Source organism: Medicago truncatula, chromosome 7, assembly GCF_003473485.1.
Source record: "Medicago truncatula cultivar Jemalong A17 chromosome 7, MtrunA17r5.0-ANR, whole genome shotgun sequence".
NCBI classification, from domain to species: domain Eukaryota; kingdom Viridiplantae; phylum Streptophyta; class Magnoliopsida; order Fabales; family Fabaceae; genus Medicago; species Medicago truncatula.
In genome coordinates, this window is record NC_053048.1 from 27,511,708 (window position 1) to 27,655,497 (window position 143,790).

A 143,790-nucleotide genomic window follows, 5' to 3' on the forward strand; every position below is an offset into this window, starting at 1 on the left:
TATATAAAAGAATATCCTTAAAAAAAAACTATATAAAAGAATAATTTTTAAATTTGAGATATTCAAAGAGTGTCTCAACACACAATCGCTAACAAAACTGTCATTATTATAATTATAATATAATATTTCCTCTGATCTTATTTATAAAATATAATTGATTTTTTAAATATATTGAATAATTTATATTATATATTTAGATTCTTGACTACATAAATAAATTATTTAATGTATGTAATTTTTTTTTTTTTTTTTTTTTGTAAATAGACCGGAGGGAGTAAAGAATGGTCCTTAAGGAGGATAAAAACGGAATAACAGAATTTTTAAAGGAAAGGAGGATAACTTGCTAACGCTGGGTGAAAGGGTAAAACTTCAATCTTTTTGGTGGTTGAAATCGAAATACACTAATTTTGATTTTGACTATCAAGAATGGCGGCGGAGTCCTCTAACTTGCTTAAACTTTATTTTCTAGCTAGTTGTTTCTTTGTTTCTGCGCCTTATTGGCTTGTACATGATTGTTTTATGTTCCCATTGTGCCTAGGCGTTTTGGCACGCCTTGTGCTTTAGCGTCTAAGTTTGTTTAATATATATATATATATATATATATATATTCCATTTTGGCTTTTTTCTTAAAAAAAAAAAACAATGGTCCTTAAGCTATGGCTTCACGAGTGGACCTTAGCCGCCGCCATGCAAAAGAAGAAGAATTAGATTCTTCACTAACCTTTTATTCTTCTTTCTTCTTCAATTCAAAATTGTTCTTCATTTTGAAAGTTCATATAGTTACACCTTCAAATTCTCATGCCATTTACTCTTCACACCCCCACCGATCACCCTCACCCCATATCATGGAACCTTATCACACCAAAACAACCAATACCCACTTCTCAAAATCTCATTTTTACAAGACTCAAAGCTTTTTCATCTCTCAGAACTTCTCTTGACTGTGTCTCTTCTGATGGAGGAGGAGTTGACAAAATTTCACAACAAATTCGGCTACCCTTTGTGGTTAAGAGTCCAAATAAGGTCACTAGATTCTTCTGGAATGGTGGCTGCTTGGAGTTGGTCACTGTTGATGGTGGTGCTGCTTCTGGTGATAATGATGGTTTGTTGAAGGTGTTTGGTTCTGTTGTAAGGGATTTTTTCATTCCTAGAGAAGTTAATGAGAATTATGTTGATTTTGTGAAGTGGAAGCTGCTTCATCGTGTTTTTAGCTCTGCTCTTCAAGTTCTTGCTACTCAGGTACTTTGCAGATTCTTGATTTTTGTTTCTTTAGAAGCTAGTTTATTTAGAATTGACTTGTGTTATGTTTGGATAAATAGTTTTTTAAGTGCTTTATGGTATAACTATAAACACTTATTATTTAAGTGCTTATGTATAAGTTATGTTTATAACAAAAGACTTTAAACTGTCTTCATAAGCTATCCCATAGAGTTTGTGAAAATAAGTTGCATGTCATAGACTATTTTCATAGGTGCTTCGAAATAGTCTCACAATTGCTTATGTCAGTAGATAAGCTTAAATAAGCAAATCCAAGCTTAAACAAACTGGTCCTTGTTCATGAATCTACTTACATGCATGAGGGAGGGGGTTGAAACTTGCTTTATCAGCATTTGACATGTCCTGTGCACATCATGAAAGGGGGTTAGGATTGTTTTGTTTTGTGTTATGTGATGGATTCGTTTGGTTTTGTAAAATCATAGTCCCTCCCTAGTGTATGCATCAAGTGGAAAGATTCAATCTTCATTATAAACATCAGTTGTGCTTGTTTTCAGGAGGGGAGAGAAAGTGAGCAAGCTAAGGCCTAGTTTGGAGATTAAATTTTAGCTTATGAGACATTCTCAATGAAAATAAATATGTGGCTTTAACTCATAAAACAGTCCTTATAAGCTATAGATTTTTTTACTTCTGAAAAATTGAGATGCAGCAACTAATTCGAACTTATACGAGTAGCTATTATTTACAAGTCATGATTATTCTAAGAAGTTTTAAGTATCTCTTTTTCCATTAGTGCTTCTTTGAAATCTATCCAAACTTGGTCTAAATAAGATTTTGTGTATCCTTATCAGTTGTCAATGGATGCATGTGTTGATGCTTTGTATCCACCATTTAGCTACATGAAAGTTCTTTTAGGTCTTGTAGTATATGTTTATCTTGCTTGCATAAGAACTTACTATGTTACAATCAATTAATCTCAGGCAATGTTTACAGCCATAGGAGTTGGATACTCCAGTTCCCTTCCGTCAGCTGCTGCCCTTAACTGGGTTTTAAAAGATGGTCTTGGACGACTAAGCAAATGCATATACACTGCTAGCCTAGCTTCTGCTTTTGATACTAACTTAAAGGTATTTTAACTTCCATTTTCAAAGGAATCAGTTTTCTTCTGCCGGCACTCAGCAGTTTCTGCAGGTGCCAGCACTAGTTTTGGAATTTGATTAAAAAAAGGGGTTAAATGCACTTTTGCCTCCTGCCATTTGAGCGAATTTCAGTTTACCCCACTGTAATTTTTTTGTTGGGATTCTAACCTTGTAATTTTTAGATTCTTCTCTTTTAGACCTTCGTGGCATCAAATTACGGGATTAAAGGTACTTTCGTCCCCGGTCATTTGGACGAATTTTGGTTTACCCCTTGTCACATCATCTATTTTATGCAGTCAAATGTCGTGAAGGTCTAAAAGCAAAGAACCTTAAATTACAAGGTTAGAATCTAAAAAAAAAGCTACAGGGAGGTAAAATGGAATTCATTCAAATGGCAGGAGCAAAAATACATTTAACCCTTAAAAAAATTTCATATGAACAACCGTGAAGTGCATGATGGTAATTCAAACTTCATTTGATATGCACTAATTATAAATTGAATCTGATTACTCTTTCTCTTTCTGTGCATGTGTGTACCTGCTTTAAAAAGAGAGTCAGGTTCACTACATCTGTTCTTTTTGTTGGAAGCATTGGACTTGAATTACTTACTCCTACATTTCCTCGATTCTTCCTGCTGCTTGCGACTATTGCCAATATTGCTAAACAAATAAGCTTGGCATGCTACTTAGCAACTCGGGTAAGGATCAAACCACTATCGCATTAAGTTCTCTATTACGTTTTATCTTTTCTTTTTCAAAAAAAGCTTTCTTGGTTTGGACTTTGGAGCTACTCACGTGATGATATTACAACACGTAGATGGTTAAGCAGTTACTTTTAGTTCCCTAATTTGCTAATTTACTTTCTTCACGAAAAGAACACACTCATTCTCTGAGTTCTCTCTAAATGCCCTCTTACTCTTTCTCTCACTTTCTCACCACAGTTTTAATTTGTTTCACATACCAATGTATAGTCCCTGTCCAATTATGCATAAAGCATTTTTGAGTTTTTAACATCAGGATAGTTAATGTATAATGCTTTTGCAGAGACTAACACAGTATACCTCTTAGCAATTGCCTTTCAAGTTCAATTATATTTTTGCCATGTTCATATTTGTTACTATCTTTATTCCTTCTATTTTCCGACTTGTGCATTGTCCACCTTTTACTTTTTATCTGAAGATTGTATGCATATACTTTTACGCAATTCTTCATATCATAAGTTTATCCGTCTTGCAAAAATTCCCTGCTTTTTCATCTATATAGTATACTGATTGATATACTTCCTTTTTCGTGAATTTTGATATTTTCTTTTTGTTTACACAGTCGGCTGTTCATCAAAGTTTTGCAAAAGCAGACAACCTTGGTGAAATTTCTGCCAAGGCACAGGTTAGCATAAGTGTTTTTCTTTTTTGTTTACCTTTCTTTAATCTGTTTATTCGTGGATTTTATTATGAATATTTAATATATTGCAGATTCAAACAGTCTGCTTTGACATCCTTGGTCTTATGCTTGCTGCCCTTGTTAATATGTGGATTGGGAACCATCAAAGGTTGTTATTTCATCCATAATATGAAATGTTACTGTTTCTGTTTTGCTGTGAAACTGAAAGCTGACTATAGTGTATGTACCTTAAGAAATTGTGACCTTATCGTTCTAAATAAAAGAGAGAAAGAAAAAAAAAAACTAACTGTTGTTACAAGGCCACAATGTATACTATAATGGACTTTTTTTGTCATGTATAGGTGTATGATATATTTTTCATGTTGTTATTGCTTATATAATTTGACTCGTTTTCTAACTTTAGTTATATCTTGGCTTTCAAGACCACAAGCAGGTCTCCATTTCTTTGTTTATCCCCTTTTCGCTTTCATGGACCTTTTTGGGATTTATCAAGGACTAAAACATGTCCATCTGAAAACTTTGACTAAGGTAAGTTTTCTGATGGCTTTAATTATGAAGTTGTGTACAGATTTAAGATTTTTAAGTTTTATACTTAAGCGATTGAAACTGAGTGATTATGGAAGAAATGAAGTGTGGTACCCCTTCATTGTCTATTTTGTCATAAAACATCTACTATTTTATTTTTCCTTTATTTAACACACAAGTTTTGGTTTTATAGTGTAGGACTTGTTAAGAGTATGTATTTTACTGTCTTGTTGGTGCATTTTGTTTTAGGATAGGCTTGAAATCATTCTGAAAACTTGGATTGAGTTTGGATATGTGCCTTCCCCGGCAGATGTGAGCGAGAAAGAAGTAATCAACTTTATGGGAGTTAAAGGTGAAATGCTACGGTCTCTTACATTCGTGTTTGATACTTTCAATGGTGAGGTTATAGTCAACTAATAAGATTTGATTCAGGTAAAAGCTTATGGCCAGTTAGAATAGGGTGCATAAGTCCCAAGGACCAAATACCTGAGTGGTCAATGAAGACGATACAAAGCATAACTGATGAGGATTATTACTTTGTATGCATGGAGATCTTCGAAGGATTAAAAAGAACTGGCCAGGTGAGCATAATTATGAGATTATCTTGGTCACCTTCCTATAAAGTAGTTTTGTATTCTAATTGTTTTTTATTTTGCTTCTTTTTGTCTGTGGCGATTTTCTAGCTCCGTATCCTTCTTTCCATCCGTGAAGGAGCTGAATCAAAGCATATAATTATGGGTTTGTTGCAGGTGATAAGACTATTCTTCTTAATGATTTTTCAACTACTATTATCAATATTGTTATTAATGTTATTATTACTGCTAGCTAATTTGAATCCTCTCATGTTCCTTCTGTCAATGTCATATCATGTCGGAGAAAGACACAAAGTCCCAGGGTTAAACAACTTAAGTGCTAACTGTATAACTGTATGTATAAGCTGTCTGCATAACAAAAGATAAAATAAAATAAAGTCAAACTGTTTTAATATAAGGTATAAGCGATCACTCGGGAGAACCTGAATTTGAATCATGTGTGGAACAATCCTTTGCCAGACTTTGTTTACCTCCCAGCCGGACTTCGGACTATCACAGCCCTTTTCCTTGAGAACCGGAGGGTAAGACCCAAAAAAAAAAGGAAGAAGCTGTATGCCGTTTTCTTAAGCTATCCTAGGAAGCTTATGGAAATGAGCTGAAAACGGTTTATGAAAATGTCATGTTGTTTTCATAAACTTTGTCAAACAGTTTCACAAATATTTACTCCAATAGATAAGTTCAAATAAACCAATTCAACTAGGTCCAAGATCAGTTATAATGGCTAACAATTATTTTTATAGGGTCCATTAAACTTGACTTTGTATGTTTCGTTGTATCCTCCCTTTCCTCTCATGTGATAAGAGAGGGGTATATTTTTTTTTTTACATGAATCAAACAACGTCATAATATCCCATCATGAAACATGTCTAACATCAGATAATTTAACTCTAAATCATTCTCAATTAGTGAATTATCTTCCATTTGATCTTTATACTATGGGAGGGATAAAACCCTTTGGCCTGAAACCTGATTTACTTATTCTAATGATATTTTCATATGACATTTCTTTTTGAAATGTTTTTTCAATTTGTAGGCCTGCTACATCAGAAGGACTCTTCTTAAGTGGAATATTAGCAGAGGGGAAAACAATGCATCAAACTCAGCACTAGAAGATTGGTCTGTAATTGTTGAGGATGGAAAGAGGTATGCAGAGAGGGATGTAACTGATTTGATTGAACAAATGGTGGGAATGGGTTGGGTGGTGAAGAACATTTTATTGTCAAAGCAAGAACAGGCAAGATACAGTTTTGTGTATGATTAATTAAAGATGGTTTACAAAATTTTGTTGGCTCCTTAATATTATGGGAGAGTTTAGGGTTTACTATTCATTTAAGATTAACCTTAAGGGCACATTGGGTTAACTTTAGTGGAAAAAGTAAGAGATCCTAATTGTATAAAAAAAAGGAGTAAATGATTTTAATGTATTTTTACATATTCAAACCGTTAGAGAAACCATTAGTAAAGATTTAGAGGTCAATGAGTTGGATCCAAATTTGGTGTATGATAGAACATTATGGCGTCATTTGATCCATGTAGCCGACTTCATTTAGTGGGATAAGGCTTGGTTGTTGTTGTTTACATATTCAAACCGTTAAACTTTACTTTTCTCTCTAAATGACATTCTCCATCCATGTTCAAGAGTGATAAAATCAAATATGTGTAGTACATAAAGTTACTTTAGATGTTTACTTTAGGCAAGTACAATCATAAATAGTAAATAAATAGTGAGTTGGTCATGTTAATGACGAATGCCTTTTTGTATTTTTATTCTTTTTGGAATCTCCGTCCTCAAGAAATGTGAGGATGACTTTGACGACGAGACTTTGTCCTCAACATCGTGATCCTGTCCTCGACTTAAAATACTTAATCTTTACGAAGACCCTGAATCATTCTTTCTTTCGCAAAGCTTGTTGAGTGATTCTTCAACATTAACCTTTCTTCTTAAGAGGCTTGATAATCTTATTGAACTTTGTGTAAGGATAATTGATTTTTGTGATTCTTTGATGTATCATGAACAAAACATGTCTTTATAATTTGCCCTCAAAAGCACACATCAAATAACACATGAGATTGTAATATTAATTATTTCAAAACACCAAATAATATTTTGGCTCAACAATGACTTCAACCGGTAACTGTATATCATTACGTTTGAAGAAAATTCACATATTTTAAAATATTAAATGAAGATTAAAAAAAAGAGTGCTTCAATAAACATGATTTTCTATAAACACTAATTTTTCACTAATCTACTTAATTTGTTGTTAAATATGTGAAACATCCATCATTCTAGATGGTATTTACACTTCATAATTAATTAATAATCTTAAACTATTCAATTTACACATCATTTCTTACTTCTCTCTTGATCAATTATTGACTTAAGCTTCAAAGTGTTTATAGATGCATCACCACCTAATCTCTATCGTTCTCAACCGCATTCCCTCACCACGTAAGTCATATTCTCATTGCCGCATACCCTTACCACGTAAGTCATATTCTCATCGTCGTTCTCAACAGCATTCCCTCACCATGTAAGTCAGACTCTCGTCGAGAATGTTCTTAACTGAACACTTTCACTCTATAGAAGTTCTAAATTTTTTATGTTCATTCCGGTAATTTTTACTATTTTAAATTTGGATAATGCTAACAAGCACCCTAAGGACACTTGTTAAGAAAATTAAATCCTTAACAAATATCCTTAAAGCACTGATTAACATCTTCCTTTAAATTGATGAAGCCTTAAACTTAAAGGACAAGGCCATTCTTTGACCATATTAGTATGACAGTATTCATTGGTTTTATAGATAACTTTCCTCTATAGCTCTCACAAGTCTTCCGATGTGGGACTATTGGTTTAAACTTTGAAGGCTAAAGCCATTGGAGTTTGATACTCCAGTTCCCTTCAATCAGCTGCTGCCCTTAATTCGTAGGCCTGCTACATCAGAAGGTCTCTTCTTAAGTGGAACAATAGTATAGGGGAAAGCAATGCATCAAACTCAGCACTAGAGAACTGGTCTGTGTTTGTTAAGGATGGTAAGAGGTATGCAAAAAGGGATGTAACCAATTGAAGCACGAATAAATACACGGACTAATCCATAGAAATATAATGTTATATGTGTTGTTAAGAAGTACTCTCAAATCTCAATGTACTTCCGTCCGTTTCAAATATAAAAAAGATTCTTTTTTTTAGAGGTTTATTAAATAATGATTCTATCTGATTTACAATGAAGATCAAATACATTAATTGTTCAATGAACCTAAAAAAGAATATTTTCTTATATTTGAGATCGGAGAGTATATATAACATTGCAATGCGTTTGGATGTATAGTCTTGCTTTTACATCCAGCTAGTGCAGAGCACAAGTTTGTTGCTAGTTTTGATGAAAATTACGTACTAGCGAAAAGATGGGCACTTACGTGTCCGTCTTTCTACTCTTTTTATTACGCTAAAGTTTGAAAATTATATGAAATTTTGATTTTGATTAAAAGTATAAATATAAATATAAATGAATGTTGTTTTCAAATTAAAACAAATCAAACTAACATTGTCTATCTATTTCAATGACACAAACAATATAATCTAAATTCTTATCTTTTTAATGACACCAACAACAATCATTTATACTATATATAAAGAAAACAACTCCTTTCAACACTTTTGAGCTGTCTTCTTTTTATTAATTTGTTATTGTTGGAACACTAGTGTATAATGGAAAAAACTTGGAGTATACTAGTTGGTTTGTGGAGCCTTTGGAATGTAAACACAAGGATGGAGAAACTAGTGTAAAGTGTGAATTGAAAATTTTATGTCCCACGTTGGGTAGATCACACACTCTAGTAGTGTTTATATATGTGGGATATCACTTCCAAGGGTGTGCCCTTGGGGTACACACTTTTGTGAATGGAGTGAGCGCTTGCTAAAAATTATATATAAGACACACGCGCGCGCGACGACACCGCTCTCCGTCCGATTTTGGTGCTCAGAAAAATGAAAAAAATAATATTTTATTTTTTTGCTCCGAGATTCCCGCACACGGAGACCAAGTCTCACACGCGCAAGCTTCAGTTCCACGTTTCCACGTCGTGGGTTACCGTTGCTGGGTCGTGGGCTAACGTTGGCGGGTCGCGAACCGGGTCGGTGGAGAAAACGAGGTCAAATCCCCTCTATAAATAGAGAGCTCGGGATTTGCATTCTTCACTTCAAAACTGAGAATCGAATCCTCTTCTCTGGTTTTCTCCCCTTCTCATCTTCCTCGGTTTGTGTTGACGAACCGTTCTTTTCTTCCTCCTTCTTTGGTTTCTTAAGTGGTCTACGTACCATATTAGAGTGGTTTTTTGAAACCATATTGAGGTGTTATTCTCGAGCGATTTCTGGCAGTGCAGCCTTTAATCGTACAGATAGAATCTGGGCTGTTTTATCCTGGAGACGGTGCGGTTGCTAGTCTACCTTGCACACAATTTAGGTAGTGCCGCGAAACGTCTTAAAGAAAGCGACCTGGTCGTGACTCACCCCGGTAATAGTTTCAAAGCTCTGTCGTAATTTTTAAATTCCAAAACAACATTTATTATATATTTATATAATAAAATGAGATAATAATGTACTACTATTCAACCTAAATTGGGATTATCCGCTAAGAATTAAAGCTTCGGGTAGATCAAGAAAACAACATTATCAGCTGCAACAGGAGTATATTATAATTTCTTTTCTTTCAAAAATGCCATCAATTTTCAATACAAATAACACATGTAACAAATAGATAAAAATAAATTTAAATATTTAAAAAAATGTAACAAACACGATATAAATATATATATATATATATATATATATATATATATGTCTGATTTTTTTCCTTTATCATTTAAAATTTGTAACAAACTATATGAGTATATTTATACTTACTTTTTATTATCCTAATTATACCCTTAATTTGGTTTGTTATAATTAGAAAGCAACAAACATTTATATTTTTAGTTTTAATCAAAATTAAAATTTCATAAAAAAAACATGGTTCATAATTTTCAAATATTAGCGCAGTAAAAATAGCGGAAAGATGGGCACATGAGTGTTTGTCTTTTCGCTAGTTATTATAGAAAAAGTTGTTTTAGGATATAAGTGAGAAAATGAAAAAGTCAATCCAAAATATTATATTTTCATTATATATAGTATAGAAATACTCGATCTAGTTTGTTACACTTTTTAAAGCATATGAGAAATAGTTTGTTACACTTTTTAAAGCGCATAGGAAAAAAAATATATTTTGAATTCACTCCCATCAATTATCATTTTTTTAAAGAATAAAGGATAAAGAAAAAAATTGATATATCATGGACAATAAATATCGAATTTGTTACACTTTTTTAATATTTGAATTAACTTTTATCTATTTGTTATGTGCTATTTGTATTTAAAGTTGAGGATAACTTGAGAAAGAGAAAAAATCAGCCCAAAAATTAAAATGGATTATTTTTACTTCCATAGATAAATAATAGATGTTGTGTACTTTCATATTCTGACAAACTAAACTAATCTTTTTCAATGATATCAACAATATAATAAATATTATATCTTTCAAAAACTATAATAAATAATATTTTATAAATTCTTATCTTTTTTAATGACACAACAACAAAATTTGTTTAGAGGTTTTTTTTTCCTAAAAAAACAAAATTTGTTTAATGGAGGTATAATTAAAAGGAGAAAAAACTAAAATATGATGCATTCACATTAGCACATTTTTCTTGTTAACATTTTTCACATTAAGAAAACATGAAAAATAGAAGAAACACGTGGAGATAAATAAGTGGATGGTAGATGATTCTAGAAGGTGATAGATGCAACAGGAAAAGTGAAAAAACAATTGATGTCGTAGAAAATCTAAATCTCCAAAGCAATTTGTCTCTATTTATTTAACACCGCTTTCCCTTGTTCCGTGCTTTAACAACTAACGTGTTTTGTTTCTACTTTCATCATCTCCTTCATAGTAATCTCTCTCTCTCTCTCTCTCTCTCTCTCTCTCTCTCATTTGTGAATTTCCTCCAATTTTGGATTGTTATTTCGTTTTCAAAGGTAGATTTTGAAATAGATCTGTGATTTAGAATTGGGATTTACGTACTCCATTCTGGGTAAAACTGCTGTTTTTTTTAATGGGTTTTAAGTTTTTTAAAAGAAAATTACCTGGGTTTTAATGGATTTGTTTCTATTTGAAAAGGGTCATTTTGTTTTAGTTGTTTACTTTTGTTTGATTATTGTGTTGTAATGATTTTGATAATGATGAAAATTTTGAGGGTTTGTCTTGTGTATGAGAAATTGGAATTATTGGCAGAATGCATTGAATTAACATGTTTTCACTCAAAATTGTTGTTTTCTTTCTAACGTGTGTTTTATTCTGTTAGGTTCTATTGAAGAATTTACGATTCTGTTGAAGTGTTTTTGAGTGCTTGACTAATTTTCATTCAACTGTACTACATGGCTGAGGTATGTGACACATCAATGATACTTGCGGTGTTTTTATTTATCATGAGTCCTGACATTTAATTACTTTAATTGATTGCAGGAGGGTTACAGGGTTACTCTTAATGTTTATGATCTAAGCCAAGGACTTGCTCGACAGCTTTCAACGTCGTTTTTGGGGAAAGCTATTGAAGGGATATGGTGAGTGTTTTTTCCCCTTTGTTTTAGGTCCATGGTATAATGTTCATGATCTAATGGCTTAATTAGTTGTTTTATTTTAGAATTATGGATTAGATGGTTGTTTTATGTTTATGTTGTGTTGAATGAATGGAATTGACTTGGAACATTTGAACTATAAGGGACTGACACAGACACAGAGCACATACACAACACCGACACATTGGCATTGATAGTAACTTGAATAATGGAGGAAGTTGAATGTAACTGCATGTGTTAGTATCGTGAACATTGGCACGTGTCAGACACTGAACCCACCTTTAATCTGTAGTGTCGGTGCTAGATAGCTTTTAATTACTATAGGTTAATCATAGGTTTGTTTCTTTCGTCTGGTATCTTGAAGGTACATGCCAAAATCTTGGTTGTGCTATTTTTTGTTGGCATATTGAACGGTGGTGTCAATGGAAGATCGTAGAAGATAGTGGTATATTCACATTCTACTAATTATTTGACAAAATTTTGTACTAAATTGAGTATTGCGGGAGAATAGCAATTTGTTTAATTTCTATCAATATGATGGTTCTATAGTGTTAATACTATTTGATAACAATGATATTGAAAGGTTACATTTTTTTATAATTTCTGATATTGTTTTTATGCTTCAGGCACACAGGAATTGTGGTTTATGGCAATGAGTACTTCTTTGGTGGTGGCATACAACACTTGCCTGCTGGATCAACACCATACGGAACTCCACTCAAAGTGGTAGAGTTAGGAGTTACTCATGTTCCAAAGGACGTGTTTGAAATGTATTTGCAGGAAATCAATCCGCGGTACTTGCCTGAAACCTATAGTTTGCTTACTCACAACTGCAACAACTTCAGCAACGAAGTTGCTCAATTTTTGGTTGGTGCTACGATTCCTGATTATATTCTTCAGCTCCCTAATGAAGTTATGAGCAGCCCAATGGGTTCTCTTTTCTGTAAGTTATCATCTACAACACTTCACTCAAATCAGAAACTCTTCTTAGCTTGTAGACAGGGTTATGCTTTAGTATGTATAATATTTTGATATATTAGTAACAAAATACATTCAATCAAATCTTTATGGCATGTAGAAACTATTTAACCAATAACCATAGACAATTTAGAAATACTTTTTATAGGCATTTTCATCTAAATATTGTATGCTTTTGTTTCAAAATATATTTTTTTGTCTAATTAGAGTTCCGCATAGTATGCGACAACTGCTCTAGGACCTCTCGAGCCATGCTGTATATGTCCAATATGGCCGTGAGGGGGTATGTGACGAGTCCTACATTGATGACACATGGCCGGATAATGAGTTTTTAAGTAGGAGACATCTATATCTTACAAGTCGTTTTTATAGTGCTGAAATTCACCCACCCTTTCAAATATCCACTAGTGTCATCAGACAAGTCTAAATAAGTCATTATTAATACATCCTTAGCTTTTCTACTTAACCTTGCAGTTGCAGCAATTCGCTTGCATATTACAAGTAATTTTCAAACTACATTTGTTACTGTCTAAATTGAATATTTAATGTTCATGAATGTTTGTTCTGGTTAATACTGTAATTAATTACTTACGTCTATATCTTCAATTTGACAGTGCCAATGATTCAGAATTTAGAGACAACATTAAAATCCGGCGGAGTTCCACAAGTACCACAATTCAGGCCTACCACAGTGAGTCCTGCTTCAAATTTTGCCTCAGTCACCACCCAAAAGAGTTCAACTGCACCTAACTCATCCACAGAGAAAAAGGCTATTCCCAGTAAGGAAGTAGCAAAAGGCAAAGAAGAAGATAAGAAGACAGAAAATGCAGTGTCAGCTTCTGAAAAAGCAGCAGCAGCATCAAATGGTGTTGTAAAGGATCCTTTAGGTGATGCAAGGAGCAAGGTTCAAGATGAGATAATCAAAGAGTTTGCTGCAATAATGGCAACTGGGACAATGCGTGCTAGTGAAGCTGCAGCACTTGCTACTAGAAGAGTTATGGAAAGACATGGTCAGATGTCTGTGTCACAGAGTTAACAACACTTGTTTCTGTCATTTTTATTTTAATTTAGTTAACAATTTGTTATGTATACAATGTCACTGCAATTGTTTGTGGTGGATTTTTAAATTAAATTTGAGACACAATTTAATCACTCTCTTACTCTTTTGTGTGGATGTTTACATTTTGTTACTTTGCTTCTTGAATTTTATGGCGGAAATGGAATATATGCATTTGAAGTTGGTTAAATTATTGTATTTATAATTATATCATTTTTATAATATTATTAATTAATTAAATAACATTAAATAGGAATAATTTCATGAACAAATATCAAACACTAAAATAAAATTTATTTTGATCTTATTTGTCTAAACCATTTTTGTCAAATTTTTTGACTTGAACATAGTCAACCACAACGATGAAAGTATTTAAACATATGTATTATTTTATTATTTTCTCATTTAACTTTTTCTCAAATGTGTGAATGTGTTCAAATAGAATGTCCACATACGGATATACTTGTGACACAAGTATTTTTCATAGAATTGAAGTAGATGGAGGTTGCAGCTTGCAAGTGGGTCGCAGTTCAAAGATGCATGACCTCATGACATATGTGGATGAGTCAAACAAAGTGAGGTTGGAAGAAACATTCAGCATGTACTTGTCAATACGCGTTTTGACGTCAACTTCTTAACGCCTAAGATACCAATTATTGTACTTTGTGGGAAGTGGGAACGTTATTCATCATCAAAAATAAAACAAGTAATTGTTCTTTCTTGGTAATATACTTTGTTGTTTCTTTGTCAAGTATAAAAACCGAGGTCCCATGAACATAGCTCAGTTGGTAGGACAATGCATTATTATATGCAGGGATCGAAGTTCGAACTCCGGACACCCAACTTATTCACCTTATAAGATGAATTTTAGCCATTAGATTACCTGACAAAAAAAAAAAAACTGAGTATTAGACCACGGCTCATGCACATTGAACTTTTGAGGTTAGAACGTTTACCGCGGCAGCTAAAATTTTGTGAAGTTGGTCTTGCAAAACTTTGTACCTCTACTCCAATTCATTTTTTTTACGAGAAAACAGATAATGTAAAAATTAGAATGTGATTTCCTTAGATAATAGATAATCTCAAAAGTTTAACATTTTTTGTCAATTCTAAGGATTAACTTTTTTATTATTTTTTTAAAAGAAAACTTTAAGGATCAACTTGTTGATATATTTACTTTAGATATTTTATAATGATGATAGTATTTCTTGTTTACAAGAAATATCATGTTTAGTTCTCTCAAAAAAAAAAAAAATATAATGTTTAGTCTTGAGTTAGCAGCATATCAATCAAGCTATACAGTAATAAACATGAAAATGTGTATTGAAAAGCACTCAAAAGTGTCACATACATAGAGATGAAGCCTGAAAAAAGATATCATTCTTCTATTGTATATGTTTGTCTTTCAGCTAAAGACTTTCAGATAAATGTTCTCCCTGATTAGATCCCATTCATCATACTTATGATATTTGAATTATATTTTACTTAGGTTGTTTGTATTATTAATTAAATTAAAGTAATACAAAGCTCAGGGCAATTTACATGGCTTTCCAATTATAAAACTCTTGTACTATTTCCTCTAGTTCTTATTCTCCAGTGTTTGTATAGTAAGTATTACATTCTAGTTATTGCAACAAAATTGGCAGAACTAAAAAAATATTTTACAGTTGAACTAATAACTAAAAAGAATGCAATGTAGCAGCTGAATCTTGTGTTCTTGGCAAAGCATGCTCTTCATCTCTTATATTCACATCTTCATTTTTCAATTCCACAGCAGTAGTTTTTGTTGATTTGCTAAAAATTTCGGCTGGAATGTTGATTCCCGCAAAGCCGATCATGACAGCTACTGCTCCGAGGTAATTCATGAAGGGAGGAGAATGTCCGGTGATGGTATCAACAATGGCAGCCAATGGGACTTGAATTGTGAGTCCAGCTGTAGCTACTGTGGTTGATGTTAGAAGAACAGCCTTGGCCCATAAGTAATCACTCAACACATTGTCCAGCAATCCTAGTTTTGATAGGAAATAAAAAATGTACAGGTTAAATTATGTACAACGAGGGAAAAATCCATGGATTAAAGGGTAAAGTTAAAACCAAGAAAATCTTTGGCATGTTTGTTTGACAAAATGTTATGCGTTAAACTTTAATCACGAAACTGACACTATTTTCAGTTTGTTTCCAATTTTCAAAAATTTAAACATCTTGTTTCCAATGTTTCATGTATAAATATTTGAAATCAGAAATCACGATGAAAATAATGCGACAGTTTTGTAATCTAAAGCACAAACAGGTAATGAAAACAGAACATTTCTCAAATCAAACATGCTTTAGTTGTCTTGAAGGCAAACAAAAGTTGTGGACATTTGTTACATACAAAGCCATGATGGTCATGTCTATAAATAATTTACAACTCTTTGACATTCCAAGTGCAAATGCAGAGTTATAAATCTGCATATAAAGTCCTTTCGGAAGTAGCAGTGAAGTGTTTGCTCAATAGATTTTGCCCATTTATCAATGAAAAATAGAGTGATTGCAGTAACATGCCAATAAAACAACAAAATAATCTTCATTGTCCGCAAACAAAGATCCATACAACATAGTACGAACAATGGGAAGATCAACAATGAAGCATAGTGACACAAATGACCTTCCAGCCTCTCATCACCACACTAAGATTGTCATACATGAAGTAATGCATAGTTTTGTTTTCTAGGTTTGATAATTCTTATGAGTTTAATGGAGATGCACCAACATCCAATAAGAACTCATGGTATTGCCACGTAAGCACACTCTGTAACCACAATTTAAAAATAACTCATAATACTAGATTCCCAGATCAATACTATATGTTTGGGCAAATTGTGGGTGTCTTGTTCATGAAGTTAGAATGTATTTAGCACAAGATTTGTTTTAATTATGCCATTGCGTTTTCTTGTTAATGAAGAAATGGTCATAGATGGGGACCCATAAGAAGATAAGATAAATAGATAATGGTCTAAAGTTTAGATTTAGATAGAGAAAAAGAAGTGTTGGCATATAACTTGAAAAAGGAATGAGACTAAATTGACTGTTCTTTTGCCTCTTTATTATTGACAAATTGCACGAGAGTGGGAAAGAGAAAAGAGAATAACACAACCTTTGCAACCCAAATGAGAGTGATATCCACCTGACGTGTTTTTCACCCACACTCATGGAATACATCCCAAGAAAGACAACACGATCATTAACGAATTGGAAAATCAGTTAACGAATTGTGCTCTTGACCAATACTTAAGATGTCTCAAATATTTTAGACATACAAAACACATTAGAAGTGTTCCATTGGAAAATCAGAGAAGGGTTCTATCAGAAAATCAAATCAGGAATAAGGAATAAAAAACTAAGCAGGACAAAAAGTTGGCGACTTCTTTTTCCTTATGGACTAGGCTAGTCCATAAGGAAACAATTTCTAATTTTTTTAATATAAATTGAGAATCGATTCTCTCTTTTTTTATTTGTAATTCGGAAATTTGTTTTTTCCTTTAATTTGGAAATTAAAGAATACAAAATAATACAGAAATAAATGCTTTCTTAGAGAAAGCATTTATTTTTTTGATACAACGATTTCCATTGGTAGACTCAAGAATATGGAACGATTTCCATTGGTACACTCAAGAATCTGGACAAGTCCCAAGCTTTTTGTATAACGTTGCGTGGAGTCCTATCATAATAATCATCAACAGGAGTCAAAGGAACGGTCCCTTGTTCTCGTGTTTGCATATAAAGGACACCACTACTGGGTTCTGGGTTCAGGGGTAGCCTAGTCCACAAGGTTCCATTCTCGTTGAAAAAGGTATGGTTGTGCGTATACATATTGACCGTTCCCAGATCTCATAACAGATGGAACCATTTCTTAAATTCTAGCAGTAGTCAACCACAATCATAGAGTACGGAAGTGTTAAGTTTTTCTTATAACAGAAAACTAGCAAAGTGAAATGGTAAGAACCTGAAATTTATCTTTAAAAAAGAATTTATGATTTATAGCAACCTATACCTATTCATACAAATCTAAAATTATGGCATCATTTTTAGGGCTTCCTCTTATTACTATCAAGCAAGATTCTTTTTTTTTCCTTCTGTTTCAATCTAGCAAAGCTTAACATTTTGAAGGTAAAAACTTTGCACCAGGAACTATAATCAATTTGCTCTCAGATTAATTTTCATTTTAAGTTTATAAGAACCAATGTCAACCCTATGGTGGTTTATTATTTATTAATAAAGCTGCTACTCACAAACACATGCAATTGTACATATATAAATAACCAAGGTCTAAATGAGATTTGTCTCCTAAAGTGGAACTCATTTTAGAGGAAAAAGTGATTAGTTATAAGTTATGACTATTGACTGGGAAATCAATGTTGGAGGTTATGATACAATGCACACAACAACAAATTTATTTAAATCCACTATCTTGATTTTCTCATCAATAGTTGTAACTATCCAGTTATCTTTCTTAAAAGAACCCTTAAAGGAGCCAAATGCATCCTAAAGAATGCTTATTGGCATAGCTATTTGTAGAATACAACATGTAAAGGGCATGCACAAAGAGCAAAGGGTAGATAGGAATGCCATTCATAACCAAAGTTTTTACCAGAATGGGGTCTGATAGGACTATGTGTTTGGGCCTTGGCCAACTAAGAGTTAGTTGAGAGACTCACTGAAATTTAGAAACATTTATGTTGTAAAAGAGAGGGAAGGGTAATGTGTAACTAATGGAGAAATATTGTTAGAGTTGGTTAGAAGAGATTCCTCTCTGGTTAGGAGCAATGTGCTCTGGTAGGAGTGTTCACACTCTGGTTTATCTCTTTCATTTTATGTTTTCACCATTGTAGAGCTCTTCATCTTTATCATTCAATAATACACAGTTTCATTATCATGATTTTACGAGTTCTATCAGGGTCAGATGCATAGATGAAATAATATCTTAATTTTAAATCATGTTAATGTTCAACCTTTTAAATGTAAATCCATCTTAATAGTTTAGCATATAATCATGACAGTCATTTATTTGATCTACTCTTAATAGTTTAACATATAATCATGACAGTCATTTATTTGATCTAATCTTAATAGTTTAGCAAATAACAATCTCATTTCTATAACAAAATGCAACTTAGCGACCTTATCAAATTCCAAAGAAAATGTATAAGATAGTGAATACAAACCTTTGCCAATAATCAGACCAAGCTGCTTCCAAGTAAGCATATAAAAAGGTTCAGCCTTGGTGAAATTGAGTATGAGGGCAACTGGAAGAAAAAGTAAAACATTGAAAAGCCCTAAAAATCCAAGAAACTGAGCCATACTAGCTTCACCATTCTTTCCCTCATCATCATTTAATTTCTTGCGAATAAGAGTGATATACACTGCATACAATCCCGCTGAAGAAAGTGCAAAAATGTCTCCAAGAAGAGGATTTGAGGCAACTGTTCTTAAACCAGATTGTGAATCACCAAGACTTACAATTATTGTTCCTCCCATGCAGAGAAGAACACTAAAGAGCTTTAACCAAGCAAACTTTTCTCCCAAAAGAGCTAGTGAAACCAAGAAGGTAAAGAGACTGGATGCACTGCTTAAGATTGTATTTGACTGCACATAACATGAAAAAGTAACTAATTTAGAGGTGTGTTATTTTGACACAAAATGTGACAACACAATTTGGATAGTAAATCCAAATCAAATACATGGTTATTTACGTTTAGTAAATGATTAATGACTAAAACAAGGTGTCACAACTCATTGCCCATTCACAAAACACAATTAACCATGATTTTGACCAAAATTTTTCGGTGTATGTTTGAACAGAAATCGTGGTTAATAGATATCATATCATGTATATTTGAAAACTTAAGAATCATGTATATATGAACATAATTTGGAGGGTAAAAACTTATAATGGATACCTTATTTATTTGAATACCTAGAAATCACGGTTAATGACATTCAAAATTGTGGTTAATTGCGTTCAATGAATAATTAATAAGTTGGAACACCTTGTTATATTCATTAACTACTCATTGAAAGTAAATAGCCATATACTCGAATGCCATTAACTATCGAAATTGTTTTCGATTTCTTTTGTCAGCTTTGTATGTCAAACCATAATTTCTGCTAATTTAAGCAAAGTAATGAAGTGAAACAAAACTTAAAAGTAAAGACAAAAAATTCCGCATTCACTCACCGTAACTGTAGTATACTTCAAGGACAAGTTAAAAGTGAGTTGAGCAAAAAACCAGAACGGGCATATCAATAAACTAACTTTAGCGACTCTGCAACGAGTCCAACGCCCTTTCTCATCCAACCCCTTTTGATCAACATTTTCAACCAAACCAACCCGACCAACCAATCCTCCAACTACATCATCCGAAGGCAGCAATTCAGAACCATCGTTCCTATCAACAATCCCATCCACCTCATCAATAACCAACGACTCCACAACTTCACCGCTTGCCTCATTATCTCTAAGAAGTATCGCCTGCTCCGACTCCCCTAACCTCCCTTTTAAACTCTTATCACTCTTCCAAAACAATAAACTTCCATAAGAATCCTCCAAATACCTCCCAATTTCAACAATTGGAATCAACACCACAAACAATGAATTGCATATGTAAGTAACAAGAAATGGCGACACACCAGCATCTACAACAGATTGCACTACAAAACTAGCAGCTATCCATATTATTGCAACAGCTATTATATATATCAAACCTAAACCCCATTTCCAAGCTTTACTATCCAAATCTTTTGAACCCACCATTATCTATATATCACCAAAAACCCTTCTCAAAATTCAAAATCTAGCATACCCAGAAATCAAAACACGTTCTAATTGAAAAATTATCAATACCCATTTTGCAATTCTAGAAAATAATCACCTACAAGCTACAAAAAAGTCGTAAATTGGATCAAAGAGTTAAACTTTGAAGGAGAATATCATAATCTGACACAGTACGATGTACCTGTCGGATAATCAAAATCGGTGGAAACAGATTTTCTATGATGTTGTTCTGCGAAGCTAATTCTTCGTAGAAATTGAATCCAAATTATGGGTTGGATCTGAATTTGTGAATTATTCAAATTTTCGTTATGAAATCGGTCGAAAAAGTTGCAAACAAAAATCTATTGGTAATTTTTTTTTGAGGGAAAATCTATTGGTAAATGTTATTCGCACCCCACTTTTTTCCTAATACAATCACCTAGGACCTAATATAAAAAGAGTTTAATAGATTTATTTTTTATTTTTTTTAAGGAAGTTTAATAGATTTATTTAAACCGTCCTCCAAAAAACCAAAAAGAAAACACTATGTTATTTAAGAAAAAAATCAAATGTATTCCCATGTATTATTTTGTTATATAATCACTTTTTTTAAAATAACAATCAAATGTCATTTAAGAAAAAAATAACAATCAAATGTTCAACTCTCCCCCTAAAAAATGTTCAATTCTTATTTCAATTGTTGGTGTAAAACTAGACTAACAAGTATTTGAGTAAACAATTCTTATTGTAAATTCTATTTTCGTGAACAAACAATTAGTTTAGTTTTTTTATTTTTTTTTATTTTTATATATAAGGTTGTTGATGCAAAAGGCATCAACTATAAATTAAAAAAAAGAAACCAAAAAGAATGGGGACATAAAGCCTTAACCTTTGAATCATTTACAAACCTATAACAGAGTAAGCTTAACATATCTCTAATGTAATCAACTCTAACTTATAAGTAAATTTCATTCATCCATAAAATAGAATTATACGACATACCAATATATACACGACACACCATAAAATATAATTAGTTTAGTTTTTGAATACGAAAGAGATTGTTTTCATAGGGAGTCAAGTATAATTGTAAATATATTTTTATTGTCTTTTTTGTTAGTAATTTTATGGAGTAAATTAACCGAGAAAAAATATATGTGAGATTTTCAAAGATTAACATGACTAATAAGTTAGAAAATTTGAAGATATAATTGCAATTTCAATATACATTTTTTTTAGGAAACAATTTCAATATACATGAATACTATAATAGATAGCGAGAAGATGGGGCACTCCACTCTTTTTATTACGCTAACGTTTGAAAATTATTAATGGTGTTTTTTTTTATGAAAATTTTGATTTGGATTAAAACCAATAAATAAATGTTTGTTGCTTTTAAGTTATAACAAACCAAGATAATCAGGATTATGTTATAACAAATCAAGCTAATCATGATTATTAATTTCGACCACATCAAAAATATAACAAAAAAATATAATCTAATTTTTTTTAATGACACCAACAATGATCTTTATTATAGAAAAAGTTGTTTAATGATATAATTGAAATAATGAAAAGTAAGTATAAATATACTCATATAGTTTGTTACACTTTTTAAATAATATTGGAAAAATAAACCAGACATATATTTATTCATATCGTGTTTGTTACATTTTTTTAATATTTATATTTATTCTTGTCTATTTGTTACATGTGTTATTTGTATTTAAAATTGAGGGTATTTTTGGAAATAAAAATCCAGCCCAAAAAAATTAAAAGGGGTTGTTTTCTTTATATATAACTAGCGAAAAAGACGGGCACGGAGCTAACGTTTGAAAATTATGTACGATATTTTTTTATGAAATTTTGGTTTTGATTGAAAGTAAAAATATAAATGTTTGTGTTTTTTAATGACACGAACAACAATCTTTATTATAAAAAAAGTTGTTTAAGAGTACAATTGAAATAATGAAAAGGTAAGTACAAATATACTCATATAATTTGTTATACTTTTTAAATGATAAAAGAAAAAAAACAGATATACATATATTCATATCGTGTTTGTTATATTTGTTTTAATATTTAAATTTATTCTTATCTGTTTGTTACATGTACTATTTGTATTGAAAATTGAGGGTATTTTTGGAAAGAAAAATCCAACCCAAAAGTGCTGAATTGGGTAGTTTTCTTTATATATAGTATAAATATAGTATAAATATAGAAGTATAGATATAGATATCACCTCACACATTTAGAGATTAATTTATTTATTTTAGATTAAAATGATTGTTTACTCTTTTTTTATTTTATAAAAATAATTATTGTTTACTCTATTTTAAGTCCTGGTTTCTTACTATTTTATTGTGTAAAAACACATTTTTTTTTTATTTTTTAACAAAGTAGTTTAAGAAAAATCGTCATTTTTGTGTGTTTGGTTTTCGAGGCTTATATATTTTTAGGAAATGCTAACTAACGAGTGTCGTTAAGGCATTGTTTAAGAATAAAAAAAAAATTACATTAAAAATTGTGTAGTTATGACTTTTATATACTTTTGATTTGTATTTTTTTAAACAAACCTTCTTTTTATGGGTTCCTTGAACAATATTCTTAGATCACTTGTCGGCAAGAATCTATATTTTATTTATTGTAGAAAAAAATATATGTGGATAGAGTTGTTTGCATATTTATTAGAGGATTCAAATAATTAGGGTCAAAAGTATGAGTTGGTTGGTTAACATTTTCTAAGATATATATGAATTGAAGTGTATTATTGTTGCATATATGAATTGAAGTGTATTATTGTTGCATTCAAAATACTAAAATAGGAGTTGAAAAAAAAAACACAAAATAATAATTAGCATTCCTCTTTTTCTTATATATTTACATTATAAAAAGCAACCGCAAATTAGAAGACGAAAAATTGACAGACAAAATTATTGACAAATTTAAATTTTTCATGTATTCTAGTTAACAATTTTTTATTTTTCATTTTTCATAATTGAAAATCTCACTTCAAGAGCTTACATTGCATCCATGAATAATATGGATTTCTCGTTTACACTATTTCTTCTAATATTAATCTTTTCATTCAAATCTTCATCTTCTTTTTTATCATCATTGAGAAAGGGTTCATCCATCTCAGTAGAAAATCCACAAGACAAAATCATCTCACAAAATGGCAGATTCTCTACTGGATAGAGTTTTTTTTTCTATTGACAAGAATATGTGGATAGAGTTGTTTTCATATTTATTAGAAGATTCAAATAAGTAGGGTCAAAAGGAAGAGGATTTAGTTGGCTAACATTTTCAAAGATATTTATGAATTAAAGTGTATTATTGTTGCATTCAAAATATTAAAATGGGAATTTTGTCAAAAAAATAATATTAAAATGGGAATTGAAAAAACAAATACATAAATTAATAATTGTTCCCCTAAAAAAAATTGTTATTCATTTCTAATGCATCTGTCAAAAAAAAATTCTAATGCAATTCCATAATAAAAAACATTATATCATGTTCATCTATTGACTCCATAGTTTTAAAACTCATCTCGATAATTGATTCGGCGGAGATGTTGAGTTATTGAGTCAATGATCGAACTGTTGAATTATTAACTCAAATTCTTAAATTAATGTTGAATAGATATTTAGAAGATTCACGGTGAGTAAAACTAAAATAATGACACCTTTGAATTCAAAAGAAATTATTGGCAACAAATCACTTTACTGAATTAATACAAAATTACAAATCAATCCCTTGATCATATCATAACCATATCAAACAAAAAATGAACAGAATCCCAGAAATACAGGTATTACATGTGCACATGCAATATTTAAATGCCCTTTTTTCTACACTCGTTGAAATGTTTTTTTTAGAGGATTCATATGCTATTTTTTTTTTTTTTCAAGATTTAAATGATTTTCTTATTAACGTATATATATGCATAACTAACGCACTCTCTGTAAGCTTAGTTTGATAAGGACAATGAAGGATATATGCAAGGTTTGAGGTTCGAACCTCGGACACCAATAAAAAACATATATGCATAACTAACACACCCTCCGATTATTATTATAAGCAAAAATTAATATTTTAGATTTATTCATTAAATAATATATGTGATCTATAATAAATATCATATACATCATTAATTAAATAAACAATGATCGGAGGTTGTACTACAGTTGTTTGAAACAAATACCAAAATAATTATTGACACAATCAAAGTCAATACAAATCAATAATGACAATAAATAAATCAAAACAAGAAATCAAAGTAAGAATATGCAAAGTAAAACTGAAAAAAAAAGATGTCGTTTTTCTGATTTAGCAAAAAAATTAATAAAAAAAAATTGTTAGACCGGTCCGATTCGAAAACCGGTCGGGTCTTTGGTTTTTACCGGTTCTCACCGATTCTTATCGGGCCAATTACATGGCCGATCTAATTGCTTGCTCGACCCGGTCTACTCATCGGTTCCCGGTCAAACTGGTCCGACTGGCCGAGTCGATACTTGTTTTAAAACTATGATTGACTTTAAATTTTATATATTACATTATAAAAAGTTTAATTAGTAACAAAAATTAGAAGACGAAAAATTGACAGACAAAATTATTGACAAATTTCAGTTTTTCAATTTCTAACATTGATAGCTAATCTGTATTCTAGTTATCTAGTAGTAGTAGATAATAGAAAATCTCACTTCAAGAGCTTGCATTGCATCCATGAATAATATGGATTTCTCATTCACACTCTTTCTTCTAGTATTGGCCTTTTCATTCAAATCTTCATCTTCTTTTTTATCATCATTGAGAAAGGGTTCATCCATCTCAGTAGAAAATCCACAAGACCAAATCATCTCACAAAATGGCATGTTCTCTGCTGGTTTTACTTCCATTGGTGAAAATTCATATTCCTTTGCCATATGGTTCACAGAACCAACTTCCCTTGACCTCAACAAGACCATCATTTGGATGGCGAATCGCGACCAACCGGTTAACGGAAAACGAACCAAACTTTCCCTTTTAAACACAGGAAACATTGTATTGCTTGATGTTTCATTAAACAATGTTTGGTCTTCAAACACTGCATCATTGAAACCATTAGAATTGCATCTCAAAAATGATGGAAATCTTGTGTTGCGTGAGCTTCAAGGAATCAACATTTTGTGGCAGAGTTTTGACTCTCCAACAGATACTCTCCTTCCAGGTCAACCTCTTACAAGATATACAAAGCTTGTATCTTCAATAAGTGAGAGTAATCATTCTTCTGGCTTCTATATGTTCTTCTTTGATGATGAAAACATTCTCGGTCTTCATTACGACGGTCGCGATGTTTCTAGCTCTTATTGGCCAAGTCCTTGGCTGCTAAGTTGGGATGTTGGCAGATCTAATTTCAATAGTAGCAGAAATGCAGTGTTGGATTCTTTTGGTAGTTTCCATTCATCAGATAATTTCACTTTTTCAACTTCTGATTATGGAACTGTTCTGCAAAGAATGATGAAATTGGATTCTGATGGTGTTGTGAGAGTGTATAGCAGAACGAATGTGTCACAGAATTGGTATGTTTCATGGCAAGCCTTTACAGGTACTTGTTTAGTTCATGGAATTTGTGGAGCTAATAGTACATGTAGTTATAGTCCTAAGATTGGAAGAAAATGCTCTTGTATTCCAGGGTATAGAATGAACAATCCTAATGATTGGTCTTATGGTTGTGAACCTATGTTTGATTTCACTTGCAATAAAAGTGAGTCAACATTTTTAGAGATAAAAAATGTTGAGTTTTATGGCTATGATTTTCATTATATTGAAATTTGTAACTATAGTGCTTGTTTGGATTTATGCATACAAGATTGTAATTGCAAAGCATTTCAACACTCATATTGGGAGAAAAAAGGCTTGTATAGGTGTTTTACAAAAACACAATTGCAAAATGGAAGGTTTTATCCAAGCTTTAAAGGATCGACGTACTTGAGATTGCCTAAAGGTAGTACCTTCTCTAAAAGAGAATCTTCCGATCCAAGTGACGATATTTGTTCAGAAAAACTTCAAAGAGTTTATGTCAAAGAAAGTGAAAACCATTTCGTGAAGTTTTTTCTATGGTTTGCCACCGCGATTGGAGCTTTAGAAACCGTCTTCATTTTCTCCGTTTGGTGTTCCTTGTTTAGGTCACGCCAAAAGACTTATGCAGACCAACACGGCTACCATCTAGCGGAATTAGGGTTTAGAAAATACAGTTACTTAGAGCTAAAGAAAGCAACAAAAGGGTTCAGCCAAGAGATTGGAAGAGGTGGAGGAGGTGTTGTATACAAAGGCATATTATCTGATGGAAGACATGCTGCAATAAAGAGACTTTACAATGCACAACAAGGTGAAGGTGAATTTCTAGCTGAAGTAGGAATCATTGGAAGGCTTAATCACATGAATTTGATCGAAATGTGGGGATATTGCGCTGAGGGAAAATATAGACTATTGGTTTACGAGTACATGGAAAATGGTTCTTTAGCCGAAAACTTATCGGCTAATAAACTTGATTGGAGTAAAAGGTACAAAATTGCTTTATCAATAGGAAGAGTTTTAGCATATCTACATGAAGAATGTTTGGAATGGATTTTACATTGTGATATAAAGCCGCAAAATATACTTCTTGATTCTAACTTCGAACCCAAGTTAGCGGATTTTGGATTGTCTAAGCTGCAAAACAGAAACAATCTCAACAATTCAAGTGTATCTATGATTAGAGGAACAAGAGGGTATATGGCCCCAGAATGGATTTTCAATTTGCCAATAACATCTAAAGTAGATGTTTATAGCTATGGAATAGTTGTATTGGAAATGATAACAGGAAAAAGTCCAACTACAGGTTTCAAGATTGTTAATGGAGAAGAGGAAAGTGATGGGAGGTTGGTTACATGGGTGAGAGAAAAAAGAGGCGGTAACATATCTTGGTTAGAGGAAATTGTTGACTCTCAAATTGGATTAAATTATGATAAAAGTAAAATGGAGATTATGGCTAAAGTTGCTTTGGATTGTGTTGTGGATGATAGAGATTCAAGGCCTACAATGAGTAGAGTAGTTGAGATGCTTCAATACCATGGAAGTGATATTTAGTTATGTACTCTCTTCGGTCACTGTCATGTAAAAATTGATTTTTTAGGTTCATTCAATAAATGATGTAAGTGGTCTATATATAGACTACATACGTCATTTATTGAATGAATATAAAAAGTGAACTTTTACTTATAATAGTGACTGGAAGAAGTATGCTACAAATACAGTACCTTCTCATTATTATGTTTTAATGTCATTCTTAAAATTTCATAGCTAGAGATATGTGAAGAATGTAAATTTTATTATTATTATTATTATTATTATATGTGAATGTATTTACCTTTCAAAGAAAAATATATATGTGTTGTGAATGAAAAAGAGGTAATGATGGTTAAAAGACTTGAGCATCTTTTACTATGAGAAAAACGAGTTGGAATCCTTTTATTTCTAAAAAAATGAAGCACTCTTTTTTACTTTCTAAATATACACAAAATATAGATATATTATTCACACCATGTAGCTGGAAATATAAAATTGATGAACCTCTCATGTCGTAAATTTTTGAAAATAACTTTTTTTTTTCTTTTGGTGGTGGCCGCGGTTTAAACCTCGACCTTATATATATTATGCATTGTCCATACCAACTGAGCTAAATTCACGAGGACAATTTTTAAAAATAACTTGACTTTGCTCTTGCAGTACCATAAATATTTGAAAATTATTTCATATTGCTAAGTTGAGAAAATCAATGGCTATTGTTGAACCAATAATAATGAGAAAATTATGATTTTGGTTTCCGCAAATATATATAAATTATGATTTTGGTTTCTGCAAATTAATGGCTATTGTTGAACCTCGACCTTATATATTCAATTTTTGTTGCATATATTCAATTATTTGCTTTTGTGCTGGCTACATTTTTAGTTTTTTTTTTTCTTAATGCAAATATTAGTAACTAGTTGTTATATTAGTTCTTTTTGTTCGAGTTTGAACTTATGACTTCTAACTTCTTATCTCTTTGTTCAAACCAGATGAGTTATTTAACCCATTCGTTTTTAGTCCTTGTAACATTTGTTAATGTTTAAATTAGTTCATGCAACAATTGTAATATTAAGTTTAGTAAATAGTGTTAGGAACACCTTATTTTCAACATTCTTCTACTATTCGATGAAATTAATGTGGATTTCATCACTTTATATGAAATCAATTTCTGAAGTATGAGACTTGCGTTAATTTCTTTCTTCTCACTTTTGGTAGACAGACAAAAATAGGATGAGAGCGTTTGGTAGACTTAGAATGAGAGCGTTTGTAGCACTCTTCTCACTTTTTTGGTAGACAGACGAAAACGAAATGACAATAATCATTTGAAAACTCTCACACATAAGTGAGGAATTCCAAATTCAGAACTCGAATCATGGTGACCAACCTAACTTTTTTGGTACCACAACAATTATTTTGTTAAACTCAGAACCGCAATAATGTTGTTATACAATGTTAAAAAGAAACACAGGAAAAAAGTAAACCATAAAATTAGTCATTGACTATGCGAGTCGTTATCAAATAAGTTCTTAACTAATTATGAATGTTTCAAGAAGGTCTCTGACTCTTTTAAATTTTAGTTATATTAGTCCTTCAAAAAATATGTTAAAAATTAAATTGATAGTAAATGAATAAACTTAGGGTCAAAGTGACATTAAATTGTTAGAATATAGAGACTGAATTGATAGCAAATGGTTAAACGTAGAGATTAATTTGAGACTTTGGGATCTTTTGTCTCCGTGAACTTAGCTTAGTTGACATGAATATTGCATAATATATGTAGATACTGAAGTTTAAATCCCAGACATCTTATTTCTTCACATTTAAAATGCAAGAGTTAAAAAAAAATAAGGTCGGAGACTTGGTTTAGGAAAACAAGGATAAAATATGTCCCCAGAGACTTTTAGTATGAAACAACGTTTCTTCATTGTGATGTCAGCAAATTTTATCCCAAAATTTTTTCTTCTTCAACTAAAGTGGCGTTGAATTTTTAGATGAAATAGAGACGTGACCTAAACGAAGATTAGGATTTGCATAAATGTGATAACGAGGGTTAAGTGAAATTAAGAAATAGAGTAGTATAATCTAACCTCAAAAAGTTGACATTACACCACTTGTAATGTTTGATTTTTGTAGAGCACTTATGATGTTTGATGTGGTATATGTTACGATATTATATTATTTAATTATATTCCAATGTGTATGTTTTATTTCTTTTCTAATTTGTTTTTACTAAACCTTATTTAAGTAGGGTTTTGAGATGAATATCTATTTTATTTGTTGGATATATTTAATTTAAGTCTTTTTATTCAATTATTTTGTGTCTTTTTTAATTATATTATTCAAAGGTTTTCATGCTTTCATTCAAATTAGTAGGACATACATAAGACAACGGTAAATAATCATTCGAATTAGGAAAGTGACATACCTAAGATAACATTGAATACTTACTCGAATTAGGAACTATCCAAGATAACAATGGATAACAGCCCGAATTGGAGAAATTGTTATAACAACGGTGAATGAACTTAGAAATAAGCCGAAGTCCTAATCTGAATGTTGCATAGTAATTTTACTCTTTCGTCTTTGGTAAGGTAGACAAGATATGGTTGTCTGTTGGTAGAACTATCAAGAGAAAATAGTATGCTGGTGTACTTTTAAGACTCATAGATGAGGGATTCTTTAAGAACTATAATTTAAGTCTATGCTTCAATTACCTCTAAGAGAGTAGGATCCCACCTAATACTTCCTACGAATGTGCACATTGCCTCTGCAATTGACCACCGACTTTGACGCACATATAACCTTTGTTGAATCTGGTGCAACTCAAGAGCTGAGAGGATAAAATCCCACAAACTCATCACTTAAATGGGTACCATTTAACCAATTCCTGAATAACTTGATTGTTACTTAATTCCAACAAATAGAAAGAGGGGATTCGAAGAATCCTATCCACCGCTAACATTTTGCAATAAAAAACAGGTTACCCCTAAACTCTCACTCTAAGCAAACAGATCAAATTGCACAAACTTCCCCCATTATTTTATTTTATTGTTTTATTTATTTATTTTCTGTTTTAAATAAGTAATGCAAATTTTCCAATTGAAACGACAATCATTGTGAATACAATACTCTACTTATCACTTTATTACTTGGTAACGATTCAATACACTTATCTAAATTGTTCATCAATATTTAAAAAAAAGTATTTTTATAAATGAAATTTATTTTTATAATTATTTAAAATTTAACAACAAAAGTTCGTTACATTTATGTTTTTGATAATGAAGGATATATTTATATACCAGTACTGAAGGATATGTTTATAAAATAACTCGGAAGGGAGGCATGTACACAAAGAGCATATTTCCTTTTTAGGAATGCTAAGGATAATATATTTTAAACGTTCTCTCTAACCTGCACTATTTTATTAAATGAAATTAATATATGTTCCATCACTTTAAATGGAATTCAATTTTAAAATATGAAACTCACTTTAATTTAAATCAATAATAAAAATAAATATTTAAAAAAGTGTTGAAAACAGAATGTTGTTAGCATTTCTTATTTATTTTTCTTCCTTTTTTCAAGGGATACAACTTACAAGTAGCATATTTAATTCATAATCATAATAAGTAGATGCAAGTAGCATATTTAATTCTCTCAACTGTCCTTTGGGCCTCTCTTCTCTCTACTGTTCTCATGATGCAGGTAGGGGCAAGAATTAAGTAGGCTAATAAATGCTATGTCAACCATAGAAGAATGGTTATGAGGGAATTTTGGTACCTTTCTCAAAGAGAAATTATATTTGAACAACTATTTTTAAACAATTTTTGTGACAACTTTCTATCTTATACTTACATTATTTTTTTACTTTATCTCTTTATTGCTTTGATTTTTATGCCACTATCTAAATTTCTTTGTATAAGTTAGTTGTCCAACAAGTTATCACAAGAAATGGTTGTTCAAATATCATTGTTGTTCTAAAAAATGTCATTTTTATTTTTTTAGTGTAGTAGTATTAACTACATCGTCCGGTCACTATTATAAGCAAAAAAACCATTTTTATGTTCATTCATTAAATGTTGTATGTAACCTAAATATAGACCACATACAACATTTAATGAATGAACCTAGAAAATGGTTTTTTGCTTATAATAGTGATCGGAGGGTGTACATTAGTATAAATCCTTAAAAAGTAAACCTACATTAATCGTAAAAAGTATTACCATAAAAAAATGACATTTTTTTAGTTATGTTGGCACTTCAAAACACCAATTTTTTTGGACAGAAAATAACTATCTCATTTCATTAATAAGAACATCTTGAATACAATCAGGTAATACAGTGAAAAGGTGGATACTAGCATATAATGTGACCACCCTAGTAAATCTATGAGCAACCTCATTTGCTTGTCTCCTAATAAAATCTACTCTTGATTTTGTGAAAAAGGATTAGAAAGTAGTCCTAGATTCTCTGATGATAGCTCCTAAATCAGATACATTATTTCTAGTGCTATGAAAACTTCCAGTGCTATGAAAACTATCTACTACCCTCTTAGAGTCAAGCTCGGAAATTACATTATTTAAATTCTGCTCTTTTGCCCATCATAAAAGGCCAATAGCTTCTCCCTTGGTAACATCTAAGAGTGGCGATTACCAACTGGTTCTGGCTTTCACTAACCTCCCGCGATCATCCCTAATGCATATCCCTATACCAACCCGGTTGCTTTCTTTGAAGAAAGCAGCATCTACATTGCATCTGAACTGACCTTCATCTGGCTTGCTCCAACTGTGTTGTCAACACGCTGTTGCTGTACACTAGCTCTATTGGGGCTATCTTGCGCGTTTTGCCAACCTGTTAGAAGATTAAGACCTCTGTCACGAACTGCTGCAGTAGTCATGACTTCATTCCTCCAGATATAATCATTTCCCTGTTTCCAAATAGACCACATAACGTAAGCCCAAATGACTCGTTGGCTCGATTCTAGCACTTGCAGTATTTCAAGCATGGTGACCCCAAAGCTGAGATTTAATTGAGCCTTTTGTTGAATTTTACTCCACATCCCTAATTGCTGCCAACACTGCACACTCTTTGTGCAATAAAAAAATAGGTGCATACTATCTTCATCCTCATTCGCGCATAAAGCACGAGTTTTTGTACAATTTACCCCTCTGTCTTGAAGTCGGACCCTTTTAGGAAGAGCATTTCTGCACGATCTCCATAGAAAAGTTTTCACTTTAGGAGGCACCTTAAGATTCCAAAGGAGTGCCCAATTTCCATCACACCGGTGATTACTTAAGTCCACATGTTGATTGAGACTGATGTGATATCCACTTGTAACGGAATATATACCATTTGTCTCTGCCTTCCACACTCTTCTATCGTATTAATTAGGTTCAAAAATAGGAGTACTAAGGATGCGATTAGTATCTTCGTCGCTAACAAGGTTCCTCAATAAACCAACATTCCAGAACCGAGTATGAGAGATGAATAGATCTGAAACAGTAAGCTCTTTGAATTCTTCTGGCAGCCATTTTGGCTTCTGTAAAACACCACCATCCACTAGCCATCGTTGGTCCCATACAAATATATCAGTACCTGAACCAATGCTCCATGTGTATCCTTCGCTAACAACTCTTTTGGCCCCCCAAATGCTGCGCCAGACGTAGCTTGGATTGTGACTAATCTTTGCGTCTAAGAAATCACACTTGTTAAAGTATTTTGCTTTGAATAATCTAGTGACAATGTTGTGCGGTTCGGTCATGATTTTCCAAGCTTGCGTTCCAAGCATAGCCTCATTAAAAGCGTGAAGATTCTTAAAACAAAGACCTCATTCCCTTTTGTGAATGCTAAGCTTTTCCCATGACATCCAGTTGATTCCTTTGGCGTTCCTTTTGTTATGACCCCACCAGAATGAATTCAACATTTTCTCTATATCAACAATAATGGATTTAGGGATAGCAAAGATACTCATGATATACGAAGGTATAGACTGCAAGACCGATTTGATCAGTGTTTCTCGTCCAGCTTGTGACAAACATTTGCTGCTCCATGAGTTAATCTTCTTCCACACTCTTTCCTTTACAAATTTGAAAGTAGATGTGCGACTTCTTCCAACCATAGAAGGAACACCAAGGTATTTGCCTTTTTCCATAACCTGTTGAACTCCAACGATTTGAGAGATAGAGGCCTTGACTGCATCGTCCACTTCAAAGCACCATGATACTATGTTTTGAAATTTAGTTATGGTGGCAATTTAAAACAGAACGCGTTAAATGCATCTCATTCTATATATTATTCATGTGTCTCATATCAAGTGTCTCATTTGAGTTTTATACGGTTATTCAAAAAATAATTAATAATGTTTATTATAATGGTAAGACTGTGAGCTTAGCTCAGTTGGTATGGAAAATGCATAATATATGCAAGGTTCGAGGTTCGAACCCCGACCACCACAAAAAAAAAAAATATCATTTACTTAAACAGATTTATTAACTATAGTTAGTGAAATAGTTATAGATAATTGAAATACAATAAATAAGATTATGTTAATGAAAAAGAATAATAAATGTTGTACTCAGGGACTGAACCAAAATCCAACCAAAAAACAAAACTAAGAAAAACTATAGGTTGGCATTCCAAACTTATCTCTACAAAGTCAAACCTAATAAAAGTCAAACTTAGCAAATCCTATATATATATATATATATATATATATATATATATATATATATATATATATATATATATATATTATAGTACCTCCTATGTGATAAATTATATGCCGTTTTGTTCATTTCATATGTATTAAAAAATTAATTAATTTTGTATGAAAAAGAGATATTATGAGTTGTTTTACAAAAAAATGTCCTTAATAAATTGTATGTATGGGTAGATAAATTAAAGAACTAAAAGAAGAGTGTCTAATAAATAGTTAAGAGTACAATTGAAAAAGTAACATCAATGTTTCATTGATATTATAAAACGACTTATGATTTGAGACAATTTTTTTCCCAACTTATAATACGAAACGGATGGAGTAATATTTTTCCTTGGCAACTTATAATTATAATGAAAATCAATCAATAGTTAACATGGTTATTTTGAAAAGTTGGTGCTCTCTTTTTCTCATTAATAACTTCTTTCTTAGTTTATGTGAAATGACCAACTATGAGAATTTTTATGGAACCAAGGAAATATTATATATTTTCTTTCCTTGATTAAACTGGAGTAATATAAAAATTGCATCCATGAATAATTTGGGTTTGTCAATCACAGTGTTTATTCTAGTATTGGCCTTTTTATTTCAATGTTCATCTTCTTCTTCATCATTGAGAAAGGGTTCCTCCCTCTTAGTGGAAAATCCAGAAGATAACATCATGTCACAAAATGGCATGTTCTCTGCTGGCTTTACTGCTATTGGTGAGAATGCATATTCCTTTGCCATATGGTTCACAGAACCAACTTCCCTCAACCTCAACAAAACCATTATTTGGATGGCAAATCGCGACCAACCCGTGAATGGAAAACGATCCAAACTTACCCTTTTAAACACTGGAAATATTGTATTGTTTGATGTTTCTTTAAACAATGTTAGGTCTTCAAACACAGCATCATTGAAACCACTAGAGTTGCATCTCAAAGATGATGGAAATCTTGTGTTGCGTGAGCTTCAAGGAATCACAATTTTGTGGCAGAGTTTTGACTCTCCAACAGATACTCTCCTTCCAGGTCAACCTCTTACAAGATATACAAAGCTTGTAGCTTCAAGAAGTGAGAGTAATCATTCTACTGGCTTCTACAAGTTCTACTTTGATGATGCAAATGTTCTTGGTCTTCATTATGATGGCCCTGATATTTCTAGCTCTTATTGGCCAAAACCTTGGCTTCTAATTTCGCAAGTTGGCAGGGCTAATTTCAATGGTAGCAGAATTGCATTGTTGGACTCTTTTGGTAGTTTCCTTTCATCGGATAATTTGATTTTCATAACATCTGATTATGGAACAGTTCTACAAAGAAGAATGAAAATGGATTCTGATGGTAATTTAAGGGTGTATAGTAGAATTAATGTGTCACAAAATTGGTATGTTTCATGGCAAGCCATTTATGGTGCTTGCATAGCTCATGGGATTTGTGGAGATAATAGCACATGTAGTTATAATCCTAAGCATGGAAGAAAATGTTCTTGTATTCCAGGGTATAGAGTGAAGAACCATAGTGATTGGTCTTATGGTTGTGAGCCTATGTTTGATTTTACTTGCAATAGAAGTGAGTCTACCTTTTTTGAGATGGTAAATGTTGAGTTTTATGGCTATGACATTCATTATGTTCCTATGAGTAACTATAGTTCTTGTGAGAAATTGTGCTTAGAAGATTGTAATTGTAAAGGATTTCAGTACGGTTTTGGGGTATTAAAAGGCTTTTATAAGTGTTATACAAAAACACAATTGCGAAATGGAAGGCATTCACCATTCTTTGTAGGATCAACCTACTTGAGGTTACCTAAAGGTAATACCTTCTCTAAAGAAGAATCTTCCACTCCAAGTGACCATGTTTGTCTTGTGAAACTTCAAAGAAATTTTGTTAGCGAAAGTGAGAACCATTATGTGAATTTTTTTCTATGGTTTGCCGCTGCGATCGGAGCTTTTGAAGCGATCTGCATTTTCATCGTTTGGTGTTCCTTATTCAGGAACCGAAAGACAAATGCAGACCAACACGGATACCACCAGCTCGCAGCAATAGGGTTTAGAAAATACAGTTACTTGGAGCTAAAGAAAGCAACAAAAGGGTTCAGTCAAGAGATTGGAAGAGGTGGAGGGGGTATCGTGTACAAAGGCCTATTATCTGATCAAAGACATGTTGCGGTAAAAAGACTTTACAATGCTCAACAAGGAGAAGGTGAATTTCTAGCTGAAGTAGGAATCATTGGAAGGCTTAATCACATGAATTTGATCGAAATGTGGGGATATTGCGCTGAGGGAAAATATAGACTATTGGTTTACGAGTACATGGAAAATGGTTCTTTAGCCGAAAACTTATCGGCTAATAAACTTGATTGGAGTAAAAGGTACAAAATTGTTTTATCAATAGCAAGAGTTTTAGCATATCTACATGAAGAATGTTTGGAGTGGATTTTGCATTGTGATATAAAGCCACAAAACATACTTCTTGATTCTAACTTCCAGCCCAAGTTAGCCGATTTTGGATTGTCAAAGCTGCAAAACAGGAACAACCTTAATAATTCATGCATCTCAATGATTAGAGGAACAAGAGGGTATATGGCACCTGAATGGATTTTCAATTTGCCAATAACATCTAAGGTGGATGTTTATAGTTATGGAATAGTTGTTTTGGAAATGATAACAGGAAAAAGTCCAACTACAGGTTTCAAGATTGTTAGTGGAGAAGAGGAAAGTGATGGGAGGTTGGTTACATGGGTGAGAGAAAAAAGAGGCAGTGACATTTCTTGGTTAGAGGAAATTGTTGACCCTCAAATTGCATTAAATTATGATAGAAGTAAAATGGAGATTATGGCTAAAGTTGCTTTGGATTGTGTTGTGGATGAAAGAGATTCAAGGCCTACCATGAGTAAAGTAGTTGAGATGCTTCAATACCATGGAAGTGATGTATGATACCTTCACATTATTTTTCAATGTCATTCTCAAACTTTTATAGCTAAAGATATGTGAAGAATGTATATATTATGCATTTTTTTATTATATGTAAAGCATATTGCTAAAAAAAAAATATGTAAAGAATATATTATGCATTTTTTCACAAGTCTTCAAATGTTTTGTTTTATTGATTTGCATAATTTCTTCGTAAAATATCCTATAATTGCTATGTTTTGGGAAACGTATAATTACATGATTCATATAGAAAACATTACAAAATATCCCAAAATTATAGACAGTTGTTCTAATACTCCTCTACTCTTAATGAAAAACTAAGTGAAAATAACTGAAAAACATGTGAAGAATAATGTGTGATGATTTGTCATCAAAACATATGTTTAAGTCATCTTTTATCTGATGTGTGACTCTTTAACACACTCTCTCACGTCCAACACTATTGAATTTGGTGCGTGGATGGTGAGTGCCCCGATAGCAGAAACCTGATAATAGATGGCTCAATAGATCTTGAAGAAGACTTTTATTCTTTGATAGATGGAAGTATTAGGGATTCCGATTCCTAATTTGTAGAGGAAGCTTCTAGTAACTTATTCTAACATGAAACGAATTAAATATGAATTTTTTAAAACGACAAAAATTAAAGATAAAAAGTAACAAAATCTCGATGTAGAAATCAAATTTTGCTATAATTTTTTGCAGAGGAACTTTTAGTAATGTTCTAAACACGTATGCAAAAAATTGTTCAAAAATTTAAGAGTTTAAGCATAAATGAAACAAATTTGAATTGAGTAGGGACTAATACTCAGTGCAGAAAAGAAAAATTAGGGACTAAAAGAACTATTAAAATTAAGTAAGGACTAAACTTAAAAGGTCCCAATTTTACAAGGACTAAAAACATATTTAACCCTTTTTTATATTCATTTAAGTTCAACCAAAAGTATTTGGATGAGATGATAAAATATCTCTTTCACCTTCCTTCAAAAAATAAAAAATATCTCTTTCACCTTAGCCTAAAATCATGAGTTTGAATTTAGCTTAGTGAATACAACAATGTTAATGCTCTTAAAAAAAACTTTATCATTCATTACGCTCACATCCAACTTAAGGATTTAGTCTTTGCAGTTGTGGGTAGAGATACGTTGTTCACAAAATAAAAAAGTTTCTATTTTATATTCAACATAAAAATGTCTTTTGAAAAAAGCTAGTAATATTTTCTTACTGTCTTTGGATTTTTTCCACCTTATAGACAACATCCCTTTCTCAACGATGATTAAGTAGATGCAAATTGGAAATAGTTAAACAAAGGCATTAATTGTATGTGAATTGCTTTGCCCTTAAAAAATGTACACTTAGCTGGAATTAACCTACTAGTGGGAATATGATTTTGGCACTCCTCCAATACTCCTACTTTTCTCTTGAGATATGCTAACAACAATATCATCTCCTTTTAAGTTAGGTTTTAGAAGTTTGCATCACAAGTATTATTTAAAGCTTAGGAAAAACATATATTTATTTTTGAGGGGAGGAAATTTTTTTATTTTTTCATCTTTTTGCCTAACCTTTGTATATGGTCAAACCAGTAACGGTGACACTGCCAACACCAAGACATGAATATAGATTTGCATCAGAAATTGTACCAAAGTTTTCAACACATGAACAAGAACTCTCAATACGTGAATGTGAGTTAACTACAAAACCTAGACCATAAATTGATTTCTCATTTGAATAATAATACAATCAAAAGGCCTTTCAAATAAATAATGACAAAATCATCATTAAATTCTTGTGTAGAAATGAAACCTACAATACAAGATGAAATAAGAATATTACAATCAAGATAAACAGTTTATAAATTATGATCACAAGAAAATCAACGATTACATAACGTATGCTAAAAATGAAAATTTTAAACGAAATTATTTATGTACATACGTCCAACATCTTACGAGAGAAAGAAATAAAGAAGGTGATATGATAGATGTGATAAATTTGTAATGGGATAGGAAGAGAGCTTTAGTGAGAAAATGAGGGTACTGATTCAGTTTAGGGAAATTAAGAGTGTCTCAATCATAAAATGAAGGTGTTGATGATACATAAGATTATTTGCACACGAAGGAATCTAATTCAACATCATGCATCACTCATTAAGAGACCTAGGAATCTATTTCATTTCTTTGAAGCTTCTCAACCACCTGACTCATAGTAGGCCTAATATTTTTATCTACCTCTACACACTCCAAAGCAACTTTCGCCAAAATTTCCATCTTACTTGAATCACAATTAGTTCCAATTTTAGGATCCATAATTTCTTCCACCCAACATCTACTCCTCTTTTTCTCTCTTACCCAATTTATCAACCTTCCATTGTATGCCACTTCTCCATCAACTCCTTCCATATTCATCATTGTTGGACTCTTTCCGGTTATCATATCCAACAAAACAACCCCATAACTATAAACATCCACTTTAGATGTTATTGGTGAATTGGAAATCCATTCAGGGGCCATATATCCTCTTGTTCCTCTAATCATTGAGAATTCTGAATTATTATTAAGATTGTTTCTGCTTTTCAGCTTAGACAATCCAAAATCTGCTAACTTGGGCTGAAAGTTAGAATCAAGAAGTATATTTTGAGGCTTTATATCACAATGCAATATCCATTCGAGACATTCTTCATGTAGATAAGCAAGAACTCTAGCTGTTCCTAAAGCAATATCATACCTTTTACTCCAATCAAGTGTGTTAGTTTTAGATGAAAGATTTTCAGCTAAAGATCCATTTTCCATGTACTCATATACCAAAAGTCTATGCTTACCTTCAGCACAATATCCCCACATTTCTATCAAGTTCATGTGGTTAAGCCGTCCAATGATACTTACTTCGGCAAGAAATTCTCCTTCTCCTTGTTTAGCTTCATTTAATCTCTTTATTGCTACATGTCTTTCATCTGGCAATGTACCTCTATATACAATCCCTCCTCCACCTCTTCCAATCTCATTACTGAAATTCTTTGTTGCTATCTTCAACTCGGAGTAACTGTATCTTCTGAATCCAAATAATGCATGATGATAGTTATGTCGATCTCCATTAGGCTTTTTCTCGGTCTTGATTAAAAAACAACAAACCACAACAAAGAAAAAGAATTCCAAGCCACCAACTGTAACTGAAAGCCACATAAAAAACTTCAACAAATGACTTGTTTGTTTTCCAACAAAGTCTTTGTGAAGCTGAAGCAAACAAACATTGTCTGTTACACTTATAGACTCTTCCTTAGAGAAGTTATTACCTTTTGGAAGTCTCAAGAATGTTTTGCCTATAAAACTTGGGGAATGCCTCCCATTTAGCAATTGTAGCTTTGTATAACATTGGAAGATGTTTTGGTCCTCTTCATATGAGTATTGGAATCCTGTACAGTTGCAAGCTTGCAAACATAAACTCTCACAATTTTCGTAGGTACTATTTTGAACAAAATTACTATCATAGCCGTAGAACTCAAAACCATGCAATTCGAAAAAGGTAGACTCACTTTTATTGCAAGTAAAATCAAACGTAGGTTCACATCCATAAGACCAATCATTATGGTTCTTCATTTTATACCCCGGCAAACAAGAGCATTTCTTACCTTTTTTAGGATCATAGCTACAAGCGCTATTTGCACCACAAATTCCATCTATGATGCAGGTGTCAGATATGACTTGCCATGAAACATACCAATTTTCTAACAAGTTTTTTCGGCTGTAAACTCGAATATTACCATCAGAATCCAAGGTTAATCTTCTTTGCATAACCATACCATAATCATATGTGGAAAAAAAGTAATTATCAGATGATATGAACTTTCCAAGAGAATCCAACAAAGCAATTCTAGTACTATTGTAATTGGTCCTTCCAGCTTGCCAACTTAACAAAAAAGATGGTGGCCAATATGTGCTTGAAATATCAGGACCATCATAATCGAGACGAATAACATTGTTATCATCAAAGAACAACTTATAAAAGCCAGAAGAATGATTACTATGGCTTCTTGAAGAAACAAGGTTTGTATATCTAGTGAGAGGTTGATTAGGAAGGAGAGTATTTGTCGGGAAATCATAGCTTTGCCACAAGATGGTAGGTCCTTGAAGCTCACGTAACACAAGATTCCCATCTTCTCTAAGATACAACTCTAATGGAGCATCTGATGCCGTGTTTGAAGACCAAGTGTTATGTTGACCCGCATCGAGCAAGATGATGTTACCTGTGTTTAAGAGGAAAAGCTTTGAGTTTTTACCTGTCGGAAATCACAAGGAGAAGATTAGAAAATTAGAGGAGATAAAACTAGATTCCTAGAATGATAATGTTTTTTTTCTTATTGGTATGCCCATTACCTAAGTGATTCTCACAAAAATTCATTTGTTAGATTCATTCAATAAATTATGTATGTGATCTATAATATAGATTACATCATTTATTGAATAAATCTAAAAAGCTAATTTTTTCTTTTAATAGCGACCGGATGGTGTAATTCGCAAGTTTTTCTATACTCCTAACAAGTATTAGGTACACTAGGGTAATATGTTCTTGGAAACATTTCTGACAATTTTTTTTGTTAAGACTGCCAAAATACGCGACGTTGTACTACCAATAATTTTTTTAATTCGAGTTTCAAATACTCAGAAAATGCATATCTAGAAATAAAAAATACCAGCGGCGATCAAGGCCTTCTCTGCTAAAATAACTAATATTTCAAACAAATTTTTTTTTTTGTAAGTAAGCAGCGGTTTAAACAGTTGAAAATACAACAAATTTTTTGTTTTACTTTTTGACAACAAAGAGAGGAGTATTTAGCGGCGGCATAAGACCGCCACAAAGCAAAAACAATATAAATAATGGTTATCGATAATGGTCACAAAAAAATTTCAAACCACCAAAATTCAACCCCATAGCACCGCCTCCAACAGCCCAGCAAAGTTGCCACAAAAGACCCCAGACCTACCTCACAAAACAGGCTACACAACACAGCAACTGGTGCTGGACTGTCATGACAGCAGCGCTGCCAGTGAACAGCCAGCACCGCTAGACCAAAAAACAACAAGAGGAGGCAGCAGCTCCTTAACGTGCTACATAGACTTCAATTAGATAGATTAGGGTTGACCAAATAACATGGAGCAAAAAGAATTGCTGTGCCGTCGCTCCTAGGGTAGCGCCGCCGCTTCCCTTGTGAGGGATTTTGCCGTCGTTTGGTGAGAATTCTTCTCCGCTGGACGTTTTGCCTCTTGCTTTGTGATATCTCTTTTGTTATAAACACTTGACCAAATTCGGTGCTGAAACAAAACCGTGTTGCTGTTCAGTGTTGATTTGTCATCCTTGTACCAGGTTCAATCGTTCTTTCATTTATCTTGCAAATTAATATTGTTAGGTGCAATTCCATTTGGTAACTTTCTACATGGATTGATTTTTTTGGCTTTATTGGATTTAGTGTTTCATTACACGACAATTATTTTGGCTGTTGGCATTGATAGGAATTGGGTGTTATCTTCCATCACAATTACAATAACTCTTGTATCAGCATCCAATATGAATCATCTTGTTTGATGTAACGGGAGGAAAATGACTATCATAGGATGGAACTGCCGAGGTCTGGGGAACGTGAGCGTAGTTCCAAAATTAAAATACCTAGTTCGCTATTATAAGCCGGACGCCTTATTTCTCAGTGAGACTCTAGTCCCTTCTAATAAAACAGATGCTTTTCGTTATATTCTTGGGTTTGATAATTGTTTTGCTAAGTAGTAACGGTCGGAGTGGTGGCTTAGCATTATTGTAGCGAAGTTCTTTTAATTGCAAATTGTTGAATTATTCTGCTAATCATATTAATGTTGAAGTCAATGATCCTAGTCGAGGGCCATGGCAATTTACAGGTTTTTATGGCTTTCCTGAAGGAGGTAGAAGATGCGACTCCTGGAATTTTTTGAGGTATTTATCTAATAATATTTCTCTGCCTTGGTGTATATTAGGTGACTTCAATGACATATTGGATGCTAAGGAAAAACGAGGAGGGTCAGTACGTGCTCAGTGGTTAATCAACGGTTTTAGACAAGCTGTTTCTGATGCCGGGTTAACTGATATTTTTATGGAAGGATATCTGTTTACTTGGTTCAAAAGCTTAGGTACACCAAGGGCAGTTGAGGAACGGTTAGACCGTGGTCTCGCTAATGCAACATGGTTTGATTTATTTCCAAATGCGAAGGTGGAGAACCTAGTCGCTCCGGCTTCTGACCATTATCCGATTCTTCTTAATAGGGAGCCTGTTACACGAATTTGGGTGCCTAAAAGAAATTTTAAGTTTGAAAATGTGTGGTGTGTTGAACCAGGTATCCATGATGTTGTTTCCGATTGTTGGGTTTCTAGTGCAGGTATGGCGATCACAGAAAGATTGGAGCATTGTGCCTCTGAACTCAACATATGGAGCAAAACTACTAAAATTGGGCTAAAGGACGAAATTGCAGAATGCCGTAAAGAATTGAACAGATGTCGAGACCAAGGTGCAGCAGCTGACCCTAACAGGTTGACCTCTTTGAGAAAGAAGATGACTCAACTTATGATACAAGAAGATAAATATTGGCGTCAGCGTGCGAAAACTCATTGGTATCGTGATGGTGATCTAAACACGAAGTTTTTTCATGCTTCTGCTACCTCTCGTAAAAAGGTAAATCGTATCCTCTCTCTTGGAAATGATGATGGAGTTCGAGTTACTGATGAACATGGTTTGTGTCAAATTAGCAAAAGGTTATTTTGAGGAACTCTTCCTTGAAAATAATAGCAATTGTACACCCGTTATTGATGTCGTTGAGAGGGTAGTAACGGAGGAGGACAACGATTTTCTAACTGCTCCATTTCAGGTACAAGAGTTCAAAGATGCTATGTATGCTATGCACCCAGATAAATGTTATGGACCTGATGGTTTTAATCCAGGATTTTTTCAGCATTTTTGGTCTGTCTGTAATAATGATATTTTTAATGAATGCTGCTCTTGGCTCAATAATAACCAGTTTCCCCCTTCTCTTAATTTCACCAACATTGCTTTAATCCCAAAGGGCAATGAACAAAAGTCTATGAAGGACTGGAGGCCTATAGCTTTCTGTAATGTCTTGTACAAATTAGTGGCTAAAGTTCTGGCTAATAGGCTTAAAAGTATCCTGCATAAATGTATTTCAGATAATCAATCGACGTTTGTTCCAGGACGCTCAATTTTGGATAATGCTATGATTGCGATTGAAGTTGTTCATTATATGAAAATTAGCAGGCGTAGCAGAGATAAAAATGTGGCGCTTAAATTGGATATCAGTAAGGCCTATGATCGCATTGATTGGCTATATCCCAAAGAGGTAATGATAAAAATGGGATTTGATAGTCGCTGGGTTAGGTGGATAATGATGTGTGTCGAAACTGTGGACTACTGTGTAATTTTCAACAATGAGTCGGTGGAACCTATTTTCCCTAGGCGGGGCCTCTGTCAGGGTGACCCTCTTTCACCCTACCTCTTTATCTTATGTGCGGAAGGGCTTTCAACTCTCATCCGTAAAGCTGAGCAGCGAGGATATATTCATGGCATATCTATTTGTAGTAACGCTCCTATTATTTCTCATCTTTTCTTTGGAGATGACTGTTTTTTTTTTTCCAGAGCCGAGGAAAGAGAAGTGAATATGATAAAAAATATTCTTGAAGTGTATGAGGCGGCCTCCGGACAATCGATTAGCCTCCCAAAGTCTGAAGTTTACTATAGTCGAAGTGTTCCAATCCCTACTTAGGAGACCATCACAGAAATCCTTGGCGTTCATGCTGTTATGGGAATGGGGAAGTATCTTGGGCTACCTTCTATGGTTGGTCGAAGCAAAGAAGCTACTTTCGGATTTATTAAAGATCGTATTTGGCACAAAATCAATTCTTGGAGTAGCAAATGTCTTTCTAAAGAAGGTAGAGAAGTACTAGTTAAATCGGTACTTCAATCCATTCCTTCGTATGTCATAAGTATTTATCTGTTGCCAAATAAGTTAGTTGATGCTATTGAAAAAATGATTAATGCTTTTTGGTGGGGACCTGGTGGCTCTACTAGAAGAGGTTTGCATTGGCTTTCCTGGGAAAGATTATTTGTTCATAAAAATTATGGTGGAATGGGGTTTAAAGATCTCACATCTTTTAATGTAGCAATGCTTGGTAAACAGGGATGAAAATTTCAAATAGATACAGATAGCCTTGTTATACGTCTTTTTAAGACGCGCTATTTCCCTCAAAATGATTTTTTGAACTCACAAATTGGTTCTAATCCTAGTTATGTGTGGCGCAGTATTTTTAGCGCTAAAATGGTTGTTCAACAGGGCGCTAGATGGAGAATTGGAACGAGTGCTAATATTCCTTTGTTTGGTGCCCCGTGGCTCAAAGATGGGCGTGCTTTCACTACAAATTGCCCTATATATTCTTCTTTCTCTCATGTTAAAGTTCAGGATATTATTGAGCCAACGTCGAAGGTTTGGAATACTATTCTTATATCTTCTCTTTTTGATCAAAACACTACCCAAATTATTTTGAACACTCCTCTTCACCCACTTATTAATGAAGACAAATTAGTGTGGAAGGCAGCGAAAAGTGGAAATTATTATGTTCGTAGTGCATATCGTATATGTGTAACTGACATTGCAGATAATTCCCATTTACATGTTCCCGGGAGATGGAATTTGATTTGGAAGCTAAAAGTTCCTCCTAAGATAAAAAACTTTGTGTGGCATGTGTGTAGGGGCTGTTTCCCAACCCGCACACGACTCAGTAGCCGAGGGGTGCAATGTCCGACAGATTGTGTTCTTTGTGTTAATAATTTCGAAGATAGTATTCATGTGTTATTAGAATGCCTAGGCGCACAACAGGCATGACGTGAAGTTTAGTTATGGGATATAATAAACAGAACACTTCGAAAAAATTATAATATGGATGCTTTGATTTTTACTCTTCTTGATCAGCTGTCTTTGGTACAAAAAGAATTATTTGTGACAATTATGTGGAGTTTATGGAAGCGCAGGAATCTCAAGTTATGGCAACAGCAAAATGAAACAATATTGTAGGTTGTTGAGCGTGTAAAGCGTCTTTTGGATGAATGGCGAACAACCCAAATCATAAGGTCGTGAAGAGAAGATGCCCCGTTGACGCATCAAAGTAACTATACCGACGTCAACGTGGTTGAATGGTCGAAACCGGCTCATGGCAGGTACAAATGTAATATTGACGCCTCTTTCTCCACTTCCACGAATATGGTGGGTATCGGTATTTGTCTTCGCGATGACAGGGGCGAATTTATCAGTGATAAAACAGATTGTTTCTCCCCTCTCTGTGATGTTTCTGTGGGTGAGGCCGTATCTTTTCATACGGCGTTGAAGTGGATGGTAGATCTTCACTATGATAATGTTGACTTTGCTTTAGATTCCAAGATAGTGGTTGATCATTTCCGATCTTATGTAGAGGATGATAGTGAGCTTGGATGTATCATGCATGCTTGTAGACAGTTGTTTGACAATAGTTTTCAGAACTCTCATGTCGAGTTCAATAGGAGGCAAGCTAATGAGGTCACTCATGGTTAGCTAGGGTAGCACCATCTATTGCTAGCTCCAACGTTTATGATAATGTACCGTTATGTATTTCTTTTTTGATTGATAATGAAAAGCACTGAATTTATCCCTTAAAGAAAAGATAACGGTCACAAAATGATAGGTTTCAATATTTCTTTTGGGTCTCTGGTTGCTGCTATATAGCATAAAGCTGTCAATAACAACTCAAAAAATATGATTATTTAGGAAGATGTGGGTTTTGGCTGTCGCAAACATACAAAAAGTCACCAGAAATTCGGTCTCTAACGTACATTTCGCTGAACTCATAACGAAACATCATGTTCCACTATTTTGTGACATGTCGTTGTTTTTCTCTTATATTATTAGCTGTTGCACTAACAAAAATTATGTTTGATCCTAAAGTGATGATTTCTTGTCCAAATTTTGAATAGAAAAGACTACATTTGAGGAAAATAATCTCTACTTACGGGACTAAAAATTATCAGTTTTTTTAAGGCGAAAATTTTGTATAGGATCAAAATGGCATTAAAAAATGGAGTATGTTTATGAAGATGATAAAATAGAAGGACAAAAAATACAATATTAAATATGAGGTTAAATATGTTGTTGGTCTCTATAATATACTAACTTTTAGTTTTTGTCCTCTAAATATATATTTTTTCAATTATGGTTGCTCAATTTTTTTGATCATCATTATTGATACCTACTTTTAAATCAACTTCTGTATAACCGTCATATTTTTAAATTGAATTTTTCAAAAATGTTTAGAACATTATAAGATTCTCTCCCAAACAAAATTAAATTTTGTTAACAAAAGATGAATTAAATATGATTTTTTTTTTTTTTTATGTTTTTTGTGCTTAAAAATTCATATTTTGTTGAAAAATTAATTTTTTTAAGAGATTCTCATAATATTCTAAACCTCCCTTAAATTTTTCATTCAAAATCATGACAGCTACACATGGTTTGATTTGAAAATAAGGATCAAAAGTAATGATTGAAAATTTTTGGAAGACTAAAAATCAAAGAAAAAATTTACGGGGGGACTAAAGTGAAAAGTTGGGTGGTATATCTATAAAGTCTAAAAACATATTTAATTCTAAAATAGTACTACCTCCGTCCCTAATTATAAGATCCTTTTGAGAATTTTTTATGTTCTTTTTTTATAAGACTCGTTTGTTATTTCCAATTACATTAATTATTTCTTTACATGCATGCCCCTATTTATTATACATTGTTTTCTTCAATTAGCAATAAATAACATGTTGAAAACATAAACTAATTATCTCTCTTAAATGATAAAATTGTAAAAACAATAGTAATTACAAACATATTTAATATAAATATCCACTATCTTAATTTCCTTTATTTTTTCAAAAGGATCCTGTAATTAGGGACGGAGGTAGTATATTAATAGAGGGATATTTTTGATATTATAAAATTTACATGAATTTTAACATTACCATTCACCGGTTGTTCACGGTTTGCCATCCAAACAATATTGACGGGGTTGTGACTTTGATTCTGCAGCTCGGTGAACCATATGGCGAAGGAAAAAGCATTTTCACCAATTTGATAAAAACCAGCAGAGAAAGTGCCATTTGAAGAGACAATTACATCTTCTGTATGTTTCTCTACAGAGAGAGAAGATCCCTTGTTCAAAGATGATACAGAAGATGAACAATATTGGAAGGGAAATAGCAACAAGACTAAAAAAATATATGATATTGTGAAAGTCATGTTAGACAATTGCTGTTACAATAGAAATGTATGTTAAGAGTCCAGGTGTATATATGTTGAATATGTATAAATGCATGATTTATTTGTTGTAGGTGATGACGTGATGTCAATCTGTGTTTATTTAAAGAAACATATAGTACAAATAATATATTCCAAGTTTGAAACTTTCAATGCTTAAGGGGCGAGTCTTTGCACTAAGGACAACAAATAAGGAGCATGGTTCATCTCAATTGTGAAAAAAAAAATTGAGAGTTATGCAAATGATTTCACTATTAAAATGAATTGGACTCCACTTATAATTTTAATAAGTTATATGGGTGTCATGTAATTTGTTTGGTGCTTTATGTTTATGTGGTGGCATCTTTATTAGGTGCTTTGGTGTTGTAACAGATATTAGAGGATTCATCACTTTAGCACACCTTGTGCGGGATGAATCACACTGCTTTTGAGCAATATATTCCATTTTGATTTGTTCAAAAAAAAAAAAAAAGTTATATAGTCTATTGCATTTTAATGGTAATTTCATTCATATGACATTTTCAAAACACAATATTCACAATTGAAAGAGTTGAATTTTGTTGTCCTCTATATAGGGAAAATATACTATTTTTATTATTATGTAAGAGATAGATGTTTAAAATTTATAATACATATTCTTTTCTATGTGAAAGAAATATAAACTTAGTTGCTTTGTCAACGAGTTGCCATTTTTTTAATAGCAATTTTTTTCTTGAATAGCAAAATGATATATGTAAAATCGAAAAAAAATAAAGTTTCAAAGGACTAACGTACCAGTAGAACCCTAGACACCCCAAATCTTTTCCTAATTTTTCTGACAGCCTTCACCCTCTCTACTCGATTGCAACCCTTCCTCGAACAATCATTGCCACCCTTGATTTCAACTTGTTCAATGTCAGTTGATGTCCAGTATCTATAATGCCACCTTCGATTGCAACTTCCCTCTGGCACCAACCTCTACTTTCACTCACTCATATTACAGTAGACCAGACCATCGACATGAGGACTTCACCTCATGCTTAGGAGGTATACCTCACTTGTTCATACAAGAACAATTCTCATAATGAGAATAATAGAAACAAATGTATAAATCCAATAAAATATCCCAAACGCTAAAAGTAGTGAAATCGTCTTCTTCACCATTAAGACCCCAAATATTGATTGAGATCAAGAATAGAAAACAAACACGTAATGAAGATAGATTTGAGACGTTTAAATAGACTTACTAGTTCAGGAAAGTGAGAGCGACTAAGATTTTGCGACAGGGTCTTGTTGTGGATTATGAGATAGGATTTTGAGTGTAGTTTTGTTACGTGGTGGTCGTGTGACTCCTCCTTTTCTTGTAGAGAGTGCAAAAGGGTGGTTTTCTTAGAAGTTAACGATTTTCGTATCCGATTTTTTTGACGAGGGAAATGATTTTTGAGTTTTTTTTTTTCTGACGGAAGGATTTTGCAGAGTTTGGTGAGAAATGAAAAAATAAAGTGAGAAAGTCAATAATAATGTCAAAATAAATTTAGTGGAACAATATTAGCATTCCACTTAAAAATAAATAAATGAATTTATCAACGTCCATTTCACAGACGTAAACTTGTAAAGAAGAATGAATTACAAGAATGAATTACAAATATAAGGTATTAGCGTTGGATTAGGTCCCACACTAAAATTTTGAAGCTAAATTCCAAACTTTTTTTATGGATGTACTGCCAACACAGATTTGCAAATATTTGGAGATCCATAATTGAGATATTTAATTTTGGGTAATTAAATGTATCTCACGCGTCTATATCATTCATTTATTTATAATTTTTTAACAGCCTCAAATTCAACATCTCACACAATTTTCTTAAAATGGAACTCATTAATTAACTTTATATTATTATATTTTAATTTTTTAATATTAAAAAGTGTGAATATCACTTAATACTGGGGTTTTAAGTGAGACTTTTATCTTATAAGAACAAATTTTTTTTTTATCCTCAATAGATATCTACTAGTTGCATTATAAAATTTGAGTGGGCGTGATATATTGGTATCAAAGGAGAATTGATAAAATTCGTATTCATAGCATTATTAGTTGACTTTTTTTAGAGAAGCAAAATGATTTTATTCAGGAGAATACAGGTATTCCAAACCCATTATTTTTAAAAATAATGGTACTCCAAACCCATTATTAGTTGACTAATACGTATATAAGATATAATTCTACATATATAGATATAATTATTTACTAAACGATGATGAGAATAAGATAGCAACATTTAACGGTGTCTCTAGTAAAACAACTATAAAACCAAAAATCGATTGCTTACGCAGTAGAATTTGTAAATATTAGTAATTTGCTAAACGTTGAATGTGGGATAAGGACATAAATAATAAACTAATTGTTTCATATGAAGTTTATTATTATTATTATTATTGTTGTTGTTAAAAAACAGTTTTAGAAAGAGAAAAAAGGTTTTCTATCACTAAAGAAATTTATGGGATGTGTTGCGTAATAGGTCGCTTTTTCTAAGACTATTCGTGACACTGTTCAAATTTGTACAAGCAGACTAACAACAACGTAATGTCCAGGATAAAATAGCTCAGTCTAAACTGTATGGATTTCCTACTGTGTAGTAGGAACCGTTCTAGATATACACCCTCTATATGGAACTTAGACCACCCTCTAAATAATGACGAAATCATCTTTCAATACTTAAGTAGAAATGAAACCTAAGATAAGATAAAATAATAATATTACAATCAAGATAAAAGTTTGAAAAATTATGGCCACCAGAAAATCAATGATTACATAAATTACATAGCATGCTAAAAACAAAAATTCTAAAGGAAAATGATTCAATGCATACACGCAACACGTTCAGAGAGAAATAAACACAAAGATAAAGAGAAAAGGGAACTTAGAGGTGTCTATGTATACAACCCCATAACTATAAACATCCACTTTAGATGTTATTGGTAAATTGGAAATCCATTCAGGGGCCATATATCCTCTTGTTCCTCTAATCATTGAGAATTCTGAATTATTATTAAGATTGTTTCTGCTTTTCAGCTTAGACAATCCAAAATCTGCTAACTTGGGTTGAAAGTTAGAATCAAGAAGTATATTTTGAGGCTTTATATCACAATGCAAAATCCACTCCATACATTCTTCATGTAGATAAGCAAGAACTCTAGCTGTTCCTAAAGCAATATCATACCTTTTACTCCAATCAAGTGTGTTAGTTTTAGATGAAAGATTTTCAGCTAAAGATCCATTTTCCATGTACTCATATACCAAAATTCTATGCTTCACTCATATACTCTTCTTTAGAGAAGTTATTACCTTTTGGAAGTCTCAAGTATGTGCTGTTCCTACAAAACTTGGTGAGTGCCTCCCATTTAACAATTGTAGCTTTGTATAACATTTGAAAATATTTTGGCCTTCTTCATATTTGTATTGGAATCCCATACAATTACAATCTTGTAAACATAAACTCTCACAATTTTTGTAGGTACTATTTTGAACAAAATATTTGTCATAGCCGTAGAGCTCGAAACCATTCAATTTTAAAAAGGTAGACTCACTTCTATTGCAAGTAAAATCAAACATGGGTTCACAACCAGAAGAGAAATCACTATGGTTCTTCACTTTATACCCCGGCAAACAAGAGCATTTCTTACCCTTTTTAGGATCATAGCTGCAAGTGCTATTTGCACCACAAACTCCATGAATGATGCAAGTGTCAGATATGACTTGCCATGAAACATACCAATTTTCTGACATGTTTTTTCGACTATAAACTCGAACATTACCATCATAATCCATGGTTAATTTTCTTTGCATAACCATACCATAATCATAAGTGGAAAAAGTGTAATTATCAGATGATATGAACTTTCCAAGAGAATCCAACAAAGCAATTATGGTACTATTGTAATTGGATCTTCCAACTTGCCAACTTAGTAACAAAGAAGGTGGCCAATATGTGCTTGAAACATCAGGGCCATCATAATCGAGACGAATAACATTGTTATCATCAAAGAAACACTTATAGAAGCCAGAAGAATGATTACTCTGGCTTCTTGAAGAAATAAGTTTTGTGTATTATCTAGTGAGAGGTTGATTAGGAAGGAGAGAATTTGTTGGGAAATCATAGCTTTCCCCCAAAATGGTAGTTCTTTGAAGCTCACGTAACACAAGATTACCATCTTCTTTGAGATACAACTCTAATGGAGCATCTGATGCTGTGTTTTACGTCATATTTATATTACTCCCTCCAGTCATATTTATATATAAGAAACATTTTACTTTTTTGATTCATTGCATAAATACTTTTTTAAGCTTTTATTTTTTAATCATCACAATTCCTTTTTCTTTTTTTTAATCCCCGTAATATTTTTCACAAATAAATTAATTTAATTTAATTTTAATAGGGACTAAAACTGTAGACAAAAATTACGGTAAGAACCACAAGTCGATTTTTTTCAAGGCCTAAATAATAGCCGTAGCTGTTATTTAAACACTTACATGACGTTGGAAATTTCTCTTTAAAAAAAAAATAATATTGGAAATTTTATAATAATATGTGTCAACGCCACGCCGTATACGCCATTGATGGTTGGTATAAAGTTAAGGGAACCCCCTGAAATTGTAAGTTTCGTCAATTACTTCTCTGAAATTAACAAAATTTTAATTATTCCTCTGAAATTGCACAACGTTAATCAATTTACCCTCTCCGTCAACTTTTTCTGTTAGTCAACATAATGTTTTGCAAATACCCCCTGAAATTTTGCACTTATCTGCAAAATGCCCCCCGAACTTTAAAATTTATATATTTTTTCTTATCCTTGACTCAAATGATATTAAAGACAAACAATTAACAATTAACTTTATGTCTCCTCTTAAGTTCTTGGAATAGAATTATTGAATTTTATCAATGTCATGTGTATCATCATTGTGATTTCACCTTTGACTTATTGACCTTCCTTTACAAGTTGATTATGGTGCCATTCTCCTCTGCCCATTTGTTTATTTCCATTTGTGTTTGTTTACAATTTCCATTCATGAAGCTCATGAACATTGTTTGGATTGGATAGGGTTTTTGTGTTCCTTTTATGCACATAATAGATTATGTTTTTGGAGCATTTGAGATCAATAGTAAACAGCTACTCATTATACCATACAACAAAAATGGTTAATGAGTAGTTCAAAAATTAACAAGAATTGCTATCAAAAAAGAAAGAAAACAACAAATAAATAGATTAAACAAATTAATTTCGATTATGGTGCGGAATGATGTGATCGGAATTGACCCAACATAAAGCTAAATGTTAATTGCTTGCCTTTAATATCTTTTGAGTCAAATACAAGAAAAAAAAAAAAATTCAAGTTCAAGGGGCATTTTGCACATAAGTGCAAAACTTCAGGGGGGGTATTTGCAAAACGTCATGTTGACTAACAGAAAAATTTGACGGAGGGGGCAAATTGATTAACGTCATGCAATTTCAGGGGGGTAATTGACGAAACTTACAATTTCAGGGGGGTAATTGCCTATTTACTCGGGTGGGAACAGGCTAGGCAGCGTGACAGGGATTTACGGCCTAGCCTATTTAAAGTCTAATTCGGCCAGTCATATTAAAAAAAAAGAGGCCAGACTCATGTTTTTTATAAAGCCTATTTAATTAAATAGGTTAGGCTAAAGCTTAAAAAAAAAACCTATTAAGCCCGTTAGGCCGGCCTATTAAACTTTTTATATATAATATATCTTCCACTATTGATATTATTGAAGTTTTTCATAAACTGGAGCCTTCACATGATTTGGTTATTTGTATAAGATATATTGTTTTGATTAGACATTCGTAAGATTTCGTTATTTAGTATTAGACAAATATTCACGTGTTTTAGGTCTTCATAAGTTTTGACATGTTTAGTAGTAGACTTGTAGGTGTTGCTAGACCTTGTAAAATAGACTTTAAATAGATTTTCAGGCTTCATTGGACCTTTAAAAAGGTCAGACCAGACCTTGAAAATGGACATATGATGGATAATATGATAGGTCAGCTCAATCCTTAATTTTTGAAGTAAACCAAATTTAGATCTTACAAAACCCGACCCGACCTTGCCCATTTTCACCCTAGTTAGAGTGAACTCTACAATACACAATGATCTTTAAAAAATAAAAATAAAAACTCTACCATACACAATGTGAAAAACATATACTACCTCCAGCTCCAACAATATTAGTTGTAAAAAAAGAAATCTAACTTTCGTTTATGACAAAATTTAGTTAGTAATTGATTTTGTTGATTTATTTATTTTTTCGACAGATTTATTTTACTTAATCTTATATAAATAAGAGTATATTTTTTTTTACAAATATAAACAAGTGTAATGGTCATTTTCTTTAAAAGTTAATTAATTTTTTGCCATTTTCTTAAAAAGTAATTGAAAACTCCCTTGTAAAACTCAAGTGTTAGCAACAAAAAATATATTAGTCACTGATAAGAGTCAAATGCTCGACTCTTGATTTAGAGAAAAATTAATTGAGAGAGTAAAATATATCTTATGTGTTCAACGTATTTTCCAATTGACGTTAGTAATGGTTAGACGAGGATGAAAACTTTATACCGATGATATGATAGGAAAAAAGAAAAAGTGTCGGTAGTGCCATATACAGATTGATGGTTGTTTAGAGTGAACTCTAACATACATTATGTTGGCCACCACAAACGTTAAAACAGCCGTCGAAAATTTTCTTGAGCTTTTGGCCGCTTGTAATTTTAGCCGGTAATATACCAAGTTTTATTGTAAATTGGGGGCCGAGGGGGCTGGGGGCGATGCCCTCAGAGATATATTCAATTGTATTGTTGTAATACATCGTAGTATTTATATAAGATAAGTAACATTATAAAAACTAAATTTTAGTTCACATAAATAACACGGAATGACAATTGATATATAGCTTGGAACGTAGATGCTTGACAAAACTTCATAATCAAGCATCATGTCCTAACAATTGCGCTATACTCATAAGGATTTTCGTTTCGGTACTCTATGCAAATAATATCAAATTGTAAATTTGCATATGAATTTTAACATTATGTATCGTTCACAGGTTGTTCACGGTTTGCCATCCAAACAATATTGGCTGGGTCGCGACCGTGATTCTGCATCTCCGAAAACCATATTGCGAAGGAAAAGGTATTTTCACCAACTTGATAGAATCCAGCAGAGAAAGTTCCCTTTGAAGAAACAGTTACATCTTCTGCATGTTTCTCTACTGAGAGAGAAGAGCCCTTTTTCAAAGATGATAAATGAGATGAACATTGAAAGGGAAATAGAAAGAAGATTAGGAAAATATGTGAAATTTTGAAAACCATGTTATTAGTTAATTATTGTTCTTGCAATTGCAATGTAAGCTGTATATACAGTGTGTGTGTGAGTTGTATGCTTTAGTTGTTGAAGGTGATGTGCAAGTGTAAACATAGGAACTTTCATAGTGAGGACCGTGTAAAATGTCGTGTTTGAAACTTTCAATGGTTGACGCGAGTCTTTGTGGTGGGAATTGGAAGTCTTAGCACAAGGACTAATAAGGAGTATGGGGTCGTCCATATATAGTAGTATATTGGTATTTTTTATATTTTTTGGTAGATAGGAGTACTATATTAAGATAATATTATATAAGGTCGTTATATTATGTATCTAGTAACTATATATTATTGTTGGTTTAGTTGATAAAGATATGACACATCCGTAAAGTTGTAGGTTATTTTGGAAGACTTGATAGCTTAACTTAATTAAATTTGTTTTATTAAAATTATTGTCATAGTTTATAATATGTTGAAAATCCTTATTTATTAATTTTGTTAGGTCTGCAGCAGTTTAACCTAATCTTTTTCCGCTGATTTGCTTTATTACGTTTCCATTTATTTAACCTAACAAATTCCTTCAAAAAAAAATGCATGACACCAATTTTATTCCTATCCTCTTGCCTTTTTTTCTTTGAAGGAAATATTTTCTACACTTATTTGATGTTGCACGTTTGTTCTAGAAACCATGAGCATATCAATGATCACGTTTGATGCCTTCTATTTTATACTTTGTTTTTGGGATTTTTTTTTTTTTGACAATTTTTTGTACACTTTCTTATTTAAGGAAATATTTTGTACACTTATTTGATACTAAAAAAATGGATCGCACCAATTTCATTTCTATCCTCTTGCATTTTTCTTTTTGACAATATTTTGTACACAATACCAGAAAAATTCATCGCACTAATTTCATGCCTTTTTTTTTTTTTACAATATTTTGTACACATTTTTTTGAACCAATTTGATGCCTTTATTTCATTCCTATCTTGTTGCCTTTTTTTGACAATATTTTCTATACTTATTTAATACGTTTACAAACAGAATATCATAATTTTCATGCAAACTCGGCTACCCTAATTTCCATGTAAACTTGGTTATATATACCAAACCCTAAACGTGTTTCTCTCAAAAAAAAAAAAAAAACTAAACTGTGTAAAAATTTAACACAACACAAAAATCATATATTTTGATATTTAGAACTTTGCAAATGGAAAGACGCGACCTTACACTTATTTTTTTCACCGTTACCAATTATATATTGCATTTTATTATTCGTATGTCAATTCCTTTCCAATAAACCCAAACGGAGCATAAGTCAAAAATCTAGTTATATTTTAATAGTGAATCTTATGGGATTCCTTAAAAAAAAGTGAATCTTATGGGATGAGAGTGCGATTTGTTTTATTTTATTTTATGAATTTGTGTAATTTACTCAATTATCATGTAGGAGATTGATGTTTAAAATTTGTAATAAATGTTCCTTTTTCTATAAAAGAAATATAAACTTAGTTGCTTGATTAGTGAGTTAAATCTCTTACAAGAAATATATTCGAAATCAATAAATAAGAAGACATAAGATCGTCCTTGTTTCTCACCTGATGCCTTCTAATGTAGCGCTAAATTGTGTCCAAATCATGCACATGTATTTAATATGTTTTTTGAGTAGGATTGTCCGCATCAACAAACATCTTAGTCGGGGTTGGTCTTAAGATTTTTGGTACTCAGGGCGAAAGAAAAAAGTTGTACCCTTGTAATTATTTTAATATTTTTTATTGCAAAAGATTAATTTATAATCAAAATTCTCTAAAAAAATATTTTCAATAGAATTAATCAAACCAAATTAAAAAGAAATATATCTATTTTGTAGTGACTACTAAATAAGAATAATAAATTTAGTACCCCTAAAAAAATGGTGCCTTGAACTTCTGCCCCTCGCGCCCACCCTCACGGCCACCCCTGATCTTAGTCACCCCATTTCAACACAACTTGAATCATTTTGTCCGCACTGGTATAAGTGTGTGTGCAGTCCAGCTTGGGCACGTGTAAACAACATCTTAAAAATAATTCTAACCTTGCTAGTAAACATGTGAATCAAATGACCACGCTAGGTGGATTTTTTTTTATTGAATCAAATGCTCCCAAACCAGTTTATAAAAAGGATGTGGAAGTTTTCTCTATGGTCAAAGGTGTAACGATGGTAACTCAAAGAGGTATAATTAACCCCATACATGGCTCCTCTTCTGTATTCTTTTTAAGTGTTGAAGAAGAAGCAAAGAATAAAACTTAACATGTTAAAAATATAAATTTTAAATTTACTTTCATCTAAATTTACAAAGATAAACCAATGGGTTCATCAATTATCTAAGTTTTAAATATATTTGTCAAGACCAAGAGACTAATGAATAAATCTCAACATCATTCACAGCTTTGAAGCATCTCAACAACCTGACTCATAGTAGGCCTAATATCCCTATCTTCTTCAACACAATCCAAAGCAACTCTAACCAAAATTTCCATCTTACTTAAATCATAATTATTCCCTATTGCAGGATCCAAGATTTGTTCAACCCAACATGTACTCCTCTTTTTCTCTCTTACCCAAGTTATCAACCTTCCATTATATGTCCCTTCTCCATCAACTCCTTCTATATTCATCATTGTTGGACTCTTTCCGGTTATCATCTCTAACACGACAACCCCGTAACTATAAACATCCACTTTAGATGTTATTGGTAAATTGAAAATCCACTCAGGTGCCATATATCCTCGTGTTCCTCTAATCATTGAGAATCCTGAACTATTATCGAGATTGTTTCGATTTTGTAGCTTAGACAATCCAAAATCGGCTAACTTGGGCTGAAAGTTAGAATCAAGAAGTATATTTTGAGGCTTTATATCACAATGCAAAATCCATTCCAAACATTCTTCATGTAGATATGCTAAAACTCTAGCTGTTCCTAAAGCAATATCATACCTTTTAGTCCAATCAAGTGTGTTGGTTTTGGATGAAAGATTTTCCGCTAAAGAACCATTTTCCATGTACTCATATACCAAAATTCTATGCTTACCTTCAACACAATATCCCCACATTTCAATCAAATTCATGTGGTTAAGCTTTTCAATGATGCTTACTTCAGCAAGAAACTCTCCTTCTCCTTGTTTAGCTTCATTCAATCTCTTTATTGCTGCATCTCTTTGATCCGGCAATGTACCTCTATATACAACTCCTCCTCCACCTCTTCCAATCTCGTTACTGAAATTTTTTGTCGCTACCTTCAACTCGGAGTAAGTGTATCTTCTGAATCCTAATAATGTAAGATGATAGCTATGTTGATTTGCACTAGAATTTTTCCTGGTCTTAATTAAAAAACCACAAACCATTAAGAAACAAACTAATTCTAAACCACCAACTACAATTGTAAGCCACAAGAACAATCTGAACAAATGACTTGTTTGTTTTCTAGCATAGTCTTTGTGAAGATGGACCAAAGAAACATGATCTTTTACACTCATAGATTCTTGTTTGTAGAAGTTATTACCTTTTGGGAGTCTCAAGTAAGTTATTCCTTGAAAACTTGGTGAATACCTCCCATTCAGCAATTGTATCTTTGTAAAGCATTGGAAGATGCCTTTGTCCTCTGCATATGTGTATTGAAATCCCTTACAGTTACAATCTTGTAAACATGAAGTCTCACAAATTTTGTAGGTACTGTTTTGAACAAAATTATTGTCATAACCAAAGAGCTCAAAACCTTGCAATTTTAAAAAAGTAGATTCACTTCTATTGCAAGTAAAATCAAACAGAGGTTCACAACCATAAGACCAATCACTATGGTTCTTCACTTTATATCCTGGCAAACAAGAGCATTTTTTACCCATATTAGGATCATAGATGCAAGAGCTGTTTGCGCCACAAATTCCATGTATGGTGCAAGGATCATGTACGACTTGCCATGAAACATACCAATTTTTTGACAAGTTTTTTCGACTGTAAACACGAATATTACCGTCAGAATCCATGCTCAACCTTCTTTGCATAACCATGCCATAATCATATGTGGAAAAAGTGTAATTATCAGATGAAATGAACTTTCCAAGAGAATCTAAGAAAGCAATTCTACTACTATTGTAATTGAACCTTCCAGCTTCCCAACTTAACAACCAAGGTGGTGGCCAATATGTGCTTGAAACATCAGGACCATCATAATCGAGACGAATGATATTGTTATCATCAAAGAAACACTTATAGAAGCCAGAAGAATGATTACTCTGGCTTCTTGAAGAAACAAGTTTTGTGTATCTAGTGAGTGGTTGATTAGGAAGGAGAGTATTGGTTGGGAAATCATAGCTTTGCCACAAAATGGTACTTCCTTGAAGCTCACGTAACACAAGATTACCATCTTCTTTGAGATACAACTCTAACGGAGCATCTGATGCCGTGTTTGAAGACCAAGTGTAGTGTTGACCCGCATCAAGCAAGAGGATGTTACCATTGTTTAAGAGGAAAAGCTTTGAGAGCTTACCTGTTAGAATTTATAACGAGACGAAGAAATTAGAGGAGATAAAAATTAGATAGCTAGAATGATAGTATATTTATTATTGATAGACACAATATCTAGATTGGAGTATAATCATGAGTCGGAATTTGCTTCATTTATTTATTTTCTATTCTCATAAACAATCTCACTCTTGTTCATGATACTTTTAACCGAGAGAGAACTCGTGTCTTCAATTCAACGAACTATCTACATGATTGAGGCAAATCAATTCGCAAAAGTACCACAAACTGGTATGCGAATTAAGGCACCAATTCGCAGCTGACAAGTGGATAAAGATTATGTGACTATGGACCATACAATGATTAGTGGTGGAATATAGAGTGAACACTACCTCATCCACCATGTCAATAACATATGTATTGTCTATCTATAGGTGTTGAAGATTTCTACTCCAAAGACTCTAAAATAATCTAGAATACTCTAAAATTTGCATCAATTATCATTTCTCTATGCAAGACGGCATATAAATATTGTATAATTTGCATGAATTTTAACATTACCATTCACAGGTTGTTCACGGTTTGCCATCCAAACAATATTGGCGGGGTTGGGAGTTTGATTCTGCATCTCTGTGAACCATATGGCGAATGAAAAGCTGTTATTGCCAACCTGATAGAATCCAGCAGAGAAAGTTCCCTTTGAAGAAACAATTACATCTTCTGCATGTTTCTCTACTGAGAGAGAAGAGCCTTTTTTCAAAGATGATAAATGAGATGAACATTGGAAGGGAAATAGAAAGAAGATTAGGAAAATATGTGAAATTTTGAAAACCATGTTATTAGTTAATTATTGTTCTTGCAATTGCAATGTGAGTGCCATTATAAGAGATGATTTACTAGTGGTGCTGGTAGGTGACGTGATGTGTGTATTTATGACAAACATATACTAAAATGTTTTTAGTAGGACCACAAGAAGCTTCGTGGAAAATAGTATAATGTTTAGATTTTTATATATGAAATTATTTTTGTTAAATTGAAGATATCATAATGTAACTATAAAGATTAATCTTATATAATTGAAATTTTGATCTTTTTAACTAATATTTTTTTTCATGCACACCAATTTGAGATCGAACTCTAAACCAAAAATTTAAAAGACTTTGTTTCCATATTTATGTCACACTACGAGTGTGTTTGGTTGGCAAAATAGTAAGTACTATACATAACAATACAAGAAAGAACATCACAACACAAGGCAGAACAACACAGTACAAATTTTTTATGACATTGAGTAATTTTTTTGTTTTATACGATTTTTGGGAGACGAAATGCTATTTTGGTATTTTAGACAATTTGTATGTGAGACAAAAAGTTGTGATGTGGTTTATTGAGGGAAAATAATATCAGTTTTTGTCTTGTCCCTTGCCTTCAGTTTGTCCTGTACTTGAAACAGTTTTACAAATTAAACATTAAATAACTAGAGTTGTTCTATCATTTCCTTCATTTTTACGCACCCCATGTCATACTATGTTAGTTGATCCATGCCTAAATTTAGGTAGACTTTAATGCTGAGGCGGCTGTCCGTTCTTAGAGATGGGGTCTTGGGAACCTTGAACAAAGGGTAAATGACATGACATGTTCTCTTCCACACTACACTACGAGTGGTCCTCATAGTAATGACTTACGAATATGATGATGTTGAAGTAGTGTCAACAATAGGATTCTTGAGGATATTTTTGCTCTTTTTATAAGATTTTTTTCTACTATTTTGATTTCAATAAATAATATGTTAAAAACAAAGTTAACTCACCTAAAATAAACTTGTAAAAAAAAAAAAAGTGAATGTACATGTATCTTTGAAGTTTGAATAACTATGAAATTAACCATGATTCAATTATTTAATGACATATTATATTTTTGTATTAATTTATAGTCAAACTTGTTCCTCACAACAACAAAAAAATTGAATGAATTTTACTTACAGGATACCAATACCCAACTCAACTTTAAGATACTTAAGAGTGTATCAAATCTACCGATTTAGATACCGTTTAACCAGGTTTTTTTGGTCTAAAAACTACTTTAAAATAAAATTAAAATAAAGTTTTTTTTTTAAACAAAGGAAGATGCAGCCAATAAGCCTACACCCCCATAACATATATTAAAGAAGAAAGGGAAAACAAAATTACAAAAGATTGAGGGGGACATAACACCAAAAACCCTCAATAAGAGCTTATCAAAATAAAGCTCTTTAAGAAAAAAGTTAAAGTTTTTTGGTTTCTTTATTTTTTTTTTTAGTTCTAAAGTTATTTTTAAGTTAAAAGTTGTTTGGCAAAATATTGTACAAAACTTTGATTTTTTTTTTTTTGGCGGTGTCCGGGGTTCAAACCCGCGACCTTGCATATATTTATGCATTGTCTATATCAACTGAGCTAGGTTAGAGAATAGTTTGTTTTTTTTTCTTTTTCAATTATACTGTATAACAAATTTTGTTATAAGAATACCATATTTTTTGTGTTATTTAAAAAGATAAAAATTTATATTATATGATATTATATTTGTTATATTGTTGGTTGGTGTCATTGAAAAATATATGCTTAGTTATTTTAATAAGAAAAAGACATGCATAGTTTGTTACAATATAAATGTGTAATATATATATATATATATATATATATATATATATATATATATAAGTATAATTTTTTTAGGCATCTATACTTGTACTTTTAATTAAAATCAAAATTATATAAAAATAATAATTGTACGCATTACGCAACACTAATAAAATTATACGCATTTTAGCGTAACAAAAAAACAGACATAAAATATTACTCTAAACGCTAATGTGTGTGTGTATATATTTGTGAGGTTGAAGAAAGGGAATAAAAATATTTGGTGTCATTCAACGACAGCATGAATAAATATATTTGTGACGTTGTCATAATTAAACGATATTAAAATTAAATATATAAGTGATAAAAAGATAATAAAATTCCTTCAAAAATAGATAATAAAAATAAATTGATCCTCCTTTAAAAAAATTATATGGACCGTTCAAAAAAAAAATTATGGAAAAAAAATTGAAATATAATATTAAAAAATAAAAGAAAAGGTTGCATGCGTGAGTTAAAGAGAGGTAGTTTTTTGAACTAGCATTCAACAACTTTTGGTTAAAGCTCATTCCATTCAATTTTATGCATTCTAAAAAAAGTATTACCTCCGTCCCTAATTATAAGACCCTTTTTGAGAAAAAAATTTGTCCCTTTTTATAAGACCCTTTTAGTATTTCCAAGTACATTAATTTTGCATCTTTTTCTTCAATCAACAATAAATATTATGTTGAAAACATAAATTAACTCTCTCTCTTAAGGATAAAATTGTAAAAACAATGGTAATTACATACAAATTTAATACTACAATCAACTTGCTTATTCTCCGTAATTTTTGCAAAAGGCTCTTATAATTACGGACGGAGGTAGTACTTTTTTTTCGAAGGTACTTTATTGATATTGTGTTTGGTCTAGCTTCTCTTTAAAAATGTAGAGAAGCTGAAAAAAAAGTCGGGCCAAACGGTACCTTAGCCTAGAGAGAGATCATATACTTAGACATAGATATAGTTTTATAGAAAAAAATGTAGATAAATAAAATGACAATATCATTGATGCAAGTAGATGAGTTGGAGTTCGACCTTGATTATGACATTTAGCCTAACAATTCAACTCATACATTTCTCAGAGAGAGGTGACTTCAACTTACTCTATAAATACTTCTCAATAAAGCAAAGTGTATATTTTTACACAAAAAGAGGTAAAAGTGTGTGATTTACTCTGGTTTTAGCAGGCAATTCATATATTTTTATAAGTTGAGCTATGATATGTCAACTCTTTTTTTGTTATCCGTTGTTATTACTAAAAAAAATTCAATTGTTTCTTTTTGTTAACCATCTTAATGGGATCTTACCTTCCATCCAATTTTTTCCATCCACAAAATTTGAACTCATAATTTTAACCAAGGGTGCGCGAGAGGGTTGGTAGCCCAAGGCACCATTTTTTAAGGGCACCAAAATGATTATTCTTAGTTAGTAGTTAGTACTGTATATATATTTTTTTAACTTGCTTTGATTAATTATATTAAAATTTTCATTTTTTTTTTTGTTTATGAATGAATATTTGACAACAAATAATACAAGAAGAAAGAGTTCAAATAATTAAAAGAGCATAACTTTATTGATTCGTTCAAGACATCAAAAAACTTAAAACCGACTTTGATTTTACCTAAGAGATCCAAGGCAAATTCTACTCGAATCAAAATAATGTTGGTATTGTCTCTTTTAAGATATAAAATTCTGCAAAGCCAATTACTATACTTTGCTTTTCGGTTCAACAATGTTGAAAGAAGGGAAATGTTTTTAAAGAGAGACTTCAAAATTTTCTTGATAGATTCTTGGGTTGGCAGTTGGCACTATTCAACATGGATTGAAGAAATGAAGAAGAATATAAATGGAGAGGATCTTAACTCTTATACAACATGCCCTGCTTTTTAGAATAACTATATTAATCGGTGGTTCGAAAGATCGTTCATATTTTTCTTTTTGTGAATAAACCAATGGCCATTCATTTAACCATTATGTATTTGTGATTGGTTGAAATTTATTTACCTTCACCCATTTAGGGTCATTTTACTTCAACAAAGGAAGAGGGGAGATATTTTATTGGAGGGGAAGAGAGTGTAATGAAGTTTAATTATCTATACATAATTATGTCTTCGTGAGCTTAACTCAGTTGGTATGGACAATGTATAATATATGCAAGGTTGAGGTTCAAATCCCGACCACCATAAAAAAAATCTATACATAATTATCTATAAATATCGTTTAAAAGAGATGGGGAGATGAGAGGGGAAGATTTTAAAACTAATTTACTATTTTATGCTCTTAATCAAAACGGAGATTAAACCAGTGTGATCTTCGGATCATGGATCTATTGGTTCAATTCAACCGGTTGAACCAAATAATTAATATATAAATATATTTCAATTGTTATAACATGCTTGGCGATGTCACTCTTATCCTTTCTATGTTGACAATTGAGAGTTTCAAAGAAAATACAATATTGGCAATAGATAGTTATAATACTTACAACTTCGTTTGGTTTTTTTTGTCGTGCCTTCTCTTTCTCAGTCTTTACCTAAGCCTTATGATTTAAATATACTATCAAAAAACACTTTCTTTGGCCAAGTGGTCACATGTTCAAGCACCATTCCAAAAACTTAAGTTGTGTTATTTAGAAATGCATGAATGTTTTATATCTAACATAACCTTGCTAGTATCAGTATGTTAGTGAATTTTTCGTATCACATAACCTTGCTAGATTAGAAAATAATTAGAGTAAATGATGATTCAATAAGCATTTGGCCTAACTGCTTGTGTTAAGGTGGAACTATAATCTTTTGGTGGTCTTAATCTTCTGATGTCTCTCATATACCAGAAATTGAGGTTCCATTTGTTTGTGAAGATGGAACTAATTTAAAATTGTAATTGTTGCTCATCTAGCAATGTTGAGAAATATTGGATTTACCTCACTAATAGAAAATAAAGGATTATCCAGTAATGATAAAGGTAGTAGCGAATCATAACCTGCAAATAAATTATGAGCAAATGTCATAATATATTGGAACATTTTTTTCTCTCACTTTTGGTATGAGAATAAGGGTGATTGCTCAATAAGCCCCTCATATTTCTCAACAGATCAAGTTATAATTTTCGATGGACATTATGTTTCTGAAATTATGAGTAATTGGAGGGGTTTATTGAGAAATTACCGATAACAAGATTTAGGCCTAAAGTATTTCCCTAGAGCCCAACAATCCTCACAATCAGAACCCTGATGGTCCATATCAAGCTTTTTTCTTACTTTTTATTGCTATTACGGAATGAAAATTAAACATTTCTTTTACTTTATATAGACTGGTGAAAAGGAAAATTTCCATCAATTTTTTACAAAGACTTCATGCAACTAACTATTTACGAGTATCCCTTTGAGACATTTTTCGTGGTATTTCAAAGCCTAGAAAAATGATATACAAAGTATGCAAATTAAATATGGAACTAAATAAATATTTTCAGTTCGTTTTTTTCTTCTAATTTTCTTCTACTGATTGAACTTTTTTCTAATAGGTAGAACGAATCCATGATTACCTTGGTTATAGAGAAAGCCTCAAATGTATTGGTACATTGTTAGAAAAAGAATTGATGTTTATCATCATGTATATATATATATCATTGTTGCAATGAATATTTTACAAAGATGAAGGTTTATTTCTAGTATTTGAACCCCATTCCATGGCTTCATCAACGGCTTTTTGGCGTTCAACGGCACTATCATCGTCGAGAAGACTCAAGGTTGCACTACTTTCTTCATTCTTTTGTGTTGGTGATGGCATGTCAATTGGTGACAAAACTTGTGGATCTTGATTCATTGGATCTATTCCAAGGAAACTAAGAGCTGTTACAACATCACTTATCAATGGTCTCACTGATGGTTCTTCATTTAGACACATAGCTGCTACTGCCACTGCTTGATGTAATGATCTCATTGGAAAGTTTCCTTCAAGTTTTGGATCTGCTAATTCTGGATATCTTTGTGGGTCCTTGAATACTGGATATGACTGTTTTGTTTTCAAGAATATATTTTAGTAAATGTTAGTTTCATAGTTTAATAAGATAAAAATAAAATGCATAGATTATCAAGCTTCGTATGTTTCTAGTGTTTATGTCATGGTTCTAATATGTGGTCGTAATGGTAGTCGCAGCAACGCTGTGAACCTACATATATTGCGAAAAATGTGGCCGCAATTGCAGTTGTGATCTATGAAGCACGAACACTCCCTTGATTAAGCGTGTCCTGGTGTCGGACACGTATCATGTCCGACACGACACCGACACATATAATTACAGTAATTATGATTTTCTCAAATTATTAACGGTGTTGACATGTCAGTGTCTGTGTCTGTATCCGTGCTTCATAGCTTGTGATATTGTTGCTGAGACCGCTAAAATATTTATATTGCGGTCCATGATATGATCGTGGACTGCCATTTAAGTAGAACTAGGGTTTAAGATCAAATGGACTAAACTTCAACAAATATATTTAGTAGCATTTAATATGGCATCATAGATAAAGTTAATATGAGTAGGCAAACTCACCCAAGAAACAAGATTTTGCTCCCTTGATGGTCTTGTGTTATCAATGGTTCTCCTTCCAGTAATCAATTCAAGCAAAACAACACCAAAACTGTATATATCTGATTTCACAGTGAGTTGACCTGTTCTTTGATACTCAGGTGCACAATATCCATAAGTCCCCATTACTCTTGAAGACACATGAGACATATCCCCTGTAGGTCCCAGCTTTGCTAGTCCAAAATCAGAGAGTTTTGCATTGAAATCTTTGTCCAATAAGATGTTGGAAGATTTTAAGTCACGGTATATGACAGGTGGATTGGCTTTGTCATGCAAATATTCTAGTCCTTTTGCAGCATCCAATGCTATTTTCATTCTTGTGAACCAATCTAATGGCTTTTGTTGTGGTTCAAGATCTGCATTACATTTCAATAAGATGTTGATAATTAATAAACCATTAAATTTAATGATTTTCTAGTCATTTGATTCATTTAACTACCTAAAAAAGGTAGTTTAGTGCACTAAAGCTTCCGCATACACAGAGTTCGGGAAGGGGTCCCACCATTTGGTGTACTGTATCCAACCTTACTCTGTTTTTACACAAGAGAAAGAGACCGTTTCTAAGACTTGATCCCTATTTAATAAAATAAGGCTTTTAATTTGATTGTGGTATATATATTTTCTAGGTTCAAATAAAGGAAACATTTTTTTGCCAAATTCACAATTTTTTTTAAAACTAATTTTGAGATAGTTGTGTCATCAAACATGTTAATGTTACATAAGAATCAAAATGAATAATTACAACACAAGTGAGATAGGGAAGGAGAAAATTACCAAGTAGATGATCCTCAAGAGATCCTAATAACATGAACTCATATACCAATAGTCTTTGATCTCCATCAGCACAATATCCAATTAGATTAACTAGATTTTTATGATGTAAAAGGCTCAACATCAACACTTCAACAAGAAACTCTCGGTTTCCTTGCAATCCATTCCTGTCAAGTTGCTTCACAGCTACTTCCTACATTAGTTAAATCACCAAAGTATTAATGCCAAGACTATCAAAACACTAACAACATCACTACTAACGCGCAGACAAACACGAACACCATACACAACACTGGCATGTAAATACCAATAATAATATTTGAAAATAAAATTAATTGAATATAATAACATGTGTTGGTGTCCGATACTGACTTGTGTCGGATATCGAACACATTAATATGAAGGTTTGGTGCTACCTATAAAAAGAACATAATAATGAATGAAAAAGTGGCATATTCTTACCTGGTTGGTTTTTTCAAGTCTTCCTTTATAAACTCTACCAAATCCACCTTCACCTATTAGATTTTCCTGCCTAAAGTTTCTTGTGATTGCAGCCAATTCCCTGAAGGTGAACGTTTGAGCAGCAATGTTGTGACCATTTTCTTTGTTGGTCTCTTTATTTATTTTAGGTTCTGTTGGTGGGTTTGCCTTTGCCTTTTGATAATGGTTCTCTGCATAAAACAAAATCATCCATCAAGTATTCCCCTCTTGATAGATTTTTCCATCACACAACTCTTAACAAAATATATATCATAACACCATTAATGACCAAAAGAAAAGATAAAAAAATGAGGGCTCTATTACAAAATATATATCAAAACACCTATATCATAACACCGACACCGGGACACGCCTAATCGAAGAAGTGTCCGTGTTATGAAGCACAAACACTTCTTGGATTAGACACGACTCCGACACCTATAATCACACTGAATTATATGATTTTCTTAAATTATTAGTGGTGTCGACGTGTCGGCGTCCGTGTCGTGTACGGTGTCCGTGTCCGTATCCGTGCTTCATTATCTATGTATAAATGATTTTACCTGGCTGAGGTTGAGATGCTTTCTGAGGAGTTATTTGAGTAGGATGATGTTGTATCCTCTTTCCGTTGTTGTTGTTATTGTTATTGTTAGGCCTCTTTGATAGTTTCTTTTCTTGGGACGAGAAACATGAAAAGCAACTCATTTCTCAACCCCAATTAGATATATATTTGAATAAATCCTAGACACCAACTTTTAACCTATCAAAATTCTTTTTCTTTTTTTGAGAGGAGTCTATCAAAATCTTCCTCACCAAAAAAAAAGTTACAAATTCAGAATGTGTTAGAATTTCAATAGGAATTAAGATATGGAGCTTAATTCCCCTTGCCAATAAACCAGTGAAAAGAAAAGAATGAGGGGTCTTAATACTTGATGAGATTTAATTAAGAAAATTCTTAGAAAAACTCTAGGGTTCCAAAACTAGAGAAAAATTGGAACAAAGTTTCAAGGACAAACCATAATGATTTTAAGATGAAAATAAACCCACAAAAACCTAACTAACATTCAACCAACAGGGCCTAACAAACTAAGGAACAGCATGGATTTGAGATCAAGTGTTTGTTAGGTCAGGTCAGTATGGGAACAAACATTCAAGATGTTGACGACATTTTTTGGTGTTCCCGCAAACAACTGCGACCAAAAAGGTGACATGTTTGAAATATGGTAAGAGAGAGAAAGAGAAACATGACAACCTATGACCAATTTCATTGTGGGGAGTAGAGTTTATGATGCCGTTATACATGACAATTATAGTCCATTCTTTTAGAATGCAAGAAAGTATAAGATGGACACAAACTCAGTCCATTTGTCATGAAAGAAAAAAAAATCCATGTCATCAAAAAGAGTAGAAGAAAAGACAGAAAATGACTTTATGTACAACAATATATTCTCTATAATTTTAAATGTCACTTAATATATTTTTGTATAAATTAAAAAAAAAGTTGTAAGTAAATGAAATTAATATACCAAATTGAAAAATTATCCTTGTTACTTATTTGATATATGACTCAATGGGGTGGTTCAACATTTGTAATGTTGGGTGAATTTCTTGTGCTTATTAAATTTGTCTTGTCATCACTTTCAATTTACAATTTCTTTCCTTTTTCAAGACTCTCATATGTAAAATTTCTTTCCTTGCATCTCTTTTTAATTTTTTAGGGTCATGCTAACCGGTACTCCTAGGACACTGGTTAAAAAGTTAAATATAATAATATTTGCATTAAATACTTAAATAATCATCCGAAAAAGGTAATATTTACATTCAAAGTAGTGTGATCAATGCATTAAATGCTTAAAACATATCCTTTTTTATTTAAAATTTTCTCTTTTGCCTTCCTTAACCGGTGCCTCAGGAGCATGGGTTAGTATTACCCTTTTTTTTATGGGGGATGGGGGAAGCTCACAAAATTTATTGGTTGCATTGGGATAAAGTGTGTTCAGACAGGGAGTTTGGAGAATTGAAAATCATGAGAATTAAAGAGTTTAATTTGGTGTCGTTGTGAAAGTGGTGTTGTAGGTTACATGTTGAAATGGGAGGGATTTGGTTTAAAGTTCTCGTAACTAAGTATGGGGTGGTGGGGAACCATATTAAAGGAGAGGGTAATAGGCCATCTGGGTGGTGGAATGATTTGTGTGGGGTGAGAGAGGGTGTAGGGATGGCAGTTGAGGGGTGGTTTGATGATGGGTTGGCGGTTAGATATGGAGATGTTGAATATACCTCTTTCTGGCTTGACAAATGGCAAGAAGGAGGTATACATCGATTTAGAATTAATCAAATTTTTTTTTTTACCTTTTTTTTACGTAATAACATTTCTTTAGTAGAGATGTTGAGGCTAGGGCGGGTAATTAAGGGTGATGTGTGAAGGTGAAGGAGAAGGTTGTTTGCATGGAAGAAGAAGTAGTGTAAAGAGTGTTGTTTTGCAAGAAAATCTACCAAACAAATGGGTTTGGAAAAATGACCCTAAAAAGGTTATCAGTCAAAGGAGCTAGTCAATTATTAAATATTGAAGATTACATTTTTTGTGCCATTGTCGGATCTCATTTGAAATTAAGTGGTTCCTTTAAAAGTCTCTCTTTTTGTTTTTGAGATCTTTGAATATGAGGATTTCAACCAAAGATAATTTGATCCATCGAGGGGTTCTTCATCATGGTTATTCGTTGTACACATGTGGTTGTCGAAAGGAGGAAATAATACATCATCATTTCTTGAAATGTGACTTTTTTGGAGGAATTTGGTTTTTTATTTTAAAATGGTCAAGGATTTCAAGTGTTCTTCCACTTCATATTGGTATGCACTACACACTTTGTTGGTTCTATTTTATTCAAAACGGAAGTTAGACACTGTTTTGAAGTGGTTTCGTTGTCTTGCATTTGAATCATTTGGAAGCAGAGAAATTCTTGCATTTCCATCAACAAAACTTTGTTTCTTGATAAACTGCTTACTAAGATCAAGCTTCATTCATAGTGGTGGTTGAAAGCATTTAAACCTAACGCTTTTATTGACTTTAATCCTTAGTGGTCTAGTCCATCCGTTTGTATGAGTTATTCCACAACTTAATGTAATTTCGTTCTTTGGTTTAATACTTTTCGCTGTTGTATTATTTTGTTGTGTTTCCATTTTAGGCACATCTTGTACTGAAATGGAACTCATCGTTCAGTAATATATTTTTTCATTAGCTTCGTAAAAAATATTATTATCAGGAAGATGTGTAATGATATATGGCTCGATCTTAACACTCTTAGGGAGGTCTTTTTGAGGTTATTTGCGATGTCAATGCAAAGGGACCGTTTTAATTTATTTGTAAGATCAAGCAAAATGGGGGCGCCAAGGTTGAATTGTGTTGGGTGAAAACTCATTTTGAAAGTCTTTTCCAAAAATAAAAAAATTTGAAAGAGAAAGTCTTTTCCAAATCTTTTCTTTTTTGAGGAAAAATATATTTACTAAAAAATTTGATAAACAAGTTAAATGTAAAAAAAAATGTAGAGAAATAAGAGGGAGAGAGTTGTTTATGCTAGTTCAAAATTAAACGTGGTTGTTGCCTTTAATTCTCTCACAAGTGGAAGATTTCACATTTGTTAACAAATGACATAATTCACATTTGTGTCTTCTTTCTTGATTGATTCTAATGTGATATTCTCAATATTCTCCAGCCCATAAACTTCAATTGTAATCAGGGATGGAAATAGGTCAAGTTGACCATAAGTCATTCAAAAAATATCTTAAACATGCTAGGCCGATCTATTTAAGTAAATATGAATAATATTATTTATTATTATATTATATTTTGTACTTTGAGTTAAAATATAAACAAAAATTATTAGTATACATTAATTTTTTGTATATATGAATGTATTATTATAAACTATAATTGAAATATGATACAATATATAGTCGAATTCCCTGAAACCTCATGTTGACTATCAAAATAGAGTTTAATCTAATTGATCTATTAGTTCACTAGTCTATTTAAACTTATATCACATTAAGTATTTAAAGATGTTCATATAACATATAGACTTTTAAACATGTTAGCATGCCGTATCAAACTTTCAGAAGGTCAAACTCATGCCTAAAAAGTAGGCCTATGACAGGCTACGTGTCAGACTTAGACTTGAAAAAAATTTAGCAGACCAAACTTAGGCCTTGCAAAGCCTAACTCGACCTATTTTCACCCCTAATTGTAATGGAGAAGTTTCTTTTATAGTTCTCGAGAATAAAATCATTGATAAATTGTTGTGTGCCGTAAGAGCCGTTGGATAGATCCATTGTTAATGTAGGCAATGTTTGGAGAAAAAAAAACATAGATAGATGATAAGATTATAGACAATATTCTCTCAAAAAAAAAAAAAAAAAAAAAAAAAAAAAAGATTATAGACAATACTTTACATGCTATCACCGTAATATTTTGTGTGACTTAAATACAATTTGTATAGTACTATTGACTTTCCTGCTTAAACTTTGTACCACTTCAATGCGCTTTTGAGGAATATTCATTTTGGTGATAAATTAATGCAAACAATTTTGCTGCATTAAAGAAAACTAGATCAAGAGTTGATCAGATGCAAGCTTCATTATGTGTAAGACACCATTGTATTAGATTATGAGGTCATTTGTATATCACAATATTTTTTGCTTCTCTTTATGTCAAAAGATGGAGAGCACGTTTTGTGCTATACTTAATGACATAAGATAATAAGAAACAGGAAGTCACTGATCTTTGGTAGATACAATTTGTGTTTTACTTTATGCCCCAATTTGTTTTTGCTTAACGAGTGCATATGTAAAGGCTTCCAACTAGGCTTAACCTCATATGGAGGGAGGGTGATTATTGGAGATATTCCCACTACGGAGGAGTGACAAATTCAAACGACACGTTAGGTAAATTTCACCTCCCTTTCACTTAATTTTTTTATTTCGTTTCATGTATAAAAGTTCTTCTAATTCAGTTAATGAAGCTTAACTGCACAAAAAAAATGCATTTTTATTTTCATGGGGGCCTATGTTAAAAAGAGATGGTTCAGATAAGAGGAATGCGTTAATCGATCGAGACGGTGGTGATTGGAGAGTCGGTGGTGGTCGATGCAAGCTACGACGACGGTGACAGGGATCAGGAGTAAGAGAGTTTTGTTTTTTTCGACAATTGTAAGGGAGTTTTGTTGTCGTGTTGTGTGTGTATTTCAGAGAGATTTTTTTTTTTTAAGAGAATGGGTTTTTTTTAACGAAAAGGATATTTTACATATATTTATTGAAATGTACAAAAAATCAAAATAAAACTAATTAGTCAAATGATAGCTAATTATGTTGATATTCACTCCCATTAAATTTTCTAGCACACTCATGGTAGAAAATCTTAAATTTTTTTGTTGTGTGTTCCTATTTAAAAGTCACAACCATCTCCTTTCAAAAACAAAAATGTCGCAAATTAATATAATTATTTTGCATACTCAAAAAATAAAAAACAACGGGTAGAAATCTTAATTAATATAATTAGGGTCTATTTGGTTCGAGAGTTTTAGAGGGAAAGAGAGAGGAGGAAATATTTTTAATTTGAAGTGTTTGATTCAATTTTTAGAAAGGGAGGGGAGGGGAGAGGAGGGGAGCAATTTTTATTGCACCGCCAAAATTATACTTAGATTAATTTAAAATTTAAATATTATCCTTATAACAACATTTATCATTATTAGGTTATATTATCTTGAAACAACTTTTATTCCATATTATTATCGACTTTTATTACTACTTGTAACAAACCTATTATTAATTAATTCATGATTTCATCGTCTACTTCGTGTTGTTATCGATTACATCGTTATTGTTTTGTTACTTTATTATTCTTATTCAATTAAGTTTAAGGATAAAATAGTAAAATAATTTTAAAATTCATCCCCTCCCCTTGTGAACCAAACACATATTTAATTAAAATATTTCCCTCCCCTCCTCTCCGTTAAAATCCCTCCCCTCTCCTCCTAATTCTCGATCCAACGTTAAAATTCAAGGTGCATAGGTGTGCACCTGTACATGAGAGTGGGTCTACTCATATGCTTAAGGCCAACTCGGGTAATTGTCTTGTATATGAATGATATGTGTTAATCAATTAGATTGTATGGTTGGGTAGTTGCGTCAAATATATATCTTTTTTGTTTAGCTGTTTGGGTTTTCTCCTTTTATAGTGTCACACAATTAACATATGTATGTATTAGGTACAGTCCTCGACATAGACATGTCTCAAGAGTGTTTTATATCTAGCCTCATGAAGTAACATCTTCATGTGCATCAAGCCACTAATATTGACATAGAGCAACAAATTATTGACAATTCTTCCATTATTCCATTGTTATAATTAATTACATTCCCATTTATATTTTGTAGTATTGATATAGTTGTTTGAAGGCCTTATTAATGTATAAGGTATTTTTTTTTATTGTTTTTTTAAAAAGGCAACAGTATATAGTATAAGGGAATGATAGATATACTGACAAACTTTATAAAAAAAAAATTAAGATAGTGTATTTGTTAACACATTTTTCTTATCTTTTGAAGTAAAAAATGAGTGTGTCTCTCTTTGAGATGTATATTCTCTCTAAGGTTATGCGTCATATTTTGAAGAATTATTTGGTTGCTTATAAATGTGACGAATAAAGTATGGACATAACACATACTTATGTATTCAACCAAAATCTAAGGTATATAGTGTTCAAATCTTGTTATTGAAAAGAGAAATTAATGGATAAATAAAAATTTGTTTTTACCTTCATTTTTCAAAATCAATGTCTCTAACACGTGAGAGGTGAAATGAAATCACATAGTATTCTCCTATAATTGTTTCTTCTTATTACTATTTACTACTACGACTATGATGGAAGGACAACCCAAAAAATTGACCCATGCACGTTCCATTCATAAATGCTCAAGACAATAAAAATTTCTTCAAGATATTTCATCTTTCTAAGACTTCTAATTAAGCAAAACTTAATAATGCAATTAGCTTCCATGTGGGTCCCATGGTTTGGAGCAGTTTGCTTGTCAAATCAGTGATTGCCCATTAAAAACATCTTAAGATTTTGCTTATCTAGCTTTTGCCATAATTACGCTACAGAAAATTTACTAAACCCCACGGTAGGGATTATGTATTAGAAAACGACAGAATTAAGTCAAAAGATACACCTTTACAAAAAGGCAAATTCATTTGAATGCAAACCATCCTTTCATTTTTGAATTATTACTTTCTTCTTTTCTTTATATAGGAAAAGAAATCCACTAATCTCGTGTTATTTTATATAATCTATATTATTCCATTTGTGTTCATACTATTCCTTGGCTTGCAAGGACTATAACACACTATGGACTTTTTGAATTGGTTTATTTGAGTGTATTTACTGACATAAATATTTGTGAGAGTGTGTGAGAGAACTAAAGAAAACAGTTAATTAATGTTTACGGATAAGTTGTTTGCAGTTTATTTTCATAAAATAACTTATTATTTAAACAAAAACAATTCAATTGTTATAAAAAAAAAACATATATAAGTAATTATTGTGATAAACACTTATTTTATAAGCAATATATTAAGCAACTTATCTAAATAAAGCATATAACGCTTTGGTTATGCGAGTAATTAGACGGTGGTAATTTGAAATTCGGTTGAAAAGAAAGTAAAGACTGACATAAATTTGTGTAGAGTAAATAATCATTATTAGTTTTGTAAATTGTAAAGATCATTAAATTTAGTTCCTCAAATTTGCAAAATTAAAATTTTATCTTTTAAATAGAGAAATGTTAAGTTGTGCTTTTAAGACACATGTTAAGAATTCCACTAATAAAAATTATGTATTGAAAATTGTATTAATTTATTACTCAAAATGTTTAATATTAATTTTTTCATTAAATTCTTACCATTAATAAAATAAAGTTAATGTTTAACATGTGCCCTTAGGGCACAAATTAACATGACCCTTTAAATTAAAAAAATATCAATCTATGTAGTCATCCGACCAAATTTCTTCTTTAATAAATGTTGGTCAAAGCTAATAAAAGGCATGTGTTGACTTAAATAGTGTTTTCTTGAATCAAAACAAACATAAAACCTTTAAAATTGTGATAAAGAAATTGATAAAATGACTAAATTGATTGATATTTTGCAACTAAGGAAATAAAATGTGTTTATTTCTTAAATTTAAGAGATTAAATTAATTGACATTTACAATCTCAACTACTAAAATGATTAATAACTCAAATTGTTGTCTGCATGTTTATATGGAATGAATTTTTGAAAGAAAAGAAAAAATGTGCAAGAGAGAGAGTACGTCCAATTAATGATGAAGTATATGATTGGAAAACAAAGATAGTGATTGATGAATAAGAAAAATGATAGAGTTATAATTATCAAATCATGGGCTCACTCAATACCTAAATGGTTGGTATCAGCTTTATTGAGAAATGTGTTTGAGAAGACAAAAGAAAAAGTCCAAAGTCAGATGAAATAATTTTGCTAAGGCAACAAAAACAAAAGGTACCAAGTCCTCTCACTATTTTTGTGTCACGGATCTGACACCACCTTGTTTTTCTGCATCAGATTCCGTTCTTATCTCTCAACATTTTTCTTTCTTCCAATTGAATTCAGTGTTTAAGTTCATGCAAATTAAACCCTAAACACATTACCACCACTGCTACTTCTTTTTTGTTCTTTTTATAGGCTCATTCTTTAACCTAAATATAATATAATTTAAACCCTGCACATAATTATATTTGGTTGCTAGCATTATTTCTAGTAAAATAAATCATTTTCCATAAGAAACAAAACATTTTATTTCATGTCATCATAAATTACTATTGAATAGCAAGCAATACAGCCAAATGGCTCAATAGTTGTGGATCATTATAGAAATGAAAATCAAATCAAAGTGAAAACCAATTTTTAATCAATTTTTTGTTATAAATAGAAATTTAATTGATTAAAATCCAGATATCAAGGAAAAAGAAAAAGGGAAGCAAGATCTAAAGATAAGCCGAAAGATAAAGTATAGATATATTATATACATATATCTCAAACAACTCAATCACATGAATTTGAACCCTTTTTTTGCATTGTATAGAAGTATGATATAAAGCCAAAGAAATGAAAATAAACCAAAGATAAAGCACATAAATCCACAAGTTTATCAAAAAAACTATATCATTATTCCACTAATTAACACAAAAGTACCATTTCACCACCATCTATGATGTGATTAAGAAAGAAATAGAGATCCGTACATACAAACATAAAGAAAAATAGTGTCTCTTGCTATACATTTCCAGCCCAAAAAAAAAGGAAAAGAAAATTAATACGATGATGACAATGATGAACAAGAGTAACAAACCTCTCATCGAGGATAATAGCAATATTAATTGTTGAAGAAATAAAATAAGAAGTATGAAGATGACAATTTAAGTACACACCTATGAAGCTCCATCTCCTTTTCATCTTCAATATTAGCTATATAGGGTTTCATGAGGTATATACCTCATAATTTCTTATACTTACCGATTCGAAATAGGGTTTGGACCACTTGGAACTTCATGAGCATCAACTCCAAATTCTTTTCCAGCTCCATCCTTTTGTGTTTTGTGTGGGTGCAAGTTTGTCGTAGACGTCGATGTCGAGGTTGATTTAGATTCAGTTGATTTGGTAGAAGTCATAGAAGAAGGGTTTGTAGGGTTTGTGGTTGTTGTTGGTTGGTGAGATAGATTGATGATGAGGAGAAGGATGAAAAAAAGTGTGAGGAAGTGAAAGAAATTGAGTGGTTTTGAGATAGGTTGTGAGGTATTAGGTTCAGCCATGCAAATAGAAAGAAAAATCCACCCCCCAATAGCCCACAAGGGTTCAATATCCATCAACCAGCTGCACCAAGGCTAAGAAGGGAGGTGGAAGAGAAAAAAATGGTAGATAGGGAAATCAAATTTGGTTAGAGAGAGAGAGAGAGGGGAAAAAGAAGAGAAGCTTCAACAAAAGTGATTTGATTGGAGGTATTGAAATTCGATGCACAATTGTCCAATAACCAATATTAACCTAATATGAAGTTTTAATATGAAAGGTGTTGGCCATTCATGGCTGAATTTACCAAAATAACCATGCTATATACTGTATTATAACTATGGCCAACCCTAATGACTGTTTATTTAGTGAAAAAAATAACCCTAATTTATAATGAAACGAATTGTTTGGAAATATATAGTAATATGATATATATGCCCAACATTATGGAATTAATGAATTATTTTCCTATCACTACTAAAAAAGTACATTATAAAAAAGATATAAAATGTGTCTCTAATTATTTCTTAGTTAATTAACTACTTAAAGAGTTACATTGTATGACATGTGGCATGAACATGTTTTTATAAGTAGAAGACACCCCAAATTATTATTTTTTAACTTGATATTCGGCTCAAGGACTGACTAAGTCGAATGGGTTAGGATTCTCTCCATTTATGTGTTTCTCCATTTCTTCAATTTGGAGAGATAAAGACACATAAAATCTTGAAAAAAGTAAAATATAATTAATGATGGTGGGACCCACTTAGTGGTAGGATCCTCCATCTATTTCTTGTGTCTATCTCTCTCCAACTTGCAAAACTCCATTTATTTTGCCAAATGGAGAGGATCTTCACCCAATTCGAATGGTCCAATCACGCAATCCACTTGCAAGGGGTCCATTTAAAGCTAGAGCAAAACTCTATATGGATTCTCCCACCAAAATTGACACTAGGGGAAATTAAATTGGAGACCTTGAGAGAAGCACATCTTGTGCCACCTGTAATCAAGTCTCCACACTTAGGTTACATTCAAGATGTTCCAGTCTTGTGCATGAGGGATGTGTGTTAAGAGTGACACATCAGATGAGATAAAACATGAACTTGACTTTAAAACTATAGGTCATCCTCTTCTTACAAGTCGACTTTGTAAAAAAGAAGATCCTATAGAAAACTTCAAATAGCATCAAAGTTTATCAAGTATTTCTTAGGTTACCCGCTATCATATAACGGTTATGTTAGATGAGAAAATGTATTTTTAAATAGTTATAACCTTAAAAGTTGATTTTGTAAAATGAATATAAAAAACATTGATGGACTTTTTCCTTTTATCTCTATTTTAAGTTACTCATCTATATATGCTTTTAATAGCGTTTACATTGCACTCTTTGAGCTTAGTGAGAATTGAATTGTAATTAGCCTTATGAATAAATTACAATTTATTCCTCAAAAACAAACATTTTTTCAACCATTGACTTTGACATTTGTGAATAATATTATGACTTTACAATGAGGTCATATTGCAATATATATTAGGTCACATTTGCTTTATGAAAACATTGTTCGTATTAAGCTTTTAGAATATATTTATTTTAACTTGTTGATAATACTAGAGACTTTTGTAATGAGTCGTATAGCGATGAATATAATGTAAAATGCTAATAACTAATAAGAGATAATAAATTTTTGGGAATAAAAAAAATAGTAATTTTATCATTTTTCATTGGTTCTGAAAATGCAATATGTTCACTTCAAGAATTTATTTTCTTCTTATTTTGACAAGTAAAACTAACACAAAATTTTAAAAATAAATAATATTTTCCTGATATAAACAGATTCTTTATGTACATTTTCATAAGGGGACAAACATAAAATGAAAATGATATAGTAAAAGAATTTGGAAAGATTGGCACAAGATGGAAAAAAAGAGCAGAAGGTGGTAAAGGAAGTTTGCTTGCTTTTTCTTGCTTTGGCTGCTTGCTCAAGAAATCTTTCTTTGACTTGTAGAACCATAAGAAAAAGAAAAATATACAGATTATATTCTCAAATGCTTCTCCTTTTTCCCATGCAACACAAGGTTTCAAAACCTTCCTTTTTGGCGCGTGTGAGTCACAAGATATATAATATTTCACATAGTTTATTTTAATAGTATGTACCATTAATTCTTATACCATTTCCTCAAAGAAAATAACATAATCTTGCTTTTCAAATAGTCAAAAAAGAAACTTATGTTGGTTGCCTTATTGGTTATTAATTAGTAGTATTTTTTAAACAAAAAAATTAGAAAAGAAAAGGAAGAAAAGGAATCTCCAGAAAGCATATTAGACACGCAATATTTGCACAAAGTCACAAACAACAAATGGTTTGAAAACATTGATCAGAAATAAAGGAGTGTTCCACGGAATTGGAAAAGGAATAGTATTGTTGTGTTTAAGATTCGAAGAACCTAGATGTTTCCAAAACTAAAATTAATATCACCCTTGTTCTTTTTGTTCTTTTCACATGAAGAAGGAAAGGCATTGTTTTCACATTTCCTAAAATACCAAAAGTATATGAAAATGAGGTCTTGTTCAAATTAGTGCACTTGAGAGAGGCGAAACAAGGAAATGATTCAATTTATGTAAGTAATTAAAATAAGGTGAAATGATATTTGTACAATCATTTTCTAATAATTTTTTGACAACTTTCTTCCTCATACTCACATTATTTTTTTATTCTTTCTTTTCATTTTTTTCTCTCTCTATTATTTTTGACCAATCAAAAGAGAGAAAATCAAAGTTGTCATGAAAGTTGTACCAAAAAGTTGTACATATATCACTACTCTAAAATAACTCACACTTAAGTGCCCATACCCGCACTTTAACCATAAAAAGACAATAAAAAACACCACAATTGAAATAAAACTGAACCAAAAAATTTCAAATCAACTCGTAAAATAGTATGAATTGTAGTATTTAGCCAAATAAAAAAACATCCAAAATATCCCTAGAAAGAAAGAAAATATAGATACCTTACATCAATTATACGTTAAAAAGTTGCAGTTGCATGTTAAAGTCATAATAAATTGTTACTTTAGGTTTAGGGTTAGGCTAAATAGTTTAATTAATTAATTAATTGTACACCAACAATAAATAAATTATTTATCATATTATATAAATACATATATATGCGGGTTGCGGGGTTGGGTAGTACAGTGCTCATACCTAAGCTCATAGTCATTCATATTTGCGGGTAATTACCCATACCCAAACCCGGACCTAGTAAAGAGGGATTTTATCCTAGATTTCTGCTCTTCCCCCTGCACTTTTTGCTCGCGCCCAACATGATTTTCTTTTATACCCCTGCGTGAGTTAAGTCACGCACCACTGGCATGTGCGTGAGTTAACTCACGCACGTCGGCCGGTGGTCGGAGCTGAAGAACAGACGTTTTTTGGTCTTTGCTCAGTTTTTCCACATTCAGTCTACACGTTTTTTACCCATTATACACGTTTTTTTTTTACCACATTAATTGTGTTTATAACCTATACTACCATTCCCGCCTATAAATACCCCTCCATACTTCCCTATTTCCTCACACCATATCACTTTCCCTCCCTTCTCACTCTGTGCATCTATTTCTCTCTCTTTTTTTTGTCAATAGTCTCTTTTGGGACAAAAGTGATCAAACTTCTTCAGGGGTAAAATAGTGAGTAGCCGACTTGGGGAAGTGATCAACCTTTGGGATAAGTTTAAATCTGCTTTTTTTTACCCCAAAAACTTTTTATCATAGGTAAAAAGATTCTTCTTGGGGTATAAAAAAAACCATATTTAAATTTAGCCCATGGGTTGATGATGTATTTTCCCCAAGAAGACTACTCACCATTTTACCCCAAGATGATTGGTCACTTTTTACCCCAAGAAGGAGAAAATAAGTAGATTTAGTGAATTCGAATCAATTATTGTATTGTATGAATTCTATTAATAAAATAAGATATTGTTATATGCCTCAATTTTGTTCATTCCTTTTTATTTTATATTTGCTTTTATTTTCTAATTTTGTATTTAATGAATAAATATTAATTTAGTTCATTTTCTTTTATTTATATTTATATTTATTTAATGAATAATATCGAATCAATATTTATTTTATGTTCATAAATAAATTAGAATAAAGTGAATACGTAAATAAATTAATTTTAATAAAGTAAATAAATTAGAATAAAGTGAACAAATAATTTATCAAAATAAATAAATTAGAATAAAGTGAACAAATAAATTAGGAAATAAATAAATTAGAATAAACTGAAAAAATAAATTAGAATAAAGCAAATAAAATAAATTAGAATAAAGTAAATAAAATAATTTGAATATAGTAAATAAATTTAAAAAAGTAAGTTAAGTCACTATGCATGACTTATGTCACGCAACGTAACTTAACTGCCGCAATTTTTAACCATTGCGTTTGTTAACTAATGCATGGGTAGTTTGTGTATTTCAGTTGAGTGCGAGTGAAACTTGCAGGGGGAGGAGCTGAAATCTTTATCCTATCCATAGCGGGTATTTTTTGCGGGTGCCTATTGAATTTGAGTCCAATTGCCATCCCTACTACATGTAATACACATAGAGCTTAAAAGTTTGTACAAAAGAATTAAAACAAAAACGATTTTTTCGACCATAAATTAAGATTTTTTTTTTTTTGGTTACAATTGTGAATAAATATGGGTAAAAATGTGTACGAAGAAAGCTTAACAGTATATATGATGAATGTAGAACGAAAAAAAAATGACTTTTTTTAAAGGTTATTCAAACATATTATTAAATGAATAATTACAATACCTTAGTTTTGATTAATTTTGACTTTTCTAATAAAATAGAAAAAATAATTTATGATTTTTGGTGTGAAGGGGGAAAAACATGATTGGGTTGCTGGGGAAGAAGAAAAACATGAGGGGAAGAGTAAATGAATTTTTGGGTGTAAATGAATTTATTGGTGAAGAGTAAACTAGATTGTGGACAGTTTTTTAGGACATTTGTGATAAGGATATATCCATCACGAAGGTCCTTGAAAATATTCTGCACAAAAGACAGAATAGTCAAGATGATGTGATATTTGGCATGGTCACATGCTTGACGATGACAGGGTCATACCTAGATTTAATCCCTCGCAAATTTATCCACAAAAGACATAATAGTCACATTTTTCTGCAAACATATCTCGTCAATCTAAGATAGCAGAATTTGGAGATAAAACTCTCACTTTACCCTCACAAATTTCTGGGGTTTTGAATTTAAAAATATTATGTTTCCCTCCTTAAATATTGTGATGGACTTCGACAGGGGTTGCTCCTGACATATGCAATCTTTTTAGAAAGGATTTTTACGAGGGTTTGCCATGACCTTGCTACTGGTAAATTTGTGAGGGTTTTTTTCCCTAGAAATATCCTGACAAATCAACAGTTCTTCTTATAGTGCTAAGGCGGGGAATGCAGACGGAAATGGGAAGCACTTTGTCTGACTGAGACAAAGAGCAGGCGAGTACTTCTCACTCTTTGGCCCGTTGACATTCTTATACATTTTATTTGATGGTTTTAAATATTTTTAAATTATTTGTTGCGATTAATCTAATGATATCATAAAAAATTATTGATTTTAGTCATTTAATAACTTTTTGCTTTTAGTTTATGCATTGGTCTTCGATCGATGATTTTATTGATAAATTATTCAATATATTGTATTATATGTTAGAGAGAGGATCTATCGACATCGAGTCAAACTTTAGTTTGTCATCTTTTAAGAAAAAAAATTAGTTTAACACCAAATTTCAACCGTTTATTTAATTTAATCAAAGATTCATATTTATTCACTTGAAATCTCACATAATCATTACTTTCCGCATTTTCTCTAATCTTTGTTATCTCTCTAGTTTTTCGTATCATTATTATGATGATTGCTCAGATTTCTCCATCTGAACCATTAGACTCTTATTCCAAATGAAAATTACAGCTTTTTTTTTTTTTTTGAACAATCAAAAATGGAACAGCTTCTTCTTCATTTCAATTTATTTTACAAGTTCAAATACTAAGAGAGAATTGTGATTTATTAGACTAAAATCTATTTCAAAATTATAATTGATCAACAAGCTAGATTATTTAAGAAACTCAATTGCAAAACCTAAAATTTCACAAATAAAATGAAACTCATCAAAAATACATTTTTGGAATCTTGAATTTACTACTTTCTTCTCCAATTGCTATAGTTTTCATAAATCTTGCATAAATTGTCTTCATGGCCTGGAATCCATGTGGAACTAACCATGAGGGGATAGAGACACATACAATTATTGTTAATGGTTTACCAACTAATGTTTTCAATTCATTATAAGCAATAATATCTTGGAAGTATTTTAATTATTCAGTTATGGAGCATTTTAATTTTGAAAACAATAGAATAAGGAGGGTCATGATCCGATCATGTTTTCAATTTGGGTTTTGTAATCATTGAAAACAATAATGGTGTGTGATTGAAAGAAAGGATACACCGTAAATAAAAATGTGGCACTATAATTAGCATTGATAAAATAAAATGTTGAAATTTGGTGTCAATGAATCTGTTGACATCTGGTGTCAACGGATCTGACTCTATATTATATTTTTCTGAGATTGATAAATGGATTTTATGTTTTCTTTAATAGATTTTTGATTAATTATAAGCGTTGCATGTAAGGACTAGGGAATACATTACAGTATGAGTTAAATAGGTGAGTATCAAATGCAACATTGAAGCATAATTTGTTTGCCTGCCAAAGCTAAATTTACAAATCAAAACACGTTTATTTTCAAAGGAATACAAGTTTGAATGCAATGTGACCAAATGATGTCTGAAACCATGCTTTGAAAGATCGCCACACCATCATTATTGAAGAAAAATGAAGAAAATTCCTTAATGAAAATGCAATATGATGGTAAAATTGTTGACATGTCACCAATAGGAGCAATTGAAGCACTTGAAACAAAATCCGCATTTAAGTGAAGAATATGTAGATAATATGATGAGCCATGCTTTACACGATGATAATAGTCTAACAAAGGTTGTTAAAATTGGAATTTTACTTCAGATCAAAAGGGAATAGCAAAATCGTAAAATCTCAATCAAAATTGAAGGATTTTATTCAACTACTTTTGTAGAATCTATATAGGATGGTAAACAAAATCAATGGATTCTACCAAAACAAAAGTAATGCTAAATATATGTTATAAATGGTATATAATCGTAAATGACTCGTTTAAAGTCTACAAAATACTTATACATAAATGACTCAAAAACTGGACAAAATTCTTCAAAATCCTTTAAAATTCTGCGATTTTGTATGAATTTCACGGTTTTGTGCAATTTTTAAGCGATTTTACTACGATTTTTCTTGTTTTAGGATTTTGCTATGGATTTGAGTCGTTGTAAGTGAGTAAAGTCGCAAAACCCTGAATTTTAAGATTTAAGTCAGAATTTCGACAACAATGAATCCAACACCACGTTTATCGACATCAACCCACACTCCTGCTCATCAAAAGGTATAAATTCATTGCACCAACATTAGGTAAAAGCTGGCTTTTTGTAATGTTTCCTGAAAGTAGGTAACCTAGTCAACATTGTTCTTTTGTTTATTTGGGTTGGATTGCATATTTATTTATTTTTTTGGATAAAAAGTGGACTGCATATTAGGTATAAATTTTGGTTGTATTGCATATTAAACCAGTTGTTTAGATTTTATGTATTACGATTGTGTATGGTTCAGATTTCTGTATGTGTTTTTATTTTACGATGATGTTTCCTGGATTTACTTCATACACTGAATCTTTACGGTGCTAACATATAGAACTGAATCTTTAGTGGTAGTGTCTTGATATTTCTTATGTTCACATGAAGGAAAGGTTACATGTGAAAGAAAGATAATAACAACTTTATCAAATTAAAATTATGAAATGTTGGTCTATTCATCATTACTATAGATAAAATGAAAATAATTAGCTTAGGAGTATTTCAACCTCTAACTCTCTAAGATAGCCACGCTTGATCAACCAATACGATGAGCCGATCAATCCGAGGGCATTCTTAATCTTTGCATGAGCACCCGAAAACCCTAGGGTCTCCTTCAATCTTGAGTATTAAACATTTTATTCTCCTTTGATTTTGGACGAGCTGTCAAATAATCTTGAGATGTTCAACGAAGAAAAACGCTCAATTCCCTAAAGAAAGTGAAAGGTCGCAATGTTTCCTTAGGTTTTCAATTTCCAAAATTGAAAAGCCTAGAATATCACAATCTGACATAAAAAAAAATCTCTATTTAAGTAACTCACAATTTCTCAACTTCACAATTAATATCTAAGTTTTGAAAGAGTAGGAAGAAGAGGGTTTGAGATAAGAGATTGTCAAGTGACACGATTCACTAAAGTTCCGTATATGAGTGGAACGATTAATACACAAATGAAGCGATTCACTTTAAAAACCAACAAATTATTTTCTTCAAAAATGAGTGAAACGATTCACTCATAGAAGTGAAACGATTCACAAGTTTTCACAAACTATGTGAAACGATTCACAAGTTTAAAATATACAATTTTCACAAACCAAAACAAGTAAACGAATGCTAGGTTTTAACCTGGCAACCAAGACATGATTGTGAAGATAAAATCATAAAAGCTAACTAAATACACAAATTCTTTTTAGAAATCTTTGCATCTAATCAAAACCATCATTAAATCTAATTACATAAAATCAAACCAATGGTCAAATGCACTGTAACAGTTTCTTCCTTCTCTTCTGCCACTTTGACATTGATATAATAAACTAAGTCAATGACCCACAACTTAAACCCCACAAAAATATAATGTGCAAACGCTTAAAAGGAGAGTGGGAATGGAAGTACTATTATAGTTTTGCTTTTTGGAAATAAATTAGAATAGGTAAAGGCACACAAAAATAAAGCATAATAAAATCTATGAAATATATTAGCAATTGCCCTCACACGTTAAGTGAAAGAAGCCAAAGAAGGCAGACACATATATGTCTCCCATGAAGGGTGTGATATGGTCCCTACAACCTATCCTTGTTACAGAGATATGGAGAGTGATAGTACCTTAAGGTTTGTTTAGGAATTTCATCATTCAACCACCACTTTACGTTTATTGCTTTAATGTGTTTGTTGTTGCTCTTAAGCTTTAGGCCTTTTCCCACAAAATTTATTTCAATTGAGGTGGAGAAAGATGAGAAATGGAACATAGAAGGAAAAAGTGGAAAATATATGTCTGCGACCATTTTCTTTTGGACGAAAGAATCTTTTTTTAATAAGCCAAAAAATCTATTAAGAAAATTATTCTAGCACAATACGTGCCCAAAATACAGCATGAAAACAAATGTAACATTACAAGAATCAAGAAAAACTACCTAAACACAAAAATTATCTAATGTTTCTGTTCCACCCTCAAGTATGTCACACCGTGTTTTGAGGTATTGTCTGCTTTGGATCGCTCAAGAAGTCTTCGCAATTTTGTCATTTATAGAAGATGTTTCGATGGTTGAAAAGTGTGGGTGTTGTATATAAATTGTCTTAAGCCTTGATTCTCAGGCAATATAAGACTATATAGTGTACGAAACAGTTTCCCCGTAGTCGAAGTTAAGGGAGAGTTTGTAGGCTCACTCTCGAATAAATGACGTACTTGGTGGTGAAACAAAACACCAAGAAACCGTGTACTAACTTAATTAGTGGGTCAATGATTTTGTGACATTGTTGCTCTTTGTTACCAAATAGCCCATTATTTCAATTCCTTCCAAAAAAACTCAAGCACAAATTCACCAAATAGCTTGAAAACAATCACGTGACTCCTTACTAGAGAAATGAAGGCCACAAAACTGGTACACACGTTTTTGTAAGCCCCCCCTATAATTTGGGTATAAAGTCAAAAGGGTGGAAGCACAAAACTTTGTATTAGTTGTAGATTGGTTACCCACTTTAAAGGGTGATGTCTTACTCTATTAATGTGTTAATGCATCTTTTTCTCTCAAATCACGTACACTTATTTGTCAAAAATAAAAAAAGTAAGTGAATTGAGTTTACAATTCACCTTATTTGTAGAGTTTTCCTTATTTAGAGGTGAAATATATTAATGGGGAGCGACTGTGATCCACGGTCTTATGATTCTATTTTGGTTTACGAGGTGAACCAAAACTCACTCAAATGATATGGATGATTAACTTTAATTTTTTTAAGAAAAACTAAAAATAAACTAAAATAACACTAACCATCTTTTTGTGCATGACTCTTGAAATGATCAATTTTAGAAGTTTGTTGAATACTTGAGAACATTTGAAGCTTAATGTAAAGAGTAGTTGATTAGACATCAAAAATCTCAATTTTTTGATGGGGTTGTTGAGATGAATAATAGAACATTGATTGAAAGAGTTAAATAGTCAAATGTTTGTTGTGTAGGCAGACCTTTGAGAGCCGTTTTGGGGTGAGACATTGAGCACAATTGTGCATGTTATCTTTCACCATGTGTATCCTTGCAATATCAAGTTTGGTAAGAATTTTTCGAATGATCACTTATGTGTTTTTTCAGATTTGAAGAATTTGTAAAGAGTCAGCGGTGTTTTATGAGTTATCGCCTAAATGGAGCTCGATATAGGTTTGATAATCTTGACACAAATAAGCTTATTAGATGTTTTGATGATGAGTTCTTAGAAGACCTATAATTAAAAGACATGCATTGATCTGTCCAGTGAGGATGGATGAGAGGCAATGTTGGCAGAATATGCTCTGGAACGGGGAAGATGAGTCTTCGCGGTGGAACGAAAGTGTCTGCAGGCACGTTAGCACTCCAACGCTCAAGTCAGTAATGGAGCTAAGAAAGTGTGTGTAGAAAGTGTTGTGAAAAGTGAATCATACACTTTGAGGGTGACTTTGAGGGTGAAGCAAAGTCACCCTTACATAGGCGCTCGTGAAGATAACTGTTTCCAAGTTTTGCAGCGTGTGATGTGATTAGGGAGCGGTTGGAGGACACGTGAAGGGTGATCCTAACGCGGAGGCGTGCTTGAATGCGGTGCAATAAAGCTGGCGTATTCCATCAGACACGGAACCTTAAGGCGGTGCAAGTATGAGCCACGTGTCAACATGGGATTCGTCTATTGATCGATCAGAACAATCAAAAATTAAACTTGTTACATAAAGAAAAACCACCTGCGTAAGAAAACACATCTAGGTGGAAATCATAAATTGAAATATATGTTATATGAATATGCCCTTTGGCCATTCAACAAGTCAAAGGTATAGCAAACTTCGACATGCCAGGGATCAACATTCTTTTTCAAAGGATGATTTTGGAAGCTTCAGAGTGTAAAAAAACATTGATTGATTTGGTCCATTTCAGAATTCCATAAAATTTCAGTCTACTTTTCTCAATTCCAATTTGGTCAATATTTTACCTTTTAAAGCATAAGGCATTGTTTTTTTAACCTTCGCAAATAGACAAATTGTCCCTAACAATAGGCACAAACAGACACCAAGCAACCATATATGTTTTTTCATACACATATACATTTTCTTTTAAAATACTATTTATACATATACATATTTCTATGTTTTCATTGTGTAAAAAAAAGTTAATTATGAATTTAATCAGATCATACTAAATAAATATTTGTTACGATATTTTAATAACTTACTTTTTTTTTTTTTTTGAATAAATAACTTACTTAAAAAGTGAGATCATTGGATGCATGTATAAATAAGTTTTATTCTGACGACATATATAATATAGGATCTACATTTAACAATATATAAAGCTTAACTCGTGCGTAGATAGTTTATTCTAATATTTTGTGACTTTAAAGTTTTAATCATATGACCTATTTTGGTCTATTTGATGATGTTGATTTGAGATTTTAGTATTTGCTAATCTTAAGGTCTCAAATTCGATTTTCCTTTATATTAATTTCGATAGGATTATTTAGCTTCTTAAAAAAGTTTTAATCATATGACCAAAGAATTTTGTGCAATGGAATGGAAATTCTATATTTATTTTGTACTCTTTGTGTTTTATGAAATGCTTCAGAGAATGATTAATTGAAATTTTCAATTGGTTGTTGTATTGATATGGCTGACGACGTTGGTAGGCTGAGACTCGGCAAGCCAGCCCAACACAGGTCTGTATATAGATTATGTGTTGCAACTAATCCTCATCCTAAAACAGGTCCGAAGTAGGCAGACTCAGAATGACGATGAATCTAACTTCTCACAAGTTGTCAACCTTACAGTACTACAGGCGCATTAGCAGCTGTACGAGCAACAGTGTGAGAAGTCGTATGAGCAGTATAATGAGTTGCCATAGAAGCCAACACCACCACCACCACGAGGAGATCCTACGACATGGTGGCGTGAGTCCTTGTTGTCTTTATTGCCTAATTTCGCTTGTCACATTGCAACCAAGATGCGAGTGGGAGAAGTAAGAACATCAATTTTGACCATAGAAGTAAGAACATCATATAGTTCAAAAGAATCACAGCTAAAATCAAGCTAAAACACCCTAAGAATTTCCATATGTCGAAAATCAAGCTAAAATCTTATTATGCAACTTTAATGTTTGCAGAAAGTTTTTCAACCATCAATATGATCTCACTACAAACCTTAAACAAATCCTAATCAATGCTCATGCCTTAATCAAACCCTGGTGTAATCTTAATTCTACCAACACATTCTTCACTTACATTTTCCATAAGTCAAAATTAATTCTTCTATTAATTTTTCTTTTTTAAATAAACTTCATAGAGGAACTTGAGATTGTTGTTGTGTCCATATCATAAACGTGCATCAAAGAGTTTTCCCCGAAATAGTGGTGATATTACATTTTACCCTTTGGTAGTGGTGGATAAAAGGCAAAGAAAATGCTCTTTGTCCCTTATATTTTACAATATTATTTTATTCTCTTTCAACTTTTGATGAACATTTCCCTCTAACCACTTGGGATATATATATCAAATGATGAACAAGTAAGCACGTCAAATAAAGAAACCGAAAATTACATATGAAATTATTGTTATTTTTGACAGAAAGTATAAAACCATTTATCACGTGACAAATTATCAAACAAAAGCAGTTATATTTATTAAGAAAATTTCTTGGTAGCTAAATTCTTTTTAAAATGGATTTTTTTAATCCATTTTAAAATTCTTTATTTATCTCTCTTTATGTATCTGTAATAAGTATATATAGTTCCGAAATCACTTATGTACAATTTCGGTTTTTCTTTTAAATTCTTTTGTGAAAGGTTTTTCTTTTAAATTAATATAATAGTAAATATAATAAAGTATAAAAAGGTTTTATATATAACCAAATAAGGAAAAGAAGGAAGATCTACTTTCAAAATTCTTATGTCGTTTGTTTCTACGGCACATTTGATTTCATTGCCAAACTATAGTGCCATCAGATACAACCATGCAATAAAGATAGTAATTCTTGTGGTCCATAAAAATCACAATAATTTCTCCGACATAAGATGTTGATGTTGCATTGGAAAATAATGGGGGATGAAAAGCGTTACTAATGATGATGAGACCCAAAAAGATAAACATTTCATTAACATCAAATTATTGGTTGGTATCTTCGTTATTTGTTTTGGTTCGGAAGTTTGGATAGTGATGCTTTATCAACCCCTTAATCATGCCTCTCATATAAAACATTCAACAGTTTTTATTACAAATAAAATAATAATAATCATCAATTACGTGCACTATTAAATAATAAAAGTTCCCCTAAAAAAATATTACATAATAAAGGTGAAATGGTTTATAATTAAACCTTTTTTTTTTTTTTTATAATTTAACAGCAAAAGTTTAAACACTGGAAGTCTTTTTTATAAATGAAGATTGGAACCTTAAGTTACGGATTAATTTGGTGTAAATTATTTTGCATAATTATTTGTGGGAAGTGTTTACTAAACAAATATTACAGCACATCATCATGATGAAATATGAATATATTTTTTTGGTAAAACATGAAATATGAATATTAGATGGCGGTCTTAAAAAAATTTATAGGATCGGTGCAAAGCTATTAAACTTTAATGTTATATAGAACATTTGAAACAGTTTAAATTTTTACTCATTTCAAATACCATCATAGTCAAGATTTACCCCTCTCAAGTTTTATATATTAGTAGAATGTTAAGAGTGTCTTAGGGGTATTGGTTAAACAATCAAAATTGATAGGTCTTTATAAAAAGGTAGTAGACAGTAGTGTAATTATTACTTCATCAAAAATAAAAACTTGCATTTTCAAGTCAAAATTTCTATTTAAAGATTTCTTTTTTTGGTGGTGGTCAGAGTTTAAACCTCAAACCTTATATATATTATGCATTATCCATACCAACTGAGTTAAGCTCACGAGAGCTATTTAAATATTTCTTAGTTAGTGCACTAGTTAACAAAATCCTATATATTAAGTGTACAAATAGTATTTACCGATTATTTGTGAGTTGTGACACTGAATCAAGTCCATTTGTTTAAATTTGGCATAAAGATGTTTTGTTCTCTCAAAATACAACAATTCATTTGGTGCCCTATTTGTTATTTAAAATTAGTTTTTTAATTTAAAAAAATGCAATGTAGTCCATTAATTTTTTTTTTTTTTGAGGGAATGTAGTCCATTAATTTGTTCTTTATTTCATATTTATCTTTTAATGCACGGATACGTGACATACTATATGGAAACTTTATCCTAATTGTTTGACAAAGGACATTACATTGTTGAAACTTAGCATTTCCCTAAACATATATATATATATATATATATATATGAGTCAGGATCCATTAATACCAAATATCAACGGATTCGTTAACATCAAATCTCAACCGTACATTATATTTAATCATTTGATGATATATTACGGATCCTGTCTCTAATAACATATCTTTATTTTTTTTTAATTTGTCTTTTAGGGGAACATATCTTGCTTGTTAATTGTTGGATGCTCTAGCTTTGATTAACTTAGGAGCACATTCAACAAGATACACAAATCGGTGTTTGTGTTGACTACATATTACATCTTGCTTAAGTGACAATGCCAACAATCTTCTCCCAAATGTGTCTTCTTTTTGAAAATTTCAAATGTAGTAGAAGGACCTACATTTGAAAACTTCATCTCCCACGAGTTCAGATTTAACTTCCTTACGAGATCCCATATGGTATTAGTAGTAACCATATGGGATCTCATTTTCAGCCCTTTATTTACTATAAAATCTCCCTCGTTCCTAAAAGTGTTTGGAAACGGCATAAGTTGTTCAGAAGTGTACTTTCCAACAATACAAAATTACTACTATTTTTTTATATGTGTACACAGTACACCTTAACTTATGTTGGTATGGAGAAAGTTTTACCCTATATTTACTTGAGTTATGAAGGAATTCGCTAGATTAGTTGCAAACTGTGAATTTAAATCTCTTACATGCTCAATGAATTCCACGTAAAAGGAGTGTTAGCAACAAACTCTCTAACACACATTTCAACACAACTTCTATTGATTGATATTCTTATAGATCCATATAACTTGATGAAAGGCAAATAAATTTCAACCAATAGAAAAGTATGTTGGATTGTATATAGTTTGGACCCACTATTATTGAGATTTGAGACTCTAAAAATTTACGAAATAAAATTTTGTATTTTTTATTTTGCAATTGAATTAGTAACACATACACTAGCGAGACTCGACATAACATGTCATCACAACCAAATCCACTTTTTATCAGTGAGACTGAAAATTTATGAAATAAAAAACTGTATTCGAAAGTGAGAAAAAATTACTACATATTGCAATTTGAAGATGTTGCTCTTTGCAATTTTACTCAAGTGTTGAATGAATCCAAATCAAGTAATACTAATTTCGAAGCTAAAATTGGCTTGATCTCAATATCAATATGGATGTGCTTTTCATGTATGACAATTGCTTTTCTGACTTCAATACTTCCTAAAAACACAAGTAAAATACTAAAATACCCCCAGCGGTAGTTAACTGCCGCTGGGTTGTTTGGTCATTTACTTGTGTTTCTAAGATACATTGAATGTCAGAACAGCAATTGTTTTCATGTATATGTAATAAACAGTGAAAAGCCTCAAACGACCAACTGAAAGCAATGCTATATTTCGAATTTGATTTAATCTAAACTAGAATTGTGACATAAATGAGGGGGGAAACAACTGTACTGCAAAAAACTGTACTAAGCTCACTTCCATTTGAGGGACTGCCTAATGCCTGTATAAATGAGTCCTAAAGACCTGCCAATCAAGCTAACCAAAAAGAATGAGATAGCTTCACTTGCTTTATTAATAACTGTTCTAACAATCGGCATGGTGATGTCAGATAGCTCAAGAAGAAGGCTGAAGTAATACCTCCTGCAATACATTAGCACTAACAGCAATTAGATTTATCGAGGGAAAAACTCTTCAAAAGTTGGTTTGCCTTTAAAGTGAGCGAGTAAAGGTGCATGGAGATCTAATGCTTAAACCACTGTAATAAAAGTGAATAATTTTTTGTTGCTGAAAAATAGCTCTCTTCCACTAATAGAAGATTAGATCAAATATTAGTAAAGCATATTTTCATAGAAGATTGCATCAAGAACAGGATGGAAAAGTAAGGAACTCTAGAAAAAATAGACAAGCAATGACCAAATGAACAAAACATAAAATGCAGGGACCAGACTTAATTATGCCTAAATAGATAGGGCAAAGAGAACATACCATCCTGTAAGGGCTCTTAATTCCTTTGTCCGTTTTATGGGCATTGAGAAATGGTTTATCGCAATACAATATAACTCATGTGACATGGTTTTTGAACGTTGCTGGGTAAGATTCTTCCACCAACTTTGTTTGTCAGTCTGACTGCTGTCCGGTAAATCAATGGGTTGGCTCTCAAGTGTACACAAGTCAAAGCGATCCTCATACATTGACACAACTGTGTCCATGTTGTGGTACAACCACTGGTTCAAAGCCACCTGAAAGGAAAGTATAGATGAAAGTCTCGGCAAAATTTTATCCAAATTTTAAATAGTGGAAAAAAAATTTAACAATGTACATCTGATTAAGTGTATATAAAAAATAAAAATAATAATAATTTGCATTTGACCGTCTCCTTTCCTGGGGTGCCAAAATAGAACCCAAAATACTCTCAATTTACCTGACACAGAATTTAAAGACAAGGTTGGAATAATTGAGATATTCTATTTCTCCTTTATTGTAACTGGAAACTGATTATGTACAGTTTTTATTCTCTTGTATCTCATTAATTACAATACCTTCACTAGCCTATAAGAAAGTTGGTGCCGGAGCTCCCCGTCTTGGAAGACTCTGCGTCTGCTCCAAAAACACTTGCCACTTTCATTGCAGAAAAACCCCAATTACCTTTGTTGTGGAGAAAGAAACTTAGCGGACTTCACTGTGAAACAGCGGACCCTTTTTCACTTCCTTCATTGCAGCTATTGGCACCTTAAGGGTGCCCTTAGCAATGCAGAACATTGTGGGTCGCATCGCCTTCCACCATCAATTTGATCAGAGACCCACCAAACGAAGCACATCCTTAACACCGATCAACCCCAGCGGGGCTAAATAAAGATGGTACTTCCACGTGTTGCCATATAGGACTCGTGCACTTAGAAAGCCCTAACTCCTCAAGACAAAGTTTCTATTCCGTGCAACTCTCCAAGAAAGATTGTGAATTTTCACCAAGTCTGAAGAAAAACCAGCTTCCCTCAGTCTCTCTGTCCCAATCTCATTGTGTTGTTGCATGGCTAAAACTACCTTGGTGGGTGAAACTACCTATAGTTGACCGGTTCATACCACTCTTGAAGGGCATAAGAAACTCAACCACGTCAAAGGTCTGCTTCAGCCAAAAAAAGTGTTCATTTCTTGTTATTGGACAAGTTTAGAGTCTATTCCTTAATGGTGTCTCGAATATGGCTTCGTCATAGGTGTCTTGGTCATCTTTTACTCAGTATTCTTGAGCCTTTGTTTCCTCATTTGTTCACAAAAGAATTAATTGAGTATTTCCATTGTGATGTTTTTCAATTAGCAAAACACCATCCTGAATCTTTTTTTCCCAGTAAAGATAAAGGTATTGACTCTAATTCAAATATATGGTGCTAAGTGGTTTCTAGCCTTTATTCATAATTCTACTAGTATCACATGACTTTTTCTCAAAAAACATGAAATATGGTTTCAATTCGTAAAATCTATTGAAAGGCTATGTTCTAATAAAGGCAAAGTGTACGTAGATCAAAATCTTTCCCAATATCTCGAAGAAAATGGTGTTAGTCAAGAACTAAAGTGTGTTAATTCCCCACAACAAAATGGGGTTTCAGAGTTCTTATCTTCCAAATATTTGTTCCAAAATTCTGATCCTATTTCCTATGACCCACCAATTACCTTATAAAAGCAAAATGTAAACGTGCCCAATTATTCTAAATCTCAATTGTGTCAACTAAACAGCTTCCATGTGGCACCAATATTTTATTACAGCCATTAATTAGTTGGAATCCCTAAATCAATACGAGTAGCATCAATGGACGAAAATTGGGTTTGAGTCGGGAATAAGAGATAAATGTATTGGAAAGAAATAAGACCTGGGAGAATGTTGATAAGTTGAAATACAAGATAATCGTTGGTTGCGAGTGGATATATAGAGTGAAATATCGATTTGATGGTACCTGAATCAATTATAAGGCAAGGCCAATTGCAAAGAAATATACCCAGACAATCAGACGTATGTGTTCGACAATGAGGAGGCATTTGCCTCATTTGCAAACATAAATGCTGTCAAAATTGTTTTATCCTTGGCATCTCACTTTTGGTGGGAGTAAACAATTACATGTTAAAAATGCATTCTTGCATAGAGACCTCGAGGAGGTGCATGGAGATTCCAACAGGACACCAATGGAGAGAACAAGGTATGCTGATTGAGGATGGCCTTTTATGGGCTTAAATAATGAATTTTTTAAAATTAGATGTCAAGAATGGATTTTTTAGAGTTAATAATTATATTTTGTAGAGAAGAATGTCACTTTGAAGAACCGCCATAGAAATGTTCACTAAAAAGAATCACATTCAGTTCTCACAGCTCCAAGACAGAGTAAAAAAGACCAATATGTGTAAACAACATAATCAAGATCCATAAGCATGAAATTTGTACCTCATTACGTAATTTTTGGAGTTCTCTGGTGGACAAAGCACAGAATGACACCTCCAAGCTATTTGTTTTACTTGACACATCACTATCAACAGAAATAAACTCCAGATAGAGGCTTGCAACCCCATCTGCCAGAGCCATAACTAAATCTTCTAAAATGGAAACACCATGGGTAGCAAATATACGGGAATCATAACAGCAATCATCCCTGACAAAATAATGATGACTGGTGAGTGTCCTAAATCAAAAGACTGTATTGAAAAATGAATTTATAAGTTATAGTAGATCAAAAGAAAAATATGAGATGGCATTTTGACTCAATAATAGGCTAAAAACAAATAAAAGGGCTAACTACTCCAATGTAGACAGATATTATTAATCCAAGACGTGTTTGCCTTTGTAAGCTAGGCAACAACGTGACTGTAAACCCATGCTTTCAGAAACTATGGAGCGGTTCATATATGGGATATTCCTGCTAATAAATAGCACTCTTCCTTATTTTTTGGCCAACAAAACATATTTTCAGTACAAGGAAAGATAACAAAAGTCTTTTTATTTTGGTTATGTTTCCAACGAGAAAAAATGGAAAGGTTTAAGACATATCCCTCATGACAAAAGGAATGGTTTGCTTGTCAGAAAACTAACCTACAAGTTTTGCGCCCACTAGTAACTCAACAAAACGAGCTACTGTTTTACTTTTGTTTAAAAGCATTCAGCCGTAGACCAAATACCCGAGAAAAGATGCGTAGAATTTAAAGATAATGAAAAAATATCTAAATACCAAAGGACAGTCAGTATGAATGTTACACAAGTATTCTCACATTGTTTGAAATATTCATGCTTAGTTAAATAACGTTACATTAAATGGAACCAGAAAAAGTAAAAATAAAAAGTGTAAGTGAAAAAAATTACCTGACCAAACCATAAGTAAGATACCAAAGTAATTCTGAATACAGATCTTTCTTGCCAGACCTTGTAATGTTCTGTACAATAACATTATCCCCTTTCACTCCTTCAAGCATCATAGAAACAAATTCCTAAGAACAATGTCAAAGAACTAAAATCAGATAATTTAATAAAACATGTGGATTATTGGATATGTACTCAATAGTTTTCTTTTCAATTTTCTTTATCAATGGCAGTCAAGAATTCTAATGAGCCTACACTACTCAAAGGCACTGCAATCCATAAAAAAACACAAAGTTTTGCTACATTGTTTGTTTTGCTGCTAAATGAGAGAGCCTGTTGGCTCCTATTTAGGCATCTTTGCTTTTTTGGAACTTAGCTCTTCCAAAGTCAAGATGCTCCTTAAGATTTTACAGAGAAAAGTACAAATTTATAATATGTTGTCTCATATATATCAATTTTAGAATGTTCTTTTGTCTCAAATTCTTAGTCACTTTATAACAATAGTTTATTTTTTTCACTAATACCCTTATTTATTGATATATCCGCCTACAAGACTATAATTAATCCTTCGTATCAATCCAAGTATCTAACAACAACAATAAAGCATTTTAGTCAAGAGAACATATTTTATCGTCGCAATTAGTACAATAAATGATTTTCTTAATGTGTGTATTACCTTAAATGACAAGTAATATGAGACAGGGGATAGGGAGTATTTGTTTGGAAAGTCAAGAAACTGAAATCATAGTAACATTTATTATATAATTTAGGCTTAATACATGCTTTGGTCCCTTAACTTATTTTTGAATTTCAATTTGGTCCCCTAACTTTAAATTGTCTCAATTTGGTCCCCTAAGTATACCTCAGTTTATCCAACTGGTCCTTTCTATTAGTTTTTGTCAAAAAAACGTTAACTTTGTCCATGTTGGCTACAGGGACAAAGTTAACGTTTTTTGAAAAATACTAACATAAAGGACCACTTGGGTAAACGGAGGTATACTTAGGGGACCAAATTGAGACAATTTAAAGTTAGGGGACCAAATTGAAATCCAAAAATAAGTTAAGGGACCAAAGCATGTATTAAACCTATAATTTAAGTTATCTCATATCCAGTAGATTTTGCAATCAATGTTATAACTTTAGAAATCAACCCCTCACAAATGAATGGCAAGGGACTGCTTATAATAGACCTATAATGAGTTTGACCTTCTACTAGATCACATCACAGCAGGAGATTTATAAGGTAGCCCATTTTTAGTAAAATTCCATAATTTTTTTTTTTAAGTCCATAATTTTTTCTTCAAAGTGAATTCGCCACTTTTGAGAACCCAAACAAGCTAACTTGATACATCTCATGGAATTTTCTTGAAAACCTGATATCAGAGTATTATGAAAATGGTCTATCTCATGATTTAATAACTTGAAATTTACAAGTTTTATATAAATGAGATATCATCCCATACGCATACCCTGGTTCTTAGAAATTTAAAAGGGCAACCCGGTGCACTAGAGCTCCCGCATATGCAGGGTCCGGGAAGGGGTCCCACCATTTGGTGTATTGTACGCAGCCTTACCCTGTTTTACACAAGAGGCTGTTTCCAGGACTTGAACCCGTGACCTTTCAGTTACATGACAACAACTTTACCAGTTGCGCCAAGGTTACCCCTCTGGTTCTTAGAAATTTATTGTACACAAATCTATCCAACCTAGATCAGTAATTTACTCAAATGTACCTAATGGTACTGGTAGAAAGGCCAAACATTTATTGATAAATGTACTTTCTAAAATTACCTGGTGAGTGTTGCCTTTTACAAGGAAAAACTCCTTCTCCAGCCATGTAGCACAGATAGAATGACATGATCTTTGTATTACTTCAGAAAAAACTTTGACTGGATCATCCATACCAACAGAACTCGAAACGCTTGACATATTATTAACCTTTAAAAAACTTAATTAAATACAGTACAGAATAATTGTAAAAATAGCTTACACCAACTTAATCACATTTGCAATGGCATGCATATTTTAGTTTGGAAATGAATTATGAAAAAGGCAATGAAATGTACAGAGAATCGAGTAGTTAAATTCAAGAAAATATATTAATTTCAAAGTATAGTAGTTAAATTCAAAATTGCTGATCCATTGGTATTCTAGAAGGAAGAAACTAATGCAGTAAATGAGTGTCTGGGATATTACAAAAAGAAAGTAAGATAGTATTCTTTAAGATTTGTTTTGAATAAATTTTGTAAAGAGACATATATCCCACTTCAGACTATCACAATCTTAAGTTTTCGCTCAAGATATGATATCTAAGACATAACAAACCAGAAGTCATTTGAAACATTTATTGCATTCCAAGTTACAACTTGTCAAAATTCCAAATCATACCAAAATAACATAACATGTGCAGATGAAAAACAATGAAAAAACAAATTACAATCCCTACCTCTTCCTCAACTTGTAGAAAAGCAGCCCAAAGTAACCTTAACTTTGGACCCTCGGCAACAGCTTTTAAACTCAAGGGTCTTTTTGCAGATTGAAGGATGATGTCCCCCGCATAAGCCTCTTTCTCTAATGCATTTAGAGAATTCAAAAGTTTTTCTCTCACCACATCTAATACATAATTTGACTCAACTTGATCCTTTTGCTGCACTGCACTGCAAAAGAGACAAAAGTTATCAAGCAATTAGAGACGTAACCATCATATGTCAAAAATAAAAACAATTCAACCATGATATCTTTGACTTTCTTACCCTTACCTACCAGAAATGTCTGAGCTGTCACGTAATGCATTTTTTACAGAATTGTTCTTTTGATCACGGGTATAAGATTTGTCAACAGGAATTACTCCAGCCATATAAGTGAGCAATATACTTCCCATCAAAAGAACCTGATTAGCAACTGGCACCAAATTAGATGCTGTTCCACCATCAGAGTCAACCAAAGCTCCTATGCCAATGCAATTTAAAGGGAATGCCCGAAGACGGTGAGTAATTTTTAAATCTGCAACCCCAAATACACTCGGCTTGAATTTTTGCAGTGTAAGGAAATGAAAAAATTCACATTCATTTCTGAAATACTTTCTGCAGCAAAAGGAAAATATTGAAAGGTCAGAGTCAGACAACCAAATTCATGATACCAGGCAAGAGAAGCAACAAAGATTCCACTGGTTGTACAGAAACAGGAAAGCCATACTTACTACCTATCAAAACTATGTATTGAGAAAACAGGGTGAAGTAGCAGAATAATCAATATTGAATATACTCTTAAAATCCCAGTAATGGCAATAAACAGTTCGTTGTTGATTGTGGATCGTGGAAAATAGCGGATTGTTCAAATTCCACTATGCAACTGTGTTATAATGCCGTTATATCCGCTATTTCACAATATTTTGTACTAAATATTATCACAGGACAGTAGTGGTTTGTTCAAATTCCATAATGCAATAGTGCTATAGCGCCGCTATGACAGCTATTTAACAACACAAACATGAAATCTTGATTTACTAAAATACGATAATATGCAATATAAATATGCTAATAGTAATAAGTAAGCAGATTCCAATTTTCAGCCTTCACTTTTAAATAGCCAAGAATTACCAAGTTAACAACAACATATAATGGTTTATTTATTTATCAACCAGTTAAACACTTTGCATCTTCCACTCTCAATCTTTTTTTCTCTTCATTTATGTTGCTTTGTTAACTGATCAATGATAAATAAATCCATGATATATACAGTGTTGAATTCGAAGATCTTGTATCCAACATTCTAAATAATTTATACAGTCGTAATTTAATAACTAATAATCAGTGTTGTTAAATAGCAGCGCTGTCTCGTGAGCTTAGCTCAGTTGGTAGGGACAATGAATACTATATGAAAGTTCCGGGGTTCAAACCCCGGCCACCACCAAAAAAAAAAAAAAAAATAGCAGCACTATAACGCAAAATTAACAGCGCAATAGTGCTGTTGTGTAGCGGAATTTGAACAAATGTTATTTTCCGCGGTCTGCAATTGACAATATTGCTAAAAAAATACACATTTACTTATAATTTTAATATCTTATCATACATTAACATACAGTGTTACGATGAAATATCAAATATTTTTCAAACGAGAACTTTCATTTCATCTACTAGATTAGTTAATTTCAACATCTAAATTGAAGGCAAAAGCGTGTTAAGTTTGACATCAGATATCAATGTATTACTGACACTTCCGATAGAAGGTGTGTCCAATGTATTACACTAACGTACGTGATTACATTCAATTAATTCATTTTATAAAAATCTACGGGTGTTGACGTGTGAGTGTCTGTCTAGTGTCTGCTTCAGTGCTTCATAGCATGTAAAAATCTACCAGTGTCAGTGTCATGTCTAGAGTCCGCATCAGTGCTTCATAGCAGATATCAATGTAATCTAATCTAATAATAATAATAAAAAATAAAAAATAAAAAAATAAAAATAAAAAATTGACTAATCAATAATGATGGTGAAACCTTCGAATAGTCTTGAAATTGGTAGTTTGGTGAGGGAAGGGTGAATGTGTAAAAGGCCTTTTCTGCTGCATATGCAGCTTAACACAGAATGGGGAAGTTACACATTCCGCCATTGATAAAAACTTGTGCAACTACATGCGTATTTCACCGCCTGCAACACAATTCAGAAACTAGAAACATGAATTATCAAAATGTATGAACACGAGATCCAAAAAGCTAACCTAAATTAATATAATCAGAATGAGAAACTAAATGGGAAAAAATGAAACGATAATCTGAAGGGAAAAGGGATGAGAAATTAGGGTTGATAGCAACGTACCAGTGGAGAGATGGAGTTAGTGGGAGAGTGAAGTTGGCGGGGAAAGCAAGAGGAGTGATGTGATGAGGATGAGGATTGGATTGGAATTGTGCGTACCTCTTCGTTTCTTCAAAATCCACTTTCCTTAACTCTTAACTGACCAATCAGGGTTTTTAATTCATTCATGTGAAAAATGTGACATATCCTCCGGTATATTATTATAAGCATAAATTTATATTCTACATTCGTTTAAATAACGATATACGTGATTTTTACTATATATTGTTTATATTATTTATTGAATTAATCTAAAATATTCACTTTTGCTTATAATGTTGACAAGAGAATGTATGTTTTCAGTGTTAATCTTTCGATTTTAGGGTAAAAGAGTGAAAGAACTTTGGTAATATCAAGTTTGATCAGAAGGATCTTTTTAAGTAAAGAGTTGAATTCAAATTTTCCTTAAACTATTTTTTTTTAATAGAGTTTATTAATCATATGAGTTTAATTGTTTGGTTTGTTGTTATTATTATGTGATGTGAGAATTATTTTTTTAAAAATGTTATGTGAAAATTGGAACATTTAATTTTTGTCAAACTTGATAGGATAACACTTTTTTTTTTTGAGGATAACACTTTTTTTAGGAGTAAATAGTCAATTTCCCCCTTAAAATTGTAAGTTTCATCAATTACCTCCCTGAAATTAACAAAACTTCAATTACCCCCTGAAATTTCACAACGTTAGTCAATTTACCCCCTCCGTCAAATTTTTCTGTTAGTGAACATGACGTTTTGCAAATACCCCCTGAAGTTTTGCACTTATGTGTAAAATGCCCCCCAAACTTAAAAATTTATATTTTTTTTCTTAAAAACAAACAATTAATAGTTAAATATTAAAACTAACTATTAATTTTGGAATTTGGAAAAACTACATGCATATATACATCAAACTAGGCTCCAAAATGGGAAAAAATATGTATTTTTTAAAGTGACAATAATGGGATGATTTGTGGATTAATATTGGGGGTTGTGTAGTTTAAATGGTTTGAGCAAATTGTTGAAGGAGTTGGAGGAGTTAAAAGACTAAGATGGTGAAGGAGAAAATATAAATTTAAATATGATTATTAATTTTTTTATAAACCTCTAAAAATAAAATTTGTCTATTAGAAATAACCATTATTGTCACTTTAAAAATACACATTTTTCCTTATTTTGATGTATATATGTATGTAGTTTTTCCAAACTCCAAAATTAATAGTTAGCTTTAATATTTAACTATTAATTGTTTGTTTTTAAGAAAAAAAATAATATAAATTTTTAAGTTTGGGGGACATTTTGCACATAAGTGCAAAACTTCAGGGGGTATTTGTAAAACGTCATGTTCACTAACAGAAAAATTTGACGGAGGGGGTAAATTGACTAACGTTGTGAAATTTCAGGGGGGTAATTGAAGTTTTGTTAATTTTATGGAAATAATTGATGAAACTTACAATTTCAGAGGGAAAATTGACTATTTACTCCTTTTTTTAGTTGTTCATGGGTTCATTCCACATGATCTACTATATTCAAGATGTGTTGAATATTAAATTTAAATATCTCTTTTAGTTTGGATTTGAATTTTAGTTTGTGATATGGTTGAGTAACACTTTATTCTTTAGGAGTTTTACCATGGTAGGGTAAAAATTATGTTATTTTAAAATCACAGGGTATCTTAAGGAGTTTACAAAGGGAGAGGATTATCTCCCTTTTTAAATACATTTTCTCACCCCTTTAATAAAGGGATTCACACGTGAGAAAAATAAAGATTGGAGAAAAGATATTAGGGAAAAGTGAAATTGGGGTAACCTACTTAGTGACGTATCTTTGATTTTTGGTGTTTTCGTACCCTTGTAACATATTCCCTCCGTCCCAAATTTTATGTCGCTTTGGAAAAAAAATTTGTTCCAAATTATATGTCGCTTTACAATACCAATGAAATATTAATGTTACTTTTCCTATTATATCCTTAACTATTAATTACTCTATCTTCTTTCAATTATTTCATTTATCTTTTCCATACCATTTATTAAGGATAATTTTGTAAAACAACTAATAATTTCTCTTCCCCACACAATATTAATTACATTTCTTAATACGTGTGAAATGGCCAAAACGTCATACAATTTGGGACGGAGGGAGTACTTTTGATTCTTGTTTTTTCTTTGTGTACTTTTTATGCTAGAAATAGACTTTCGTTTAGTATATATAATATTACTTTGGCTTATTTTTTCAGTTAAGTAGTATAGTGGATAGAGTTCACACATTTTAATATGGAGAAGTGGAGTGTTTGAGGTTCGAACTTCGATCCCGTATATAATATGCAATATCCCTATCAATTGAGTTAAGCTCACAAATATTTACTTTGACTTCTTTAGAAGAACTACAAATGTATTTCCATTTGATTTGGTTTTCTCTCACTTGTCTTCCTATATCTAGGGATATCTTTGCTTATCGTAGAAGCTTTATATTTTCGAAATATTTTTTGTTAACCCTTTAGATTTATTAACTAGGATTATTATGATGACAAAACGCTTCAAAACGAAATTTTTTAATCTCTAAAAATAATTTAATTCATGTTTTGTAATTAATTTGAAATTTAAATGGATCTTACTAAATTCTTGTTAAGAAGAAAAAAAATTAATTGTGTTTTTTCTTTTAACGTGTGGGTTGCTAAAAGACACCTTGATACAAAACTAAAGGGTATCTTCTAACAAATCACACACACACACACATATATATATATTAAAGGCTAAAGTACATTTTTGACCTCCCAAGTTTCATAAACTTACGATTTTGACCCCCCATGTTTAAAAATAGCATTTTTGCCCCCTTAAGTTTCATCCCCTTTGAAAAATCATAGTCCCCCTTGATTTTGATTCGGTCAAAACTGACGTGGATGTCACATGCTGACTGTGTAATTTTTTTAATTTTAAAATAAAATAAAAGTCACGTAAATTGGAAATGAAATAAAATTATTGAAAAATAAAAAGAAATCTCAGAAATCATCATTTTAAACCCATAAACACATATTCAAACTAAAAATATCAATTACAAAACAAAATACAAGCAACTTCAAATCTAAATCCTTAAAAACAAACTCAAACCTAGAAAATTCCTAATTAAATTCACATAGCTCACAAATTATTCTTGTTCCTCTTCCCTTTAACTTTCATTTTTGATAAATTAGCAAAACCTAAACTCAAAAAAGAATATGAAAATTAACATCGGTACCAACAAGCTAAACCTATAATTGGTTCATATTCCCTTCCATTTCCCTTGTTCTGCATGCTCATCGAACATCAATACGATAAAGAAACTTTCAAATCTCTCTCGCGTAAAGAGTAGCTTTAACTGAGTCAAAATCAAGGGGGACCATGATTTTATAAAGGGGGTGAAACTTAAGAAGAAAAAGTGCTATTTTCTTTCAAACGTGGGAGGCTAAAATTGCAAGTTTGTGAAACTTTGGACAATGTGCATTTAGCCTATAATATATTTTCTCTTTAGCAAGTGGTCATTTATTTTGTAATGATGACCTTTATTATTTTATGTTTACTTTTTTAGGGGTTAGTACTATTTTATGTTTATGATGATGGCAACGAAAATTTAAAGGCCATTTCATTCGTTCTAATGCCAAGTTGTTGATTTCTTTAAAAGAAGCTATGTCTTCTCGCCACTTTTCAGCTACCTATGATGTCCCATTCGAGATGGTTGACATCTTCCACATTCCAAATTGCCATTACCAGAAAAGTCTAACAAAAGCTAACTCAAGTAAATTTATGTAGCTGCGTCAATTAAGTAAAAAACAAAGTAATTGTGGTCATGGTAGAAGGTAGTTGAAACCAAACTATCTATAGTCCATACCGTATAGAATGTTTTTTGAAGAAGTTCATACATACCGTAGAGTATAAGTATAGTTGACAGCAATATGAATTGATGGATGAATTATTTGATCATATATATACGCCTATAATCCTTTGAGTATTATTAATTAATTAATGTTATTCATGCATAACAATAGAGCCAAACCAATCATAGTTCATAACCAATAAAATATCTAAGAAGGGGGTGTTAGAAGCGCTTTATCTTCAACATTCATTCTCTTATTGATCGAAATTCACGTTGACTAAATTTGAATACATAATATAAAAGCTTTAATAACCTCATATTTTAAAAAATTGATTATTAGAAAACATAGTGGAGACAGAGAGAATTACCCTTGTTGTTAAAGCTTCATTCAGGTAACAACATTCATAATAAAGATATTTATTTTTGGGTATTTAAATGACTCTCACATGCACACATCATTTAGCAAACACTTATCCCCCTAGCTAAGCATTTCATACACTTTCTTAAACGAGATAAATTAAACATCTATCAATAACTTTATCATTACATTTTTTTTAAAAACTTTATCAATACATTTTTTTTTTGTAATATTAATGAAAGATGTGTGAGACCCGTGGGTGGAAGAAGTGCTTACTTGAGACCCTCTACCCCTTTGAAGCTCCGATACTTCAAAATGGATGATGTATCGTATCCTGCACCGACATCTATCTGATATGTATCAGGAGAGTATCCGAAGATTAAATTTTATTTTAAAAAATAATAATTATCCGATACTTCCCGATACGTATCAGGAGAGTATCTGATAATTATCATGCATCAATACCTGCCCCAATATTTCCCAGCTAATGATAACTAAAATAACTTAACTCTTGAGTACTGATGTGTTCTTTTTTGGATATAGTGCTTATTTTTTGGATCGATAAGCACTAACAGATATAGTATAACACTGATGATGTTCTTTTTGGGATATATTGTATATCTAATTGACTAATCATCACTCTCTTAATCGTCAATATTATTTATATTTATGTTGATGTGCTACAAGCCTATGACTGATTTCTTTTGTTTGTTAATATATTTACATATTAAAAAAAATGGTTATAATTATATTGTACATTTAATTATATAATTTTTTTATTAACGTTTCTCAGCCGTATCGTATCTTAAATTTTGAAAGTTTTCCGTATCAGCGTATCGATGCAGTATCGTATCCGTATCATATCTCGTATCCGTGCTTCAGTCTTCTTTTAAGTACTCAAAAATTTATCTCCGATGGTGGTACCTAATAGGTACCAATGCTTATGGACTTAAGTACCACCGTTATTGAAGGTTTTGCTTATAATATACTACTAATCTAAGATGTAACCAATCACACCAAACCAAATCACCAACTAAAAAAACTTATGGATGACATTGATCACATTTTATATTCCCTTTCACGGTTGCACACGTGACCACTTATAGACTTACATTTCTCTAGTTCTGTCTTGAAGAAAATTGCTTCAATTGAATCTGGGCTATACATTCCATGCAAACTATCCACTTAATAGTAATAGTAACATTAAAATGACACCAATATCTATATATCTCTGAAGTGACACATACACATTAGATAGAACTCTCTTACTTTGGCAACAAGAACATTGGTTGAAAGAGTTACATCAATTCCTATTAGATGCATTCTTGAATACACAACATTATATAAAACAAACAACAAATGATAACTAGCTAGCAGCTTAATCAATCATAGCAAATAAGCAATTGAATTTTGTTAATGACTTTGACTTAGACAAGAAGGAGATAAAACTAAATTGGATGTCTTTGACACTACTCTAAAGTTGTTCTAACTACTAGTCTTGTTCAATGACAGTAATGTTTAGTTCTGCTTCTCTTTGAATCATATAATATTTTTATCAATCAAATCAAACAACCACTTTCTTTCATTCTTCTATATATACATTAACATTTTTGTCACATTCCATCAACACACAGTTCAAACTCAAAATAAAAGCTAGAACAACTTATAAGAGCAATCTTACTCATTCAGAGAGAAAAAATGGCTGTTACCATTTTTTCATCGCTTAAAATCGCAACGTTGTTTTTGTCATTGATTAATTTTTGCGCATTTGAGTTTGCACTGGCCGGCACTACCAGACACTACCAATTTGATGTACTGACTTGAAATATTTGTTACACTTTTCGATTGTATAAAAAGCTGTGTTTGTTTCTTTTATTACTTTGCTTGTAACATATGAGGTTATTTATGCAGATAGGGTACCAAAATGTGACAAGATTGTGCCACAACAAGAGGATGGTGACAGTGAACGGTCAGTTTCCAGGACCTCGCATTATGGCTAGAGAAGGAGACCGTCTTGTTATCAAAGTTGTTAACAATGTGCAAAACAACATCTCGATTCACTGGTAAAGAACAATCTTTTCCTAAGAAGAATAATTGTATCGAATTTGTTTATCTTAGCATAAAAGTAATATGTGAAAAACTTGGCTATCTTTTTAATAGGCACGGCATTCGACAACTTCAATCAGGATGGGCTGATGGACCGGCATATGTGACTCAATGCCCCATCCAAACAGGTCAAAGCTATGTTTACAATTACACAATTAAAGGCCAAAGAGGAACACTCTTTTGGCATGCTCATATATCTTGGTTAAGATCAACACTCTATGGTCCTCTCATCATTCTTCCCAAGAAAAATGTTCCATATCCTTTTGCAAAACCCCACAAGGAAGTTCCTATGATATTTGGTAATGAAGTTACAAAAAAGATGAACCTAAGTCTACCTATTTTTATATTTACATAAGCTAATTATACTCTTTAATTTTGGTTTTAGGAGAATGGTTCAATGCAGATACTGAGGCCATCATAGCACAAGCCCTGCAAACTGGGGGAGGACCAAATGTTTCTGAAGCCTACACAATCAATGGACTTCCAGGGCCATTGTATAACTGCTCTAAAAAAGGTATCAAGTGCAGATAAATATATCTTATTGAAATAATCCCCAATTATTAAAAGAATGAAGCAAATAATTCCTAAAATTGAAAATATGAAGCCTTAAACGTAACTACTCATAATATAATAGTTGTGTTATTTGAACATCAACGTGCAAACACCGTGTGTGAAACTGTACGTGTTTATCTCTATCTCTTACTTTTTATTTTCTACAACTTAAACACATTTAAAAAATACACAAAAATCAAAGCATGCTGTATTCGACATCCAAGTTTTATATCAAAATTCATTTTTCTAATACAGTATTCCACTTTATCACAAAAGCAAATACTAAAACAGGCACTCAACAAGTGGACATTCACTAGATTAGACACCAATTTCTACAAAAGCATATAGAATTCTTTATGAAACGGTATCAGCAATATGGTTTTAATCATTTTAACTCTTTACAGATACATTCAAGCTAAAGGTGAAGCCTGGAAAGACTTACCTTCTACGTTTGATCAATGCTGCACTAAATGATGAGTTATTCTTCAGCGTTGCAAATCACACCCTCAAAGTTGTTGAAGCCGACGCTATTTACGTGAAACCTTTTGAGACTAACACCATCCTTATTGCCCCTGGCCAAACCACTAATGTTCTTCTCAAGACCAAGTCTCACTATCCCAATGCAGCCTTCTTAATGAGTGCTAGACCATATGCTACCGGCCAGGGAACTTTTGACAACACCACTGTTGCCGGTATCTTGGAATATGAAATCCCATCCAATACTCATCATTCAGCTTCTTCACTAAAAAAGATTCCACTTTTCAAACCTACTCTCCCTGCACTTAATGACACTTCTTTTGCAACAAAGTTTTCCAAGAAACTCCGCAGCCTTGCCAGTCCCCAGTTTCCGGCTAACGTTCCACAGAAAGTTGATAAACACTTTTTCTTCACAGTAGGCCTTGGTACGAACCCTTGTCAAAGCAACCAAACATGTCAGGGACCCAATGGAACAATGTTTGCAGCATCAGTGAACAATGTATCTTTCACAATGCCAACCACTGCACTTCTTCAATCCCACTTCACTGGACAATCCAGAGGGGTCTACGCCCCTTATTTTCCAAGCAGTCCCTTGCATCCATTCAATTACACTGGCACCCCACCAAACAACACCATGGTGAGCAACGGAACAAAGGTTACGGTTCTTCCTTTCAACACAAGTGTGGAGCTTGTGATGCAAGACACTAGCATTCTTGGTGCAGAAAGTCATCCTCTCCATTTGCATGGCTTTAACTTCTTTGTTGTTGGACAAGGATTTGGTAACTACGATTCAAATAAGGACCCCAAAAACTTTAATCTTGTTGATCCTGTCGAGAGAAACACAATTGGTGTCCCATCTGGTGGATGGGTTGCTATCAGATTCCTTGCAGATAATCCTGGTTGGTTCCTAGATTATTCGTCAAACTATCAAAAGTCATTTTGGTTTCAAAGAATGTTTTAGTTCACTTTCATAAATTAACAAAAATGTCTAATTGTGTGTGCAGGGGTATGGTTCATGCATTGTCACTTGGAAGTACATACAAGTTGGGGTCTTAAGATGGCATGGATTGTGTTGGATGGAAAACTTCCAAATCAAAAGTTACTTCCACCACCAGCTGATCTTCCCAAGTGTTAACTTCAATATAAAATTGCTTCTTTTTTTATATATTTTTTTATTTTTACATTTTGGCCCTTTTTGTTATCCAACTGGGCAGTTGTTTTTCACTATTTGCTTTAGTTTCTTTTCTGTAATAGTTTCTTAAGGCTTGACGTGTGGTTGAAGTTACAACTTTTTCTTTCTTTGGAAGAGAGATTTATTTATACAATATGCCTTGACTATACAATTGTATTTCATTGATTTGAGTGAAAACTCCTTATTGAAAATCTATTATTATAATAATTTGTTAATTTTATTTGTTTATGATACAAATAATGTCTAAAATTTCAAATGTTAACATCACTTTGAAAGGAATATGAGAATAACTTGTAAAATGCTAAATAACTTCGAAGTTAGAAACAGTTTTTGATCTTAGGTCGTTTACGAGCCTCTCTCTTCATCTTTCAGCTATAAACAAGAATACATAGCACTATTGGTTTGCAACTGCGCATCTCTGACAATGAAAAGTCAGAATTTTCAACATGATAAGGTGTTTTCATTGTTCTCTACTTGTAGGGACTATTACTATCTTTTTTGTGAGTTTATGCATCAAAGTGTTACTATGGTGAGAACTTTACCACTTAAAAATGATGGGTTAATGGCTATTGCAGTGATGGATTATGTCTGACAACACTATAAATGTTATATTTTGCAATCAGTTCTTTCCAGTAGTTTTAGGCAGCAATTGTGTAAGCAAAGTTGGAGAAAAGAACATTCCTATCCATGACTCAATCACAGATTATGTAAACAAGTCCAGGCATTTGACTCGCTGCTTAATATTGATCAGGATTTGTGTCCCTTAATGACCAACTGATCAAAATGCAAAAGTTGCAAGTTTTTCAATGTAGTTGATGGATAGTAAGACTCTCTTTGAATAAACAACTTAATATTAAGTGCTTAAAGCCGCCAAGGGTTGACCCTGGTGGTGAAGGTTTGTGACCTAGTAGTGTGCTCCTCTCTAGGTCTCACTATCAAGTTTGAATTCCCTATGTGCCAACAATTTTTGTGTTTGATCAATCCATACAGAGCTTTTCATTGGCTTCAATCAGCCACCCACGAGTGGACGATGGATTGGTCTCCAGGATTAGTAGGTCCTTGGGCCGGAGAACGAGTTTTCAAAGAAAAATAAAAATATTAAGTGCGTATATCATAACTGTTTATCATATAAATGCTTGTCTGTAAGCTATTCCCATTTCTATGACAAAAAATAAATTAAATTTAGACTGTTTTCATATAATCTATAAGCTGTTTCCATAAGATATTTGAAGAGCTTATTGAAATAAGCTGAAAAACGTGTCATTAGGTGCTTCACTAAGCTCTTTTAAATAGTCTAATAAGCGCTTATGTCAAATGTCAATAGATAATCTCAAATGAATCAATTTGAACAGGTTCTAAGTACTACATACTTAAAATCTTCTTCTTCTTCAGCTTTGCATTGTATGCTTCTTTAACTCCTTCCGAACCTGAAAGAGATAATAAAAAATGAAAATGTGAGTGAAACAAACTCCAACTCCGTAATTAAATTCTTCAATTTCTATGAATATTTTGTATCATGAGCTAACACCTTTTTGTCTCAATTACCTTCAATGCACTCACGAGTCACGTCAACACGCACCACAATCGTGGTAGTTTTCTTTCATCATTGACAATCGTGTGTTTAGTGGCGCCAAACTCTGACATAGGAGACATAGGCACGTTATGTTGAGAATTGTTGTTGACACATTGCATAATGATGAGACACATAAGTAAAATACGATTTTGCCTCCTCGGCAGTTAACTGCCGAAGAATTCAATAACCGGCTGTAGTTAACTGCCGAAGAATTCAAGAACCGGCTGCATCCTGGGCAATTAACTGCCGAAAATTGGTTATAAGAACAGAACACACATAAGATTTTTCAAAACTCCATTGTTGCGGTTTTCATTCTCTTAGGTGCGATTATCTGCCATTTCAAGCCAATTTCAATCACAAAAACAAATAAGTTTTTTGAATCCTATTGCATTGTTATTTTGTGGTCGAATTGTTTGTTTTTTTTTTGTTAAATTTCGATTATATAAATTTTATTGATTTTATGATATGTTAGGATAGTTTAGGTTAGAATGGTTAGAATTGTTAGAGAACTTTTATTGAATTGTTAGGTTTAGGTTTTGATGAATCGTTGTAGAATTGTTAAGGTTTAGGTGTAGGTTTTGATGATAGTTTAGGTTTAGGTTTAGTTTTTGATTTTACGATTTTATGGCATTGTTGTTTAGTTAGGTTTTGATCGCCATTTTTTTTTAATGTAGATATGTCTCAGAATCAGAATCAGGGTAACGTTCAGGGTGATGAGAAGAACAAAGAAAAATTGCATATGACATGACACAGAATTGTTTGTGATGGTTCTGAAAGAAAGAAAAAAAAAGGGTTCGAAGGTGCCGGTATACAATCAATCCAGGTTGAGGAGGAGCGGGAGGACATGTTATTTTGGTCCTCAACCAAAACAAGGTGCCCTAGGGACTGTAGCGGGCAACTCGATTGACTTGTGTGACGAGGAAGAATGAATGTAATGACATTTAATGCCTAATTGTTTTGAATTTTTTTATGTTTTATTTTCGTGTCGCGCACATTTTGTTTGACATTATAGTACTTAGAATAAAATCGCATTTGGAATAATTTCGATTAAAGTCACGTTTTGAATAATTGCGTATTCGAATAAAAACTAATTAAATCTAACGTGAATTCAACTAATTAAAATTGCGTAATGAATAAATAAATTCGAAAAGTGAATAAATAAGATAATTATTGTTCCATTCAAAACAAAATGTATTATGCATATTCAACTATATATGTTCATAGTACATTGCATTACATTACATTCCGGAATGTACCTTCCAACTCAGCAACAATTATCTTACCAATGAATGGGACAAATTCAAACTTGCTAAGCAGCAGGACTCCAACATCCGATCAGCATCTTGAATGATGGTATTCAAGTGTCAAAAGAATGAGGTTCATTCCTTGACACTTGAATACCAGCATTCAAGAGGCTCATCGAATGCTGGATTCCTGCCGTTTAACAAGTTTGAATTACCCCATTCAAAGGAAGATAATTGTTGCAGTTAGACGTTTGTAACTTCCAACTACAACAATTGTCTTACCTTTGAATGGGGTAAATTCAAACTTCCCAAGCAGCAGGACTCCAATATTCGACCGGCATTCCCAATGATCCATTCAAAAGATTAAATTCTTGTTAGGCTGAGATTAAATGATGGTATTCAAATGTCAAAAGAATGAGGTCCATTCCTTGACACTTCAATACATTCATTTAAACCAGCCTAACAAGAATTTAATCTTTTGACGGGAACAATGGGAATGCCGGTCGAATATTTGAGACCTGCCGTTTGACAAGTTTGAATTACCTCATTCAAAGGAAGACAATTATTGTAGCTGAAAGGTGCATTCATTCAGTACCTAATGACGATCTTCTGACGGAATCAAACTTTTGATGATATCTTCAGTTGATCTCAGCAACGTCACCCGCATATCGATCCACTAGAACATGTTGTGCTCCCAAAACATGCTCGTCACGTTTTCGTCAATCGTTAATTCTACCCAAGTGAATGATACTCTCCCCTCGTCGAGCGTTGGACGTTTATACCGAACGTGTTTCACCCTCCTTGTGTCTCTGGGGTTGACTCCTTGGTTGAATTCAGTCAGTTCATCCTTGAGACCTAACGTTACACCAAGGCACTGAACCTTCAACCTCTGAGGTTCTCCGCCGTTGGATTGTGCATGAACGTCGATCCACCCGGCCATTGTTTCAAATCTACACAATAAGAAATTAAAAACAATACTCATTCAAACATTTCATCAAACACTTGATGTGCAAATTATACATAGACTCTAAAAATCATACAAATAACCCTAAAATTATAAATCATATACTCTTACTAAAATAAAAAAAATTAATCATATACTATAACATAAATCATTCAACTTATGTTTAACATAATTTTTTTTGTTATAACGTAAAATATAACAAAATTATTCAACTTATATTTACTCTTAAAATAAATCATATACTCTTACTAAAATAAAAAAATAAATATAAAACACCAAATTAAAATATAACCCTAAAATTTTAAACTATAACATAATCATCATGCAACCATTTTAACTAAATTAATCAACTAACATCTAATCTAAAAATGATTTATAACATGTAAATCTAATTAAAAACTAAAATAAAAAAATAAATATAAAACACCAAAATAATAATAAATAACACTAAAATTCTAAATTATAACATAAACATCGTGCAAATATTTTAACAACATTAATCAACTAACATCTACTCTAAAAATTAATTATAACATGTAAATCTACTCAAAAACTAAAAAATAATAAATCTACTCAAAAACTAACAAATAAAAACATTTATAACAACAAAAATGTAAGTTAATAGCATTATAATTACTTACTTACTTGTGATTTTGTTGAATAAATTTGGTTGGGTTTTTTAGATTTGGTAAAAAAAAATTGGAAAATGAGATGAATAATGGATGAGAGAGCTTCTGCCAGATTTGTAGCAGAAGATCCTCGGCAGTTAACTGCAGCCGGTTTTTGAATTCCTCGGCAGTTAACTGTAACGCCCTCTTTAATTATTTGATTATTTTAATGAGTTTAGAATATACTTATATGATTTGTGTGATTTATATGATTTATTTTGATGAGTGATATTTTATTATGTTATATGTTGGTATTTATTAGTATAATATATATGCTATTTGGTTTAGAAATATATATGTTATAGAAGTATATTTGTTATAGAGATATATTTGTTATTTGTTATAGAAATATATTATATTATATTTTATATATATTATATATATTAGAATAGAATATTGAGTTTAGGGGTTGTTATGAGATTTTAGAGAGTTTTAGGGGAGAAAGAGAAATAAGATAAAATAGAAAAGAAAAGTTATAAATAGATGAGACTTAGTTTAGAAAAACATAACGTACGATCAATTTTGGAGAAAAGGGAGAAAAAAAGTCAAGAGAAGGGAGAGAGACCTAGGAAGCTGCGATTTTTATATTCCAAGGTAAGGGTGGGACTAACATTTAATAATCTTGAGTCTATGATTCTGAAAATTGTATTTAACATGTTGTAGGTTTAGTTTTTTAGAATTTGAGAATTAGGGTTAAGATTGATGATTGTGATGATTTTGAATGAAAGTGAAGTTGAATAATATAGGTTGCTTTTTCTTTTCATCTCTGCCCCGAATTTGAAATGAAATCTGGTATTGATAGGTCAACAATTGGTCTTAGGTGTAAACACGAAAGTTGTAGGTATGGATATTAGCTTTTTAATGCCGTTGGTCTGACGTCAAAACAATTTATAGAACTTGAGTTATGGTCAAATTACTGCACGTAGGTCAGAGTGAATTTTTATGAATTTCCGCACAACTTTGTCCAAATTTGAAATGAAAACTGGTATTTATTGGTACAGAGTTGGTCTTAGGTGTAAACAAGAAAGTTGTAGGTATGAATGTTAGCTTTTTAATGCCGTTGGTTTGACTTCAAAAGGATTTATAGAACTTGAGTTATAGTCAAATTACTGCACGTAGGTCACAGTGAATAATTGAATATGATTGATGAATTAGTTTATGAGTATGATGTTGTTTATGATTGAAATGAAAACTGGTATTTATTGGTACAGAGTTGGTCTTAGGTGTAAACACGAAAGTTGTAGGTATGAATGTTAGCTTTTTAATGCCGTTGGTTTGACTTTAAAAGGATTTATAGAACTTGAGTTATAGTCAAATTACTGCACGTAGGTCACAGTGAGTATGATGTTGTTTATGATTGATGAATTAGTATATGTATGTATATGTTGTGAATACGATATTGTCCATGATTGATGAAGTGTTATATGTATATATGATGTTTTAAGATGTTGATTATTATTTGATGTTGTTATATTGTGATATAATTGTATATGCATTACTTGAATTATATGTGAATAATTGAGACGTTGTTGACTTGCATTCGATATTATTATGTCATGCTGTTTTTGTATACTGTTGTGTTGCTGTTGTTATTTAACGAAGCTGCATGAGTCGGTCTAAGTTGATTAAGATGATGAAGTTCCAAATTATTGGATTATATAAGAGGTTGTCGATTTAAGATGTTAAGAGGTGAAGTCCATGCATTAGCATTTCATTGTTGGGGGCTTGATGCCCTGGAGCCTTTGCTCAATTAAGTTGAGGGCTTGATGCCCTGGGAGCCTTTTTACGCTCAAATACGTTGGGGGCTTGATGCCCTGGATTGGTACCACGTGCATATAAGAGGTCTAAGTTGCATAGTCAAGTTGGAGTCGCATTTGTCGAGTCAAAGATGTTTAAGTTGCCAAGTTGTTGAAGTTGTGATTCTTTATATGAACTATTAAAGATGTGATATATGATATATTATTGTCTATGATGAATATTATGATGATTTTAGGTTGTTAAATATAAATATTGAATTATATGCTTAATATTATTGTTTTGTGAAATCTCACCCCTTCTGCTTGGAAATGTTGCTCTTCGTATGAGTAACTTGCAGGTAACCAAGAATAGTTGATGTCGTGTGAGCTTTCTCTCTCGTGTGTTTTAGGTGCTCTGATACGTAACGGGATGAGAACTTTGTTATTGCTTTTCTATTCCTTACGTATTGTTTTTGAAGATTTATGACTATGTTTTTAGATTGGATTTTTATGGGACATTTATGAAGAGGCCTTCGTGCCAAAACTGTTTAGTTATTGAATAAATTTCGCTGCGAAGTATTAAAGATTTTGTTATTGAATTTTAAAGGATAAATAGTTATTTATTCAGTTTATGATTTTAAGAAAAGAATGTGACATTCCGTTTATGTGAATACTCTGATTATTTTTATGAAATTTTTATGTTGGGAAAACGGGATGTTACATTAACTGCCGAGGGGGCAAAAACGTATTTTACTCGTGTTTCTTAGACTTATGCAATGTGTCAACAACAATTCTCCGTTATGTTTGAGTAGTGATATTTATTTTTTTTTGTTACTTTTTTTTTTTGCTTTCGCACCGGTTTTCGACCCACCATTGATGGGCGACTAATCTGACTCGTGCGTAGAGGCATGCGCACTAGCCAAGCGTTGCTCCTCCTAGGAATCGAACCCGGTATTCCCCGGATAAGTCCTTGGAAGGAGCTCAAGCAACTTGGTTTTTTTTTTTTGGTTACTTTGAGTAAGTGATATTTGAACAATCATTAAAAATAACTTTTATGACAATTTTTATTTCTCTTTTCATTGATTATTTTTATTTCTCTTTTCATTGATAAAAAACAATAGAGAAAAAAAGAAAAAGATAGAATAAAATCATGATGTAAGTATGAGAGATAATTGTCTACAAATTTTTCTTTTTGTTTTTTGTTTTAGTCCACACACAAATCATGAATTAAATATGAATTTTAAACACCTAAAACCTAAATATTCATATTTGATATGTTTTGGAAAGATTGTCATAATATTCTACCGTGATGAAAAACTTTTGGAGGAGGAAAAACTTAATAAAATTTTTAGAGGGACTAAAACGAAAATTTAATATTTTGATAAGGACAAAAAAACATATTTCATCCAATATAAAAATACATGGAATAAATCATATAATATCATTACTACGGAAAACTACTAGAAACGTGTTTGGAAACAAAACTAAATATGTATCACAAGAAGATGGGAACAATCCGAGATCCATATTGATTTGAAATTGAAATACAAGATGATGGAGGATGTATAACCCCTTTTGGCCATTTATACTAACTCCACAACTACTAATATGAAGGTCTTTACTGATCATCATACTATCCCATAAATACCACAAAGCAACTTGGGGATAGTATGAATGACCAACAATGAAAAATGTCATGATAACAAAAAAAAAATGAAAGGTCAGTTATAATGGAAATGAGAGAAGATTGAAAGCCGATTTATACACATAATGCAAACCTCGACGGTGGTGATAGTCAAAAGAAGCATGAAACACACTATCCATCAACCAAAGATGATGAACACGCCACTCACCGACCAAACCCTCGTTGGTAACGACAACAGACACAATCTGAACATGTTTAAATTATGAGTCAAAAACAATATTTTATTGGTTCAAACTATATAATCTGAAACATGTCCAAAATGTTGTTGATGTTACACCGTGTGACTTGAAAGATCAATTAGATCAAATTAATGATTGTCTCGGGCACATAAACACAGGAAGGATGATCAGTGTTGAGTATTGTCATCCGTCTATCAATTCAAACGAGCGTGTTTAGTTAATATAGATGAAACTCCATAATGACGACGATGTACCAACTCAATTGCAAACCCTCCAATTATACTTTTTAAATATGTATTGATTAATTGGCTATTAGAAACAACAATCAATGTGGAGATGAATCTTTATAAATATTATTACCTCACTAAGGAGCTACTCCCCTATCGCAGTTTAATTTTTTGCAATATTTACGTAATGAATTCTCTCCATTTTTCTCAATTATTATATCTCAATTCACACAATCCACAACTACTCTATTGCTCATAAATCATACATGGTGAAATTAATCTAACCCCATACCTCTTATCTTCCAAAGCTAGCTTCCTACAAGCTTGAATCTCCCTCTTCTATTTGGTTCTTGAGCTTTCCTCCTTCCTTTTTCTAGACCCCCTTTTGATTCTCTCTTGCCTCTTGCATGCCTCTTTCTGAAAACTTAACAAATATTTTTCTAATCCTAAATCATAAAGACTACCACTTATTTATATCCATTTGTATTGAATTTGGTTGACTTAACTCTTATTGAGCTTAGTCTCTATTCTTTTTCGTAGAGAAAACACTACACCATTACTTCACTTCACTTAATACTCCTTTTTAATTCTACACTTATATTCTCTTAATTCCTCAAAGTTTCTACTAACTTCACAAAAATACCACCACACCTAAATTACCAAAATACCCTTTATCCATCAATCTCTAATAAAAATCCACTAACCCATCAATTCAAACACATCAAATAAACAATTAAATATAAATAATTAAAAATCGAGATGTTACAACTCCAAATACCATTCCTTCATCCAAATCTCCAACTCCCAAGTTATGCTCTCTCTGGGAGGTCCTCCCTAAATCACTTTCACCGAAGCAAACTTCTTTCTTCTATGCCGTTTAACTTCGGATTGGGATTTGCTGCTGTAGCAAAATACCCAAGTTTCACAAAGTTATGCCAAACGACGGCGTTTCAACTTTTTAAAATAATCTTTTTAAAAAAGTATTATAAAGTTTCTCCTCCAGCTAAGACAACATGTTGTCTTCTAGTACAGAACAAAGGAAAGGTTTGAATCATAAGAAGCTATAATGAATGAAAAAAACTCAAGTGTTAATTGAACTAGCTTGTGAATCCAAAGCTCATTCACAATATCTCCAGAAGGTTTGAATCCCAAGCTCATTCAAAAAATTTGAGCAGGAACATATTGCGTCTGTTTAATTTGATTGTAAACAATTCTTCTTCTTCATCACAAATTTCTTGTTTAATTTGATTTCTCCAAACAATATAAAAACGATTTGATTCACTTTAGTCGTAAAGGGATTCAGATGATGGGAGGAGTGAAGAACCATGCTTGACGACGACCGCCATCTCTCCGACCATGCTTGACGACGACCGCCATACAATCTTCTCGTCGTCGTTATATTTTCCGACCCCCATGAAGTGTTGTGCAATCTGATTTAGAGTGACGTGGTTTAGACAATAAAGACTATAAACCATAGGAGAAGCAATCTGGTGCGTTGGATCATTTGGATGGCTTTAATGGTCTAGATTTGCTCAACTGTGTGTAACTCTGGGATTCTTTTACAGCAGCTAATCTAAATCCCTTAACTTCTCGCTCTTCAATCCTAAATGACACAGTCTCAACAAACAAGTTATCCTCACTTGCAAATTATCCTCTTGAATCACATGCTACGGGTCGTAGACATACTTTCAAAGTTGTGAAACATGAATATTCGACAACGACGGTGGTAACACAATCTGATAAACCACTTCTCCTACCCTCTCTATATAATCTGATAAGACCAATAAAACATGGTGTCAATTTCTTGGACTTCAAAGCACAACCAACATTGGTCACTGGTTAACTCTCAAAAACACATGATCTTCGACTTGAAATTCAATATCCTTTCTCCCTCTTACTGAGTTTTTCCCCTTTGTTTGTTCAAGAAGATAACCACATGCAAAGCCATTGATATTCTCTAAACTGTTTACTGAAACATCACAATAACCAAAACCTTTTGTCTGTCCAACTAGTAACCGAAGACTTTAAATTGTCAATGGAGTATTTCTTAGTGGTTTATATTTTCCTTTCCAAAGCCATTATGTCCACCACTAGTTATAGAAGAAATAAAGTGTCCATGTCATAGAGCAAGTAGTGCAACTAAATCACAAAGGTAACATATATTACTTTAATTTTGCAATTGCTGCATTATGGCATCTAGCAGTGCAACTAAATCAGTTGACAAAGTTACATTGAGGGTTATGGTGGACAAAGAAAGGAACAAAGTTTTGTATGCTGAGGCAGGGAAGGATTTTATTGAAGTTCTATTCAGCTTCTTAACATTGCCTTTAGGTACTGCTGTCAAATTTGGCAGCATTAGCTCACTATATCAAAGTGTGGCAAATCTTGATGAACAATATCTATGGACTCGTACTTGCAAGGAAATGCTACTTAGGCCAAGAAATTCCATGGAAAGTTATTGTCAGAAGATGAAACTGAATATCGACGACACAGAACCCATGAAACACTTCATCTGTGGGAACTGGGATTGTGTTAGAAAGGAGAGAGGGAACCTTTTGAGCATATTTAGGAATCAAATGTGCAGTTGTGGTCGAGTAATGGACAAAGTATTTTCTCCACCGCCTCAACTGGAAAGTCTGAGATTAGGAAGCGGGCTTGTTAAGGAAACTGCTGCATTTATTATTTCCGACGATCTTTGTGTGATGCCTAATGATTTTGGAACAGTTATACAACTACTTCAAAAGCTAGAAATATCTGATATTGACGCTATTACAGAACAAACTGTTGATATCAGCAAGAAAGAGGCATGCTTTCTTATGCAACTCTCTTTTAAACTATATATATAATCTATGCTGTTGATTATTAATTTTCTCATTAAATATGTTTACTTTTTGCAGGTCATAGATATTCTTAAGTTGTCCTTGGTCTCAAAGACCTCTTTGACAGACCTCATCTTTAAAAAGAAATATTCTGAAGTTGTCAATGGTCTCAAAGATCCAATATGTAAGATTGGAAAAGCGACATCCGAAGGAGGTAGGCAGATATCTGTGAAAGTAGTGAGAAGAAAATCAACTGGAGATATTTTGTTTGCTGAAGCAGGCGATGATTTTATTAACTTTATTTTCAGTTTTCTAACTCTCCCCTTAGGAGGAGTGTTGCATATGCTTGAAGGTTTCTCTTCTCTAAACAGCATCGATAATTTATACAAAAGCTTGACTGAGTTGAGTTCCGAATGTTATTTAATCTTGAAACATCTTAAAGAGAAGCTAATTAGCCCTCCCATTGCTGCACAATTTGGGTTTGACAACCAAATAATTCCAATTGGAGTAGCTTCCTCACCTGTCTATTATTGTCATTCGTACATTCATATTGGTCAGTATACTCGCGCACTAACTGCTTCAAACACGCATATTGTCCGTTATCCTGCTGAAAAGTTTGTACTTTTAAATTTGGTTGATCCTAAGCTATCTGCTTCAAACGCATCAAGTCGTGGAGAATTTGCAAAAGGGCCATCAGTATACATGGTGACAGTTGACTTGGCTATTACTCCAATGTCATCCTTCACTGCTATATCACATTTAAATAGTTCAAATGTTTCTCTAAATGATGTGGAAGAAAGGGTTGTTAGAATTGGTCAGAAGGAGGTAAGCCATTGTGTAAGATCGTTGGCGTTTTCATTCTTTGCAATATATTTACATTAATTTGCATGAATTATTACAATGATTTGTTTGTTAACATATTGCAGGGTCTCTGCATTCTAAAAGCTTGGATGAATTCAACGTCTGGAATGACAAATGGGCTAAACCAATTCATAACAAACATTAAGGAGGAGAAATGACCAATATTTCTTTCCCAATATGCCAGTCGCGGGTGTTACAAATGTTATTAGATCCGCAGCGTAGTTGATATATGGACAATATTTCATCAGTTGGTTAAGTTTTATGTAAGCTATTTTGAATTTGAATTTCGCAACGGTATTTTATTTGTCTCTAAGTGATTTAGCAGCTAATCTTTGGTTATGAGGATCGTTTGGATATTGATGTAGGTTTTCTTTGTTTTCCTCAAATTTTACAATCTATTGTGTGTTTAATGGTTCTTAAATTTATAGTTTTCTACAACTGTTGTATTTTGTTGCCTCATTCCTCCATCCAAGTTCATGAAGACTTTGGGCCTGTTTGGATAAAAAATTTATTTGTAGAACTTGTGTTGCTCTATTTTGCATTTTCTGTAAGTTGTTTTTATAAGCTTTATTGCAGAACTTAAGAAAATAAGTTAAAAAAAGCATATGAAAATTGTCATAGCTGTTTGCATAAATTCTTCTAAACAGTCTCACAAAACTTATGCTAGTATATAAGCTCAAATAAAGTTAATTGAAATAGGCCTTTGTCTAGGTGGCATTTTGTGCATTGCGGGTTTAGTGTAAACTTTATCTATTTTGTTAATATTTGGGGTAAAACTAAAAGTAAGGTTTTTGAAATTTAGAACAAAAAGGTTATGAGAAGTTCATGGACCATTTTGTAAATCAACAAAAGTTTGGTGTCAAATTTTTAGTAAAGTATTTCAACATGTGAGGAGCCATAATAAGACATATTTTCCTCAGTTACGTGAATTTATCTTTTAAAACCTTTCTTGCTTCTTAAGCAATATATTTTTAAATCTTTCATAAAGTTGAAAAATTAACTGTTTTCTTAAAATAAGTTAATCAAAATATATTAAAATAGAGATGTAACCAATCACCTAACTGATTAAGATATCTCTGATTTGACATTTTCCATGTTATTACGTGGTTACTTAATTAAGGAAAACAGATTCCAGATTTGGTCTACATTTCATCCAAACTATTCTTTTTATGGAAATATAAAACATGACATTAATATCTATCTATCTTTCTTCTTATTTTGGCAACAAGAACATGTTGAGAGTGATATCTGACCAATAATGATCCAATCTTTGTTCATATTTTTCAAGACACAATCTTACATACATACACTAGAGTACTGTAGATTAACAAACTATGAATTTTGACTTGCATAAGAAAACAAAATTGAATGTCTTTGACACCACTCTAAAGTTGTTCTAACCATTATTCACCTTCAAAGATAGCAATGTTGAGTTCAGCTTCTCTTTCATTCAATCAAATAATACTTATTTATTTATCACTATACTATCCAAACCTAAATAGTTGTGGCTAAGTATCACTATACTGTATACAAATAACATTAATATGGAAAATAGTTCGTATTTTAAAAACTTATAATTGAAGTTCATACAAATTCTCATCTTATATAACTCACAACTCATAGGCAGACATTCTTGCAAACATTCAAAAATTCTTTAATACAATATCTCACATTCCTCAAATCCCTTCAACATTAATTCATCATCATGAACCCACTAGATACTACAGAATTCAAGAAACAAGGTCACATGATGATTGATTTCCTTGCTGATTATTATGAAAACATTTCAAACTATCCTGTCCTAAGTCAAGTAGAACCAAACTACCTCAAAAAACTGTTACCTACTTTTGCCCCTTCAAATCCTGAACCTATTGAAACCATCCTTGAAGATTATCAAAAATACATAATCCCAGGTATAACACATTGGCAAAGTCCTAATTACTTTGCTTATTTTCCATCAAGTGGTAGCACAGCAGGGTTCTTAGGAGAAATGTTAAGCACTGGATTGAATGTTGTTGGATTTAACTGGATTTCATCACCAGCTGCTACAGAACTAGAAAATGTTGTTATAGATTGGCTTGGTGAAATTTTGAATCTTCCTAAGAGTTTTCTTTTTAAAGGTGGTGGTGGTGGTGTTTTATTAGGCACAACCTGTGAAGGTATTTTGGGAACTCTTGTTGTTGCTAGAGATAAAATTCTTAGCAAAATTGGTAGTGAAAATGCAGGTAAACTTGTTGTTTATGGCTCTGATCAAACACATTGTGCAGTTCAAAAAGCAGCTCATATAATAGGAATTAACCCGAAAAATTTCCGAGCTATTAAGACTAAGAAGTTAAATTCATTCACTTTGTTGCCTGAATCATTGTTATCAACAATTGAAAATGATTTGAAAAATGGTTTGGTTCCTTGCTTTCTTTGTGTAACTGTTGGCACAACTTCAACAACCGCAATTGATCCGGTAAGAAAATTGTGTAATGTTGCGAAAGATTATGGAATTTGGGTTCATATTGATGCTGCTTATGCTGGCAGTGCTTGTATTTGTCCAGAGTTTAGATATTTGATTGATGGTGTTGAAGATGCTGATTCTTTTAGTCTTAATGCTCATAAATGGTTTTTGACTAATTTAGATTGCTGTTGTCTTTGGTTAAAGGATCCAAATTCTTTGATAAAGTGTTTGTCAACGACGAATTCAGAGTATTTGGAGAATAGTGCTTCTAATTCAAAACAAGTGGTTGATTACAAAGATTGGCAGGTAACTTTAAGCCGAAGATTTCGCGCTTTGAAGGTATGGTTTGTTCTTAGAAGCTATGGTGTTGAAAATCTTAGGAATTTTTTAAGGAACCATGTTGAAATGGCTAAAACTTTTGAAGGGTTGGTGAAAATGGACAAAAGGTTTGAAATTATTGTACCTAGAAAACTTGCTGTTGTTTGTTTTAGGATTTTACCATATGGTAAAAAAGTTGCTGATGGAAAGGTAACAAATGGAGAAGCTAAATTAATTAGTAGTGAAGATGTTGTTGCTAATGAGATTAATCGTAAGTTGTTGGATTCTATCAATGCTTCAGGTGATGTGTACATGACGCATGCTGTGGTTGAAGGAGTTTTTGTGATTAGGTGTGCTATTGGAGCAACTTTAACAGAGGAACTGCATGTGGTGAAGGCTTGGAAGGTTGTACAAGAACATGCAGATGTGATTCTAAAAGATAACATGAGTCGTATATTTGTCCAGAAACGGACTATTGGCTACATTGGTTACAACTTTGCAATTGAAAAATAATAAAGTGTGTTTGGTTTTCGGGTGGCGATGCTAGCAAGTTGGTCTCTCCTAGTGCTAAAAGGGTGATTAATAAACCAATGTGGCTCAAAAACTTTATACTTAAGTAAAAGTGTTGTTGTTTGTAATTTCTTATTTTCCCTTAAGAGGCCATCAGCCCAATTGTCTAAGCCTATCAGGGCAGCAACCCTAGCTATATAAGGCTATTGTTCCTATCTTAAGAATTATGAATAAAGTAAAATTTTATTTTCCGGTTTCTTTATAATTTTCTGCTGTTTTATTTTTCCTGCATATCTTCTTTGATTTGGTAACCAAGAACCTAGTATCATTGGTGCTTTCATCTTGTTGAACCCATGACTCTCAAACCTTCCGTTCCCACGAACAAAGACTTGGATGATGCCATCCAAGCCGCCACCCAACAATTCGATGTAACCATCGCCACCACTAACAACTGCATCACCGAGCAGTTGGAAATCATCCACACAAAACTCGATTCTCAACAACAATCTCTCATTGTAACACAATTTTGTATGCTGAGGCAGGAAAGGATTTTGTTGATGCTCTCTTCGGCTTCTTAACATTGCCTTTAGGAACTATTGCAAGACTAGTGTCCGAGGAGTCGAATATTGAAGCTATGAAATTTGGCAGCATTAGCTCACTGTATCAGAGTGTGGCAAATCTTGCTTGATGAACAATATCTATGGAGTCGTTCTTGCAAGGAAATGCTACTCGAGCCAAGGAATTCCATGGAAGCTTATTGTCAGAAGATGAAACTGAATATCGACGACACAGAACCTATGCAGCACTACATCTGTGGGGATTGGGATTGTGGTAGAAAGGAAAGCGGGAACCTTTTGAGCTTATTTAGGAATCAAATGTGCAGTTGTGGAAGAGTAATGAACAAAGTATTATCTCCACCGCAGCAACCAGAAAGTTTGAGCTTAGGAAGCGGTTTTGTTAAGGAAACTGCTGCATTTATTATTTCAGACGATCTTTATGTGATGCCTAATGTTTTTGGGACAGTTATACAACTACTTCACAAGCTGGAAATCTCTGATATTGGCACATCACGGAACAAACTGTTGATATCAGCAAGAAAGAGGCATGCTTTCTTATGCAACTCTCTTCGGAACTATATTATCTATGCCGTTGATTATTTGTTTTCTCATTAAATATTTTTACTTTTGCAGGTCATAGATATTCTGAAGTTGTCATTTGTCTCAAAGACCCCTTTGACAGACTTCATCTTTAAAAAGAAATATTTGAAGTGGCCAATGGTCTCAAATACCCCATGCCTAAGATTGGAAACGGGTCATCGAAAGGGGGTAGGCAGATATCTGTGAAAGTAGTGAGAAGAAAATCAACTGGAGAGATTTTGTTTGCTGAAGCAAGAGATGATTTTATTAACTTTATTTTCAGTTTTCTAACTTTCCCTTTGGGAGGAGTGTTGCATATGCTTCAAGGTTTCTCTTCTTTAAACTGCATTGATAATTTATACAAAAGCGTGACCGAGTTGAGCCCCGAAACGTATTTAATCTCAAACCATCTCAAAGAGAAACTAATTAACCCTCCCATTGCTGCACAATTTGGGCTTGACAACCAAATAATTCCAATTGGAGTAGCTTCCCCACCTTTTTATGATTGTCATTCTTACATTTTAAAAGGTCAATATACTCGCGCACTAACTGCTATGCACATGCGTAATCTTAGTTATCCTGATGAAAGGTATGTACTTTTAAATTTGGTTGATCCTAAGCTATCTGCTTCAAACACCATCAAGTCGTGGAGAATTCGCAAAAGGACCATCAGTATACATGGTGACAGCTGACTTGACTATCGCTCCATTGTCGTCCTTCACTGCTATATCACATTTAAATAGTTCAAATGTTTCTCTAAATGATGTGGAAGAAAGGGTTGTTAGAATTGGACGAAAGGAGGTAAGCCCGCCACTGCGTAAGACCATTGGCGTTTTCATTCTTTGCAATGTATTTTCATTAATTTGCATGCATTACTACAATGATTTGTTTGTTAACATATTGCAGGGTCTCTCCATTCTGAAAGCTTGGATGAACTCAACGTCTGTCATGACAAACGGACTCAACCAACTCATAACAATCATTAAGGACGAGAAATGACCAATGTTTATTTCCTTGTATGCATAATCGCAGGCTTTACAAATATTATTAGACCCCATATAGCATATAGTTGATATATGGACTATATTTCATTTTCATCAAATATTTGGTTATGTTTTATGCAAGTTATTTTGAATTTGAATTTCTCAAATGTATTTCATTTCTCCTTGATTACTGTAATTTTCTGATATAAAATAACTTTCTGTAACGTGTTTCCTTTTTTAATAATGCCATGCCACATTGATAGTTTCAGCACCTAATACTTGAGTATGAGGATGTTTTGCTCATTGATGTGGGTTTTCTTTGGGCCTGTTTGGATTTAAATTATTATTTTGCAGTGTATGGTACAAGTGCTTATCATGATAAGCGTATATGTTTAAGCTCACTTAAGCATATATGTATAAGCTCACGCAAGCTATATCTATAGTTAAAGATAAAATAACGTTAAATTATTTTCGTATATGCTATAACTTGTTTTTATTGAAGAACTTATAAACGTAATTGAAAAAAGTTGATGTAAATTGTCATAAGTTGTAAGAATTTTGTGGCTTTAGTGTAAGAATTTTTCTAATTACACCCATGTATTCATGGTTACATCCCAAAATAATAAAATTATTCTTAAAGAAAATTGGGTTAATTAAGTTTTTGGTCTCTATAAAAATAAATTACACTTTTTAGTCTATACAAAATTTTCTGTTAGTGTTTTTAGTTTCTGTTAAATTAAAATTTATTTAATTATGCTTAAACTTCTAAATTTTTGAAAGATTTTTTACATACATGTTCATAACATCGTAAGACACTCTTGTATAAAAAAAATTTAGTTTTTTAACATGTAATGAATTAAATATGATTTTTTCTAAAAGCCAAATTTTCAAGATTATATTAATGAAAATTTGGACCTAATAATAAAATTTTAAGTTACTTTTTTGCAGATGAACTTTGTATAATATTCTAAGTAAGTATGTGAAAAATATGTTACAAATTTAAAAGTTTAAGCACAATTAAGCAAATTTTAATTTTACAAGGACTAAAAGTATGTGTTGGTCCCTATTAAATTGAAATTTGTTTAATTATACTTAAACTTTTATATTTTTAAATGATTTTTAACAGACATGTTAAGAACATTATAATAATCTCTTTTATAAAAAATTAGAATTTTTTAACATGTAATGAATTAAATATAATTTTTTTAAAACGCCAAAAATTCAAGATAAAACTAACGAAAATTTGGACCTAAAAATAAAATTTTGAGCTAATTTATTGTGGCGGAACCTTTTATAATGTTTTAAACAAGTATGTAAAAAATCATAAAAAAATTTAAAATTTTAAGCATAATTAAACAAATTTTAATTTAACAGGGACTAAAAACACTAACGGAAAATTTTGTAGGGACTAAAAAGTGTGATTATTTTTATATGGACTAAAAACAAAACTGCAAATATTTATAGGGACCAAAAACTTAATTAACCCAAGAAAATTTAATATCTGAAACTCAGTTTAAGTAGGTTATGTAAACTGAGTTTAAGTGTACATACTTAAACTCGGTTTAAGTAGGTCACTTAAAACTTAGTTTAAGTAGGTAATGTAAACTGGCCACATCCCTTAAGTGAGATGCCACGTGTCGACCATTGTGGGTGCCACGTCAGCGAAGACTAAGTCAAAAGTGGCCTTGGGGGCCAAAACTGCCAAAGATCCAATACATAGGAGGTTGTTTTGTATTTTAATTAGTTAGGGGTCAAAATCGCAACTTTTGGAAAGATAGGGGGCCAAAAGTGCAATTAAACCTTTATATAAATTTTCTTAAAACCTTAATTTCATTCATTTAAATTCTAAAATTTCACACTATTTCACCCACAAACAATCATGGACGTTCAATCAATCTCTATAGAATATTAAATAATAAATCAAAACATCTTTCATCTATACTCTATTGCATATAAGTAATTGAATTTCTTATTCTTTTTCAATGATGCAAGAGTTTCTATTTTATTCTTGTTGTTCAACGTTGATATGTTATGCACTTTACAATAGGATAGAGATGTATATTAAAGTTGAAATTTTTTTAACTATTTTCTTAAAATCAGTTAATCCAAATATATATTAAAATAGAGATGTAACCACTCACCTAACTGACTAAGCTATCTCTGACTTTACATTTTCGTAAAATCAGTTAATCCTAATTTCATGCAAGCTATTAGACAGCTTCCATTTCAGGCAAGCTTCTTACCCTCATTCTGTCTATTTAAGGGAAACAGATTCCAAATATGGTCTATATTTTATGGAAGCTATTCTTTAAGAGGAAATATAAAACATGACATTAATATCTATCTAGCTTCTGAAGTGAAATATTAGATATAACTTTCTTCTTACTTTGGTAACAAGAACTTGTTGAGAGTGATATTCGACCAATAATGATCCAATCTTTGTTCATATTTTTCATGACACAATCTCACATACACTAGAGTACTGTAACAAACTATGTAAATGGGATTTTCAACTATAACAAACTATGAATTTTTACTTGCATAAGAAAAAAAAATTGAATGTCTTTGACACCACTCTAAAGTTGTTATTCACCTTCAAAGTTAGAATTGTTGAGTTCAGCTTCTCTTTGATGGAATTAAATAACTTTCTTTATTACCTAATCAAACAACCACATAGTTTCCCTCATGTATATATAGACCAGGATTTTTGACCATTTTATCAACACAGTTTCAAACTCAAATAACAATTTTATCCTTCATTCAAAAAGAAACATGGGAGTTTCCCTTTTTTCATCACTGAAATTCCCATTGATCTTTTTATCATTGATCAATTTTTGTACATTTGAGCTTGCATTGGCAGGCATAACCAGACACTACCATTTTGATGTACTACTACTACTTCCTTAAAACAATTACTATAGGCATTACTCTTTAGTTTTTTTTTTTTCCCTCCTTTGTTCTGCATGTAACCAAATTGAGGCCACTAATGCAGATAAGGTACCAAAATGTGACAAGGCTGTGCCATAGCAAGAGCATGGTGACAGTGAATGGTCAATTTCCAGGACCTCGCATTGTAGCTCGGGAAGGAGACCGTCTTATAATCAAAGTGGTTAACCATGTGCAAAACAACATTTCCATTCATTGGTAAAGAAAATTCTATTTACAAAACAAAATTGCTAAAAACTAGTGACATTTTTAAGATTTGAGCATAAAATTAATTTGTAAAAAACTTTGCTATCTTTTAACAACTTTTGTGACAACTTTCTCTCTCATACTCACATCATGTTTTGGTTTTTGTGTCAATACCTCAATTTCTTTGTAAATCTATGTTGTCCAATAAGTTGTCATACAAATGGTTGTTCGAATAGGCATGGCATTAGACAACTTCAATCAGGATGGGCTGATGGGCCAGCATATGTGACTCAATGCCCCATCCAAACAGATCAAAGCTATGTTTACAATTACACAATTAAAGGCCAAAGAGGAACACTCTTTTGGCATGCTCATATATCTTGGTTAAGATCAACACTCTATGGTCCACTCATCATACTTCCAAAGAAAAATGATCAATATCCTTTTGCTAAACCCCACAAGGAAGTTCTTATCTTATTTGGTAATAAAACTATTAAAGGGATGATAACCTTAAACTACCTATCTTAATTTTCATAAGCTAATTAAAATATAAAATTGCTTTTAGGTGAATGGTTCAATGCAGATCCTGAGGCAATCATAGCACAAGCTCTCCAAACTGGTGGAGGACCAAATGTCTCTGATGCATACACAATTAATGGACTTCCAGGGCCATTGTATAATTGTTCTGCTAATGGTATCAAGTGATAATCAACATATTTATTGTATATTTTAGCAACCAATTTGTGCAATTCGATACATACAATTTCTACTGCAACTTTACACAATTATTTACTTCATATAAAGTAAATGAACAATATGATTTAAATGTAAAATGTAATTCTCTACAGATACATTCAAACTAAAGGTGAAGCCTGGAAAAACCTACCTTCTACGTTTGATCAACGCTGCGCTGAATGATGAGTTGTTCTTCAGCATTGCAAATCATACCCTCAAAGTTGTTGAAGCAGATGCTATTTATGTTAAACCTTTTGAGACAAACACCATCTATATTGCCCCTGGCCAAACCACTAATGTTCTTCTCAATACCAAGTCACACTATCCCAATGCGGCATTCTTAATGACTGCTAGACCCTATGCCGCTGGCCCTGGACCTTTTGACAACACAACGGTCGCTGCTATCCTTGAATATGAAATCCCACCAAATACTCATCATTCAGCTTCTTCACTAAAAAAGCATCCTCTATTCAAACCTATTCTTCCTGCATTTAATGATACATCCTTTGCAACAAAGTTCTCCAACAAACTCCGTAGCCTAGCAAGTGCACAGTTTCCAGCTAATGTTCCCAAGAAAATCGATAAACACTTTTTCTTCACAGTAGGCATTGGTACTAACCCTTGTCAAAGCAACCAAACTTGTCAGGGACTCAATGGAACAATGTTTGTGGCATCAATGAACAATGTATCTTTCACAATGCCAACTACAGCACTTCTTCAATCCCATTTCTTTGGACAAAACAATGGAATTTACACCACTGATTTCCCAAGTAAACCTTTGAATCCATTCAACTATACCGGCACGCCACCGAATAACACTATGGTGAGTAATGGAACAAAGGTTGTTGTTCTTCCTTTTAACACAAGTGTGGAACTTGTGATGCAAGACACTAGTATTCTTGGTGCCGAAAGTCACCCTCTCCATTTGCATGGCTTTAACTTCTTTGTTGTTGGACAAGGATTTGGTAACTACGATTCAAATAAGGATCCACAAAAATTTAACCTTGTTGATCCCGTTGAAAGGAATACAGTTGGTGTTCCATCTGGTGGATGGGTTGCTATCAGATTCCTAGCAGATAATCCAGGTTGGTTCCTAGATTATTCGTCAAACTATCAAAAGTCATTTTGGTTTCGAAGAATGTTTTAGTTCACTTTCATAAATTAACAAAAAGAAAGCATGCAACTATAAATTAACAAAAATGTCTAATTGTGTTTGCAGGGGTATGGTTCATGCATTGTCATTTGGAAGTACATACAAGTTGGGGTCTTAGTATGGCATGGATTGTCTTGGATGGAAAACTCCCAAATCAGAAGCTGCTTCCACCACCAGCTGATCTTCCCAAGTGTTAACTTCAACAAAAAATGACTTCATTTGTTACTTTTATCTTCTTTGTATGTTAAAAATTAACTGAACCATTCTAACATTAGAAACATCACTTTGTAATCCTGGCAATAAATCAAGGCATAATCTTCAACCTGATAAGGGTGGCTTGAGTACCATTATCTTCAAATGAGTCTAATTTGTTGATTAACTAAATCACACTTTTTAAGGATAAACAACTTGGTGAGATAAATTCATAGATTTTAAATTTAATTGTCAAATTCTAATACAATATACAAATGCAAAATAAAAAGATAGAAATATATCTCCATTATATCTCTATATATTGTACAATAATTTTTTTTTATTATGTTCTCGTCATCAAAGGAATACAAAATTTTAATGACAAAACAAAATGAGTTTCGTCTTAGAGTTTCACATAGAAAAGTTGGTGCTTGCTTGCATATGTTATTGCTTTCAAGTTACAATATTATTAAACGTGGAAATGGAGACGATCCATTTCCAAAATAAGTTTGTTGTGTCCTCGTCTGACTCAGAACCTGTCCTAGTAGAAAGGAAAATTCAACAATATCTTAGAGTTTCGTTAGGTATGGTGTAGACAAAATCAATTCAAATTTAAATTTAAAGAATAAAAAATATAAAAATAATATGACTTTGGATTATGGATAGTTGTTCAAAAAACAAAACTTTAGGGTATAGGAATGGTTCAAAACTAATGAATGCCAAATCAGATAGCAAAAGCAACCTCAACTCACACATGGTCACTCTGATATACCATTTGTAGCATTGTAATAATTTCATAATATTGGTATCAATACAAGGAGAATTTGCACTATTAACAATTTATTGTTATTGAACATGACAGAAAACACGAGTAAAGAATCACAGATGCGCAATGTTAAACTAGAATTTCCTAATTTCAACGGCCAAAATGTGTTAGAATGGATTTTCAAGGCGGAACAATTTTTCGATTACTATAAGGTTCCAGAAGCAGAGAAACTTACTGTGGCAGAAATGCATTTAGATCAGGTGATTAATCCTTGGTTTGAAATGAGCCAACCATTCCTTACTTGGAGCGACATGAGTGATGCTCTTGAATGTGATTTCGGTCCAATCTGTGCTTGTGCTTCTCTGATTAAATTGTAGAATCACATAGCCATGCATTGTTTTTTTTAATAATGTTGCTATCATGTTTTGGGATTTACGAAGCAATGACACAAACATGTAAGGTGGGCACAATGATAATGTAAAAATTGAACTGATTGAATGAATGGGATTAGGACCTTGGAAGGGAATTGGAAAAGAAAACTTTATCGAAAAGTGTTACATCTCTAGCAAACAATCCAAGTAGGACTGGACTTTGCCCACAATTTTTCCTCCCATTCTTTTGAGCTATTTGATCATTATGGACATGAAGTTCAACATTAATAAGAAACTACTAATATTCTTAACAAAATGGGATTCCATACCGAAATTCAAGTGATTAGTAATTGCAGTGGTTGATAGTAAGTTTAGGGATGAAAACTCAAATGACATATATTTGCAGGGACTATTTGCATAAAAAAAAAGATACGCAACTTTTCTTTTAAGGATTAGCAACTTGTTAGGTTAATTCATATATTTTAGAGCATTGCTAAATCACACGACAAATCCATGCACACGTCCAGCACGATATTGTTTAGTGGAAATACACGGTCGTGCATATCCCACGACAAAGCAAGTCGTGTATTCAAGCATTTCTCTATATTTTAAATCCATATGTACACTATCTCTTGCAGTCTCTTTTTGCAGTTTTAAGAGCAAAACTCTCGTTACTTTCTGTCTAAATTAGACTTTCCAGTTTTTATTGTTAAGCGATAATAACACACGGAAGACCTTGTTATAGTGCTAAAAGTAATTACTACATTACATCCAAGTTTTTAATTGATCCAAAGAGGAGCAATAAATGGAAATTTTGTGTAACAGAAAACTTGCCACATGAGAAAAATAGTAGTAGTCAGTCGTTAGAAATTAAATGTTGTATAATAAGAAAAATACTGCATACAACCATATTTTAGACATACAACCTTTTAATGATGTAATCTAGACATATGCATGCATACATGGTACAAAGAAAAGCAATTTTCCCTCGATGTAATACTCCAATCTAATGGTAGACGGTGCTTGGAGAGCAAAAGTTCATTCGGAACATAATTTATTAACAAAAAAGGAAACATAAACATACAGTAGCAGTAGTTTCAAAAAACAACCATCACATATGGTTTAATGCCTTCCTGCAAGGGCCAGAATTTTGAGACAACGCTTGATAAGAACTCAATATCTTAATTTAGCATATGGTAAGTTCAGAACTCAATTTGTTTCTGGATGTGGTGGAACTTCTTGTGATCCACCTTCTTTAGTCAGAGCTAGTATCTTGACTCGAGTGCAACACATCATGTAATATCTTGAAATAGGCATGGCATTAGACAACTTCAATCAGGATGGGCTGATGGACCAGCATATCATGTGACTCAGTGCCCTATCCAAACAGGTCAAAGCTATGTTTACAATTACACCATTAAAGGCCAAAGAGGAACACTCTTTTGGCATGCTCATATACCTTGGTTAAGGTCAACACTCTATGGACCTCTCATCATTCTTCCCAAGAAAAATGTTCCATATCCTTTTGCAAAACCCCACAAGGAAGTTCCCATGATAACCTTGAACTACCTATCTTAATTTGCATAAACTAATTAAAACTAAATTTTGGTTCAATGCAGATCCTGAGGCAATCATTGCACAAGCCCTCCAAACTGGTGGAGGACCAAATGTCTCTGATGCATACACAATTAATTGACTTCCAGGGACATTGTATAATTGTTCTGCTAAAGGTTTCAAGTGCTAATCAAAACATTTAGTGTATATTTTAGCCAAAAATTTGTGCAAGTTTTCAATTTGAATCACTGATATATGTCCCGTGGCATCATCATCTTGGCCGAGCACACAAACTTTACCGGAAGCTTAACTTATAATATCTTCACTCGTGAATCTTGAAATGTCATTTATTATTTTTTAACTCAATATCATTGTGTGTAAGTGTCTTGCTCCCAACAAAAGTGCATCAAGAGTCTATTAATGGTTTAGAAGATTTTTGCAGGAAATGTTATCCGGAACACACCTACGATCTTCAGCAATGCATAAGATTTAAGTTTTAATTTTAATAATCTTTTTTTGTTCTAGAAAATTCATATGATCTAGAAAACTCATAAATTCTATTTTGAGTTCTACGAATTTTCTTTACACCGAAAATTTCACTCAGCTTACTTTGTATTTTCCAAAAAGAGAAGTGGACTAAAAAATTTAGAAAATGGAGAAATGAAAATACTTAAAGATCACGGTAACTGGTTTTTCTTCCTATTACTATTGGTATAGTTGATCCATGACATGATATCAAAATTAGCATGTAGTTTTAACCACAAATATAGATCATAGGTTTTTGTGTGCAACTTTTTTGTACGAAAATGATAAGCAATTTGTAATATATCTCTTGCAGTTTCTTTGTGCAGTTTTAAGAGCAAAACTCTAGTTAATTTTTTTCTAAATTAGGCTTTCCATTTTCCATTGTTAAGCCATACTAATGTTGAATTAGGATTCTATTTCTTCCACCCGTTGATTTCAGCTGCAAGTTTAAAATCATCTCAAGCACTATTTTTCTTCTTTACAATTGTTTCTGCACAATTTAAGCAAAACCAAAGCACTGAAGACCTTGTTTGAATTAAAGTCCTAAAAGTAACTACTATTACTTACAGTTCAAAGTAGTAGCCAAAGGTAACATGTAATGTAAACAAATGTTAAAAAAACACAACTTTATGATAGAAATTGGTATCATTTAAGTAAAGTAACGTTAAGTGTTGCCAAAAGGTTTGAATATACTAGTGAGCCAATTGAAACCAGACTTCGACATAATCCTCGGTACAGAACCAACGTATCTTATGGTTAATTTTGGATTTCAGTACTGTATTATTTCTGAAGTTATATAGAACTGCTTGGTTTTGCAGGTTGTTTACGAATACTATTGTATCAATATTTTCAGAAAGATGCACCGGCTTTAATTTCAAACGCAAGGTATCAACTCGCTTGTGATCAACTCTTAAATTATGACCCATTTGAATATTGTGATAGCTAAATTTAAGGAATAGAGTCCAAGACTTGTCATCTCCAAACTTTGTCATCTTCCATATAACAAAATCAGTTCCGTTGAAATCATGATAAAGGCATAAGAAGTTCCTAAACACAAACATTTGCCCAAAATGCCAACTTCCCAACGCCACCTAGAGGGAGCATCAACCGTGTGTATGTCACATTACTTAGATCAAGCGAAATAATCCTATTGGGTGCTAACCAGTTAACAGTGCAGCTGAACTGCACACCGACGAGGTGCGTAAGGGAAACATTGAATAGTTTTCCAAATATTATCACCTAAACTAAAAATGCTCACCTCGATATTTGGTTTTATCTTCAAACCGCCTGTATATTGTAAGGCCAACCTTATAAGTGTCGGTTAAATTATCATAACAAAACACAAACTTCCAAAAACGAGATGTATACCACACATCATGCAAATACCCTAATTTATCAGATATATTTCTGGTGGCGGGGTTCCAGAAATGGAGCCACAAACCCGAATTATTATTAGAAGCACCGACGAAGCAGATCAATCCATTGCAAGAACCAACAACCACACGCCAGTCCTTGATATTCAATCGGTAGGAAGTATCTTTAGAAATGGCCATACGACGGTTTTCGAGTAAATGACTAATCAGGAAGTGTACGAAACAAAATTTATTTTGAATGAACAGTGCGAACTGTGGGTTTCGTGCAGATGATCGGTTAAGGTGAATTTTGATGAATGTAGGATCGGAGATTAGGTTTTTCCAAGAGGTTGTAATCAAATATTACATTTTTAGTGAACTCTCCTTGCAAGTGCAAGGGGGACAAGACTACTTCCGGTTTGTGGAAGGAACTTGTATAATTGCTTTGTGTCTTTCTTCTCTCTCTCTCTCTCTCTCTCTCTCTCTCTCTCTCTCTCTCTCTCTATTTTTATCCGCTACATTTAGTATATGAACATCATTTCAGAAGCTGAACTCTATCTACTTCTGATCAGCGACTTCAGTAGGAGAAAACGAATAAAAAGCTAACACAATTCAACCCCTCCCCTTCTTGTGTTTTTCTCACCTTCAATTGGTATCTAGAGCCTTGATCTGTTTTCTTAACACTTAACAGTGTAACAGAAAAAGATTTGAGAAAAACATGTCTGGTGATGAACCTAGTTCCAGTTAGAACAACAACAACAATGTTGTTCCATATGATTATGGTAACAACAAGAAATCTGACTCTGGTAAAGTTCCAAAGTTTAATGGAGATCCTGAAGAATTTTCTTGAAGGAAAACCAACTTCTAGTCATGTCATGGACTTAAATGAAGAAGTATGGGACATACTTGAAGATGGTGTTGGTGAATTGGTCGTTGATGAAGAAGGAGCTGCTATTGATAGAAGAAAACATACTCCTGCTTAGAATAAACTCTACAAGAAGCATCACACGATGAGAGGAGCATTTGTCAAAGCTATACCAAAAGCAGAGTATATGAAGATGAGTGACAAATCTACTGTTAAGGCATTGTTTGCTTCTCTCTGTGCAAACTATGAAGGTAGTAAGAAAGTTAGAGAAGCAAAAACTCTTATGCATGTTCATCAGTGTGAGTTGTTCAAAATGAAAGATGATGAAAGTATTGAGCAAATGTACTCAAGATTTCAGACTCTAGTTTCTGGACTTCAAATATTGAAGAAAAGCTATGTAGCTTCTGATCAAGTGAGTAAGATACTAAGAAGTTTACCTGCTAGATGGAGACCTAAGGTTACTGCTATTGATGAAGCTAAAGATTTAAACACTTTAAGTGTTGAAGATCTTGTCAGCTCTCTCAAAGTTCATTAGATCACGTGACTTTTGTGGTGGCTGGGTATTCATCAAAGCGGCTATGATACGTACGAATGAACCTAATGTTGCAACTGAGTCTCATGAACAAACAAATAAACCTTATTTATTCAGGTTTGCTTTTTATCAAACTAGGGCATCTAAAGGAAATCATACTTTTACACATGCGGTATAAAATATGTTTTGTTTTTCTCTTTGCGGTGAATAAAATTATGTGTTTTCTTTTTCAATAGAAAAATATGTTTTTTCAAAATCCCCTAAAAAATGTTTTTTTAATGTGTATATTTGAAGTTTTCCACTCTAAAAAAAATTCAGTTGGAGCCGCTTCATCGACTAAACAAATGATCAATTATCATTTGATCCCTTAGTGCATAAATTAAGGATCTAAAAAAAATTAAAACGTAAATATTGTATTGAAAAAATAAGTTTTTAACTTTTCAAAACATTGAATGTATAATTTTCAAAAATAAGTTTTTACATTTGACATTTAAACTTGTGCCTTAAGGGCATAAGTTAACATTTTTCAATTATAAATGTGGCAACAAATCATTGTATATTTTGATGTGGCAACAAATCATTGTATTCACTGATGGACTCTGGTATCATCTTATAATTCATGGTTGTGGTTAACACAATTCTACAAAATCGGTTTGTGAGGTGAAGATTACCTCCAAATGATGGGTGGCTTAATAGCGGAAACTTAATTGCAGGCCGATCAATGGATCATAATAGAGACTCTGATACCATCTTAGAAATTGTGAATAGCCTAACACAACTCCACAAAACCAACTTGTGAGGTGATGATTACTCCCACTTATAAACACATGTTCATGCAATCTTTTATCTGATGCGGGATTCTTTAACATGTATAAAAAAATTATACACCGATAGAGTGCAGTACTAATTAAACTCAGATTTCATAAGACTAAGGATTTACACATGCATTAAATCAAATCACGTGAAAAAAAAATTTAGATTATTTGGGACCTTAATTCATAAAAGTGGCATTCACTTAAAATAAAAACTTATAAAAGTGGAATAATGTTGAGGGGATGTGTGGCGCCTCACGTTTGACCAACAATTTTCCCTCTTGCAGCATGATTAGTTGACAATGTCCAATGTTCAGAGCCTCCCTAAAAACATGGTATATATATATATACTATAACCAGGAAGCGTGAGTTTAGTGTCTCATTGTCCAATTCTATTGAGCTTTTACATAGCCTGATTCTTCAAGACATACGTATTATAAAAACGGGACAAGACATGCCATTTGGGATGGCAAAGCGGGCCGGCCCCCCAATTTGAGCCCGTCCCATCTAAACCCACTTAAAACGGGACGAAACGAGCCGAGTCAAATTAGATGGCCGAGTAAAAAATCTCACCCCGCCCTATTTAGTGGCGGACAAACGAGTTGGCAGGTCGGTCTGCCAAACACAAAACTTTGTTTTTTAGAGGTAAAATACAACTTTTTTTTTTACAACATAACTATTACAAAAAAAAAAAAAAAAAAAAACTATGTTGCTTTTATCATTTTTTTAAGTACATGTTACTTTTATCATAAAAAAAATAAAAGAATATGCAATGAATAAATATATGATAAAAACAAGATAATTAATAAATTGTCTTACTCAGTATCATACTTAATAGTATAAATAATGAAAATTTGTCAACATAAAACAAATCCAACAACCAAAATAAATTCAAAAGAATTAAACAAGTCCAAAAGAAAAAAGAAAAACGAGTTAAGTAGGCCGGCCGGCCACGCCACGAATTCGCCCCGTTTTTCAACGAGTTAAACGGGGCGAGCCAATTATAGGAAGCGAGTTCAAAACTTCGACTCAGTCCATCAAAAATAGTGGGCTAAACGGGATTGCCTGAGTTAGACCCGTTTTGCCACACCTCTGCTAGACTCAAGAAATAATCAGGTTACCTCTGTTCGGCTGTAATAATTATTGACTAACCTTCTATTGTCAGAGGTAAAAATCGCCTAACCTCAAAAAATAAAAGAGATAGATGGAAATGCAACGATGTTGGTTGCAGTTGAAATGTATACCTTTCTTTTTATCATGAATAGTGAGCCTTTTTTTTTAAGAAATGAATAGTGAGCCATATTTACTAGAAATCTAGAATACAATATATTTTTAATGATAAATTTTAGTATGTTAATTGTTATGTCGGTATTTTTTACGATTTGAATTGTTTTAATATTTTAGCTGAAACTTATTGAGTTAGCACAATATTTTATTATATTACTGTTATATCCTTGAAAGAGTCTTTTCTTGGAATTTCACAAAGTTAGAAGTATAAAATGAAAAAAAGAAAAAACGTTATTGCTTACATCATATTTTAACTCTAGAAGAGAATTGACTATTATGATGAGTCCTCTTCTCTGACCACGTCCCACTGGATGTTTCAAAGAAATGAGCATGTCAAAAAATCAATTAGACACACGCTTTTCTGTCCTTTAATTTAAATTTCATTCTACAGCACTTCAACTCTTCACAACAATAAAGTCCAATTAAACTCAAAAACCAATTCTCTTTCTTCATAGCATAATCTCAAGTGTTTTGTTTTTCCAACATGGTGCAACAATCACTTATATACAGCTTTGTGGCGCGTGGCATGGTGATTCTGGCCGAGCACACCAACTTCACTGGAAACTTCGTTGAAATAGCTTTGCAATGTTTGCAAAGACTCCCAGCAACCAACACAAAATTCACTTACAACACCGATGGTCATACCTTCAACTACCTCGCCCATGATGGATTTAGTACTTACCTATTATCTTTTTTCTTTTACATAATCACTACAATGCGATATATGAGGCACAGACACTAGATAGATCAAATGCATTTACATGTACTGGTTTCATGTCAAACATTGAACACCTCGTAGGAAATTTATGATTTGCTTTCTTTTTCTATCTAAAATTCTACTATATTATTAGACTTACATGATCTATTATCTTTAGCTTACTGCGTTGTTGGTGTGGAGTCTTTTGATCGCCATATTGCTATGGCATTTCTTGATCGCATCAAGGAGGATTTTACCAAAAGATATGGTGGAGGAAAAGCTGCAACAGCAACATCTAAAAGCTTGAATAAAGAATTTGGGTACTCAAGT

The 143,790-nt window shown here is 32.4% G+C and overlaps 15 protein-coding genes and 1 pseudogene across 18 annotated transcripts in view; 9 read left to right on the plus strand and 7 right to left on the minus strand.

Annotated features, from left to right (window-relative positions):
• Positions 1–643: 643 nt before the first annotated feature.
• LOC11421105 (protein root UVB sensitive 4) lies at positions 644–6,452 on the plus strand. Its single transcript, XM_003622884.4, has 10 exons — positions 644–1,239; positions 2,196–2,342; positions 2,905–3,051; positions 3,677–3,739; positions 3,826–3,902; positions 4,177–4,282; positions 4,529–4,631; positions 4,712–4,860; positions 4,963–5,028; positions 5,906–6,452. The coding sequence occupies exons 1-10, from the start codon at positions 799–801 to the stop codon at positions 6,131–6,133; spliced, it is 1,527 nt and encodes a 508-aa protein (XP_003622932.2). The 5' UTR covers positions 644–798; the 3' UTR covers positions 6,134–6,452.
• A 4,250-nt stretch (positions 6,453–10,702) lies between these two features.
• Positions 10,703–13,683, plus strand: LOC11418752 (desumoylating isopeptidase 1). 2 transcript variants are annotated; one of them, XM_003622885.4, is made up of 5 exons: positions 10,703–10,859; positions 11,272–11,353; positions 11,433–11,530; positions 12,172–12,488; positions 13,138–13,683. In XM_003622885.4, the coding sequence occupies exons 2-5, from the start codon at positions 11,345–11,347 to the stop codon at positions 13,557–13,559; spliced, it is 846 nt and encodes a 281-aa protein (XP_003622933.1). In that variant the 5' UTR covers positions 10,703–10,859; positions 11,272–11,344; the 3' UTR covers positions 13,560–13,683. The 2 variants fall into 2 exon arrangements, with proteins under 2 accessions (XP_003622933.1, XP_024627136.1); XM_024771368.2 differs by lacking the exon at positions 10,703–10,859 and adding an exon at positions 10,870–10,945 and having other exon boundaries at positions 13,138–13,675.
• Positions 13,684–15,054: 1,371 nt separating this feature from the next.
• LOC11424134 (uncharacterized vacuolar membrane protein YML018C) lies at positions 15,055–20,784 on the minus strand. The gene is made up of 3 exons (XM_003622888.4): positions 19,798–20,784; positions 18,785–19,205; positions 15,055–15,588 (listed from the first exon to the last, which is right to left on the minus strand). The coding sequence occupies exons 1-3, from the start codon at positions 20,371–20,373 to the stop codon at positions 15,260–15,262; spliced, it is 1,326 nt and encodes a 441-aa protein (XP_003622936.1). The 5' UTR covers positions 20,374–20,784; the 3' UTR covers positions 15,055–15,259.
• Positions 20,785–24,951: 4,167 nt separating this feature from the next.
• On the plus strand, positions 24,952–27,754 carry LOC11434449 (putative receptor protein kinase ZmPK1). Its single transcript, XM_003622889.4, has one exon. It carries the CDS (start codon positions 25,099–25,101, stop codon positions 27,481–27,483), a length of 2,385 nt encoding a protein of 794 aa, XP_003622937.2. The 5' UTR covers positions 24,952–25,098; the 3' UTR covers positions 27,484–27,754.
• A 5,656-nt stretch (positions 27,755–33,410) lies between these two features.
• Positions 33,411–37,186, plus strand: LOC11433991 (putative receptor protein kinase ZmPK1). Its single transcript, XM_003622890.4, has 2 exons — positions 33,411–33,601; positions 34,697–37,186. Exons 1-2 carry the CDS (start codon positions 33,411–33,413, stop codon positions 37,095–37,097), a joined length of 2,592 nt encoding a protein of 863 aa, XP_003622938.3. The 3' UTR covers positions 37,098–37,186.
• A 1,743-nt stretch (positions 37,187–38,929) lies between these two features.
• LOC11425351 (putative receptor protein kinase ZmPK1) lies at positions 38,930–48,504 on the minus strand. 2 transcript variants are annotated; one of them, XM_024771369.2, is made up of 2 exons: positions 48,154–48,504; positions 38,930–41,334 (listed from the first exon to the last, which is right to left on the minus strand). In XM_024771369.2, exons 1-2 carry the CDS (start codon positions 48,428–48,430, stop codon positions 39,251–39,253), a joined length of 2,361 nt encoding a protein of 786 aa, XP_024627137.1. In that variant the 5' UTR covers positions 48,431–48,504; the 3' UTR covers positions 38,930–39,250. The 2 variants fall into 2 exon arrangements, with proteins under 2 accessions (XP_024627137.1, XP_003622962.2); XM_003622914.4 differs by having other exon boundaries at positions 38,930–41,367; positions 48,154–48,502.
• A 2,717-nt stretch (positions 48,505–51,221) lies between these two features.
• LOC120577046 (putative receptor protein kinase ZmPK1) lies at positions 51,222–52,679 on the minus strand (annotated as a pseudogene).
• Positions 51,309–51,713, minus strand: LOC120577045 (putative receptor protein kinase ZmPK1). Its single transcript, XM_039827948.1, has one exon. The coding sequence runs from the start codon at positions 51,711–51,713 to the stop codon at positions 51,309–51,311; it is 405 nt and encodes a 134-aa protein (XP_039683882.1).
• Positions 52,680–58,075: 5,396 nt separating the features above from the next.
• Positions 58,076–61,190, minus strand: LOC11420564 (putative receptor protein kinase ZmPK1). The gene is made up of 2 exons (XM_003622917.4): positions 60,861–61,190; positions 58,076–60,324 (listed from the first exon to the last, which is right to left on the minus strand). Exons 1-2 carry the CDS (start codon positions 61,132–61,134, stop codon positions 58,217–58,219), a joined length of 2,382 nt encoding a protein of 793 aa, XP_003622965.1. The 5' UTR covers positions 61,135–61,190; the 3' UTR covers positions 58,076–58,216.
• Positions 61,191–66,590: 5,400 nt separating this feature from the next.
• On the minus strand, positions 66,591–70,151 carry LOC11430279 (probable serine/threonine-protein kinase PBL26). Its single transcript, XM_003622912.3, has 5 exons — positions 69,357–70,151; positions 68,776–68,984; positions 68,317–68,506; positions 67,507–67,898; positions 66,591–66,968 (listed from the first exon to the last, which is right to left on the minus strand). Exons 1-5 carry the CDS (start codon positions 69,496–69,498, stop codon positions 66,600–66,602), a joined length of 1,302 nt encoding a protein of 433 aa, XP_003622960.1. The 5' UTR covers positions 69,499–70,151; the 3' UTR covers positions 66,591–66,599.
• Positions 70,152–94,428: 24,277 nt separating this feature from the next.
• Positions 94,429–103,731, minus strand: LOC11424135 (uncharacterized). Of its 2 annotated transcripts, none has more exons than XM_003622907.4 (9): positions 103,571–103,731; positions 103,252–103,402; positions 101,517–101,836; positions 101,200–101,405; positions 100,545–100,691; positions 98,757–98,881; positions 97,848–98,052; positions 95,405–95,658; positions 94,429–95,059 (listed from the first exon to the last, which is right to left on the minus strand). In XM_003622907.4, exons 2-9 carry the CDS (start codon positions 103,362–103,364, stop codon positions 94,891–94,893), a joined length of 1,539 nt encoding a protein of 512 aa, XP_003622955.2. In that variant the 5' UTR covers positions 103,365–103,402; positions 103,571–103,731; the 3' UTR covers positions 94,429–94,890. The 2 variants fall into 2 exon arrangements, with proteins under 2 accessions (XP_003622955.2, XP_003622954.1); XM_003622906.4 differs by having other exon boundaries at positions 101,200–101,410; positions 101,513–101,836.
• Positions 103,732–109,421: 5,690 nt separating this feature from the next.
• Positions 109,422–112,325, plus strand: LOC25499957 (laccase-17). The gene is made up of 6 exons (XM_013593335.3): positions 109,422–109,603; positions 109,703–109,854; positions 109,952–110,196; positions 110,283–110,411; positions 110,854–111,825; positions 111,931–112,325. The coding sequence occupies exons 1-6, from the start codon at positions 109,490–109,492 to the stop codon at positions 112,059–112,061; spliced, it is 1,743 nt and encodes a 580-aa protein (XP_013448789.1). The 5' UTR covers positions 109,422–109,489; the 3' UTR covers positions 112,062–112,325.
• A 10,278-nt stretch (positions 112,326–122,603) lies between these two features.
• Positions 122,604–124,252, plus strand: LOC11418753 (uncharacterized). The gene is made up of 3 exons (XM_003622901.1): positions 122,604–123,218; positions 123,312–124,058; positions 124,160–124,252. The coding sequence occupies exons 1-3, from the start codon at positions 122,604–122,606 to the stop codon at positions 124,250–124,252; spliced, it is 1,455 nt and encodes a 484-aa protein (XP_003622949.1).
• Positions 124,253–125,691: 1,439 nt separating this feature from the next.
• Positions 125,692–127,633, plus strand: LOC11423811 (tyrosine decarboxylase 1). Its single transcript, XM_024769967.2, has one exon. The coding sequence runs from the start codon at positions 125,800–125,802 to the stop codon at positions 127,369–127,371; it is 1,572 nt and encodes a 523-aa protein (XP_024625735.1). The 5' UTR covers positions 125,692–125,799; the 3' UTR covers positions 127,372–127,633.
• A 4,589-nt stretch (positions 127,634–132,222) lies between these two features.
• Positions 132,223–134,837, plus strand: LOC11425350 (laccase-17). The gene is made up of 6 exons (XM_003622899.4): positions 132,223–132,373; positions 132,480–132,631; positions 132,856–133,100; positions 133,185–133,313; positions 133,468–134,439; positions 134,574–134,837. The coding sequence occupies exons 1-6, from the start codon at positions 132,260–132,262 to the stop codon at positions 134,702–134,704; spliced, it is 1,743 nt and encodes a 580-aa protein (XP_003622947.2). The 5' UTR covers positions 132,223–132,259; the 3' UTR covers positions 134,705–134,837.
• An 8,311-nt stretch (positions 134,838–143,148) lies between these two features.
• LOC11430277 (vesicle-associated membrane protein 722) overlaps positions 143,149–143,790 on the plus strand; it is a 1,437-nt gene continuing 795 nt past the window's right edge. Inside the window, exons 1-2 of the mRNA XM_003622895.4 lie at positions 143,149–143,437; positions 143,639–143,780. Of these exons, the coding sequence (XP_003622943.1) occupies positions 143,248–143,437; positions 143,639–143,780 (332 nt within the window). The 5' untranslated portion in view covers positions 143,149–143,247. The remainder of the gene's footprint in view (positions 143,438–143,638; positions 143,781–143,790) is intronic.

Excerpts from the sequence above, each read along its gene's own strand:
- LOC11420564 (XM_003622917.4), bottom strand. The coding sequence starts at position 61,134 with ATGGTTTTCAAAATTTCACATATTTTCCTAATCTTCTTTCTATTTCCC. Across the intron at positions 60,325-60,860 it reads CCGTGAACAACCTGTGAATG|GTAAGCTCTCAAAGCTTTTC; the intron begins GTAATGTTAAAA and ends AAATTCTAACAG.
- LOC11434449 (XM_003622889.4), top strand. The coding sequence starts at position 25,099 with ATGAATAATATGGATTTCTCATTCACACTCTTTCTTCTAGTATTGGCC.
- LOC11430279 (XM_003622912.3), bottom strand. The coding sequence starts at position 69,498 with ATGAGTTGCTTTTCATGTTTCTCGTCCCAAGAAAAGAAACTATCAAAG. Across the intron at positions 68,985-69,356 it reads AGCATCTCAACCTCAGCCAG|AGAACCATTATCAAAAGGCA; the intron begins GTAAAATCATTT and ends TGTTTTATGCAG. Across the intron at positions 66,969-67,506 it reads AGCAAAATCTTGTTTCTTGG|TCATATCCAGTATTCAAGGA; the intron begins GTGAGTTTGCCT and ends AAAACAAAACAG.
- LOC11425351 (XM_003622914.4), bottom strand. The coding sequence starts at position 48,430 with ATGACTTTCACAATATCATATATTTTTTTAGTCTTGTTGCTATTTCCC. Across the intron at positions 41,368-48,153 it reads CCGTGAACAACCGGTGAATG|GTAAAAACTCAAAGCTTTTC; the intron begins GTAATGTTAAAA and ends GATTTCCGACAG.
- LOC11421105 (XM_003622884.4), top strand. The coding sequence starts at position 799 with ATGCCATTTACTCTTCACACCCCCACCGATCACCCTCACCCCATATCA. Across the intron at positions 2,343-2,904 it reads CTTTTGATACTAACTTAAAG|AGAGTCAGGTTCACTACATC; the intron begins GTATTTTAACTT and ends TGCTTTAAAAAG. Across the intron at positions 3,903-4,176 it reads TGGATTGGGAACCATCAAAG|ACCACAAGCAGGTCTCCATT; the intron begins GTTGTTATTTCA and ends TTGGCTTTCAAG.
- LOC11433991 (XM_003622890.4), top strand. The coding sequence starts at position 33,411 with ATGGATTTAGGGATAGCAAAGATACTCATGATATACGAAGGTATAGAC. Across the intron at positions 33,602-34,696 it reads ACCATAGAAGGAACACCAAG|TAATATAAAAATTGCATCCA; the intron begins GTATTTGCCTTT and ends ATTAAACTGGAG.
- LOC25499957 (XM_013593335.3), top strand. The coding sequence starts at position 109,490 with ATGGCTGTTACCATTTTTTCATCGCTTAAAATCGCAACGTTGTTTTTG. Across the intron at positions 109,855-109,951 it reads AACAACATCTCGATTCACTG|GCACGGCATTCGACAACTTC; the intron begins GTAAAGAACAAT and ends TCTTTTTAATAG. Across the intron at positions 110,412-110,853 it reads GTATAACTGCTCTAAAAAAG|ATACATTCAAGCTAAAGGTG; the intron begins GTATCAAGTGCA and ends AACTCTTTACAG.
- LOC11418752 (XM_003622885.4), top strand. Across the intron at positions 11,531-12,171 it reads AAAGCTATTGAAGGGATATG|GCACACAGGAATTGTGGTTT; the intron begins GTGAGTGTTTTT and ends TTTATGCTTCAG. Across the intron at positions 12,489-13,137 it reads CCCAATGGGTTCTCTTTTCT|TGCCAATGATTCAGAATTTA; the intron begins GTAAGTTATCAT and ends TCAATTTGACAG.
- LOC11418753 (XM_003622901.1), top strand. The coding sequence starts at position 122,604 with ATGGCATCTAGCAGTGCAACTAAATCAGTTGACAAAGTTACATTGAGG. Across the intron at positions 123,219-123,311 it reads TTGATATCAGCAAGAAAGAG|GTCATAGATATTCTTAAGTT; the intron begins GCATGCTTTCTT and ends TACTTTTTGCAG. Across the intron at positions 124,059-124,159 it reads TTAGAATTGGTCAGAAGGAG|GGTCTCTGCATTCTAAAAGC; the intron begins GTAAGCCATTGT and ends AACATATTGCAG.
- LOC11423811 (XM_024769967.2), top strand. The coding sequence starts at position 125,800 with ATGAACCCACTAGATACTACAGAATTCAAGAAACAAGGTCACATGATG.
- LOC11424135 (XM_003622906.4), bottom strand. The coding sequence starts at position 103,364 with ATGGCGGAATGTGTAACTTCCCCATTCTGTGTTAAGCTGCATATGCAG. Across the intron at positions 101,411-101,512 it reads AGCTCAGACATTTCTGGTAG|TGCAGTGCAGCAAAAGGATC; the intron begins GTAAGGGTAAGA and ends TCTCTTTTGCAG. Across the intron at positions 100,692-101,199 it reads TTCTACAAGTTGAGGAAGAG|GTTAATAATATGTCAAGCGT; the intron begins GTAGGGATTGTA and ends AGTTTTTTAAAG.
- LOC11424134 (XM_003622888.4), bottom strand. The coding sequence starts at position 20,373 with ATGGTGGGTTCAAAAGATTTGGATAGTAAAGCTTGGAAATGGGGTTTA. Across the intron at positions 19,206-19,797 it reads TGAAGTATACTACAGTTACG|TCAAATACAATCTTAAGCAG; the intron begins GTGAGTGAATGC and ends TGTTATGTGCAG. Across the intron at positions 15,589-18,784 it reads TGGTCTGATTATTGGCAAAG|GATTGCTGGACAATGTGTTG; the intron begins GTTTGTATTCAC and ends TATCAAAACTAG.
- LOC11425350 (XM_003622899.4), top strand. The coding sequence starts at position 132,260 with ATGGGAGTTTCCCTTTTTTCATCACTGAAATTCCCATTGATCTTTTTA. Across the intron at positions 133,101-133,184 it reads GGAAGTTCTTATCTTATTTG|GTGAATGGTTCAATGCAGAT; the intron begins GTAATAAAACTA and ends AATTGCTTTTAG. Across the intron at positions 133,314-133,467 it reads GTATAATTGTTCTGCTAATG|ATACATTCAAACTAAAGGTG; the intron begins GTATCAAGTGAT and ends AATTCTCTACAG.
- LOC120577045 (XM_039827948.1), bottom strand. The coding sequence starts at position 51,713 with ATGGAAAATGGATCTTTAGCTGAAAATCTTTCATCTAAAACTAACACA.